Source organism: Lissotriton vulgaris, unplaced genomic scaffold, assembly GCF_964263255.1.
Source record: "Lissotriton vulgaris unplaced genomic scaffold, aLisVul1.2 SCAFFOLD_3352, whole genome shotgun sequence".
Classification (NCBI taxonomy): Eukaryota; Metazoa; Chordata; class Amphibia; order Caudata; family Salamandridae; genus Lissotriton; species Lissotriton vulgaris.
Window position 1 is genome coordinate 103,115 of NW_028249925.1, and position 144,179 is coordinate 247,293.

The following is a 144,179-nucleotide window of genomic DNA, read 5'->3' on the forward strand; positions in this document are numbered from 1 at the left end:
TCAGGCGGATGGTGTCCTCAGTGGAGATTGGGTTCCATTCATTAAGGATGTTCAAGGGGGGTGAAGGTACGGCAGAAGGTTGGGTGGGTTGGTCTCCGGGTTGATTGTCGAAGCTATTGTGGATGTCTGCGATTTTGTCGTGGAAGAACGAAGCTAGGGAGTCGCAAAGGGTTTGAGAGGGAGTGATGTCGTTGGAGTTGGCAGTGGGGTTGGTAAACTCTTTGACGATGTTGAATAATTCCTTGCTGTTGTGGGCGTTGTTGTCTAGTCGGTCTTTGAATGCGGCTTTCTTGGCAGACCGGATCAGTTGGTGGTGTATGCGGATGGCGTTTTTGAAGGCGTCCCTGGTGCTGGTGTTTGGGTCTTTTTTCCAGGCCTTCTCAAGGGAGCGGCAACGTTTCTTGGATTTCTTAAGATCATCGTTGAACCAGGGGGCGTTTTTGTTACCTAGTTTGATTTGACGTTTTTTCAGGGGTGCTAGGATGTCGGCGCTGTTGGTTAGCCATTGAGTGAGGTTAATGGCTGCTTGGTTGGAGTTCGAAGAGTGGGCAGGGGGGTTTTGAAGAAGCGATGAGGAGATTTGGTCGATGGTGATTTTGTTCCAGTTTCTTCGCAGAGTAGGTTGAGGGTGGTTGTGGGTTGTGGTCTTATTGTAGATGAAGTGAACGCAGCTGTGGTCCGTCCAGTGGAGAGTTGTGGTGTGACTGAATGAGATATATTTGCTGGAAGTGAAGATAGGGTCGAGTGTGTGACCTGCGTGGTGAGTGGGGGTATTAACAAGTTGTTTGAGTCCGAGGTTGGCGAGATTGTCCAGAAGGGCGGTGGAGTTGCTGTCGTTGCTTTTTTCCAGGTGAAAATTGAGGTCTCCCAATAGAATGTAGTCCTCTGAGGGTAGGGCGTGTGGGGTGATAAAGTCAGTGATGTCTTCACAGAATTGTGCACGGGGTCCAGGTGGCCTGTAGAGGAGGGTGCCTCTGAGAGTGGTCTTGGGGTCGGTGTGGATCTGGAAGTGGAGGTGTTCGGCGCTAGCGAGGTTGGCGTCTGAGCTGGTTGAGATGCGAATGGAATTCTTGTGGAGGATAGCGATGCCTCCTCCTGTTTGTTTGATGCGGTCTTTTCGGATGATCTTGTATCCGTCCGGGATGGCTGTGGTGATGTCTGGGGCTGAGGAGGCGATCATCCATGTTTCAGTTAGGAAGGCGACGTCCGGAGAAGTGGTGTCTAGTAGATTGCAGAGGTCGATGGCGTGTCTGTGGAGCGAGCGGGTGTTAAGCAGAATGCATTTTAGGTGGTTGGTGTCAGGTCTCTGTTTGGTGTTATTGGATGGGGGGTTGGTTGTGGTGCTGTCATACTTGCAGGAGTTGCATGTGAAGGGTCCATGGGTGTGTCCAGGGGCGGCTTGGGCGCAGTTTGAGAGTCATCCGGGGTTAAGGGATGTGAGGGTGGATGCGTCGTATGTAATGCGGGTGGGGTGGGTGGTACGGGGGCCAGGGGGTCTGGCGCTGGGCGCGGGCTTGGCGCGGACGGGCGTAGACGGGCTTACCTTTGGCGCACCTTCGGCGTGACCGCAGCGCGTGGACCTCCACACTACTCTGTCAATTTGAAGAGGGAAACTGGATGGACAGAATGTAATGACATCAACCTAAGATTCAAACCAAGACTTCCTTCCAAATTACCAAACTCTTATTTTTTTTCTCTTCATTTTCTTCAACAAAAGTTCTAAGGAGGAATAGTGGGTAAAAAAGTGGTGTGCGGTGTTTCGTCTATGTGGTTCATCAGTCTTTCAGACATTATTCGGCCAACTGGGGGTAATGCCTTTATAATCATCTACAAAATGGAACAGTGGTTTTATCTTCCAGAAAGGAATTAATACCACATCTAAAAACTACACTGTGTAATTAAAGCCAAAAACGGAATTAACATAATCCAATCACAGCAGGTTTACGGTGAAATTAAAAACTGCCTTCTTAACTGAAAAATTATCTATTTTGTTTCAGTAACCATACTTCTACATACCATTTGTGGAATTAAAACTATAGTATTTCTATATGGATCACCATGAATTAAATGTCATTTGGCTTACCAGGGGTGATGTTTTTACAAGGCTCTCTGAAATGGAACAGTACTTTGTATTTCATTGTCATATTTTACCAGATACAATAATTTTAGAAATATTTGTAACCTAGATTTGTTTATATTAGTGAACTAACTGTAGAAAAAGCAGTTATTAAATAATTGTAGTGAGTGTAATGCAAAGTTTCACATAATTATAATGTTGTACTGTGCATGTATGTTTTTTTTTTTACAATCCATTGATTGTTTTTTCCTCGCTGTTCGAAGATGATGGTTCATACAGACCACTGTTTATGGTGAAAAAGTATGAAAGCTAAAAACAGCAAAAAAAGAGGACATTATATTTTTGGTACATTGTAATAGAATGTAACAGTATAAGTAATATATGTTAGCATGATTCTGTAATAATGAAGATCAAATACTAACATACCTTTATGTTCTTTTCCTTTTTCCATACCAGCTGCTGTTGAACGTCATTAGATCTCTCAAAACACTTTTACTACTACAGACATATTGCACATACCCATGGAAAGTTTTTTTTATATATTAAGTGCTCTTGCGTTAACTTCCAATTAGTTTGTTTTGTTTATTTTTAAAGTATAACTTTTAGAGTAATAAACCATATTTATATTTAGTCACACAACAACTCACTCAATCATTCCTGGCACATATTCATGCATGTATTTACTCAACCAGTCACTTACCCATTCATCTTCTCGTACAAGCAGTCACTCACCCATACAGGTATTCACATACTTATTATTTCACTCATACAGAACACAACACCACTTTTCATTCATTTAAACAGTCTCTAACACACATTGTCACTCATCCATATAACCAGTCACTCATCCACTCACTTTCTCATATACATACTCACATACCCTCTCACTCACCCACAGAGTGTCGAACACTATCAGACATTCAGCCTTACATCCACTGACAATAGCGTTCACTCCCCCATACGGCTACTTACACAGCCACTCACTCTCCCATACAACTAGTCACACACCCACTTATTTACTCATACAACCTCTCATAGACCCATTCACTCACCCATTCATCTGCTAACAGTGGCATTCACTTACCCATACAGCTACTCATAGTACCAGTGAGTGACCCATACAGCCACTTACAGTAAAGGTGAGTCACAGTTACGGTCAATCACACAGGTACTCAGTAACCCATACAGCCAGTCACACTAGCACTCCCTCACCCATATACATCCACTTATACACACACTAACTCACTTATACAGCCACTCACACACCCATTCATTCACTCATACAAGCACTGGTACTAGCAGTCACTCACCCATACAGCTACTTACACTCCCACTTATTCACCTATTCAGCCACTCACACACTAACTCACTCACCCAGACACCAATCACACACCCAGTCACTCACCCGTGGTGTAACTCATGCACCCTTTTAGTCAATCAGACAACCACTCACACCCATTCTGTCATCCATACAGTTAGTTATAGACCCAGTCACTCATCCATATAGCCACTCGCACACAAACTCACTTACCCATACAACACTCATTCACCAACTAACTCACTGATGCAGCCACTGATACACCCGTTCATTTATCTACAGTCTCACACAGTCACTCACCCTCCAACCCATACAGCTACTCATACATCCACTTATTCACCCATACAGCCTCTCCAACACCCACTCACTCAATGATGTCATCAGTGATATAATTTTGGATGTCACGAGTAATATAACTGACCATGCCATGAGTGATGTAATATGTGAGGTCATAAGCAGTGCATTGCGGGGCGTAAGTTATAGTTAGTTCAGGTAACTATAGCTGCTGAATTTCACTGGTTTTGTTAGAGTAAAATGTAAGCCTAACTAATATGTCCCTGGAACAGGACCAGGATGACCAGGACCAGGAGATCCAGACATGGCTTTGGCCTCATGTATTAGGAGGCAGTATTAATTACAGAGGCAGCACCCCATTATAACCAGTTATTAGTTAGGCTTCCTAGGTCACGCTCCTTCACAGCTTTCTCACTTTTTTAAGTCCATTTAAAGTACTGGTGCTGTTATGTTTTGAAAGGTTAATTAAAAGAAAAGCATTTCAGGAAATGTTGGCTGATAGTTGCTCTACGGTTGGATTCTATGGGTCAGAGTTACATACAAGTGTGAGCAGGGGAGAGTTGAAAGGTGTGAAATCTACAAAGATGTAGCGCTGTTCTGCTCTCTTCCTGTGCCAGCGCGCTTCTGGCTGCCATGCGCCAGTGTAGACTCATTTGCATTATAGTGCAAAAGTGAGATGTCGGAAGCATAGGTTTTGTGCTGGATTGGTGCCTTCCAGCACAAAAACAATAGGCCAGACTTGCTAGGGGCTGGCATTGCCTTTCTGTCACGCAAGGCAACACTAGCCCTTAACTCGCATTTACTAAGCTACGCACAGTCACCTTGCGTGGTTCTGTGAGGTTTGGAAAATCCAAGGTAACACAAGGCAGTGCATTTTGCTGCCTTGTGTTACCTTGCAGCAGGGAGGCGTTCCATGGGAAGAGGGTGGGTGTTCCCACGATTCAACCCATGGAATGTGTCAACATGGTATGTCTCCCAGACCCAGGCATAATGAGAAGAAATATATATATATATATATATATGTATATCTTGTTACTTCCTTTCAATATGTGTGATGCATTCCACATCATACGTAGAAAAAGAAAAATACCTGTAAGAATTGTTTTTGTGCAGAAAGATGCCCTTGGTGCAGGGGGTGCCTGCGCTGGAATGGGGCAGCACACAGTGCGCCTGTGCAAGGAGGCAGCAGCAATGCGCCACATCGTTGAAAATATGGTGCATTTCTGATGTCTACCTTCCATGCAATGCAGCGCAGCGGGTTCATTTATTTATTTATCAAGTTTTATATAGCGCAAACTAGACCCGAGACATTGGGTATCAATGCGCTTTACATAGCACCAGTTTTGTTACATGAGGACACATTCTTTTTTGTTAGGCACAGGGAGATTAAGTGATTTGCCCAGAATCACAGGATGTTGATTGTCGTTGCTGAGACTTGAACCTGGTTCCCCAGCTTCGAGGTCAACCGCTCTAGCCGTTAGGCTACATCCTCTCTTTGCCTTGCTGCACTGCGTTGTGTGAAATGTTAGTAAATCTGCCTTTATGTTCTATTTATTTCCCACTTAGTAAAATCCAGCACACATGCAAAGTGGGAACACCGAGATGAAAGGGAAACATTTCTTCTGGTTATGTGTGCATGCCTCCAGGAGGCGCAAGGTTCTGATGCAAATCTGTCTGCAGTTCTTTCTAGCTAGGGATTTGTGCCAACACCCATGAGCGGGTGCCCCGGACTGCCCAGGCGTTAGACTATAAATCCCGCCATACTTTGAACCAGGTTTGTGTTACAACACTAATGGAAACCTGACGCTAAGTGTTAGTAATGTGGGCCCACCTTCCTTCAAGGAGGCTGACAGTCTACTGTGGCTGCTGTCTGGAGGCAAAGCAGTCATGGCTGTGTCTACGCCTTTGGCTCAAGCGGCTTACAGATACAGTGTGTCCTCTGAATTCAGCTGACGAGCGCTACAAGAACAATGTCTAGATTAAAAAATGTTGATGATTGATCTGCCCCAAGGTATGCAGGTACAATGGTGGGAAGCAGCGCGTGGCTGATAATTAACTGCACGTGGAAGCATGGCGAACAATGTGTGCACTGACTCGAAACAAACAACACGGCCCACCACACTGGTAGGATCTTTTAATCTCGACACTGCTGAGTTTTCGTCCAGTGAAACACTTTTCAAAGCTTTTTGTAAAGTGCTGTACTTGACCATAATTACACCTTTCCAGTTTGGGCTTGTGTTAGGGGCCTGGTGATCCAATGACACTGGGTGGGCCACCTACTTTACTTGGTCCAGGACACCCCCCAGGCGTAGGCTCTCCCCCATCTGTGAGCAGCTCTCTGTACCCACCTACGTTAGATCCACTGTCGTCACATTCCCCTGTGGTTGTGCACTCATGTGTTGTGATCTCTGCTTTTGCAAGGACTTCCTGGTTAAGTGTGTGCTGGCTCGAGGCGATTGAACGTCATCCAAAAGAACATTGCAATCATACATTCCATCATGGTGGTCAACCCTACTCCAAGCGCGAGTTCGGACCAATCCATCATGGCCGCTCTGTGGCCTGCTTCTTCTTGTCAGGCTTGTCCTGTTTGAAGCTTATACAATGCAGTCCTTCAGTTCTGTTCTGCCTCACTGTGCTGCTCCTGGTCTTCGCTCCAATGATTATCATCAGTTTTCCTCCTTCTTGCTTTGTTTTTTTCTGTCATGAACATCATGCTTCAAGGCTCCTTTTTAGGTCTTGGACCGTAGGCTGCGCTTGCGCAGTCTCGCTCCGAGATTTAATGTTTTTTAGTATGGGGGCTTGAACCCGCCCATCTTCTCCATTGGCTGGCTTCCGAAACGGAGGTCAGCCATTGGAGGAGAGGGGCATCAATCCGTTCAAGCCCCGTCTTTTTCCAATTCGGGGGTGTCTTTTTTCGCTTCTTTCTTGTTTTCTTTCTCTCCTCTTCCCATTGGCTGGAATTTTACCTTCCAGCCAATGGGAAGAGTAGAGAGAGAAAACCACGCCCGAATCAGAAAATGACCGTGCTTTCTCCGAGGCATTTCTGCTTCGCCTCGGAGAAAGATGGTGGTGTCATGGCGTTGTCTGGCCGCGTAACAGACAGAGCATCTCTCCCCTAAGCAGGTAAGTTTTTGGGCATCTGTTCCCTCGTTGTGCGTATGTTCCCTCGTGCTTTCCGCCCCCCCCATGTTGTGCGTCTGTTCCCTCGTGCTTTCCGCCCCCTCCCTCGTTGTGCGTCTGTTCCCTATGCTTTCCTCCCCCCCCCTTGTTGTGCATCTGTTCCCTCGTGCCGCCCCCTCGTTGTGCTTGCTTTCCAATCCCGACTGCTGCTGAAGGCCGAGGTGCGATTGGAAGCGGCATGGAGGAAAATCGAGAGGCCTGTGGACAGAGCACTACCCGTGGAGGGTGAAAGCTGCTGAGGCGAGGTAAGCACAGCCCGCTTTCCCCCTGGAGGCCTACTTGCTGCCCCCTCATTGCTTGTGCTTGCTCTCCTGCCCCTGCCCCCTCGTTGCTTGTTTTGCCTCTGTGTCCTGCTTGTGATCCAGTTTTTGTGCCTCTGTGCCCTGGTTGTGATCCGGTTTTTGTGCCTGTGTGCCCACCTGCCCCCTCGTTGCTTGTGCTTGCTTTCCTGCTCCTGCCCCTCGTTGCTTGTCGTGCCTCTGTGCCCTGCCCTGCTTGTGATCCGTTTTTTGTGCCTCTGTGCCCCCCTGCCCCCTCGTTGCTTGTGCTTGCTGCCCCCTCGTTGCTTGTGCTTGCTCTCCTGCCCCCTCGTTGCTTGTTGTGCCTCTGTGCCCTGCTTGTGATCCGGTTTTTGTGCCTCTGTGCCCCACTGCCCCCTCGTTGCTTGTGCTTGCTCTCCTGCCCCTGCCCCCTCATTGCTTGTTGTGCCTCTGTGCCCTGCTTGTGATCCGGTTTTCGTGCCTCTGTGTCCTGCCCTGCTTGTGATCCGGTTTTGGTGCCTCTGTGCCGCCCTGCCCCCTTGCTGCTTGTGCTTGCTGCCCCCTCGTTGCTTGTGCTTGCTCTCCTGCCCCCTTGTTGCTTGTTGTGCCTCTGTGCCCTGCTTGTGATCCGGTTTTTGTGCCTCTGTGCCCTGCTTGTGATCCGGTTTTTGTGCCTCTGTGCCCTGCTTGTGCCTCTGTTTCCTGCTTGTGATCCGGTTTTTGTGCCTCTGTGCCCTGCTTGTGATCCGGTGTTTGTGCCTCTGTGCCCTGCTTGTGCCTCTGTTTCCTGCTTGTGCCTCTGTGCCCTGCTTGTGATCCGGTTTTTTGTGCCTCTGTTCCCTAGGGCGTTACTGGGCAGAGAGCTCTGTCTGTGTGTGTTTGGCTCTGTCTGTGTGTGTGTGTGGCTCTGTCTGTGTGTGTGTGGCTCTGTCTGTGAGTGTGTGTGTGTGTGTGTGTGGCTTTGTATGTGTGTGTGTGTGTGTGTGTGTGTGTGGCTTTGTCTGTGTGTTGTGTGGCTCTGTCTGTGGCTCTGTGTGTGTGTGGCCAGGGCCGTTTCTAGGTGTTTTGCTGCCCTAATCGAGAATTGAAAAATTCCACCCCCTCCCTTTTACTACCATCACTCCGCATCTCTCTCTTCTGAAGTTCATGGACTCCTCTCTCGTGTGTTGAGCCCTCTCTTTAGAGCTCCCTACTCTGCACCTCTCACCCCTCCACTGGTTCATTAACTCTCCCTGAGTCTATCACCTATTGTTCCAGTGTTCCTCATTCCCTTGTGTTTCTCCTCTGCCTCTCCCCACTACTCTCTCTGCAGTTCTCAATTGTCCCTCTGCCTCCAACACTCGGTGTTGTTCTAACCCCCCGCTGCCCCCCCCGCCCTGCCCTGGCCCTATTCAAAAGGTCCTGTCATTCCTGTTTCACCAGCTCGCATCTGTTCAAAGGCCCTGCACTCCTGATACTTCCTGTCATACCACCTTCTCCCTCAATGATTCCCGCATCACCTCTTTCATCTCTGCTCTTGGTGTCTTTTATCTACACTGACCTTATAGTACTCAATATTACCCCTTTTTTAACCCATGCCTCCCAGTCACCTTTCATCACTTCCTGATATCAGTGGTCCTCACCTTTCGCCTTAATTCAACACTTACCCCTCCCCCCGCTTCTCTGATATACTCCTTTCTGCAGAGCTCACTGCTTCTCTCAGCTGTGCCCCCGGTGGCATGGGGAACCCCCCCTCCAGCAGCTTAAGCACAGGCAGCACTGACCCCATGGAATGGTGAACTGGTCCCCACTTAAAAGTGAATACGTTGTTTCTGGGCCTCTTCTGGCTGCAAGTCAAAATACCAGCTTTAGGGAATATTAAGAAAGAGGGCGGATGTGTGAAAGGGTGGAGGCACACATTCAATGACAGATGGATGGATGGAAACAGTATGGCTGAATGGGGCAAGAGGTTAGTGTATGGAAAGGTGAAGGGGGTGGATGGATGAGTAGAAGGGAGGGGGAATGGATGGACCCTCCGAAGGAAGATGAAAAGCTGAAAGAAACTCTTTTAAGCAGGGTTGGTTTTGCACGCTTTGCGAGCTCGGTGTGATTAGAGGTAAGTTACAAGTGAGGGGTCTTTTAATTGTATGTCCCTTCCTTCAGCACCTCTGCCCTCCATTCACCACGTCTTGCTCACCCTTTCTTTCTTGCCTGCCATCCCCCACTAGCTTCTCTTCTCACTGCTTCTGTGCGTACCTTCCCTCCCTTCGGTAGTTCCTGTTCACACCCTGCTTCTTTCATGTTGCATTGCCCTTCCTTGTTTCCCTAATACACCAGATGTGTCCCTGGTTCTCTTCTTGCGTGGTCTGCTCTCTTCCACTTACCCCTTTTTATCAGTTCCTGATTTCTCGTCTTTCTCCTCAGCTCAGCTCTCTCACCCCCTTTCTCGTGCCACTGCCTCCAGCCCTGCGACCTCTCCACCATGAACCTGCAAACCATTCTCCACTTACTGCTGCCCTAGTCCGCTCATTTAGACCCCACACACCCCCCTCCTGCCTACTAGTGCCTTAGCTAGGGTGCCAAGGGCCCTACTGTGAGCAAGGAAAACAGCCTCTGCGGAGTAAAAAAGGAGCTATATTTTGACCCTTCCGTGTCTCGGTGCCACACTGCACAATTACCAGCTAGGCCTCTGCTGCTAATTTCAGCACCCCTTCCCGCTCCCTCTGTCACTGAGACGCTATGCTTTCTCTGCCTTCTTAGCCTCCAAGGGGAAAGAAGCTCCGTGTCTGGAAGGGCTGGGGCGGTAGGCCTGTCGCCTCGTGGACTGCCGGGGCAGAGAATGGCAGGGCTGGTCGGGCGAGTCACAGGAACGTCAGGCCATGGCGGAGCCGTGTTCCTGGGGGCGCAGCAGAATTCAGGGCCGTTTCCACCATTAGGCAAGACTAGGCAGCCACCTAGGGCGGCAAAAGGGGGGAATTTTTTTTTAATTTGAAAGCAGTGAGTGCAAGTGCACCTGCTTGTACATGCTGCGCAGCGCACCCTAGCATAGTGGTGTGTGGAACGGCTGGCGGTACCAGTGTATACACACCTTCTCACTCCCCTCTCTGCTAGTCGCAACTTCCTCCCAATGTTCACGCAGAATCTGCTGCTCACTCTTCTCTCACTGATCCCCACACTGCTCCCCAAACTTTCAAACACTCGCAGCCCTCGCCCCCCCCCCCTCCACCTCCACCAGGAGCGCCTGCATCGCTATTGGTTGGGTCATGGCAGCCCATCCTGCTCTGAAAGTAGCCTCTTGGCCTGAACCCCACCAGGGAATGCCGGTGGAAGAATGGCCAGTCCAGCTCTGACAGCAATGCATTAAAATGCAAGTGATGCAAAAGCAACAAGGGCAAAATAAGTCATATGATGGAAGAACAATATTGTCTCAGATGACGGTGAAGCCTCAACAGTGAGGGCAGAGTGATCATAGGGTGGTCTCGGGCATCTGACAGGCAGTAAAAAGAGAGGTTCTGTGATGGATCAAGCAGGATGTTGGCAGACGCCCCCAGCCCAGGCTCTAGTGGGAGCAGACCAGGAGAGTCTGTAGGCGTTTTCTGAACTTCAGGAAGTCTTCTGAAACAAGTGAGTCTTTAGTCTTCTAAACTTCAATAAGTCTTCTTACGATGCAATTGAGTTTTTAGTAATCTTCTATTCTTCAGGAAGTCTTCTTCTGAGACTGGCGAGTCTTTAAACATGTTCTACACTTCATGAAGTCTGCTTTCGATACAGGCGAGTCTTTAGATATCTTCTGCACTTCTGGAAGTCTGCTTCTGATACTGATGAGTCTTTAGACATTTTATATACTTCAGGAAGTCTTCGTCCGATACAGGTGAGTCTATAGACATCTTTCATACTTCAGGAAGTCTTCTGATACAGGTGAGTCTTTAGACGTCTTTTACACTTCAGGAAGACTTCGTCCGATACAGGTGAGTCTATAGACATCTTTCATACTTCAGGAAGTCTTCTGATACAGGTGATTCTTTAGACGTCTTTTACACTTCAGGAAGTCTTCGTCTGATTCAGATGAGTCTGTAGACATCTTCCATACTTCAGGAAGTCTTCTGATACAGGTGCGTCTTTAGGCGTCTTCTACACTTCAGGAAGTCTTCGTCCGATACAGGTGAGTCTGTAGACATCTTTCATACTTCAGGAAGTCTTCTGATACAGGTGAGTCTTTAGACGTCTTCTACACTTCAGGAAGTCTTCGTCCGATACAGGTGAGTCTGTAGACATCTTCCATACTTCAGGAAGTCTTCTGATACAGGTGAGCCTTCAGAAGTCTTCTACACTTCAGGAAATCTTCTTCCATTACAGGCAAGTCTTTTTGACGTCTTCTACACTTCAGGAAGTCTACTTCTGATACTGATGAGTCTATCGACATCTTCCATACTCCAGGAAGTCTTCTGATACAGGTGAGTCTTTAGACATCTTCTGCATTCCAGGAAGTCTGATACAGGTGAGTCTTTAGACATCTTCTGCATTCCAGGAAGTCTTCTGATACAGGTGAGCCTTTAGACGTCTTCTACACTTCAGAAGTCTTCTGATACAGGCAGCAGAGGCTAGTGACATTGAAAGGTGGTGGGGTGAGCAAAGTGGCACTGTGAGGAACCAGCAGTGCCTTTAGGTTCAATACCAAAACTCTCAACTGTGGCTCATTACAAACAATGTTTATAACAGACAGCGACTGAGTGCTCTGGAGTTGAGGCTGAAGGAAGTCAGTGGGTCAAAAAGGTGCAGACTGGAGCACAATTAAATAAAACATATGCGATAAACAGTAACTAAATCACTGACATTCATTACATTAAAGTTTTAAAGATGAAATGCATAACTTTAAAACGTTAATGGAATGCATGCCAGCGATTTAGGTACTGCTTATATTGCTTAAACATTTAACTAGAAAATTAACTGTACAATGAACGAAGGATGGCTGAGTGATAATTGCGCTGAGTTTTGATAAAATCTGAGGTTACAATACGAAAAGCTCCAAGGATAAGGTGATGGCCATCCACCATCAACCAAGAGGTAATGAAAAAAATCAATACCACATGTAATTCAAAAACAAGATATATCCTGAGCTAATAACAATAATCAATAAACTTCTTCAAATAAATCACAGAGAGGATGGTCTTCGTCTCTTCATTTATTGTGATGTGGTTCTTCTTAAAAGAATCTAGCCGCCAACACGTGTTTCGTCCCAGGTGGTATAGACCACAGACTTCCTCAGGGCTATTGCTAGACTAACAAGTTATAGTTGATAGGATAGTGTTATCAGCGTGTTATAGGACGTATTGTCAGGATTGAATGGTCTGGAGACTCTTGATTCAATAAACCACGATTCAGACAAAGTTATCAGAGTCACAGTAGAGCCCCAAGTGACCTCGGACGTGGTGTGATCCGACACGAGAAACAGGAACCGGCTACACGCCGGTTCCTGTTTCTCGTGTCGGATCACACCAGGTGACTCTGATAACTTTGCCTGAATCGTGGTTTATTGAATCAAGAGTCTCCAGACCATTCACTCCTGACAATACATCCTATAACACGCTGATAACACTATCCTAGGGCAGAGGTGCATTGCCAGCCCACTGCTGGGTACAGGTAAGTCTTTAAACATGTTCTACACTTCATGAAGTCTGCTTTCGATACAGGCGAGTCTTTAGATATCTTCTGCACTTCTGGAAGTCTGCTTCTGATACTGATGAGTCTTTAGACATTTTATATACTTCAGGAAGTCTTCGTCCGATACAGGTGAGTCTATAGACATCTTTCATACTTCAGGAAGTCTTCTGATACAGGTGAGTCTTTAGACGTCTTTTACACTTCAGGAAGACTTCGTCCGATACAGGTGAGTCTATAGACATCTTTCATACTTCAGGAAGTCTTCTGATACAGGTGATTCTTTAGACGTCTTTTACACTTCAGGAAGTCTTCGTCTGATTCAGATGAGTCTGTAGACATCTTCCATACTTCAGGAAGTCTTCTGATACAGGTGCGTCTTTAGGCGTCTTCTACACTTCAGGAAGTCTTCGTCCGATACAGGTGAGTCTGTAGACATCTTTCATACTTCAGGAAGTCTTCTGATACAGGTGAGTCTTTAGACGTCTTCTACACTTCAGGAAGTCTTCGTCCGATACAGGTGAGTCTGTAGACATCTTCCATACTTCAGGAAGTCTTCTGATACAGGTGAGCCTTCAGAAGTCTTCTACACTTCAGGAAATCTTCTTCCATTACAGGCAAGTCTTTTTGACGTCTTCTACACTTCAGGAAGTCTACTTCTGATACTGATGAGTCTATCGACATCTTCCATACTCCAGGAAGTCTTCTGATACAGGTGAGTCTTTAGACATCTTCTGCATTCCAGGAAGTCTGATACAGGTGAGTCTTTAGACATCTTCTGCATTCCAGGAAGTCTTCTGATACAGGTGAGCCTTTAGACGTCTTCTACACTTCAGAAGTCTTCTGATACAGGCAGCAGAGGCTAGTGACATTGAAAGGTGGTGGGGTGAGCAAAGTGGCACTGTGAGGAACCAGCAGTGCCTTTAGGTTCAATACCAAAACTCTCAACTGTGGCTCATTACAAACAATGTTTATAACAGACAGCGACTGAGTGCTCTGGAGTTGAGGCTGAAGGAAGTCAGTGGGTCAAAAAGGTGCAGACTGGAGCACAATTAAATAAAACATATGCGATAAACAGTAACTAAATCACTGACATTCATTACATTAAAGTTTTAAAGATGAAATGCATAACTTTAAAACGTTAATGGAATGCATGCCAGCGATTTAGGTACTGCTTATATTGCTTAAACATTTAACTAGAAAATTAACTGTACAATGAACGAAGGATGGCTGAGTGATAATTGCGCTGAGTTTTGATAAAATCTGAGGTTACAATACGAAAAGCTCCAAGGATAAGGTGATGGCCATCCACCATCAACCAAGAGGTAATGAAAAAAATCAATACCACATGTAATTCAAAAACAAGATATATCCTGAGCTAATAACAATAATCAATAAACTTCTTCAAATAAATCACAGAGAGGATGGTCTTCGTCTCTTCATTTATTGTGATGTGGTTCTTCTTAAAAGAATCTAGCCGCCAACACGTGTTTCGTCCCAGGTGGTATAGACCACAGACTTCCTCAGGGCTATTGCTAGACTAACAAGTTATAGTTGATAGGATAGTGTTATCAGCGTGTTATAGGACGTATTGTCAGGATTGAATGGTCTGGAGACTCTTGATTCAATAAACCACGATTCAGACAAAGTTATCAGAGTCACAGTAGAGCCCCAAGTGACCTCGGACGTGGTGTGATCCGACACGAGAAACAGGAACCGGCTACACGCCGGTTCCTGTTTCTCGTGTCGGATCACACCAGGTGACTCTGATAACTTTGCCTGAATCGTGGTTTATTGAATCAAGAGTCTCCAGACCATTCACTCCTGACAATACATCCTATAACACGCTGATAACACTATCCTAGGGCAGAGGTGCATTGCCAGCCCACTGCTGGGTACAGGTAAGTCTTTAAACATCTTCTATACTTCAGGAAGTCTTCTTCCAATGCTGGTGAGTCTTAAGACATTTTCTACATTTCAGGAAGTTATCTTCCACTGTAGGTGAGTCTTTAGACATCTGCTACACTTTAGGAAGTCTTCTTCCGAGTCAGGTGAGTCGTTAGACATTTTCTAATCTTCATGAAGCCTTCTTCTGATTCGGATAAGTCTATAGACATCTACTACATTTAAGGAAGTCTTCTTCCACATATAGGTGAGTTTTCAGACATCTTCCACACTTCAGGAAGTCTTCTTCCGATTTAGGTAAGTCTTTAGACATCTTCTGCACTTTAGGATTGGGCCAACCTAAGTCGCGCATTCAGATAGGCAGGGCCTGTGTTCCATAGTGCTCCAAAGACTAAGATTATTGATATCATCCAGTGTAGTCAATTGACGGCGTTTGAACATTATGGCGGGAGTACTCTCCGGTACATGATTTGGGAGTAATGACACTACCCTACTAGCTGGACCTGACTTATCAGCGCTTTAAAGATTTAAATGAATTTCCTTTGAGAAACGCTGTGGACTTGCATATCGAGTCCCTTTTAAGAACCACTGTACAAACTTCAATTAGACGCCCGGTTGGATCATAAAAAGAAACAACGGAAGTCAACTTGATACTAGAACATTGATATATGGGACTCTTACTTAGATCTATGCACTATTTGATGATGAGATCTTTATAATATTTATGCCCTGAGAAAGTCAGTGGGTGTCTTTTGGCTCAGGACGAAACACGTGTTGGCTGTTTGGCTACACTGGATGATACCAAGCCAAGAGGATCATCCCTCAGAACTTGTGTTTGATTGACCTACATAAAGAAAAGAAAATACCTTTTTGTGTAAAGGCATTATCTGGAGGACTTATTTGGACTGAAATCTTGAGAATAACTCTCTCTTACTGTTGTATTTTGTTGCTCAGGGACCAATTATTGTTTATACTTTGCCACTTTAGGTAGATGGGAGATCGGGCTATAGTTTTTAAAAACCGACGGGTCGGCACCAGGTTTTTTTAAAGTAGGTATGAGCATGGCCTGTTTCCAGGCAGAGGGAAAGGTTCCAGACTGAAGGGAGGTGTTTCAGATGGTGGTCAGTGAAGAGATAATAAGGGGACAACTAGGCTGAAAAGTGAAGCTGGGCAGAGGTCCATGGGAGAGCCACAATTACAGGATAGCCATTTGAGGAAGCAGCTTCGTGGGAGATCGGGGCAAAGGAGGTAAAAGAGTGGGCAATGAAGGGATCCGAGCTAGGTACCAGGAGGTGCAAAGGGGGGGGGGTTAAAGGTAGCGTAGATATCAACAATTTTCTCGTGAAAAAAGTTAGAGAGGCCGTCGCAAAGTTCCTGAGTGGGGGGGTCTTACTGGATAAGGTGTCTGGCTTAACAAAACCTTTTATAATTTTAAAAAGGGATTTGGATGAGTTGCTGGCCGAGTTGATCTTTTTAGCATAATAGTCCTTCATTTCAGCACGCTTTAGTATGTGAAAGTTCTTGATAGCGGGTCTATAGGTGGCGTTTGCCTCCAAACTGTAAGTGAGTCTCCAGCTGCTCTCCAATTTTTTACACTGGCTTTTTGTGGCACATAGTGCCGGGTGAGCCAGGGGGCGGAAGGTTTAAGTCTGGAAGAGACAAGTGGTTGGATAGGGGCAATCTTGTCGAGTGCAGAGGAGAGTCAGTGGTTGAAGCTGGTAACATCATGATCCAAGTCCCCACTAGTCGGAGGCAGGGAGTTGCCAAGGGCAGAGGCCAGGGTGAACAGTTGACCTTGCACCATTTTCTGCAATGCTCCCGGGAAGGGGTGGGCTGGCTCGGTGGTGGAATAAAATTAAAACTAAAGGGGATCAGGGAATGGTCTGACCAGGGGAGCGACAAGGGGGTAGTAATGAAAAGGTTGGAGTAGTTAGTGAACAGTGTGGCCTGCCCGGTGAGTGGGAGACTTCACCTTTTGCGTGAGATTAAGGCCATACATAGTTTCTAGAAGATGGCTAGCCTTAGGACAGCCCCTTTCATCGACATGAAGGTTAAAATTGCCGAGAACACTGAAGTGCGTGTGTTTTAGAGATAGGTCGGCTACAATGTCATAGAAATTTATTAGCTGTTGAGGTGGGGAGTTAGGGGGAAGATAGATGAAAATTCCAGCTAACACCAGATTGGAAGTGGAGGAGATGCAGAAGTAGGAAGGGAAATGGAGCGGTGCACTGCCAGAGTAAAGTAACGTTCAATCATGAAGCAAAATCAGTTCCTTCGTTGGTATCATCCTTTATTTGAATTTATTCCAATGCACAAAAACAAAACATCAGCCAACGCATTTCGATCAGGGAATGAACTTCGTCAGGGCTGGAAAGGAGAACATAAATGACATACATAAGTGCTGTGTGTATTATACAGTGAATATCCATGTACAGTACTAAATTACAAACAATCTTTACACACACAAAAAAAATATTTTAATTATATCATTGCAAGAAAGACAAATGGTGCTATTCACAAGTGTGGGATTAACGCCACACATGTGAAATGTTCCATTTAAAAAACACGTACAAAGTAGAAGAAAGTCTGATTTTATTCTGATTTTGCTTCATGATTGAACGTTACTTTACTCTGGTGGTGCACCGCTCCATTTCCTTTCCAGTGTTGTTTCCCGAGCAGGCGGGTTGCATCCCTCAACGGCGGATGCAGGAGTTGTCTGTGCACACTATTCATTCAATTGATACTTGACAACACTTTGGGTGAATACATTGAGGCTTGTGCGGCATCTGGAGTCCGCCGTTGGATTTTCTTTCTATCGAGATGCAGCAGTACATGGCTTCCAGAGGATAAATATTGGGGATTTTCTAGAGGATATTTCCCAGCCTTTTCTGAGTATCACAGCAATCCCGCCGCCTAGTTTGTTATTGGTTCTGTTAATACCTGGGAAGCGGTCATCTGGTGGGAGAGCTAGTTTAAGATCAGGGTTGGAAGAGTCCCTGACCCATCTTTCGGTTAGAAACATAATGTCCCAGGCATGGATTGTAAGAGAGAGCCATATGTCATCAGAGTGGCGAGGGAGCGATCTACAGTTCAGGAGACAGGCTTTAACGGGAGGGGGTGAAGCTGTGGATTTAGTTGGGGAAATGGGAAACGTGAGGGTGGGACTGAGAGGAGGGGGGAGGTGGGAGTCCAAATTAAGTACTGTAGAGCAGTTGTCACACTGAAAAAAAGGCGAAGGACCAGCGAGGTTGTAGAGGGAGGGGGCAAAGCAGTTGCACCATTTGTCTCTAATACTCAACAATTGTGAGGTTGATGAACTAATTAAAACGTCGCCGGGGCTGCCAGCAGCACGCCTGGCGCTGGTCGTGGAACAGGCGCGTCCGAGCGCAGACGGGCTTGCCATTGGCGCGCCGGCAGCGCGCCCGCTGGACGCGTTCGCTGCGCATCTGTCCGGTCATGGCGAGATATAGTGAGGTAGTCTGAAATGCTGACCTCTCAATTGGTGAAGACAGAAGTGGAGTACCTAACTTCCGGTGGGTGGCACCTCCCTCCAGACAATCAGAAGAATCCGTGCTGGACCGGGGAGGGACGCCAGGCCCAACCGGCAGGTAAGCCAGTACAGAATGGGATCTGATACATTTTTAAAAACACACACACAGTTAAAAGCAAATGCGGCGAAGAAATAAATGCAGTGTGTTTAAAATAGCAGAGGAGGCCTTTCCCAGGCGCTCAGCATGTGAGGAAAGTCGTGAGGTATAGAAGAGTGAATTAGTAATCTTCTACACTTCAAGAAGTCTTCTTCCTATACATGTGAGTCTTTGCACATCATCTACACGTCAAGAAGTCTTCTTCCGATACAGGTGAGTCTTTAGAGATCTTCTGCACTTCAAGAAGTCTTCTTCCGATACAGGTGAGTCTTTAGAGATCTTCTGCACTTCAAGAAGTCTTCTTCCGATACAGGTGAGTCTTTGAACATCATCTACACGTCAATAAGTCTTCTTCCAATAAAGGTACGTCTTACAACATCTATTAATCTTCAAGAAGTCTTCTTGCGAAGTCTTCTTATAAGTTAGTGGCTGAGCAAGGGAGTTCCACAGGGAGATGCGCTGAACGTGGAGAGATCTGCCCCACACGGTTTTTAGCTTTGGGGAGGAGAAGACCGCAGGTTTGCCTCGAAGGTTCTTAAGTGACTGAGAGGATTGCAGGGCTAACAAGGTTTCAGACAACTCACCTGACATACAGCCATAAACAAAGTGGGAACCCATTTTGAGATGCAGCCAGTGTAGATATCGTAGGGTAGGGGCATTCTGTGAGTGTTGCTCATGAGGCTGCAGATGAGCGTAGATGCGTGGTTTTGAAATCTTTGCGGCGTGCCCGCCCCGGTCTTAGAGAGGCCAATAAAGATTATGTTGCAGTAGTTGAGGCAAAATAGCACCACTGGACAGACTGACACAATTAGCAAAAGGGAAGGATGTCCTGAAGCAGTCAGAAGGGCTGAAATACACTTTTAATGTCTGAGAGAACTGATGGCGAAGTAGTCGCTTTTGCCACTCCTCCTGGAGAACGCTTTATAGCAGCCATGATGCGCATCTGAGAGACTGGGGCATATGTTCAAGGAAGTGGCGGAGTGAGGAGTTAGCAGTCTTGGCTTAACGCCTCACTCGGCCATTTGAGAAACACAAACCTGCACGGTGATTACAATGATATGGTGCAGCATTGCGTTCCCCCTGCGCTGGCGCTACACTTAGCAGTGTAGCGCCAACGCAGACACCCGTGCACTGTAGTGCAAGGGTGTCTGCGTGCAGGGAAAAGACTGTTTATGTACTGGAAGATCCCCCTTCATGTTCATAAGCAATCTTTGAACGCCATTTTGTCACTTCTGTATGTGCTGCTTAATGCAGCGCACATGGAAGTCACACAGTGGCATTTTCTTTTTTTTAAGATTGTTTATGTACAGGAAGGAGGACTTTCCTGCACATAAACAATCCAAGGCATTTTTCTTTTTCCTTGTGTGCTGTACAAGGCAGCACGCATAGAAAAAAGCAAAAATGAAGAGAAATAATGCATTTCTCCTCGTTTCACCAACATAAGACCGGGTTTTCCCTGGTCTTAATTCTGGCGCTGCCTCCCATTTACACTGTCCTTGTAAATAGGGGGCAGCGTCAAAATCAATGGGTGTTGTGGTGGAATGTCCACTGCAACACCCACTGTCCACCCTTTTCACGCTAAGCATAGCGCGAAAGGGGGCCTTATGTACAAGGCAGCGTTAAGCCATATTTAGTGGCTGAACGCTGCCTTGTAAATAATGCAATGCCCCTATTGCCACCATACGTCGTAAAAAGTGACGTTGGGGTAGCAAGCTGTCTGGACAGCTTGAGGTGGTCTTGGCTGGGATGATACCAAGAGGGGAGCCTGATTTAAGAGTGTTGAGTGAGGACTCTACTGCCTCGGGCGTGAGCAGGGGGAAGGATTCAAGCTTCTGCCTGTTAGAGCGGGTGAATGGTCCGCGACCGGATCTTGTTGGCAATTTCCATCTAGGGTGATTTTATTGTAGATTAGATAAATTTTCTTTGTGAAGTGCGTTACTATTTTGTCGCATAAATCTTGAGAGGGAGCATCCTCATTGTTGCATGCCTTTGGATGAGAGAAAGTTTTGAGAATTTGATAAAGAGTTTTGGGGGCATTCCCATCATGCTCTAGTTGCAGTGCAATAGGCTTTGCAGGCATTTTTTAAAATATTTTTATGATATTTAGTCAGAGCAGTTTTATAGCTTGCTTTATCTAGTGCATTGTGGGAAAGGCGCCAGCGCTACTCCAATTGCTTGAGAGACTCATTTCTATCTAGAGATTGGGAGAGAACCGTGCCATCTGAGTGAGCCTGGCAGAGCTAGTGCATTGCTTTAAAGGGGTCAAGAGGTCAATGGCAGTTTTAATAGTAGCATCATAGCGGGCTAGGCCGACCTCTATGTTCTCTGTGTAGAGGTTCCAAGAAGTAGGAATTACATCCTGAAAGTGGCCAGGAGTGATTTTGTGCCACTGTCTGCACCGGCTCAGAGGGGTTCGAGGAATGCGCATCCTGTATCCCGGGGCCCTTATATTGGAACTCTATAGGTGAATGGTCAGTCCATGGGAGAGGACAGGTGGCTCCGTATATTGGAAGAGTTGGTCAAAATAAGATCTAACGTGTGTCCTGCAGAGTGAGTGGGGCCATTGTTGATCTGACTTCAATCTAAAATGCTTAAATCTCTTAGGAGGGACAAGGCGACCCGACTCGAGGTGAGTTCACTGTGAACGTTAAAGTCACCCAGAAAAGCACCATTTTTAGTAGAAATGACATGTGAGGAGATGAGTTCCAGTGGTTGAAGTGAGAAGTTTCGGAGGGGGGCGGGGCCGGTCAACCAGAGCTCCTTTCCAGCTGTGCTGCAGGTGCAGACCGATTCTAAAAACGAGTGCTTCAACACTGCTGCTACATAATTGCTCCAGTATTGTTACTTTAATGGAGTCCTTATGAATAACAGCTATACCCCACCCTGATTAGCCTGTCAAGCCGAAGGATACGAGATCCCTCTGGCAGTGTTGTTGCAAAGCCAGGAGTGGAGTTGGCTTTTAACCTTGTTTCAGTTGGGAAACCAATAACAGGGAGCTTGGAAGATGAAAGGTCCCAGATTTCAAGGGCGTGTTTAGGCAGGGGTCTCACGTTGATAAGTAGGCAGCTCCAATGTTGGTTTCCAAAAGTTTCTGAGGAGAGGGTTCTATCCTTGCCTGGGGGCGATGCTGTCTGTTACCACCATCAGATGTTGCATTAGCGGAGAGGTGCTGGGTCAATTGCAAGCTCTGAAATCTGCAGGACCTCCATGCGAAGGGCGCCTCCAATGTTGCAGGGGTGCAAGGGGCAGCCGTTATCAGATGGAGACAAGTATTTAGGCTACTATGCCTAATCTCAAGGAGTTTCTGGTTAGAGTAGGCGCATATAACCTTCGGGCAGGTACCTAACTGACGTACAACATGCAGGAGTCCTGGCTACTGGCGACGGCCAGCATGGTGAGTTGTGAGTGGGCCTGGCCTGCCCTCCGCATGGGGCTCTCTCGTGAGTAGGCGTGGCCTGTCCTTAGCATGGGGCTCTCTCGTGCGTGGGCCTGGCCTGCCCTCCGCATGGGGCTCTCTCGTGAGTAGGCGTGGCCTGTCCTTAGCATGGGGCTCGCTCATGAGTGGGTTTGGCCTCTCCTTAGCATGCGGCTCCCTCGTGACTGGGCTTGGCCTGCCCTTAGCATGGGGCTCTCTCGTGACTGGGCTTGGCCTGCCCTTAGCATGGGGGTCTCCTGTGAGTGGGCTTGGCCTGTCCTTAGCATGCGGCTCCCTCGTGAGTGGGCCAGGCCTGTCCATAGCATGGGGCTCTCTCGTGACTGGGCTTGGCCTGCCCTTAGCAGGGGGGTCTCTTGTGAGTGGGCTTGGCATGTCCTTAGCATGGGGCTCTCTCGTGAGTGGGCCTGGCCTGTCCATAGCTTGGGCCTCTCTCGTGAGTGGGCGTGGCCTGTCCTTAGCATGCGGCTCGCTCATGAGTGGGTTTGGCCTGTCCTTAGCATGCGGCTCCCTCGTGAGTGGGCCAGGCCTGTCCATAGCATGGGGCTCTCTCGTGACTGGGCTTGGCCTGCCCCTAGCATGGGGGTCTCTTGTGAGTGGGCTTGGCCTGTCCTTAGCATGGGGCTCTCTCGTGAGTGGGCTTGGCCTGTCCATAGCTTGGGGCTCTCTTGTGCGTGGGCCAGGCTTGTCCTTAGCATGCGGCTCCCTCGTGAGTGGGCCAGGCCTGTCCTTAGCATGCGGCTCCCTCGTGAGTGGGCCAGGCCTGTCCTTAGCATGGGGATCTCTCGTGAGTGGGCCAGGCCTGTCCTTTGCATGGGGATCTCTCGTGAGTGGGCTTGGCCTGTCCTTTGCATGGGGATCTCTCGTGAGTGGGCCAGGCCTGTCCTTTGCATGGGGCTCTCTTGTGAGTGGACTTGGCATGTCCTTAGCATGGGGCTCTCTTGTGAGTGGGCCAGGCCTGTCCTTAGCATGGGGCTCTCTCGTGAGTGGGCTTGGCCTGTCCTTAGCATGGGGCTCTCTTGTGCGTGGGCCTGGCCTGTCCTTAGCATGCGGCTCCCTCGTGAGTGGGCCAGGCCTGTCCTTTGCATGCGGCTCCCTCGTGAGTGGGCCAGGCCTGTCCTTTGCATGGGGATCTCTCGTGAGTGGGCCTGGCCTGTCCTTAGCATGGGGCTCTCTTGTGCGTGGGCCTGGCCTGTCCTTAGCATGCGGCTCCCTCGTGAGTGGACCAGGCCTGTCCTTAGCATGCGGCTCCCTCGTGAGTGGGCCAGGCCTGTCCTTTGCATGGGGCTCTCTCGTGAGTGGGTTTGGCCTGTCCTTAGCATGGGGCTCTCTTGTGCGTGGGCCTGGCCTGTCCTTAGCATGCGGCTCCCTCGTGAGTGGGCCAGGCCTGTCCTTAGCATGCGGCTCCCTCGTGAGTGGGCCAGGCCTGTCCTTTGCATGGGGCTCTCTCGTGAGTGGGTTTGGTCTGTCCTTAGCATGGGGCTCTCTTGTGCGTGGGCCTGGCCTGTCCTTAGCATGCGGCTCCCTCGTGAGTGGGCCAGGCCTGTCCTTAGCATGCGGCTCCCTCGTGAGTGGGCCAGGCCTGTCCTTTGCATGGGGATCTCTCGTGAGTGGGCCTGGCCTGTCCTTAGCATGGGGCTCTCCTGTGCGTGGGCCTGGCCTGTCCTTAGCATGCGGCTCCCACATGAGTGGGCCAGGCCTGTCCTTAGCATGCGGCTCCCTCGTGAGTGGGCCAGGCCTGTCCTTTGCATGGGGCTCTCTCGTGAGTGGGTTTGGCCTGTCCTTAGCATGGGGCTCTCTTGTGCGTGGGCCTGGCCTGTCCTTAGCATGCGGCTCCCTCGTGAGTGGGCCAGGCCTGTCCTTAGCATGCGGCTCCCTCGTGAGTGGGCCAGGCCTGTCCTTTGCATGGGGATCTCTCATGAGTGGGCCTGGCCTGTCCTTAGCATGCGGCTCCCTCGTGAGTGGACTTTGCATGTCCTTAGCATGGGGCTCCCTCGTGAGTGGACTTGGCTTGTCCTTAGCATGGGGCTCTCTTGTGAGTGGGCCAGGCCTGTCCTTAGCATGGGGCTCTCTCGTGAGTGGGCTTGGCCTGTCCTTAGCATGGGGCTCCCTCGTGAGTGGGCCAGGCCTGTCCTTAGCATGGGGCTCTCTCGTGAGTGGGCTTGGCCTGTCCTTAGCATGGGGCTCCCTCGTGAGTGGGCCAGACCTGTCCTTAGCATGGGGCTCTCTCGTGAGTGGGTTTGGCTTGTCCTTAGCATGGGGCTCCCTCGTGAGTGGGCCAGGCCTGTCCTTAGCATGGGGCTCTCTCGTGAGTGGGCTTGGCCTGTCCTTAGCATGGGGCTCTCTTGTGCGTGGGCTTGGCCTGTCCTTAGCATGGGGCTCTCTCGTGCGTGGGCCTGGCCTGTCCTTAGCATGGGGCTCTCTCGTGAGTGGGTTTGGCCTGTCCTTTGCATGGGGCTCCCTCGTGAGTGGGCCAGGCCTGTCCTTAGCATGCGGCTCCCTCGTGAGTGGGCCAGGCCTGTCCTTAGCATGGGGCTCTCTCGTGCGTGGGCCTGGCCTGTCCTTAGCATGGGGCTCTCTCGTGAGTGGGTTTGGCCTGTCCTTAGCATGGGGCTCCCTCGTGAGTGGGCCAGGCCTGTCCTTAGCATGGGGCTCTCTCGTGAGTGGGCTTGGCCTGTCCTTAGCATGGGGCTCTCTCGTGCGTGGGCTTGGCCTGTCCTTAGCATGGGGCTCTCTCGTGCGTGGGCCTGGCCTGTCCTTAGCATGGGGCTCTCTCGTGAGTGGGTTTGGCCTGTCCTTTGCATGGGGCTCCCTCGTGAGTGGGCCAGGCCTGTCCTTAGCATGCGGCTCCCTCGTGAGTGGGCCAGGCCTGTCCTTAGCATGGGGCTCTCTCGTGAGTGAGTTTGGCTTGTCCTTAGCATGGGGCTCTCTTGTGCGTGGGCCAGGCCTGTCCTTAGCATGCGGCTCCCTCGTGAGTGGGCCAGGCCTGTCCTTAGCATGGGGCTCTCTCGTGAGTGGGTTTGGCTTGTCCTTAGCATGGGGCTCCCTCGTGAGTGGGCCAGGCCTGTCCTTAGCATGGGGCTCTCTCGTGAGTGGGCTTGGCTTGTCCTTAGCATGGGGCTCTCTCGTGAGTGGGCTTGGCTTGTCCTTAGCATGGGGCTCTCTCGTGAGTGGGCTTGGCCTGTCCTTAGCATGGGGCTCTCTCGTGAGTGGGCTTGGCCTGTCCTTAGCATGGGGCTCTCTCGTGAGTGGGCTTGGCTTGTCCTTAGCATGGGGCTCTCTCGTGAGTGGGCTTGGCCTGTCCTTAGCATGGGGCTCTCTCGTGAGTGGGCTTGGCTTGTCCTTAGCATGGGGCTCTCTCGTGAGTGGGCTTGGCCTGTCCTTAGCATGGGTCTCCCTCGTGAGTGGGCCAGGCTTGTCCTTTGCATGGGGCTCTCTTGTGAGTGGGCTTGGCTTGACCTTAGCATGGGGCTCTCTCGTGAGTGGGCCAGGCCTGTCCTTAGCATGGGGCTCTCTTGTGAGTGGGCTTGGCTTGTCCTTAGCATGGGGCTCTCTCGTGAGTGGGCCAGGCCTGTCCTTAGCATGGGGCTTTCTTGTGAGTGGGCCAGGCCTGTCCTTAGCATGGGGCTTTCTTGTGAGTGGGCCAGGCCTGTCCTTAGCATGGGGCTCTCTCGTGAGTGGGCTTGGCTTGTCCTTAGCATGGGGCTCTCTCGTGAGTGGGCTTGGCCTGTCCTTAGCATGGGGCTCTCTCGTGAGTGGGCTTGGCCTGTCCTTAGCATGGGGCTCTCTCGTGAGTGGGCCAGGCCTGTCCTTAGCATGGGGCTCTCTTGTGAGTGGGCTTGGCTTGTCCTTAGCATGGGGCTCTCTCGTGAGTGGGCCAGGCCTGTCCTTAGCATGGGGCTTTCTTGTGAGTGGGCCAGGCCTGTCCTTAGCATGGGGCTTTCTTGTGAGTGGGCCAGGCCTGTCCTTAGCTTGGGCCTCTCTCGTGATTGGGCGTGGCCTGTCCTTAGCATGGGGCTCGCTCATGAGTGGGTTTGGCCTGTCCTTAGCATGCGGCTCCCTCGTGAGTGGGCCAGGCCTGTCCATAGCATGGGGCTCTCTCGTGACTGGGCTTGGCCTGCCCTTAGCATGGGGGTCTCTTGTGAGTGGGCTTGGCCTGTCCTTAGCATGGGGCTCTCTCGTGAGTGGGCTTGGCCTGTCCATAGCTTGGGGCTCTCTTGTGCGTGGGCCAGGCTTGTCCTTAGCATGCGGCTCCCTCGTGAGTGGGCCAGGCCTGTCCTTAGCATGCGGCTCCCTCGTGAGTGGGCCAGGCCTGTCCTTTGCATGGGGCTCTCTCGTGAGTGGGCTTGGCTTGTCCTTAGCATGGGGCTCTCTCGTGAGTGGGCTTGGCTTGTCCTTAGCATGGGGCTCTCTCGTGAGTGGGCCAGGCCTGTCCTTAGCATGGGGCTCTCTTGTGAGTGGGCTTGGCATGTCCTTAGCATGGGGCTCTCTCGTGAGTGGGCCAGGCCTGTCCTTAGCATGGGGCTTACTTGTGAGTGGGCCAGGCCTGTCCTTAGCATGGGGCTTTCTTGTGAGTGGGCCAGGCCTGTCCTTAGCTTGGGCCTCTCTCGTGAGTGGGCGTGGCCTGTCCTTAGCATGGGGCTCGCTCATGAGTGGGTTTGACCTGTCCTTAGCATGCGGCTCTCTCGTGACTGGGCTTGGCCTGCCCTTAGCATGGGGGTCTCTTGTGAGTGGGCTTGGCCTGTCCTTAGCATGGGGCTCTCTCGTGAGTGGGCTTGGCCTGTCCATAGCTTGGGGCTCTCTTGTGCGTGGGCCAGGCTTGTCCTTAGCATGCGGCTCCCTCGTGAGTGGGCCAGGCCTGTCCATAGCTTGGGGCTCTCTCGTGAGAGGGTTTGGCCTGTCCTTAGCATGGGGCTCTCTTGTGCGTGGTCCTGGCCTGTCCTTAGCATGCGGCTCCCTCGTGAGTGGGCCAGGCCTGTCCTTAGCATGCGGCTCCCACGTGAGTGGGCCAGGCCTGTCCTTAGCATGGGGATCTCTCGTGAGTGGGCCAGGCCTGTCCTTTGCATGGGGATCTCTCGTGAGTGGGCTTGGCCTGTCCTTCGCATGGAGATCTCTCGTGAGTGGGCCAGGCCTGTCCTTTGCATGGGGCTCTCTCGTGAGTGGACTTGGCATGTCGTTAGCATGGGGCTCTCTTGTGAGTGGGCAAGGCCTGTCCTTAGCATGGGGCTCTCTCGTGAGTGGGCTTGGCCTGTCCTTAGCATGGGGCTCTCTTGTGCGTGGGCCTGGCCTGTCCTTAGCATGCGGCTCCCTCGTGAGTGGGCCAGGCCTGCCCTTAGCATGCGGCTCCCTCGTGAGTGGGCCAGGCCTGTCCTGTGCATGGGGATCTCTCGTGAGTGGGCCTGGCCTGTCCTTAGCATGGGGCTTTCTTGTGCATGGGCCTGGCCTGTCCTTAGCATGCGGCTCCCTCGTGAGTGGGCCAGGCCTGTCCTTAGCATGCGGCTCCCTCGTGAGTGGGCCAGGCCTGTCCTTTGCATGGGGCTCTCTCGTGAGTGGGTTTGGCCTGTCCTTAGCATGGGGCTCTCTTGTGCGTGGGCCTGGCCTGTCCTTAGCATGCGGCTCCCTCGTGAGTGGGCCAGGCCTGTCCTTAGCATGCGGCTCCCTCGTGAGTGGGCCAGGCCTGTCCTTTGCATGGGGATCTCTCGTGAGTGGGCCTGGCCTGTCCTTAGCATGGGGCTCTCTTGTGCGTGGGCCTTGCCTGTCCTTAGCATGCGGCTCCTTCGTGAGTGGGCCAGGCCTGTCCTTAGCATGCGGCTCCCTCGTGAGTGGGCCAGGCCTGTCCTTTGCATGGGGCTCTCCCCTTTGAGTGGGTTTGGCCTGTCCTTAGCATGGGGCTCTCTTGTGCGTGGGCCTGGCCTGTCCTTAGCATGCGGCTCCCTCGTGAGTGGGCCAGGCCTGTCCTTAGCATGCGGCTCCCTCGTGAGTGGGCCAGGCCTGTCCTTTGCATGGGGATCTCTCGTGAGTGGGTTTGGCCTGTCCTTAGCATGGGGCTCTCTCGTGAGTGGACTTGGCATGTCCTTAGCATGGGGCTCCCTCGTGAGTGGACTTGGCTTGTCCTTAGCATGGGGCTCTCTTGTGAGTGGGCCTGGCCTGTCCTTAGCATGCGGCTCCCTCGTGAGTGGGCCAGGCCTGTCCTTAGCATGCGGCTCCCTCGTGAGTGGGCCAGGCCTGTCCTTTGCATGGGGATCTCTCGTGAGTCGGCCTGGCCTGTCCTTAGCATGCGGCTCCCTCGTGAGTGGACTTGGCATGTCCTTAGCATGGGGCTCCCTCGTGAGTGGACTTGGCTTGTCCTTAGCATGGGGCTCTCTTGTGAGTGGGCCTGGCCTGTCCTTAGCATGCGGCTCCCTCGTGAGTGGGCCAGGCCTGTCCTTAGCATGCGGCTCCCTCGTGAGTGGGCCAGGCCTGTCCTTTGCATGGGGATCTCTCGTGAGTCGGCCTGGCCTGTCCTTAGCATGCGGCTCCCTCGTGAGTGGACTTGGCATGTCCTTAGCATGGGGCTCCCTCGTGAGTGGACTTGGCTTGTCCTTAGCATGGGGCTCCCTCGTGAGTGGGCCAGGCCTGTCCTTAGCATGGGGCTCTCTCGTGAGTGGGTTTGGCTTGTCCTTAACATGGGGCTCCCTCGTGAGTGGGCCAGGCCTGTCCCTAGCATGGGGCTCTCTCGTGAGTGGGCTTGGCCTGTCCTTAGCATGGGGCTCTCTCGTGCGTGGGCTTGGCCTGTCCTTAGCATGGGGCTCTCTCGTGCGTGGGCCTGGCCTGTCCTTAGCATGGGGCTCTCTCGTGAGTGGGTTTGGCCTGTCCTTTGCATGGGGCTCCCTCGTGAGTGGGCCAGGCCTGTCCTTAGCATGCGGCTCCCTCGTGAGTGGGCCAGGCCTGTCCTTAGCATGGGTCTCTCGTGAGTGGGTTTGGCTTGTCCTTAGCATGGGGCTCTCTTGTGCGTGGGCCAGGCCTGTCCTTAGCATGCGGCTCCCTCGTGAGTGGGCCAGGCCTGTCCTTAGCATGGGGCTCTCTCGTGAGTGGGTTTGGCTTGTCCTTAGCATGGGGCTCCCTCGTGAGTGGGCCAGGCCTGTCCTTAGCATGGGGCTCTCTCGTGAGTGGGCTTGGCTTGTCCTTAGCATGGGGCTCTCTCGTGAGTGGGCTTGGCCTGCCCTTAGCATGGGGCTCTCTCGTGAGTGGGCTTGGCTTGTCCTTAGCATGGGGCTCTCTCGTGAGTGGGCCAGGCCTGTCCTTAGCATGGGGCTCTCTTGTGAGTGGGCTTGGCTTGTCCTTAGCATGGGGCTCTCTCGTGAGTGGGCCAGGCCTGTCCTTAGCATGGGGCTTTCTTGTGAGTGGGCCAGGCCTGTCCTTAGCATGGGGCTTTCTTGTGAGTGGGCCAGGCCTGTCCTTAGCATGGGGCTCTCTTGTGAGTGGGCTTGGCTTGTCCTTAGCATGGGGCTCTCTCGTGAGTGGGCTTGGCCTGTCCATAGCATGGGGCTCTCTCGTGAGTGGGCTTGGCCTGTCCTTAGCATGGGGCTCTCTCGTGAGTGGGCTTGGCTTGTCCTTAGCATGGGGCTCTCTCGTGAGTGGGCTTGGCCTGTCCTTAGCATGGGGCTCTCTCGTGAGTGGGCTTGGCTTGTCCTTAGCATGGGGCTCTCTCGTGAGTGGGCTTGGCCTGTCCTTAGCATGGGTCTCTCTCGTGAGTGGGCTAGGCCTGTCCTTAGCATGCGGCTCCCTCGTGAGTGGGCCAGGCCTGTCCTTTGCATGGGGCTCTCTCGTGAGTGGGTTTGGCCTGTCCTTAGCATGGGGCTCTCTTGTGCGTGGGCCTGGCCTGTCCTTAGCATGCGGCTCCCTCGTGAGTGGGCCAGGCCTGTCCTTAGCATGCGGCTCCCTCGTGAGTGGGCCAGGCCTGTCCTTTGCATGGGGATCTCTCGTGAGTGGGCCTGGCCTGTCCTTAGCATGGGGCTCTCTCGTGAGTGGGCTTGGCCTGTCCTTAGCATGGGGCTTTCTTGTGCGTGGGCTTGGCCTGTCCTTAGCATGGGGCTCTCTCATGAGTGGGCCAGGCCTGTCCTTAGCATGGGGCTCCCTCGTGAGTGGGTTTGGCCTGTCCTTAGCATGGGGCTTTCTTGTGCGTGGGCTTGGCCTGTCCTTAGCATGGGGCTCTCTCGTGAGTGGGCCAGGCCTGTCCTTAGCATGGGGCTCCCTCGTGAGTGGGTTTGGCCTGTCCTTAGCATGGACTTTCTTGTGCGTGGGCCAGGCCTGTCCTTAGCATGGGGCTCTCTCGTGCGTGGGCTTGGCCTGTCCTTAGCATGGGGCTCTCTCATGAGTGGGTTTGGCCTGTCCTTAGCATGGGGCTTTCTTGTGCGTGGGCTTGGCCTGTCCTTAGCATGGGGCTCCCTCGTGAGTGGGTTTGGCCTGTCCTTAGCATGGGGCTTTCTTGTGCGTGGGCCAGGCCTGTCCTTAGCATGGGGCTCCCTCGTGAGTGGGCCAGGCCTAACCTTTGCATGGGGATCTCTCGTGAGTGGGCTTGGCTTGTCCTTAGCATGGGGCTCCCTCGTGAGTGGGCCAGGCCTGTCCTTAGCATGGGGCTCCCTCGTGAGTGGGCCTCGCCTGTCCTTAGCATGCCGCTCCCTCGTGAGTGGGCCAGGCCTGTCCTTAGCATGCGGCTCCCTCGTGAGTGGGCCAGGCCTGTCCTTTGCATGGGGCTCTCTCGTGAGTGGGCTTGGCCTGTCCTTAGCATGGGGCTCTCTTGTGAGTGGGCCAGGCCTGTCCTTAGCATGGGGCTCTCTCGTTAGTGGGCCTCGCCTGTCCATAGCATGAAGCTCTCTCGTGATTGGGCTTGGCCTGTCCTTTGCATGGGGATCTCTCGTGAGTGGGCTTGGCCTGTCCTTAGCATGGGGATCTCTCGTGAGTGGGCCTGGCCTGTCCTTAGCATGGGGCTCTCTCGTGAGTGGACTTGGCATGTCCTTAGCATGGGGCTCTCTTGTGAGTGGGCCAGGCCTGTCCTTAGCATGGGGCTCTCTCGTGAGTGGGCCTCGCCTGTCCATAGCATGAAGCTCTCTCGTGAGTGGACTTAGCCTGTCCTTAGCATGCGGCTCCCTCGTGAGTGGGCCAGGCCTGTCCTTAGCATGGGGCTCTCTCGTGACTGGGCTTGGCCTGCCCTCCGCATGGGGCTCTCTCGTGAGTGGGCTTGGCCTGTCCTTAGCATGGGGATCTCTCGTGAGTGGGCCTGGCCTGTCCTTAGCATGGGGCTCTCTCGTGAGTGGACTTGGCATGTCCTTAGCATGGGGCTCTCTTGTGAGTGGGCCAGGCCTGTCCTTAGCATGGGGCTCTCTCGTGAGTGGGCCTCGCCTGTCCATAGCATGAAGCTCTCTCGTGAGTGGACTTGGCCTGTCCTTAGCATGCGGCTCCCTCGTGAATGGGCCAGGCCTGTCCTTAGCATGGGGCTCTCTCGTGAGTGGGCTTGGCTTGTCCTTAGCTTGGGGCTCTCTCGTGAGTGGGCCAGGCCTGTCCTTAGCATGCGGCTCCCTCGTGAGTGGGCCAGGCCTGTCCTTAGCATGGGGCTCTCTCGTGACTGGGCTTGGCCTGTCCTTAGCATGGGGCTCCATCGTGAGTGGGTTTGGCTTGTCCTTAGCATGGGGCTCTCTTGTGCGTGGGCCAGGCCTGTCCTTAGCATGGGGCTCCCTCGTGAGTGGGTTTGGCTTGTCCTTAGCATGGGGCTCTCTTGTGCGTGGGCCAGGCCTGTCCTTAGCATGCGGCTCCCTCGTGAGTGGGCCAGGCCTGTCCTTAGCATGGGGCTCTCTTGTGCGTGGGCCTGGCCTGTCCTTAGCATGCGGCTCCCTCGTGAGTGGGCCAGGCCTGTCCTTAGCATGCGGCTCCCTCGTGAGTGGGCCAGGCCTGTCCTTTGCATGGGGATCTCTCGTGAGTGGGCCTGGCCTGTCCTTAGCATGGGGCTCTCTTGTGCGTGGGCCTGGCCTGTCCTTAGCATGCGGCTCCTTCGTGAGTGGGCCAGGCCTGTCCTTAGCATGCGGCTCCCTCGTGAGTGGGCCAGGCCTGTCCTTTGCATGGGGCTCTCCCCTTTGAGTGGGTTTGGCCTGTCCTTAGCATGGGGCTCTCTTGTGCGTGGGCCTGGCCTGTCCTTAGCATGCGGCTCCCTCGTGAGTGGGCCAGGCCTGTCCTTAGCATGCGGCTCCCTCGTGAGTGGGCCAGGCCTGTCCTTTGCATGGGGATCTCTCGTGAGTGGGCCTGGCCTGTCCTTAGCATGCGGCTCCCTCGTGAGTGGACTTGGCATGTCCTTAGCATGGGGCTCCCTCGTGAGTGGATTTGGCTTGTCCTTAGCATGGGGCTCTCTTGTGAGTGGGCCAGGCCTGTCCTTAGCATGGGGCTCTCTCGTGAGTGGGCTTGGCCTGTCCTTAGCATGGGGCTCCCTCGTGAGTGGGCCAGGCCTGTCCTTAGCATGGGGCTCTCTCGTGAGTGGGTTTGGCTTGTCCTTAACATGGGGCTCCCTCGTGAGTGGGCCAGGCCTGTCCCTAGCATGGGGCTCTCTCGTGAGTGGGCTTGGCCTGTCCTTAGCATGGGGCTCTCTCGTGCGTGGGCTTGGCCTGTCCTTAGCATGGGGCTCTCTCGTGCGTGGGCCTGGCCTGTCCTTAGCATGGGGCTCTCTCGTGAGTGGGTTTGGCCTGTCCTTTGCATGGGGCTCCCTCGTGAGTGGGCCAGGCCTGTCCTTAGCATGCGGCTCCCTCGTGAGTGGGCCAGGCCTGTCCTTAGCATGGGTCTCTCGTGAGTGGGTTTGGCTTGTCCTTAGCATGGGGCTCTCTTGTGCGTGGGCCAGGCCTGTCCTTAGCATGCGGCTCCCTCGTGAGTGGGCCAGGCCTGTCCTTAGCATGGGGCTCTCTCGTGAGTGGGTTTGGCTTGTCCTTAGCATGGGGCTCCCTCGTGAGTGGGCCAGGCCTGTCCTTAGCATGGGGCTCTCTCGTGAGTGGGCTTGGCTTGTCCTTAGCATGGGGCTCTCTCGTGAGTGGGCTTGGCCTGCCCTTAGCATGGGGCTCTCTCGTGAGTGGGCTTGGCTTGTCCTTAGCATGGGGCTCTCTCGTGAGTGGGCCAGGCCTGTCCTTAGCATGGGGCTCTCTTGTGAGTGGGCTTGGCTTGTCCTTAGCATGGGGCTCTCTCGTGAGTGGGCCAGGCCTGTCCTTAGCATGGGGCTTTCTTGTGAGTGGGCCAGGCCTGTCCTTAGCATGGGGCTTTCTTGTGAGTGGGCCAGGCCTGTCCTTAGCATGGGGCTCTCTTGTGAGTGGGCTTGGCTTGTCCTTAGCATGGGGCTCTCTCGTGAGTGGGCTTGGCCTGTCCATAGCATGGGGCTCTCTCGTGAGTGGGCTTGGCCTGTCCTTAGCATGGGGCTCTCTCGTGAGTGGGCTTGGCTTGTCCTTAGCATGGGGCTCTCTCGTGAGTGGGCTTGGCCTGTCCTTAGCATGGGGCTCTCTCGTGAGTGGGCTTGGCTTGTCCTTAGCATGGGGCTCTCTCGTGAGTGGGCTTGGCCTGTCCTTAGCATGGGTCTCTCTCGTGAGTGGGCTAGGCCTGTCCTTAGCATGCGGCTCCCTCGTGAGTGGGCCAGGCCTGTCCTTTGCATGGGGCTCTCTCGTGAGTGGGTTTGGCCTGTCCTTAGCATGGGGCTCTCTTGTGCGTGGGCCTGGCCTGTCCTTAGCATGCGGCTCCCTCGTGAGTGGGCCAGGCCTGTCCTTAGCATGCGGCTCCCTCGTGAGTGGGCCAGGCCTGTCCTTTGCATGGGGATCTCTCGTGAGTGGGCCTGGCCTGTCCTTAGCATGGGGCTCTCTCGTGAGTGGGCTTGGCCTGTCCTTAGCATGGGGCTTTCTTGTGCGTGGGCTTGGCCTGTCCTTAGCATGGGGCTCTCTCGTGAGTGGGCCAGGCCTGTCCTTAGCATGGGGCTCCCTCGTGAGTGGGTTTGGCCTGTCCTTAGCATGGGGCTTTCTTGTGCGTGGGCTTGGCCTGTCCTTAGCATGGGGCTCTCTCGTGAGTGGGCCAGGCCTGTCCTTAGCATGGGGCTCCCTCGTGAGTGGGTTTGGCCTGTCCTTAGCATGGGGCTTTCTTGTGCGTGGGCCAGGCCTGTCCTTAGCATGGGGCTCTCTCGTGCGTGGGCTTGGCCTGTCCTTAGCATGGGGCTCTCTCATGAGTGGGTTTGGCCTGTCCTTAGCATGGGGCTTTCTTGTGCGTGGGCTTGGCCTGTCCTTAGCATGGGGCTCCCTCGTGAGTGGGTTTGGCCTGTCCTTAGCATGGGGCTTTCTTGTGCGTGGGCCAGGCCTGTCCTTAGCATGGGGCTCCCTCGTGAGTGGGCCAGGCCTAACCTTTGCATGGGGATCTCTCGTGAGTGGGCTTGGCTTGTCCTTAGCATGGGGCTCCCTCGTGAGTGGGCCAGGCCTGTCCTTAGCATGGGGCTCCCTCGTGAGTGGGCCTCGCCTGTCCTTAGCATGCCGCTCCCTCGTGAGTGGGCCAGGCCTGTCCTTAGCATGCGGCTCCCTCGTGAGTGGGCCAGGCCTGTCCTTTGCATGGGGCTCTCTCGTGAGTGGGCTTGGCCTGTCCTTAGCATGGGGCTCTCTTGTGAGTGGGCCAGGCCTGTCCTTAGCATGGGGCTCTCTCGTTAGTGGGCCTCGCCTGTCCATAGCATGAAGCTCTCTCGTGATTGGGCTTGGCCTGTCCTTTGCATGGGGATCTCTCGTGAGTGGGCTTGGCCTGTCCTTAGCATGGGGATCTCTCGTGAGTGGGCCTGGCCTGTCCTTAGCATGGGGCTCTCTCGTGAGTGGACTTGGCATGTCCTTAGCATGGGGCTCTCTTGTGAGTGGGCCAGGCCTGTCCTTAGCATGGGGCTCTCTCGTGAGTGGGCCTCGCCTGTCCATAGCATGAAGCTCTCTCGTGAGTGGACTTAGCCTGTCCTTAGCATGCGGCTCCCTCGTGAGTGGGCCAGGCCTGTCCTTAGCATGGGGCTCTCTCGTGACTGGGCTTGGCCTGCCCTCCGCATGGGGCTCTCTCGTGAGTGGGCTTGGCCTGTCCTTAGCATGGGGATCTCTCGTGAGTGGGCCTGGCCTGTCCTTAGCATGGGGCTCTCTCGTGAGTGGACTTGGCATGTCCTTAGCATGGGGCTCTCTTGTGAGTGGGCCAGGCCTGTCCTTAGCATGGGGCTCTCTCGTGAGTGGGCCTCGCCTGTCCATAGCATGAAGCTCTCTCGTGAGTGGACTTGGCCTGTCCTTAGCATGCGGCTCCCTCGTGAATGGGCCAGGCCTGTCCTTAGCATGGGGCTCTCTCGTGACTGGGCTTGGCCTGCCCTCCGCATGGGGCTCTCTCGTGAGTGGGCTTGGCCTGTCCTTAGCATGGGGATCTCTCGTGAGTGGGCCTGGCCTGTCCTTAGCATGGGGCTCTCTCGTGAGTGGACTTGGCATGTCCTTAGCATGGGGCTCTCTTGTGAGTGGGCCAGGCCTGTCCTTAGCATGGGGCTCTCTCGTGAGTGGGCCTCGCCTGTCCATAGCATGAAGCTCTCTCGTGAGTGGACTTGGCCTGTCCTTAGCATGCGGCTCCCTCGTGAATGGGCCAGGCCTGTCCTTAGCATGGGGCTCTCTCGTGACTGGGCTTGGCCTGTCCTTAGCATGGGGCTCTCTCGTGAGTGGGCTTGGCTTGTCCTTAGCATGGGGCTCTCTCGTGAGTGGGCCAGGCCTGTCCTTAGCATGCGGCTCCCTCGTGAGTGGGCCAGGCCTGTCCTTAGCATGGGGCTCTCTCGTGACTGGGCTTGGCCTGTCCTTAGCATGGGGCTCCATCGTGAGTGGGTTTGGCTTGTCCTTAGCATTGGGCTCTCTCGTGCGTGATCTTCGTCTGCCCTCCGCATGGGGCTCTCTCGTGAGTGGGCCTGGCCTGTCCTTAGCATGGGGCTCTCTCGTGAGTGGGCTTGGATTGTCCTTAGCATGGGGCTCTCTCGTGAGTGGGCTTGGCCTGCCCTCCGCATGGGGCTCTCTCGTTAGTGGGCCTCGCCTGTCCATAGCATGAAGCTCTCTCGTGAGTGGGCCTGGCCTGTCCTTAGCATGGGGCTCGGTCGTGAGTGGGCCTGCCCTGTCCAAGACTGACCGTCAACAGCCATGCTTGGTTTGTGCTCGACACTGGTACGCATTTATCGGGGGCAGGACTTATTTTCATGATCAGATTTTGCGCCAGGGCATTAGAGAGAAGGGGGGAAAGGGGCAAATATAGGGAAAGAGTGACAAATGGAGAAAGCAGAGATACAAAAAATATAATCGTCAAGAATGAGATAAAGACAGGTTGGGCTGTGGAAGAATGAGGTGAAACCAAGACAAGAACGCCTTGCTTTTTGGCACCCGTAGCATTAGCCAGCACCAGATCCGAATACAAACTCTGGGCTGGCACCAGTGACGGGCAGGGGCGGGCAGCTAGCAGGCAGTAGTGTCTCGAGTGTGCCCGTCGCGTGACTCTGCCAGACTCCTGCAGGCAGCTTCCAAGCGCTATGAAGTGCTGAGGTTTGTAGAGCGTGAACTGAGGATACAGAAAAGGTGAAGTGAGAATTAACTTTTTACTCGTAGTGTAAGGTACAACACCTCTTCAGGTAAAGATAGAACATGAAAAACTCCTCCGCTACACGAACAAAGCACAAAGCCCTGGCAGAGCCAAGAGGGCTGGTCTTGGCAAGCGTGCACTGTTTATATTTAGTTTGTTTAGCAAACATATGGGATATGCAAAAGAAATTGGCAACCATAATAAAATAAGTGTTGTCCAGCAGCCCAGGCTCAGCAGCCCTGCACTGGAGTGCACTCCTTTGGAGGCAGCTGTGCACATACGATAAATGCCAAGGCAGCCAATGGGATGAAGTGGGCTGACCCACTGCCCCATGCTGCAAGCTGTGGTGGGCTGAAGCAAAAAGTGAACGACACCTGAAAAGACCAATGGATGAAGAGGGCTGACAAACAGCCCCTGAATGTATGCATGCATTTTTGATAATCAGTTTTTCGGAAAACATGAGTCTGGTAACACAGATAAAGCTGTTTCTAGGCCAGAAATAAAAAGAGATCAGTTTCCATCATGGGGAGCGGGATGCATATTCAAGCTGATGGTGAGTGAAATCCCCCTAGACGTGAGGAGAACACACAGGAGCAGGAATGTTCCACGTGTCAGACATGAAGCCACATTTCAGCCATCTTGAGGGGCTGGGGCTTTGTCAGTGACTTGAACTACTGGAGAGGCGCTCGCTCACCACGCCGCACAGGGAAACCACTGTGTGGAAAGAGACCTCCACAGAACCAGTCTGCAGGGCTTTGGCTGGGCACGCTGACCCCTCCCCAGTAACTAACATTTCCCTCCCACAATGGGCATTGCTCTTTGCACAGTAATCTGTGTGCATTATACTTGGCATAGTATGGGCATCCGTTTTGCACAGTAACCTTGTTGACTCAATTCCTGGCACATTACCTTGTGGGCAATACACTAGGCAACGCAATTTGTTGGTGTTACACATGACACAATATAGATGGTATGTATGGCAGAATTTCTGGACTGCAACCCTGTTGGCATATTGCCTGGCAGAGTCATACGTGAGGATTTCAAAAAGGAAAGTTTCCTCAAGAAACAATTAGCTGACTCGATCCAATTAAGCAACTTCCGTTCCATCTCCCTGCTCCCCTACCGAGACAAAGCGATGAGAAGGCCGTCAACAAGCAACTCTCAACCTACCTTGAGGTTCACCACCAGATGGACAGCACCCAATCTGGATTCAGAAAGAAGCACAGCAGTAAAACAGCACTCATCACGGCGAACGACAACATCCGGACCATCCTGAATTGAGGAGAAAGAGCCATCCTCATCCTGTTTGACCATGATGGAGCAAGGATTTGCCCATAAAGCGCCTTGCTCGTATGCAAAACCCTTGTCTAAACTGCATAATAATATTAACCTCATTATTCGTCATTTATAAAGTATTTTCCCAACACGCGGGTGTCCCCAGGATGCTTGCTTGTTTGTCTTTTCCGTACTAAAACGAAGCTTGCACTGAAAATAGCTGCTTTGCCGAAATTCAGTCTGCGCATGCGTCGGTCATACCCATGTGATGTGACGCACTCGCATTCTGGAGGGATTCTGTGCTCATGCGCATTGATGCTAAATATGGCTGCTTGTCTCTCACCACGCTCTCTGCTTACTGCAGCAGCTTTAGCCTATCTATCTTTTCGCACTAATCCTTAATGCTACAGTCATTATAAAGAAAGGGTTGGTTATCTTTTATCTTGGTATACAGTGCGATCATTTTTATGTATGATTTTAATTTGTTTTCGCTTACTTTTCATGTACCGCGTCTTTGTGGGCTGGGGCAAACATGAGCAACGCCATGATGAGGCTCCTCTGAACCCTGTCAGCTGACCAGGGAGAGTCATAACTGCGCAGAAGCTAAAACTAGCCAGCTGGCTCCTGGAGCCCGATGCGCCTGGGAATCCATCCCGAAGAAGCAGATTGCACCTTGAATTTTCATACACTGTTGCCATGTGATGGACTCTTGCATTGTCTTCTGTATTCCTATGCCTGGGAACGTGAACCAGGGGGGCGGGTGTGAAAAATTGAATAATTATGATGGGAACGTTGAATTCTAGGAGGTGGTAATGACCGCACCACCTCTCCTGACCAATCACAATATGGGAAACTGTCACTTGCAACATTAGTGGGTGGTCTAAGGGTCCCCAAAATAGTATAATTGCCCTAGTTTAGCTTAGGAAAATTGTCCGACTTGTCCGAGTAGCAGACCTGTCACTGACCCTACGATCTCAATAGGTGCTCATTCTGAAAGTGCTGCGGAGCACTTTGTCCATACTTTCCACAATTCCCTAAGGGGTGGAAAATCCTAAGTGCTGGCGAAGCACTTTGCTGGGGAATTCGAAAATCCAATCGGGGTTTCTGGCGGATTACTTGCAGGAAGGGGTAACGCAGGCGTTGCTGTCCGAAGCTGTGGGTGTTGGTCGTACCCTGGGAGGCCCAGTCCTTGACCTGAACCTGAGGGGTATCCTGTCCTTACTGTCCGTGAGCTGTACCTGCTCGCATTCTGGCATTCCTTTTCTGAGGGTCCCTGTCCCCGTCTTCCCAACTGACCCGTGGCCAGGGTTGGTCTTCAATCTGAACTAGGTAATTAATGATTGTGGGTTTACGTATCTCTCTCTCTCTCTCTCTCTCTTTTTCTCGTCTGATCAGTTAAAGCATTTACCTGTGTCATTGCTTTATTGCCATTGCAATTATATGTGCCTGAATTTTAGTTGGTTCCTTCTCTCCCCCTCTCCTTTAGCAATTTCATTGATTTTATAGAGCCTTAGCATGTTCCCGTTTTTCCCCTTTTCCTTTAGTGGATTGCAGTGAAAGTAGCTAGAATAGCTTAATCACTTAGGTTAAGTACATGTTCTAGGTCTCATCCCATTCCTATGTGCTAGTATAAAGTTTGCAGTGACTAGGTTTGTTCTAAAACTTCTTCCTGTAGTTTCCCATATATCCTAATGGTCTTATTTTTGATGCAAAGTTACATTTTGGTGTTGATTTTAATGTTTGATATACTATTCTGTGTATCACTTATTATCTTGGCTTCTTCCTTTTGAATTCTTATATAAAGTTTAAACTTAATCAGGTGTCTGTGGTCATTTCATCGAATTGTGGAAAGTATTTTACTGATTATAAGTGTATTGGATATTAGGCCTGTCTACTATTTTCCCTGATAGCTCCAGGTCCGTCGAAGAATTGTGCCTGTGGTAAGTCGGGTGCATGGTAAGCAGAGGTAAATCCAAACTTGATTACTCTTAGCAGCGCGCAGGAGGAGAAATCCTCACCCAGTTCACCCAAACAAATTAGTGTGATGATAAAAAGTATTTCCACGCCAAGGGCCCAGTGCGTGTAAAAGAATTGGTAACTCGGGTGACCGGGGGAAAACTGCGCGCTCTAGCAGTAATTTCTGGCAGCCAGAGGATGGTTTGGACTAGTTAGATTAGGTAGACAGGATAGTCATAAACAAACCTTGAATGTAAAAACGTGCTGCTGATTTCTACTGTATTTTTCCAAAAATTATGAAATGTGTTTTTTTTATATATATATGTTCATGATTTTGCATTGCTGCTATAAATATTGCATGTTGAATTAACCCAGAATTGTTTGTAAATGTTCAGTGTAGTCCGAATCCCCGGGGAAGTATTTTAGCTAACGGTGAGTAGAATCCGGTTAGCTGTTGAAGTCACTAAGTTTGAGGTATTAGTGCAGGGTTAAGGATAACTGGAAGCACTAATTAGGACCTTTGTTTCTGGAGTGAATGATAGCTACGAGTCCTTTATAAAACTTTCATTGCGATATCACCTAGTAAGGGTCGCATACGAAAGGAGTAGTAGGGTCTCCGAGGCTTGTCTGGTAAGTAAAATAGTTCGCTGGTGAAATCCTGGCTCAGTACATATCCCCGACTAAGGTGGATGAGTCAGAAGAATAACGGGTTCTATGTTACTAGTGTGGAGGGACAGGCAAAGAAGTCTATCCAGAGTGAATGAAAAGTAGACAGAAGTGGTTTACTAGTAGCGAAAGAAAAGTCTTTTCTCTCTTTAGAACACTCAGACATAGTGGCAAACGTTGTGTGTTGTTGACTAAAACTTGCACTCGCACTTTAGAGAGAGTAAAAAGTTTCCGTTACCTTGTGAAGGAGGGAGTCAGTCGGAGAGCTGCTCTGACGTCACTCCGTGCCGCGCTGGTATTGGTCAAGACAGCGGGTGGATAGTGGAGCTGAATTTGTAAAGGAGGGGTGAGTGCCGAAGCGTGAGACTCTGTCTTGCGAAAAGGCCGCGCACCCATTGGTTAACCGTGTTTGTATTCTCTGAACTGATTGGGGGGTGCGAAATAAAATTCGCGCTAGCATTGGAAGCACAAAGGTAAACAAAATTAATCAAGCCGAGCTAGAAGCGAGTCTGGAGAGTTGTATGTGGTATCCAGACTTCATACCGAATCCAAAGTACCTAGGATTTCATAAGGATCAGATTATACGAGGTAGACCGCACATGATGTATGGAATAAAGAGAAAATTGTCATTCTCCGATAAAGTAAAGAATGTTTTCAAAACTGACAAGCCCATTAGAACGAGGGAAGGCGTACTCATTCCCCCGCCAAATACCCCTGCCTCTTTCATGTTGTTTGATAAAGGGTATCACACTTGTGTCTGGCTAGAAAATTGGGCAAAGTATACTGTAGATGACGGAGTCCTAGCATTCCCTGTTGAAGGTACATTTAATGGTCGGATCCTGTTTAACTTAAGGACCCGCATGAACGAATTACACCCTAGACCTAGGTTGACCCAGTACGAAGCTTTGGAGGAATGGGAGATTGAGGCTGCAGAGCGAGATAAACCCCGAATGGATAAAGGAGTGAGTAAGTGGTATCCCAGACTTCCAACGCCAACCAAAGAGCAGAAAATGAAACAGTGGAGGCAGTCTATGTTAACTGAAGGGCTATTCCCCATGATGGGGGTATTAGAGGAGAAAAGAGGAAAAAGTAAAGAAAAGACCCATCACCTAGCACCTATGGGGGACATAGAAGATGAACACCTGGAAGACTTGTTAATGAAGGATCCACCTCCCTATGTAGCAGAATCAGATTCGGTGCATTCACAAAATTCTGTTACCAATTACCCCCGAAGTAGGAGGGAAAGTGATTCAGACGGGACAGCTACAGGTAGTAAATATAGTGGAAGGGATGGGTTTTGCAGACCTAAGTCCACAGTCCCGAATTATCAGCCATTCGGGGAAAGTCCCCCTCGATTGGTTGCCCCGACTGCCCCGAGTATTTATCCATCCTTAGTACCCCAGGTATTGCATGGCAATTCTGCTGAAAGGGGGTTGCAGGAAAAAGAGAGAGAAGCCCTGACTAAACAGCGAGAGGAATTAGTCAGAACCATTGCACAGATGCATCCCCATCCTGATTCCTTGACCATTCCGGTAACTATTGGTCCTGCTATCCCAATGTATAAAAATGACTTGACTAGTCCCCTTCCTCCTGTTATCACCCCAATACTGCCTACTCCTAGCTTCCAGACCCCGAGGAAGGAAGTATTCATAGAGGAGGATCAGGAAAGTGAGTGTGAATCTGGAAGTTTGATGGATCTGCCCATAAGGGAGTCAAGGGCCAGTGTAGTAGGGACAAGAAGTCAGCCCAGACAAAAGGAAGTGGTGATTGAAAGTGCAACCGGAATTAGGAACGCCTCTTTAGTTTCCCCTGAAGAATTAGACAGATGGACAAAGGAGGTAGAGAAGGAGACCACTCCCCAACCTAAAGCATTGGAAATATATAAATTAAGAATAGAAATAGAAGAAATGATGGCTGGGAATGTGGGAGTTGAGCGCCTGAGCTCGTATAATGAAGAAGAGTTACTATTCATCAGTAAAAATCTTACCCGGAGTGCTAGAGTGCTCCATGAAAAAATAATGGATGCCGCCACAGAAATGGGAGTTGATGTTAGTCGCTCCAAAATTCTTCAAAAACCTTACAGAGTAGATTTCTCAGACAAGGATTTAGAAAGCCTGAATGTGATGGGAAAACAGATCCAAGTAAGAGAATTGTTGAAAATCTTACAGAAATGGGGCGAAGTGGGGAAATGGAGAACCAGGTGGGCAAAGAAAAAGGAAGGCAGCAGGGCTGGGTCCGTAACTTCAGAATTCATATTGAAGGAAGTAACCCCAACAGAAAAATTGTGCCCCATGAGAGAGGTCCCGGGAGGAAAATATGTCCATGTCCCTTGGTCCAGACAAGACATCGTGTCGTTTACAAACGACTTCCCGAAATTACGTGAGAAACCAGTTGACTGGTACAGACAGGTAGAACGTTTCATAAAAGTTCAGAAATGTCTGCTGAAAGACCTGGATGGGTTTTTCGACATTGTGGTCCCTGTAGATTTGTGGACCGAATGTAAGATAGAAATTGATTGGCCTAATGATGAATATCCCAGAGATGAGAAAACGGGAGCCCCGTCACCAGATGTAATGAGGAAATATGACCAGGTCATACAGTACCTTAAGAAAAAGGTGCCAGCAAAGGAAACAGATTGGACCAGAATAGATAGAACCACCCAAGAACGGGATGAGACGGTGCATTCATTTTACGAAAGGTTACTGCAGGTATTCAAAACTTACAGTGGTATTGATAACGTAGACATGAAAGACATGACCCATTTCAGTTACAGATTTGTGCTAGGATTGAGGCCTGAAATATCACAATGGATTCGAGATAACAAAATCAGTTGGCAGGGAAAACCCATAGATGATGTCCTGAAATATGCAAAATACTGCGAAGATGAAATCGAAAATAAAAAGAAAGCCCTCAAGGAGAAAGTGATGTGGGCACAGGTGAAATTAGCTGAACAGCAAGAAAAACAGTTAAGTAAAATGACTTCTGATAATAATGTTCCGAATACCAATTCTGGGGGGGGAGGAAAGCCCAGACCTAAAATGAGTCGTGAAGAGGCCATGAAAAGTTTCCGTGCCATGGGTGCGGCCAGATGGGGCATTGGAGAGACGAGTGTCCACACCTACAGGCCGGTAATGCCCCTGTAAATGGTTTAAATCCACAGGTGCCGAAAGAGGGGACAAGAAAAACCCAGCAACAGGTAAAATTACCTCCAGTACCTCGCGCTCCTAGACAGAATTTTAAGAGTCAGGATCAGCAGAATGAGAGGGCGGAAGTATGGGAGGTTGAGAGTGAAAGAAATGCAGTCATTCCACAGTACTTGCTAAATGACACCTTCCTTTGTGAAGATCACGATTGACGGGGCCTGAGAGGGGAGGATGAGGAGTGCGTACTTGGCGCCTCCTTACCGGTAGACCAGACTGGACCATACATTGAAGGAAAGGTTGAAGGCAAAGACGTCACCTTTCTGTTGGACACTGGTGCTACCCGATCTACTGTAAGAACAGTGGATGTTCCTAACCTACCCCTCTCGGGAGAAGCAATCCAAGTAGTGGGCGTCTCAAATCAGATAATAAGTACCCCTGTAACTGAACCAATGGAGATTTCCATAGGAAATTTCAAGGAGATGCACAGATTTGTGGTCTGTGATTCCAGTCCTGTAAACCTACTGGGACGTGATTTGTTGTGCAAGATGCGTTGTACCATTTTCTGCACACCAAATGGCGTCGAAATTCAGACCCCCGATGAAGATGGCCTGTACAAACTGATGTTAGTCAGACAAGATGCTGATATCAAGCCTCTGACAATTGAGGATTTACCTGAGGAACTCCAGCTAAGAGTAGTACCAGAAGTGTGGGATTTCACGGGAAAAGATGTAGGCCTGATGGCAAATGTGGACCCAGTTAAAATAGCAATAAAAACAAATGCTGTATACCCCAAAACCAGACAGTACAAAATGAGTGCAGAAGTGAAGGCAGGAGTAGCGACTGAAATCACGAGGCTGCTAGAAGCAGAAATAATAGAAGAAGTGTTGAGCAGCCCCTGTAATTCGCCTATCATTGGGATCAAAAAGCCTAGTGGGAAGTACCGAGTGGTGCAAGATTTGCGCAAGGTAAACCAAATTGTTGTGCCTTGCTGTCCTATTGTACCCAACCCTGCAGTGATACTCTACCAGATTCCCTGGAACGCAGAATGGTTCACTGTCATCGATCTGTGCCACGCATTCTTTTCCATCCCATTGCATCCAGAAAGCAAATTCCTTTTCAGTTTTGAATTTGACAGTCATATCTATGTCTGGAATCGTGTCCCCCAGGGGTACACTGAAAGTCCATCGATTTTTAACCAGATACTGAAAAAGTGCCTTGAATCCCTAGTGCTGCCAAGAGAGTCTGTTTTGGTGCAGTACATAGATGACCTGTTAGTGGCATCTAAAACCCAGACTGACTGTGTCACTGACACAATTGCCTTGCTGAATCACCTAGGAAAAGGGGGACATAAAGTGTCGCCTGACAAATTACAATTCTGTAAAAACTCAGTAAAATATCTGGGGCACCAGATAGAAAAAGGAATCAGGAAGGTCACTACCGAAAGGATCAAAATAATTAAAGCAATGGAACTGCCCAGAACGCAGAAAGAGGTGAGAATGTTCTTGGGAGTTGTGGGTTACTGCAGGCAATGGATTGTAGGATTTGCGGCTCTAGCCCGACCCCTGATAAATATGACAAAGAAAGGAGTGGAAGACCCCGTCCACTGGGACAGTGAAAGCATGAATGCTTGGGTAACTCTGAGAAACTGTCTATGTACCGCACCTGCATTGGGTATGCCTGAGTACACTAAACCCTTTGAACTGTTCTGTGACACCAGAGAAAATTGTGCTCTTTCAGTCCTGACCCAGGAGCACGGATCAGTCAGACGACCCGTAGCCTACTTTTCGGCCACCCTAGATCCAGTGGCCGCTGGATTGCCTGGATGCTTGAAAGCCGTTGCTGCTACTTGCGTCAGTCTGGAACAGAGTGAGAGCATTGTCATGGGACATCCCGTCACTGTCTATGTTCCTCATTCTGTTGTCATCCTACTGACTAGAACTAAGACCCAGTACCTCACACCTAGTCGGCTGACTAAGTATGAGAGAATTTTGATTGGTGCTGAAAATGTAACTATCTCCCGGTGCAATGTCCTAAATCCTGCGACACTGTTACCTGTCCCTCTGGATGCAGAATCTGATGAGGACGGGGAACATAATTGCATCGATCTGACTGAATACAGCACCAAGCCCCGTCCTGACATTCGTGAAATAGCACTACGTGACGGGGATAAAACAATGTTTGTGGATGGCTCGTGTTTGAGACATGAAAGTGGGAGTCTGAGTGCTGCCTATGCTGTGGTTACACTGACAGGAGTCGTCGAGGCATCTTACATGCGCGAGGTGAAATCTGCACAAGTGGCAGAGCTCATCGCGTTAACTCGAGCATGTAAGAGGGGAAAAAACAAAAGAATTACTGTTTACACAGACAGTCAGTACTGTTTCGGGGTTGTTCATGACTTCGGCCAATTGTGGTTACAAAGAGAATTCATGACTTCCTCTGGCACACCTATCCGAAATGGGAAAATAGTGCATGACTTACTGGAAGCTATCCAATTACCCAAAGAATTGGCTGTGGTCAAGTGTGCGGCTCACAGATCTGGAAATGATGATGTGACTGCCGGTAATAGGTACGCTGACCAAATTGCACAGTTTTGTGCCCGACACCAGATGTCCCTGCAAATTGCCCTGTGGGATGGAACCAGCTGCCAACTTATGTTGTTTGATAATGTGTCAACGTGGGAAGAATTAAAGGAGATACAACAAGCCACAGACAGGCAAGAAAAAGGCAGGTGGGCCGCAAAGGAATGCGAATTGCGAGAAGATGGTGTGGTGGTAAATCCGGCTGGGGTGCCTGTACTGCCTGATAGCTTGATCGACCCCATGGTCAGAATGATACATGAGCCAACACATATGGGAAGAGACGCGATGTGTCGGGTGTTTGAACAAGTGTTCTGTAATTCAAAGTTCAGGGACCAGGCGGAAAGGCTTTGCCAGAGGTGCCTAGTGTGTCAGCAATTCAATGCAGGAAAGAAGACTGTAGTGAAACAGAGTACTATTGGAAAGGCAGTAGGTCCCTTCGTTAGAATGCAGGCAGACTTCATAACCATGCCCAGATGCAAAGGATATAGATATGTTTTAGTCATAGTTTGTCTATTCTCTAGGTGGGTGGAAGCATATCCAGCTAAGAAAAATGACGCTCTCACCACAGCCAAACTATTGCTCAGGGAGTTGATACCTAGGTATGGGATCCCAGAGACAATCGAAACGGACCAAGGTGGGCATTTTGCCAACGATGTCCTATTGGAACTCTGTAAAGCATTCAAAATGAAGCAAAGATTGCACTGTGCCTACCACCCTGAGGCTTCTGGGGTAGTGGAACAAATAAATGGCACTCTGAAGTCCAGACTGGGAAAAATGTGTGATTCCACAAAAATGAACTGGATAGAAGCTTTACCCCTGGTGCTGATGAGTTTGAGAAGTATCCCGAATCGAAAGACTGGCCTAAGTCCCCATGAAGTGTTGATGGGAAGAGTGATGCGCCAGGCATGGGTACCCGGAAACAAACTGCTAAGCATTTCTGATGATATGGTGCTAGAATACTGCAAGCAGCTGGGTGACCAAGTGCGTTCTCTCTCTCAGCAGATTGGAGAGACAGAAGACGAGTGGCCAAAGACTCCAGCACACAATCTGCAGCCAGGAGACTGGGTGGTGTTAAAGAAACACACCCGGAGCAGTTGCCTGAAGCCAAGGTGGGGAAAGCGACGACAAGTGATCCTCGTCACTACCACTGCTGTGAAGTGCGCTGGTGTACCGAAGTGGATCCACGCCAGCCACACAAAGCGGGTATCTGGAGAAAACGCGACTGGAGCTGAAGGCAGCACAGCTGAAGAGACTTCCGAGGAAGAAAGTCCGGAGCTAGCTGACATCGAACTGCCGAGCACAAGTCGAGACGTTGAATGGTATCCCGCCGACGAACCAGTTCATGATCCAATACGAACCAGGAAATATTCCTACTTAGACAGTGAGTGGGATAGTCCAGGTGAGTCAGAAATAGAAGAAGAAGGTCAGGTCAACGAAAGCCACAACGAACCTGATCAGGACATAGGTCAAGTAGGGGCAGATCAAGACCTTAAGACTCCTCCTGAAACTCAGGAGCCGAGAAAGGGACAGTTAGAAATTAGAGCTGACGTTCATGCAGAAGAAAACGAAGAGATCGAAGAGCATGAACAGGAACAGATAGAACTAGATCAAAGTGCTCAGACAACGGAAACAACAGTAACCAGAAATAAAAAGAAAGTGCGATTTGAATCTGAGCAGGGACAGATTAGCGACCAGGCAGAAGAAATAGACGAAAGACCTGGAACTAGTCAGACAGGCAGGAAAACAGAGGTGCCACAACAAAAAGTGAAAAGAGTGCACGAAGAAGGCGAAGTCTCCTCAACCACTGGGAGGCACGGAGGAAGAAGTGCACCCCGATACGTCAAGAGACTAAGGCTCAGACTAAAGACAGTCGAAGAAAACGATAAAGACCGAAAAAGGGCTCAAAGTGAAAGGAATGCAGCCCAAGGCAAATCGCTGAGAAAGAGCGACAGAATAAAGAAACAGAACCGACTGTATCGGAGCCCTGAGTGGACGTACTTTGTGTTGGAGGAGATTGACGAGCCACACCACAGTGGCAACAGTGACAACGAGTCCATTGCTGATCGGAGTTCGGACGAAGACCCTCCGTGAGAGAACCCCTGAAGTGAGCCTTTGGTACAAAGGAACGAAGAGGGGTAGCAAAAGCCACCTGTAAGCTAAAAATGTCTGATCCGAGTGTCTCTGGGAGATCCCGGTGTGGGTGTCTCAAAACCTGTTGTAAGATATGCTTGTGTAGTGTAGCTATGCTAATAGTAATGTGGATAGGACTAACAGTTTTTCTACCCTTTATGATAAGTAGAGATCCAAACTTGTCCCCTACTGAACCCGAAGCAGTAGATGTGGGGGTTGTACAGACTGCAGAAACACCACGAAGACTAGAAAGACGCGACAAAAGAGTAGGACTGACACACACACGACCTAATTTAGAAGCACCAGATGAGGATGGACTACATTTTCACAAAATGAAGAACAGGACGCATTTAAATGTTTTTGCTAACTTGTTAGTGCATTATGTAGAAGCCATGGAAATAGAGGACTGTTATGTCTGCATGAAGCTACCAACCTCAGTGGCTGAAGGCGTGACATACCACCATCTACCTTTGACCTATGGAATCTCCTGTAGTATATTAGCTAGCTTGTTCTATAGAAGCACCTTGCAGTACTATTATTCAAACGATGACGTAGTATTTTCTGAACTTCCTGTTAGAGGACATTTGAACCGTGTACATACTACAAGTGACGTGACCCGCTATATGGGAGAATATTTCCTGACTATAGGTAACATAGACTTAGATCAAGCAAGAGAAGACAATCTGACCTGTTCACTGCAAGAGCAGGAAAAGATGTTTATAAAGATGGCAGACAGAAGGAGAGAAAAGTTTCAGAAGAAGGCAAATGACGAGAAGGATAGAATCCCTAGGTGGGCGGAGCACATGGATAACACCTCAGAAGGCGAAGCCAGTCCTGCCTTGTTGCTGGATTTTGAAAGAAAGGGGAAACTTTGTATCCATAGGGAAAAGACAGAGTACTATAACAATGTATTCATCGGTTCCAGCGAGTGTGAACATAATTATAAAGTAATTGGAGGTTGGGGTTTCAAAAATGGGTCAGAACCTGTGTTCCCCGGAATATATTATATATGTGGGAACAAGGCTTATTTCAAATTGCCGGATCACTGGTATGGAAGCTGCTACTTTGGCATTGTTTCCCCGAAAATATACCATGTGAATAATGCAGCTGGAAGCGATGATGAAACTAATGGCTTAGTGCGTAGTAGACGCGAAAGTGTAGGCGAAATTGTAGGTGATATTTTTAGTGCACTGATACCTGGAATGGGGGTAGTTCTGAACACCCATAGAATCTGCAAATTGTCTACAGTAGTGGACCGGTTATCAACGGACACTGCTGCTGGTTTCCTGCTGGTCAATACTGAAATGGTTGCGATCAGATCAATGGTTTTACAAAACCGTCTTGCCCTTGACACCCTATTAGCAAAAGAGGGCGGAGTCTGTAGAATGCTGAAAGCGCAACATTGTTGCACCTACATTCCTGATAAAAGTATCGAATTAAAACAATATGTGAAGAACATAACTAATTTGGAAAGGGAACTCAAACCATTGGAGGTTGACAGTGCCTGGACGAGACTGACTGGAGGTCTCTCCTCTATAGGTAGTTGGTTTACTAACTTAGGTAGGAATATTTTGTGGAAAATACTGATGCCAATAGTTATAATAGGTGTGATTGTATTAATCATTTTTATCTGCTGCAAATGTCAAAAGTGCAAAAAGAAATATACAGTCAATCCGAGGGGGGTGAAAAGAAATATTGATGATTTAGAATTAGAAGAGTTGAAGAGCGCAATTTACAAAAAGGCGAAAAATGACCACTCTCATAGAGAAGCTGCAAGAAAACTCAACGACAAATTTGTTGAAATTCGGATGAGTGATGTGGATGAATGAGAAAAGTTGGCATCTGTTTCCTTCATGTAGTGATGATAGTAAATATCATCAAAGAGGGGATTGATGGAGCAAGGATTTGCCCATAAAGCGCCTTGCTCGTATGCAAAACCCTTGTCTAAACTGCATAATAATATTAACCTCATTATTCGTCATTTATAAAGTATTTTCCCAACACGCGGGTGTCCCCAGGATGCTTGCTTGTTTGTCTTTTCCGTACTAAAACGAAGCTTGCACTGAAAATAGCTGCTTTGCCGAAATTCAGTCTGCGCATGCGTCGGTCATACCCATGTGATGTGACGCACTCGCATTCTGGAGGGATTCTGTGCTCATGCGCATTGATGCTAAATATGGCTGCTTGTCTCTCACCACGCTCTCTGCTTACTGCAGCAGCTTTAGCCTATCTATCTTTTCGCACTAATCCTTAATGCTACAGTCATTATAAAGAAAGGGTTGGTTATCTTTTATCTTGGTATACAGTGCGATCATTTTTATGTATGATTTTAATTTGTTTTCGCTTACTTTTCATGTACCGCGTCTTTGTGGGCTGGGGCAAACATGAGCAACGCCATGATGAGGCTCCTCTGAACCCTGTCAGCTGACCAGGGAGAGTCATAACTGCGCAGAAGCTAAAACTAGCCAGCTGGCTCCTGGAGCCCGATGCGCCTGGGAATCCATCCCGAAGAAGCAGATTGCACCTTGAATTTTCATACACTGTTGCCATGTGATGGACTCTTGCATTGTCTTCTGTATTCCTATGCCTGGGAACGTGAACCAGGGGGGCGGGTGTGAAAAATTGAATAATTATGATGGGAACGTTGAATTCTAGGAGGTGGTAATGACCGCACCACCTCTCCTGACCAATCACAATATGGGAAACTGTCACTTGCAACATTAGTGGGTGGTCTAAGGGTCCCCAAAATAGTATAATTGCCCTAGTTTAGCTTAGGAAAATTGTCCGACTTGTCCGAGTAGCAGACCTGTCACTGACCCTACGATCTCAATAGGTGCTCATTCTGAAAGTGCTGCGGAGCACTTTGTCCATACTTTCCACAATTCCCTAAGGGGTGGAAAATCCTAAGTGCTGGCGAAGCACTTTGCTGGGGAATTCGAAAATCCAATCGGGGTTTCTGGCGGATTACTTGCAGGAAGGGGTAACGCAGGCGTTGCTGTCCGAAGCTGTGGGTGTTGGTCGTACCCTGGGAGGCCCAGTCCTTGACCTGAACCTGAGGGGTATCCTGTCCTTACTGTCCGTGAGCTGTACCTGCTCGCATTCTGGCATTCCTTTTCTGAGGGTCCCTGTCCCCGTCTTCCCAACTGACCCGTGGCCAGGGTTGGTCTTCAATCTGAACTAGGTAATTAATGATTGTGGGTTTACGTATCTCTCTCTCTCTCTCTCTCTCTTTTTCTCGTCTGATCAGTTAAAGCATTTACCTGTGTCATTGCTTTATTGCCATTGCAATTATATGTGCCTGAATTTTAGTTGGTTCCTTCTCTCCCCCTCTCCTTTAGCAATTTCATTGATTTTATAGAGCCTTAGCATGTTCCCGTTTTTCCCCTTTTCCTTTAGTGGATTGCAGTGAAAGTAGCTAGAATAGCTTAATCACTTAGGTTAAGTACATGTTCTAGGTCTCATCCCAATCCTATGTGCTAGTATAAAGTTTGCAGTGACTAGGTTTGTTCTAAAACTTCTTCCTGTAGTTTCCCATATATCCTAATGGTCTTATTTTTGATGCAAAGTTACATTTTGGTGTTGATTTTAATGTTTGATATACTATTCTGTGTATCACTTATTATCTTGGCTTCTTCCTTTTGAATTCTTATATAAAGTTTAAACTTAATCAGGTGTCTGTGGTCATTTCATCGAATTGTGGAAAGTATTTTACTGATTATAAGTGTATTGGATATTAGGCCTGTCTACTATTTTCCCTGATAGCTCCAGGTCCGTCGAAGAATTGTGCCTGTGGTAAGTCGGGTGCATGGTAAGCAGAGGTAAATCCAAACTTGATTACTCTTAGCAGCGCGCAGGAGGAGAAATCCTCACCCAGTTCACCCAAACAAATTAGTGTGATGATAAAAAGTATTTCCACGCCAAGGGCCCAGTGCGTGTAAAAGAATTGGTAACTCGGGTGACCGGGGGAAAACTGCGCGCTCTAGCAACCACTCCGTGGCTTTCAACACTGTCTCTCACAACACCCTTATCAGAAGACTACACAAGACTGGCATGCAAGGATCCGCTCTCAAATAGATCTGTTCCTTCCTCACGGGAAGAACCCAAAGGGTCAGGCGGCCACCCTTCACATCAGAGCCTGAGAACAGGATCTGCGGAGTCCCACAAAGATAATCTCTCAAGCCCACTCTGTTCAAGGTCTCTATAACACAGCGAGTCAACATTATCCAAGACATCACCATAATCTCCTACGATGCCCAGCTCATCTTCTCCCTACCGGACAAGATAACCACCACCAGAATCAACTTCACCAACTGCATTAGCATGGTAGCAGAGTGGATGAGAGCCAAGTGCCTAATGCTCAATTCCAATAAGACGGAAGTACTGAACTTTGGAAATAAGATCTCCCCATGGGACTCCACCTGTTGGCCGTCAGAGCTAGGACCAACACCTACACCCACTGACCACACCAGAATCTAGGAAGCTCAGCATGACAGCACAGGTCAACGCAAGCACCTCCTGCTTCCACATCCTACTCGTGCTACGAAAGATCTTCCAGTGTCCGCCACAGAACACCAGGCAGACCCTCTTACAAGCAGGCTCGACTACGGCAACGCACTCTACACTGAAATCGCCAAGCAACTCATACAGACTTCAGACCAACCAGAACACGGCTGCAAGACTCATATTTGATCTCCCACACCACGCCACACCCACATCGCACCGCACCTCCAGGAGCTTCACTGGTTCCCCATTCACAGGCGCAACCAATACAAAGTTCTCATACACACACAAACACAAAACCCTACACAACACTGGACCAGCATACCTTTTTTTTTAATATAACTTTTTATTTATCAGTGCTCACTCAGCAGTACATTGAAGTTATATCATACAGTATATTTTAAATCAGTAAATCAGAATGTACAATGGTCACATAAACTATCGCCTTTCAATATCAACCTAGCACATTTATACACTGTTGTTCTTCCTATTTCTAAGTGTCCCTGTCTACAAACCTCTGTATTCCTGCCAATTGCAGCACACATCCTGAACTAATGTTTGAAAACATTCTCATTGGTGATAATGAAGAAAATGGAGGCTTATGTATTTTCTTCTCTTGCTATGACATTTTACTGCTTTGATCTTTGTATTTTTTTCAATATTTTAATAAAAAATTTCAACACAAAAAAATAAAATATTTGCCTAGGATCACACAATTTGGTCAAGCATGAGGCCAGGATTGATAGGATTTTAGTTTTGACACTGCTATTTAGGCACTAGATTGTTATCTCGTTCTCCCCCATACTGCATTAAAGGTCAACTCTCTAGCTTTAATTTTGGAACATAGGTGAGATCATAGCTGGGAAGCAGAAGCCACATACTGTTTTCCCCGGCTAGTTCTAAAGGATACCAATTTGTCTTTTCCCTGACAATTACAGAGAAATAACTCCTAGAATGGAAAGTTTTGTTGCAGATTGGGTTAATTTAAAAATCAGTGTAAAAGCTATTTTTTCACTGAAGCGCTCCGGTACCATTTTACCATTACCTGCATTGATGCCTCTTGAAGCAGCCTTGAAACGTACCGTATCCACAAATACCACTCTTCACTGTTATCAGTTTTCGTAACAGCATCAGGAAAAGGAGTCACAATGTGTTTTTTTTTTGTTTTTTTAATCTGATGATGGGTGTGAAAGCGTCTGACGCCATCCACACAACGCTGGGCTGTAAGGCCAGGCGCCCATGAAGCCTCTGATATTCTGGGCTGCTTCCCTTCCCCATTTTTCCATGGAGTTTAACAAGTCTCCCTGGGTGATTTAGGGATGGTGAAGTCAGCGCTCTGACATATGCAGACAGAACTGTTGGTGAAAACAAGCTTAAGCAAACAGGGTAACACAGTTAAGAAAAGGGAGTAAAGTTGCACTTTTTGCTTAAGTAACAGCCAAATTATTTTTTTTGTTTGCTTTCTGCTGCTCTGTTCATTAATGGGAGGAGGGCAGCCCTTTTGCCCAATATCAACGAGACGCCCCTACCGTAGACTCATCGCTCATCATCACGTTTGACTCCTCCGTATAAACAAAACCTTTAAAGGGAAAAACTATTACCTCTGGGTCTTGGAAAGATTAGGCCATTCTTGTCTCTTTTCTCTTAAAAAAACCTGTTGTGACTAGACTTTGGCCACGCCGTCCTTGTGGACGTCGCACAAGCATGCCACTTGCCACTGAAACCTTTCCTATATGCTAAACTAGAAGTATGTCTTTATCTTTGAAATTCAATCACATTACTCTAATTCCAATTGAGTCACACTGGCCTCTTAATAAAGCAAGAATAACATTTAAATGTGACGCCTAGCCTATACAACCATCAACACCGGTTCTCCATTATACTTCTCCGGTCGTGTAGTTCCTATAAAACCCATAAAGGATCTGCACGTTCGGGCAGCATACACAGTAGGATTAGTGTCAGACTGATTCTGAACACCCCCACCGGGTATGTTTTCCGAACGTGCAGATACTGTATAGGTTTTATAGGAGCCACACGACATGGTGCCCACGTTGGGCGCCATGTCGTGTAGTTCCTATAAAACGTATACAGGGTCTGCGCATTCGGACAGCATACACACTGTAGGATTAGTGTCAGACTGATTCTGAACACCCCCACCGGGTATGTTTTCCGAACGCGCAAATCCTGTATAGATTTAATAGGAGCCACAGGACATGGTGCCCACGTTGGGCGCCATGTCGTGTAGTTCCTATAAAACGTCAATATGATCTGCGCGTTCGGACTGCATACACTGTAGGATTGGTGTCAGACTGATTCTGAACACCCCCACCGAGTATGTTGGCCTTTTGTACCAGCTAGCTCACAGTGCCACTAAAATCTCCTCTTACCAAGGAGAGAATAGTTCTTAGCAACCATCGAACATGACAACACTGATCCCTCAGGACCGTGGAAACAATATACTACGTTTCGCTCAGTCATTCGTGCTAACTCAGTCTGTCTTAGAGAGATACACAGAATAAACAGACAGGGCGTTTTCAATAAGTATTTATTGAACAGTTGTTATTCAGGTGTAAAATAGATGAGCTGCAACAACCGTTAGACAGTAGCAGATATATAGGATTAGAAGCACTATGAAAGTATACGGATGGTAAAGCTCTACCATCTTGCAGCAATCACGAATACACACAAGTACATAAAATATATGATAATAAGTAGATGCGTACTCCTACGATGTCTCCCTAACTAGATGTACCTAAGTATACCTAGCATGTGTGTAGGTGTGAAGCCAAGAATCCCTCTAGGATAGAGTCAACCCTATTACCTGAATTGAGAGACTGTGGGAACCAGTCTTGGTCTCGTGGTGGACACACCGTGAGGGATGTTCTACCACTGCGAGCTGGAGAGTGTTCATGCAGGAAACTCAGCGTCTCGCGTCAGTGTGTCGGCCGGGAAGTCCTGGTCTCCTCTCTCTATCTTAGCAAGATGTGATTTATACACCCATAGGTCTCCCCAGAGGTTTTACCTCACTGTATTACTGTGTCTGCCTAAGGATGACGTTGGGCATGAATTTTATACATAGATATTATAGAGGAGATGGTAGTCCTGCTGTGCTTCCAAGAATCCTCATGCATAATGTATGAGATTTTCGAACTAGGGAAAAAACAGCTTTCTGAATGCAGTGTTGTATCTAGGTAAAAGGTCAGTCCCTGTGAACCGTTAGAAGTGTAATGTAGGGAAGAATATAGGTGAAAGGTTATGGAGTTACCTGGGCCTATATCAGTGTACCTATATGGAATATAACACTACCACCAGGGCACAAGTCTCAAAAAAAGAAGTGTGCACTAACCAAGTTAGGCACTATGTAACTTACATCACAGAGTGCGACATCGCATGTGACATCACAACCCTTGACCTGACAGGAAGTGATATCACAAAAAATGACATCAGATTCTAAGACCTCACATATGTTAAGCTGGTTTATGATGATTTCATTTGAGCGCATTAGAATATTTAACAAATTAGATTTTGCATCGGAGTTGTGTCAAAAATGTGATGCAACCTGAACGCAAGATCCAGGCCTCAACTTAGACATTTATTTATTAAAACTTTGCCAAAAAGAAATTGGGAACAAGAAGAAACGTGGCTGTTTATCTGTTTTACTTAAATGGTTGCAAATTCATCATTTTAAAATATCTTGTAGGCTTAAGGCACCAGCTGCATTGATCTTTATGTACCCAGGAAATCTCAGGAAATATTAATAATGGTGAGATAACTCTGGAGTTTAATGCACTTACTGAAGAGACAGGTGATTTGTCCAGCCCCAGTTTTTAATCAAAGTAGCATGGAGGGTTAATATGTCTCCTGCAAGGCACATAATGTGACACACAGATGACAGATTTTTGTTTTATGTAGATGGGAAAGTGGGTTATTGCTTTTAACTCAGAAATCCTTAATTTATTTGCAGTTCGTAACCTGTAATCCTTCTAAAATAGCATAGTGAACTATGAAGGAAAGGACATGTCTACATCTTCTAACCTTCACTATCTTAAGTAACACATTCTGCCAATTGATTTACACACACATGATTTATTGTCAATGTATAATGTGTATGTGTGATGTAAAGCGCTCTGACACCCTGGAATGGGTTGAGTAGCACTATAAAAGAAATAAGACTAAATAGTGGTATTTAAATTGCTCTTTGCATATATATACAAGGACAGACCGACACATCTGACACAACGTAACGTAGGATGTGTGCTTAATTGATTTAAGTTGCATGTGCTATGCCTGATACTAATTGTTCTTGTGTTCCAGGGCGAGGTTCAACTGCTCAAAATAAACATTTCAACAAAACATGGGTCTTTGAGTGGCTGAATTGCACAGTGTGAAACAGTCAAATAAAGTAGGATCTGGCTTGAGGGGCAGGATAGAGACCGTAATCAACAAACTACCTCTCTTCCTTTGTCCTGGAGGTGCAGACTGCAGGCAGCCGTGAGGGTGAGGGAAGAAACAATTCCAAGAGGTTTATAGCACAACAAAAGGGAAGATCACAGGTCAAGTGCAGGGCCATTATAGGTAGTACTTTGACATTCCCTGCGACTGACAGAAGAGAGGGGGAAATTATTTTGTCTCCTCATCCCCCTTGTCCACTCCACTACAAAATCTGGTGTTCGGGGGGGGGGGGGGGGGGGGGGGGGATATAAATCCCCCATACTTCCTACCTCAACATCATCTCCTACGCCGACGACACTCAACTGATCCTATCACTCACCAGAGACCCTAACACGGCCAAAACCAACCTACACGAAGGAATGAAAGAAGTAGCCGAATGGATGAAGCACAGCCGTCTGAAACTGAACTCAGACAAAACAGAAGTCCTCATCTTAGGTACCTCCCCCTCCGCCTGGGACGACTCTTGGTGGCCAGAGGCCCTTGGAAAAGCACCCATCCCGACGGACCACGCACGGAACCTGGGCGTCATCCTGGATTCCTCACTCTCAATGAACAGACAAGTCAACGCCGTTTCTTCATCCTGCTTCAACATTCTTCGCATGCTCAAAAAAACATTTCGCTGGATCCCTACCGAAACTAGAAAAACAGTCACCCACGCTCTGGTCACGAGCCGACTGGACTACGGAAACACCCTCTACGCCGGCATCACCGCAAAACTCCAGAAAAAACTACAACGCATCCAGAACGCCTCAGCCAGGCTCATATTAGACATTCCGCGTAAAGAACACATCTCTGATCACCTGAAAAACCTACACTGGCTCCCCGTCAATAAGAGGATCACTTTCCGGCTCCTAACCCACGCACACAAAGCACTCTACGAAATCGGACCCGAATGCCTTAACACACGACTATCCTTCTACACCCCCTCCCGCCAGCTACGATCCTCCAACCAAGCCCTTGCCACTGTTCCTCGCATCAACAAAACCACCATGGGAGGTAGATCCTTCTCCTACCTAGCAGCTAAAACTTGGACCTCACTTCCCACTCACCTTCGCCTTACTCAGAACCACCTAGCATTCAGAAAGCAACTCAAAACGTGGATATTCGACAAGTAACTCCCCACCCTTCTTCAAGCGCCTTGAGACCCTCTGGGTATGTAGCGCGCTATACAAATCTTTTGACTTGACTTGACTTGACTATACCCATGAATCCGGATTGATTGACTTTGGAAGCTTATGCATAGACAAAACTGTGGCAGAGCTTATCAGTCCTTGAAGAGAGAGATAAACTTTGGTAACTTTTCTTCCTCTGACTTTGACCCTTTTGCGTCTTTGTTCAAGCCTGTGGCAGGAGGAAGGGACAACCTTTACTCTTGCAAATGCTGCAGGGACAACCTCTGGCACTACTGAACTCTGCTGCCATCACTATGAACAGGGTTTCTTTACAGTGCAAAGCCTTTGAGAGAGATGGTGCGGTGTGTGGTCTTCTCCATGCATAAACCAATTGTTCGATAATCGATAGTTCATCAGCCAAAATATATACCCGAAAGCTTCTGAAGGAGTGAGTCGAAAAATCTGACCTGGAAGAAGCAGGTTTGGGTGGAACCCAATCAAATGGCCACAAAGTTTTTAACATTAAGGTATGGGAACATCTGGTTGGTTGTGGTTGGCTCCAGCCTAAGACCCTGTATAGAATGTGTAGCCCCCTCAGATGCCTCAGATGGAGCCCTCTTCTGGTGCTGATTGAGGAGCAGGGTCTGATCCCTGGACCTCCATCTTTTCTTCAGCCGCTATCAGTGAAATGGTAACATCACTGTTTGAGATTGCCGGTCAAGAATGACTTGTGTTTACAGTGTTTTTGTACTCAGTAGCCACTGCAGGTCTTGGGACATGAACATTTATCAGACACAATGAAGGAGGTGAAGAAAGATACCCAGGAGAGGGTAAATCATTTTGTAAAAAGGGAGGGGATCAAGTTTGAAAGAACCCTTCAGAAAATAAAAGCGAAGTTAAGGAGGTACCACTCATTACTGGGAAAGTTGAAACTGCATCATTTATCCAGAATGGCCAAAGTGTGCACCTGGAATGGGTGAAATTCAGCCTCCGTCGCTCGTTATGTGGTAGACGTCAAGGGTCCTGGAGCTGAAACCACTGGTGAACTGCAAGGCCTTGTACTCCCTTGTCCCTGTTCTTAGGCATGAGCTTTCTGTGCAGAGAGAGGGGAGCATCTAAAGGAGACTTTGGAACAGAAACCCATTGCAGGGATGTAAAAGTTCCTTCCACTTTCAATGTCTGATGTAATTTACCAGCGAGAGTCTGGAATATTTTTAAAATACCCGGCGCATGTCTACCGCACCCAGTAACACTTGCGTGTAGTACTGGGACCTTGGGCAGAATTAGACTCACCCATCAGTGGAAAGGATTTGTCAAAGGGCCTATCAATGTCCCTGGGTGATCTGGCTCACGGAGCCGTATCCACCTCAGAGTGGTCATAGCCCGTTCTCCGGGAATCTAGGGGCGGAGGCTTCAAATGGTCATTCTTGCGACTGGGTGTTTTCACATCAGAATGTAGTCGCGTCTAAGTGTGTCCAGAGGCTTTACCTCCCCAAAAGGCACTGAAGGGCCAGTTTAGGAAGTCATAGGGAGAAGTGGTGGCAGGATTCCTGTACAAATAGGACCAGTAATCTGTAGAAAAAAGATCCCTAACCAAGACAAGCAAGATTTGTGGGGATCAGCCACCAACAAGAAGCTGCTGCTCCACATATTTAGCTTAAAGGGGTTCTTCAAAAGCAGATACAGAAGGAGAGGGACATTTAGAGTTCCTGGCATTTGAGTCCACACAGAAATGTGAAATCAGAGCAAAAATGCCATTTCCTCAAAGGGCAAACAAAAGAAGGAAGACAACACAAGTAAGCATGGGCGCAAAATCCGTTCCGCTTGCGGATTTTCAGCAAATTTGCAATCCGCGAATTTGCCGAAAATCCACGAATACGCGAGCGGAACGGATCCGGGGGGCAAAAGATCAAGATTCAAGCTTGTAACTATTTTAGAATGGCGCCGGCAAGCTGCCAGCGCCATTCTAAAATAGTTACTAAGTTAGCTTCAACAGGAAGCACCAATAGATAAAATGCAGGTGGGGCACAGGGCAGAAGGTCACTGAGTGGGGCAGAGGGCAGAAGGGCACAGCAAAGAGTGGGGCAGAGGGCAGAATGGCACAAAAACGAGTGGGGCAAGGGGAACAAGGTCACAACGACGAGTGTGGCAGAGGGCAGAATGGCACAAAAACGAGTGGGGCAAGGGGCACATGGGCACAACAACAAGTGGGGCAGAGGGCAGAATGGCACAAAAATGAGTGGGGCAGAGGGCAGAAGGGCACAAAAACGAGTGGGGCAGAGGGCAGAAGGGCAAAAAAAACGAGAGGGTGGCAGTGATGAACCAGACGGCGCATCGCGGTCTCGCACAAAAAAATCCCAGCAAACACGCAAAGCGCCCCGCGAACACGCCAAACGCCCCGCGAACACGCAAAAATGGAAAAATCTGCAAATTCGCACAAATTCGCAAATCCACAAATTCGCGGATCGCGAATTCGCAAAATTCGCCCATGCTTAAACACAAGGAATAGCAGAGCATCAGCAATGTCTTGTTGACAGATGGAAAAAGAAAAATGGAATAGAGAGTGGGTGACGCCTGGGTACAAGGCAGGCTGAGTACTTTTACAAAGCTTTTTTTGTTGCAAATATCTTTATTGATATATTTTAGTGATACAAAACAAAACACAGACCATTGGCCCAGCATATCAACAAGCAAATGTGGCCTCCCATACATAGACTCACAGAGAGTAGCCCTAGTGTGAGACAGATCATGGAGAAGTCAAGATACCCTCCCACATTATGCAGTGTGGTCTATGTCAACTATCAGTATCAAACAAAAACAAGCATTGGAAATGCAATAGGTCTCGCATTTGCTTGAGTAAGAGCTTTTGGTGTTGTAAATGACTGTCTTTTACGAGTGTGTTATGGAGTGTATGAATGTGGTGTGTAGTGGAATTATGTTGGTTAGATTGAAATTGTTAATTCTGGAATTGTGTGGGGTGTAGTGGAATTATGTGGCATGGTGTGCAAGGGAATTATGTCGATAGCAATTATGTGGCATTGAGTGTACTGGACATATGTGGAGTGGGATTGTGTGTTATGGAGTGTAATTATGTGGCGTGGTATTTTGTGATGTGCAGTGGAGTTTAATTATATGGTGTGCTGTTGAATTTTGTGACATGATGTGAAATTCTGTGGTGTGGATTGGATGTATGTGGTGTGTTGTGTGGTTGTGTTGGTGAGCTGAATTATGTGGTTTAGTGTTGAATTGTCTGGTGTGGGGTTGAAGTATGTTGCTTGGGACTGTGTATAGGTTTGCCTATATGTTTTTGTTTTGTTGTATATTTATGTGGTTGCTGTGTGTTATGTTTATACCTATTTGTTGTATAGGGGGTTGAGTGTCGTTTTCTAAATTTGTGTAGAGTGTAGTGTTTTGGAGTGGTGTGTAGTATAGTGGTGTCGATTGAGGTGAATGGTATACCCAATACGCCACAAAACTACACTAATTAAATACGGTCTGATAACAATTAACTACCTTCCAGAGAAAGCCTGGATCCCGTAACGAGCCGTGGCGAAATAGAAAACAGAGCCTGGCATTTGATCTCAGTCTTTGAGAATCAACCCATATAGGTTTGGACTCGAGCCAGAGACAAGGGTCTGGCTCGGTTCTTTGGGCTCATGTACGAGCCGAGCCCTGAAAATATTTGCTATGTAAATCATACAAACTTTACATAAAATATGATAAAGTCTCTGCAAAATTCAAAAGAGTGTATTTCTTGAACATGGAAACTTGACACTAATAGCCACATTACAGTACTGCATGGAGAAGTACTTATTTAAAGTGCTATTTTTGTACCACTGGTAGTCTGAACTAATATCTGGAAGTGTTATTATATGAGACGATGAAGGTAAAAAAAGTGTTTTAGTGAAATTAATAATTTGCCTGCAGAGCAGAGTGACGTAGTGTGAAGTGACAGAGTTGAGTGGTGCAGAGTATGGTGGAGTGGAGTGGTGCAGGGTAGAGGGCAGTCGCATAAGAGTGCAGTAGAGTGGCATAGAGTAGAGTGGTACAGTGGTGTAGAGAGCAGTAGAGTAGTGTAGAGTGCAGTAGAGTGACAGAGTGCAGTAGAGTGACAGAGTGCAGTAGAGTGACAGAGTGCAATAGAGTGATGTAGAGCGCAGTGACAGAGTGCAGTTGTGGAGAGTGCAGTTATGCAGACTAGAGTTTCGTAGTATGCATTGGAGTAGAGTGGGGCTGAGAGCAGTAACGTACAGTGGTGAAGAGTGGCATAGAGTGTAGTGACGTAGAGTGCAATGGTGTAGAGTGACACAACGTGCAGTCGCACAGAGAATATAGTGGTGAAAAGTGCAGTGGTACAAAGAAGTTGGCTTAGGTACAGTGGCGTAGGGTGCACTGGTTTTGAGTAAAGTGGTGGAGAGTGAATTGGCGTAAAGTGCAGTGGTTTAGAGTATAGTGGCGTAGCGTAGCATCCAGTGGCATAGAGTGCAGTGGTGTAGAGTAAATTGTTTCAGAGTAAAGTGGAGTGGTGCAGGGTGGAGTACAGTGGCTTAGAATGCAGTGGTGTGGAGCTCATTGGAGATTGATAAAGATTTCTTCAGACCCAAGATCCTTCTGGCTGCTGCAATTTAAAGCATCTGCATTTTACAGAAAATATATTTTTGCAATACTACCAGCAGGGGATGTGCAGAAGTCCATCCTGGGGAGGACAAGGGCTTGAATCAGGACGTTCCTGTTAACACAGGAAGGAGAGAGAGGATTTTTCAAATTATGCTCAAAAGACAGTACCCCATTGAGCAAACGTTATTAATATGTTCCGCAAAAGACAGATCAAAGTCCAGAATCCCTCCTAGATTTCGTGCCTGGTGTAGAGGGGAGCGGTACAAAAGGGGGTGGTGATGGTGTCCCTTGCTCACTTTGCCACTGGATTCAAGCAAGCCGGGCTGAAGACGGCTGAACTGCCAGAAATCGGTCCTAGGAAGCTTGTTTCCGGTCCAGGGAAGGCCTGGCTTGGCTGTTCGGGCTGGACTGTTCCCATGAGGCACAGGATCTGACTGATTTGCATATGGCCATGTCTGAACTGGGGTGGCAGAGTGGGCTAAAGAACGGTGATGGATTAAACCTAAGTCTGTTGACTAGGTGTGAGTGTTTGATTGGTTCAGATGCTCCGTCCATCACCACCCCCTTTTGTACTGCCTTGTTCGCCATAAGTTGGCAGGGTATGCTCAGACGCGAGTCCCTTGCTCACTTTGCAACTGGATTCAAGAAAGCCTGGCTGAAGATGGCTGTAATGCCAGAAACCGGTCCTAGGAAGCTTGTTTCCGGTCCAGGGAAGGCCTGGCTTGGCTGTTCGGGCTGGACTGTTCCCATGAGGCACAGGATCTGACTGATTTGCAAATGGCCATGTCTGAACTGGGGTGGCAGAGTGGGCTAAAGAACGGTGATGGATTAAACCCAAGTCTGTTGACTAGGTGTGAGTGTTTGATTGGTTCAGATGCTCCGTCCATCACCACCCCCTTTTGTACTGCTTTGTTCGCCATAAGTTGGCAGGGTATGCTCAGACGCGAGTCCCTTGCTCACTTTGCAACTGGATTCAAGAAAGCCTGGCTGAAGACGGCTGTAATGCCAGAAACCGGTCCTAGGAAGCTTGTTTCCGGTCCAGGGAAGGCATGGCTTGGCAGTTCGGGCTGGACTGTTCCCATGAGGCACAGGATCAGACTGATTTGCATATGGCCATGTCTGAACTGGGGTGGCAGAGTGGGCTAAAGAACGGTGATGGATTAAACCCAGATCTGTTGACTGGGTCTGAGTGTTTGATTGGTTCAGATGCTCCGTCCATCACCACCCCCTTTTGTACTGATGTAGAGGGGAGGGCACTTTCCCTACCCTCTCCAGCCACCAGTCCCGGCACAAGGTGCTGACTGCACCAATAACCTCCATTTCAGTTTTACTGCTTTTAAAAAGAGTCATCCACCTTGATACGCGTCCCAGGCAGTCCTTGAGCTTCTGCGCATCTGGTCTTAGATTGTTGTCCAGTGTAACAACCAGCAGAGTGTCGTTGGCATCCCTATGGAAAGACATTCCAAAGGACCTAGCAGCTGTGCCAGAGGGGCCATACCTAGACTAAAGAGAGTAGGGCTCCAAACCTAGCCCTTTGAGACCCAGTAAGAACAGGATTAGGAGCAGATCAAAAGTTGGCCAGGCCAAAGGCAAGCCCGTCTGCGCCCGGGCGGGGCCAGGGGCCATACACTATGCCCCCCTCCTGACTTATACATCTAAGGACCTTATTGCTGTTAGGGGCAATTGGCCCCTTTCTGATCCTGCACTTCTACAAATTAAAAACCTCGGCATTGCTAATCACAGCCCTGTGACCCCCCCTCATCTTTCTCGGACCTGATGAATCATTCACTTTCCCCCTCCACGGTGGACGCATTTTCTCAGCCTCACCCTGTACAGCCCACCCCGCTGAGCATTTCCGCCTACCTTCTGAACACCCGATTGGCGGTAAAGCACCAGGTCGAGCTCTTCTCTTTTTTAGGCTCTGTCAAGCCGGATATATTGCTCCTTACCGAAACCTGGTATGCCTCTGACATTCTAGCAGCAATTCCTGACCCTTACTACATCCTGCGCTCCGACCGCCCAGAGGGGAAGGCCGGCGGCGGTGTGGCTACCATTATACATTCTAAGTTCCAGTTCCAGACCCTGTATTTCCCCCCCATCGTAGCTGTTAACTACCTAGTCATCCGCTCCACCTCCACTACTGTCCCCCTAACATGTGTTCTTTTTTACCGCCCCCGCAGTCCATGCCTCTTTTTTGTCAGGCAGTCCAAGATTTGTTGGCCACTTTGGTGATCAACAATTCTTGTGTTCTGATATTGGGTGATTTCAACTTCTGGCCCTCTGACCCCCATGAAGATTCTCTCTCGAAAGAATTCACGGAACTGCTTGGCAATCTTAATTTTTCTCAGCAGGTACATTTTCCGACTCGCATCCGAGGACACACCTTGGACCAGATTTAGTCTGCTAACCTACACATTCCTACCCCCGTTATTAGCCCATGCGCCTGGTCGGACCACTTCTTCATTTCATTCCTTCTTGACTTAGGACTGAGTAACAAACCTTTGCTTCCCTCCAACACGTGGGCCCACAACTGGGGACGAGTGGACATTCCTTCGCTCTGCACTTCCCTCTCGGCTCCCCCCCGGACCCGACTAATCGGTCCCCCAACCTTAAAGCTGTAGCAATCAATGACTGGCTGTCTTTAGCTTTCGACCAGTTGGCTCCCCTCAAACGCCCCCGGACGCTCCGCCTCCATGGTTCTAATAGATGGTTCACCACCGACCTCAAAGCTAAAAAACTTGCTCTCAGACAGGCTGAGCGGCAAAGGAGGCTGAAGTATTGTTCAATCCAAAAACTATCCTATCTCTCCCTGTTGCACGACTATAAAAAAAGCTATTTTGCAAGTCAAAACTGACTATTTTACCACCAAGGTCCTCCTCGCCGCCAATAAACCTAAAGACATTTTTTCTATTGTTCACGACCTATCTACCTCAGATAGAGTCACCCTCAAACCGGCTCCCTCCCAAATCCTCTGCCACTCCCTAAACGATTACTTTATTGATAAATTGTGGCAATTAAATCTAATATTCCTCCTCCCCTTCCTAGCTTTTCCTATCCAGAGCCCCTGTCTAATTTTCACTTCTTGGAGCAATTCCCCCTGATTGCTTGTGAAACTTTTTCCTCCCTACTCAACAAGGTCAAAACTGGTTCTCCTTCCGACAGTTGCCCTGCTCATATACTCAGAGAGGTCTTTTTAGCTTGCCCTGAACCCCCGCTGACCCACCTCAATGACTCTCCCACACAGGGGACGGTCCCTAACTTCTTCAAGTCGGCAACAATTGTTCCCATCTTGAAAAAGGTTGGAGCAGATCCCTCTTCTCTTTCTAATTTCCGCCCCATCTCCTTACTCCCTTTTTTGGGAAAGATCTTGGAGACCCACGTCACCACCTGCCTTAGTTCCTTTATTGAGTAAACCCTTTACTTAGATCCTCACCAGGCGGGCTTCCGTCCAGCTCATTCTACAGAGTCTGTTGTTCTCTCTGTACTGCATCTTGCTCGATCGTGTCAGGGGCGTGGGCATTCGGGGAACTGCCTTGGCATGGGTCACCTCATTCCTAGAAAACCGCCACCAGGCGGTCAAGTTGGCTGGTTTCTCTGCTCCCTCCCGTTCGGTCTCCTGTGGTGTCCCCCAGGGATCGTCTCTTTCTCCTTTACTCTTTAAACTTTCCTCTCATTTCTGCTCTTCAGACATTGGACGTCGCAGTGTTTAATTACGCCGATGACCTCCAACTCATTTTCAACCTCTCCTCCTCTCCTGCTTCTGCTCTTAACTTTCAATCTATAATGATCTTTCTCAGGGACTGGATGAATTCCAATCATCTTAAATTGAACCCCGATAAGACCAAGCTAGTACTCACGGGAGGCATCTCCAGCCCCTGGTCCCCTACATTCTGGCCCCCCTCTCTGGGCCCCCCCCTCCCTCTATCTCTGTTAAAACTCTTGGGATAAGAGTCAGCGCTGACCTTTCTATGCACCTATGCACTCTCAAATAAGTGCTGTGGTATCATCCTGTTTCCTCAAGCTCCGCATCATACGCAAGATCTCTCACTTTTTCTCCATTGATAGCAGTCATTATGGCATCCCTATTCACCGGATCCCATAAAATGTTTGACGTCAAGCACCAGCAGGTAGTTCCAGGGGGTGGGCGAGAGCCATTAGTCCATGTAATTTCTATATGGGCATGGTTGAAGATAGACCTATCTGAGATCTCTTTCTAGCATACCCGCCTGAGAAGCGAGTGATTGGTGAAGATACAGTTGATTCTAGAGTAAGATTGATGGACATAAGAGTAGTGTGAGTAGTCCCTAAGACCTGGGTTCAAGTGGCGCCAGATGTCTTCCAGGCCCAACTCAGCGATTGCCTTTTTAAGTAGGGCTGACATTGCTCCCATTCCGTGGAATGAGTTATGGCTCCTGTCATGATTTGGGTCCCATATCAGTTTCGAACCTCCACCTTTTACGATGTCCCCCTTCGCATCCTTCAATTGTTCCCTGAAAAGGGAGACTAGAAAGGTGTCCTGGGCTGTATTGGGTGGTTAGGCATTTAGTAAGGTCTGCGGTATACCCACCCTCTGCATGTGAATCGAAGCATCCCTCCCTATCTTTGGACACCAAGTACTAGTTCTGTACTATATGGTTTTAGCATAAGATGGTTACTCCTGCTGTTTTCCGCGGGGTGGAGGCACAGAATAGTTGGGGGAATCCCAGAGGTGCACGCGGATGTGATTACATTTTTTTTTACATATATCCTTCAGAAGCTGATGTCCGGATCATGTTGGGATCAGTACTCTCAAATTGGTTTGCATTTATTGGGGGACCTGAGCCTTGAACGTTAAGGGAAAATAGTTTAAGAGAGCATCAGTCACCCATTGTAAGAACTGGGACCTCCAGTTCCCCGGGGGGTAGCTTGGCTCGAGCAGGTAGGCAACCAGGGGCTTACGTGTAAAGTAGCTACACAACACACTCATCCACTGAGACAATAAGTGCGAGCAATAATGGAGACCACACCAGTACTTTAAAATCAATAGCTTTTATATAGGATTAGGATCAGGGCAATCAATACATCAGCATTTCCTGGAGTATTTCACTAAAGCATTTTCATCATGGGAGCAAAGGTAGCAATTCAGTTAATATCATAGCCTGTCGCGATAACCTTTTCATCAAGTAAAGTGGATACTTTCATTAATCACGAACCAGCATTTCAGGTAGTAAGAATGAGCATTTCATCCTATAAAAATAAACAGTTCATTAAAGGTAAATCATTTCATTGAGGCTGACAACTCCCTTGTGCAGGGCTAAACCACTTCGGGGTAAATCAACAGGTCATCAGGCATAAACATTTAATCAGGTGTAACTAGGTCATCAGGCATAAACAGTTAATCAGGCCCGAACAACCTTGTTATCAATCAGGGCCTTGCAGTAGCCGGTAATGTACCCCTCCCCCCCCTTCAACCGGGGGTTAACCAGTATGGCCCGCAGTCACTAGAGGCTAATTGGGGCCAACGGGGCCCAGTCACAGTTTCCCCCAGTGGGGGGGTGAAGTCGGGGCCTTCTCCGGCCTTCCGCCCTCCTCCCCGGGGGTTTACCTTGGTTCTTCGTCCTCCGCAGGGGCCCTTGCGGTGATCGGGTTGCAGGGGAGGGCTCCAGCCCTCCGTTGGGCTCTACTCTGCCCCTCGCTGGTAGGGGGAACCGGTCCTGGGCCTCTCTTAGGCTACTCCAGCCTCGGGACCAGTCAGGGGCAGAGCGGCAGACAAGGAGCAGCATGACAGGCCCGGACCTCTCTCTCGGCCTGGCCTGGGCCCATGATCCAATCACCGGAGGCTGAGGGGAGGCGCGCCCGCGGCCACCAATTGCAGCGCGGCTACCGGGGGTGTCACAGCCTATCCCCCAATCACTGACAAGGGAGGCGGGGGTGTGGCCGATGACATGGCGTCCCCGTCAAGTGGTGCGGGTGAGGTAGGCTTCGGCCTAGCAAAGCTGACGGCGGCCTGACTGGAATTTGCGGCTCCCCTGTCACGTGGGCCGGGTTGAGGAGACTTCTCGGGCCTAGCACGGCCCACCGCAGTACGGCGGCGGCCCTCTCCTGGCGCCGGGGGCCGCCGCGATGATGCCAGCACAACAGGGGGAACTCTGCAGGATATTGCCCGGGCCACGTCGGCAGCGGCAGGGCCCCGGGGGCACTTCAGAGGCCCGGAGCGGCGGCAACAGGTCCAGACAGCGCCGGGGGCAGCCGGGAGCGCTCCAAGGCACAGCGCGTCCCCAGGGGCATTTGAAGAGGACCGGGCTGCGGCGGTGAGTTCCCAGGCAGCGCGGGGTCGTTACAGTGCTTGGGGGGACAGTTCCACAATGCGGGCAATAACGCTGGTGGCACCGCGCTCAGGCAGCGACAGCAGTGGGGTGAAGCACGAGGTGAGGCGCACACAGCAGCTCTGGCCGGCTACAGCGCTTCTCAGGGGTACAGCAGGAGAGCGCTGGGTAGGTAGGGCAGACAGCTTGGCAGCCTCCGCAATCAGGCAGTTCAGTAAGGGGGAGTTAGGCAGGACAGCGCCGGTTAGCAGACCAGTTAGTTTTAGCGGGGGAGATGAGGCAGGACAGCACAGGGGCCTCAGGTGATGGCAGAGGGGCGCAGCAGCAGCACAGCCTGGTACCTGGTTGATCCCCAGTAGTCCTGTGACAGTTTAGGCTTCTTCCTGGCGCTTGATGGTTCTGCACCCTAAGTAGGTAACAGTTTCTTGGTTCCTTGAGAAGGGGGGGTTTTGAGTTGGAGGCTTTTCCTCAGGAGGTCACTTCAGATGGTCCCTGGGTTTCCCTCCCGCCGGGCCAGATCAGTGGGCTAGTTCAGGGTACCTCACTCTACTTGGAAGGCAGCACCTAAGCCCTGTCACTCCCTGTGGCATAGGTCCCAGACTAGGCCGGACCGCCTAAATCTCCTGTGTGGGTCCCCCAGGTTAGTGATGCCCCTACTGCTCTGACAGGAAAGTTTCCCTCCCTTTCCTTATATAGCCGCAGTTGGCAGTGGCAGTTGGTGTCACCTCCCCTGTTCTAGAAGGTTCCAGGAGCTTCCCTCATTCTAGCTATGGGCAGGCTGGTATCACAACATTGTTTAAGGGTTCCAGCCAGCTCCTGGCTACTAGAGTGCGTCTCCAAAGACCGCGCTGCGGTAGCAGGGGTCAGTGGCAGCCATGTATGGGGAAGGGAGCACCTGCACCTATCATTGATTTTAACATTACACAGGGCATCTCAACTACACAGGGCCTATCCAACTTTATTACGAGGGGGGGGACATACAGAATTAGGGGATCGAAAAGCGAAACATTTCAGAAAAAAGGGCCAAGTCCAACACTCATCAACCGAACCAGAAATGACTAGATGCAGTAAAAAGCAGACGCTCATCACTCCACCTCCCAGCCCCCACATATCTGCCACATCCTCCTAGAAAACAGACCCATCAATAAAAAACAAAAAGGGTGTCAACATTAGGCCAACAGGGCTCAACTTGACATCCTCACCCACACACTTGGAGGCTGTATCTAGACCTTCTTTTCGGAGGTGCGATACTCACAAAAATGAGGATGTCGTGTGGGGGGAGGCAGTCACCAAAAAGCTATTAAGTGTCAGGAGCGTAAGGATTAAGGGCAAAAACTTCCAGGCATTCACAGCCATCCCTCAGACTCCATCACACTTCCCAGCTTGAATCATTGATCCAATCAGAAAGGATACAATGTGTTCATTAGAATCAGGAGTCCTTCAGTGTAATCTCATGATGTCATCTCCCTCTGCCCCTCATAGCATTCCTCTAATGTGGATTTTGTTGCAGCAGCTCCTATTTTCAAGGTCTTTCTGCGTGAGTTGTAGATTACTTGTCCCTTCAGTGTTTGGACCCTGCGTCACAGCATTTCCTAATGCTCAAACCTCGCATCTAAGGAGCCATCTACTTCGTACACTCTGTTGCCCAGTTCAGTAACTTTGTGAACGCATTGGAGGCAGGATTTAAATTCTGATATGAAGGGAGCCCATCTCAGTGTGCATTTACCTAAGGAAGCTGCCAATATTCTCTTGCATATTGGGGTAGGCAGTGGTGGAGTCTTGGTGGGCATTTAGTCTTGCTTAAAGGTTGTCTCTGGCATTTCGACCCCAGATGTCAGCAATTGAGCCCTTCTTGTGTTGTTTGCCCATGACCATTTTTTTGTCTTGAGATAGCATCAAGATGATGGGGTTGCCAAAACAGGGGAGGTGGGTCTTGTGGAGGGGCTGTCAGCAAGTGTGTCTCCCAAGTCGCAGTTTTAAGCATGGCTGTAGCTGTGTTGTCGGATTCTTTGGTAGCCTATCATGTGCTTGGGGAAAAAGAAACCTTCTTGTGCTGCAGGGGGCCGACAGGCCAGAGTGTGCAGCAACTGGAGAGAAGCGGGCTATGGTTTCCACCTGCTGATAGCTCTGGAGGGTCCGCCAGCACCACTGGTGCTGGCGGATGTCTGTGTGCTACCAAGCCCCTCCTCACCTCTCAAATCGGGCCGAGTCCAGTGTCTTCAAATTGTTGTGGTGATTGGGCCGGTTTTTCTATGTGGGCCTGCTGGGGGTGGGGAGGAGGATATGGGGTGGGACTAAAGAGAAAAAGTGGAGGTGGCAAAGCAAGCTGGACTGTCTGTGGAAGAGCGCTGAACTCCCTAAGCCAGATGGAGTGATGCTGGAATGATGCTGAAATGATGGCTAAGGTCGCGGTTAGGCTAGCAGACAGGCGGAGGACACCTGCGGAGTCCAGGCCCAGGCAGCACCCCCCAGAGGTGCTTGCTCAGCTGTGTACCCCGCGCCAGCGCAGCTATTCCGGTCAAAAGGGACCTCCTGTGCAAGTTGAGGCCCCGTGATGTTCCATAAGGCTCCTCTGGCTCAGTAGGGCCCCTTGTCCTTCCCCTACAGGGGATTCCCCATCAGATAGGCCAGTGCCAGAGGACCAGTTCCCGAGAAGGTGGCTAGACCGTCTGGGCGTTCACCGCCGTGTATCAGAACGCAAGTCCTGTCACTCTTTCCCCCACCCCTCCAATCCATGAAGGAGAAACTCTGTCCTCCAGGCAGGGCTCTGTGCTCAAGGACATCCCTGGGAGCCAGGGGGTTCCGAATTGGTGTGCTTGTGGAGATGCCGGTGTGGTTGGAGCTGTAGACTCCGGTGTCCTACTCCATACCCAGCATTTTACAAAACATTCAAATGGTACTGGATGGAGCAGTGGGTGACAATTCTGTACAAAGCAGCCAAGTGCACCAAGAAGGAAGCTCACGCTGGGTGCTTTCACAAAACCTTTAAAGATGGAACTGAGATGGAGCAGAGGGTGAATCTTGGGGACAAAGCAGTCGAGCATGCAGGAAAGGAAGTTCATGCTAGGACTATTATTCACAAAACCTTTAAAGATGGAACTGGGATGGACTAGAGGGTGAGGCTTGGGAACAAGGGAGACTGAGCGTGCCAGAGGGTGAGAGTTGGGGACAAGGCAGGCTGAATGTGCAAGGAAGGAAGCTCACGCTGAATACTTTCAGAAAACCTTTAAAGATGCAACTGGGAGGGATCTGAAGGTGAGGCTTGAAGACAAGGCAAGGCAGGCCGAGCGTTCAAAGAAGGAAGCTCATGCTGTGTACTTTCACAAAAACTTTAAAGATGGAACTGGGATGGAGAAGAGGATGATGCTTGAAGACAAGGCAGGCCGAGCGTGCTAGGAAGGAAATGCTCATGCTGTGTACTTTCACAAAATCTTTAAAGATGGAACTGAGATGGATCTGAGGGTGAGGCTTGATGACAACGCAGGCCGAGCGTGCTAGGAAGGAAGCTCACGCTAGGTACTTTCATAAAACCTTTAAAGATGGAACTGGGATGGAACAGAGGGTGAGGCTTGGGGACAAGGAAGTCAGAGCGTGCAAGGAAGAAAGTTCACACTGGGTGCTTTAAGAAAACCTTTATTGTATCTTATGAAGAATCTTTTTTCTAATACGGTCTCTTGCGCAGGCCTTTTGTGACAAGTTGGGAAAGGGAGAGCCAGCAGATCATGAAGTGCAGATGTCTCATCAAGAAGACTCCTGATGAGCACAAAACATAATAAATAAAGTTTAGGGATCCTCGTGAAATCCAAGTTTGCCATCATCCCCCCCCCCCCTTTGAGCATTCACAGTGATGCGTTTCTCCAATTCTCCTGCTTCAAGAAGCATGAGGACATACAAGCAAGCCCTAGAGAAAAGCAGGAAGCAACAGTGTGACTGTTGGGAGTAGGGGTGACTAAAAAGCCTACTGTCAACATAAGTCCTACTATAATGTACTGTAAACTGCTCAAAAATAATTCTACAAGTTCAATGATGTTAAAAGCAACCGGAAATGATGCCTCAATAATGATCTGAAAATTGGTTTTATTTTATCTATTAAGTCTGGGTCATCTGCATTGCCTTAGTACCCTGCTGTCCTTCCCGTAGCCTGAAAAATCCTCCTACTTATTCAACTTGCTTTTTAATGTGCTGGCTAGAAAATATGTAAAATGCCCTATTTTATTTTAAAAGCACTATGTTTAACTTTAGTTTTAATAGGGTGTATTGTATATGGTTTGCCAGAGCTTTTAAAAATATAAGCAAAAATTGTTTCTCAAACCGCAGACTGGGCTCTCACACAATGGAAATCCAAGTCTCTGGTCCAAAGGTTTCCGTGGGAGCCAAGGGTGAAGCATTCCTCGTTTTGTTCTAAGGAGAAGCCTCTAAGTTGATTGGATCACACAAAAAAAACAGGCCACATACACACATACAGTAAAGGTCTGGGTTTCTCATCCTTTCTAATCTCTTCCACTTGCAACAGCTTCGGAACTCAAGGACAGAGAACTGAGATTGGATAACAAGATACAAATAAAAATATTTTAATGAAAAAACGAAATCAGACAAACAATAGAGTGGCACATGATAATAATGGAGCAGAGTGCTAAGAGAAACAATTAAATATTCACACAGATTGTCACGCAGAATATATTATTTGTGATTGTAACAGACACTTGGACCAAGTTGGGAACCAACAGATGGCACGTTTGGGTGGGAGTTCAGTGCGATGGAGCTCCTGTGACCTGCAGAAATGAATCAGCATCCCACTAAGGCAACCTTTGTCCGAGATAACACACAGCTCAGGGTCAGTGACCTGCAGCACAGCCCTGTAGACCACAGCACGGAACACACCGTCATCTGCCCTACGAAGGGTGCACACTGGAGCTGCATCGTTCTAGGGCAGAAGGGGACCCACAAAAGTAGTGACAACTGGCCTGAGTAGCAGCTGGGCATAGTGAGTGGAAAGAGCTTCTTCCATTGGCCAGTTGTGGTTATTTTCATTCACTCAAACAGTTCCTTTTTTTCTTCTCAGACGCATCTACAGGACCACTAGAGTTAGCTATGTCACTTAAGGCACTTGAACTGGATAAGAGTTCTCCTAACTCCTTACGCAGCAGAGATTAGTGTGAAGTGATACCTGGTGACCTGTTCTGCTTTCGGCACAGCTGCCCTGGAGATGGACATTACTGGCCATGGACTACAGATTGAGCAGCTCAGGTCTTGGATCTTGGCTAACTGCTCCTAAGAGCCTTTTGCCTCTGATCAGCTCCCACACGACAGGTGTGGCGACCAAGAGGGAGCCATTCAGAACAAGCTCACAAAAGCTGGTATCCTTCCAGTGGAGCAGCTCACACAGTCCTTCGGTTTGTTTTGGGTCGGCAGGGTCACACGACAGTGTCCCCTTGAGACTGACCGCTACGCATCCCATTCCTGCAGTTTTCTATACATGTCAAAGGCAGTTCGTTGTGGTTTGACGCGGGCTTGATGCTTCAGAGGGGGCAGCCCCTCTGTGGCAAGGTACGGCACTTCCCAGAATACGTCAGACGCCTTATAGAACATCATCAGGTCAGGGGCCTCCGTGACGCTCTCCTGAAATAGAAAAATAATAAGGATGAAATCACATGAGCTCTACACTGGAACCGGATGTGTTCTTCTAAAACGACAGAAGAGGAAGAAGCTAGAGGCATGCTTGAATCACACATAGACTCTGTCGCAGATCACACTGCATCAGAATTATAATGAGTAACAGCTGTAGACGATGTTAACTATGAAGTAACCCAAAAAACAAAAAATGGATAATAAAGAAAATGTCTTCCCATTGCTCATCCTGACCGGTCAATAAACTCTAAATCATGGCCAGGCTTTTCCGCAAGGTCCAGGCCACAGAGACGGGTGCTCACCTATACAAGCTCTGATCCCATATAGGATCTTCTGCAGAGTTAAGCCACACAGAATTGTCAAAAACACAGAGGGCTAAACCTAAACCCAGACTGGATTCTTAAAACAGACAGACTGACCAACATAAGCATCAACCCTTGAGTGACTGCCAAAGCAAGCAGTAGTGTCAACAAAAGGTATGAATCCAGTTCCATGGGGCTGCTTTGCAGCATGACTAATATTACTCAAGAGTGTCTCAGCGGCAGCCTTACTTTTAGTCAAGGGAGCCCTTGGATAGGGATCAGCACCTTCTGGGAACTCAATTTCACTCAAAATGGCCAATGCAAACTACCTTGCTTTCTAGCACCTTTTTCTTGGACACCTGATCCACAAGCTACTGAATGTAAACTTGTCAGAGTTTGAGGTTATGCTGACTTACCAGTGGAAGCAGTGAGTTTAGGAATAAAAAACAGAAATTGAGGGATTTACGTGAGCAAAAAGACTGGACTCAGCAGGGTCAAGAAAGTCCTGACCAATCGTCTGTGGCAACGAAAAGAATACCCTTTTCAGGAGATTAGTTAAGGCTTCTGTTGGACAGAAGCAGATGGGAGCGACAAAAATGTATTTACAAGAAAGAAGTCCAGCACAGATGGCGATTGCAGATCTGTTTGTTAATGTCAATCCATAGGTGAGTGCGGAGATAAGTCGGACCTAAGGGTGCTCCCCAAAAAATATCAGCGGCTACGCTCCAAGGAACTTGGCAAAGATACTAGAAGCAGACGTAAGTCTAAATGGAACAACCATAAACTTATAGCCCACAAATTGGGAAATTCTGTCAACAGGATGGGAAAGCTGGCTTCATGCAGTTCTATGGAGTGCATAAAGTCACTTAGAGGCAAGATTATCTGCAAGTGAGCATGAAGGAGACTTTTGACTATGCTTTTGTTTGGTGTCATCTAGGTCTTATTTTGATAGTTAAAGTTAGGAGGAAGGGAAGACCCATTGGCTGGTGCGGGCAGAGATTTTTAAACTGGCCTTCTTTTGCTTCTGTTATTAATACTGGGTTCGAAAGTGGCATGGAAGTGATCTTACGGTTTGGAAACAGAGGGACTATCTCCGTCCCCCTACATGCTCCCTCACTGATGCAGTGTTTCTGACACCTTTTAAGTTGAGAAGAACCTAAGGGATCAATGCGCCGTAATAGGATTTAGATTTAGCAATAAATCTGCTTCTCTTCCATTGGGAGAGGTGGGCTAAGAGGAAGCTTTCCTTGGGCAGAACGTAGAATCAGCACATACAAAGGGGTACAGCTTACATAATGGTGAAAATAATCAACAGAATGTTCGAACCGATGAACTGAAGTAGAAATTTATAAAGCAGAAAGTATTTGCCTCCAATGGTGGAAAAGGGATTTTCGAGTTAGGAAGCAAAGATGAAGCCAAATCCATCAAGAAGCCATGTTCCTTGAGTTCTTTCTCGTTCATGGGGGCTCAAGGCTTGGTGCCTACAATTCAATATTGCAACCCTCGCCTTGTTCGCTTTTCTTGGTTTCACTTCTCAAATGTCTTGCTACTCCCTCTCCTGATCTTTCACTTCTCTCTGTCCCTCACCTGTCCAAACTCTCAGTCTCTCTGCTCTTCCACTGCTCCTTTCCTTTCTCGGTTGTGTTTTAATCTATGTCCATCTCACCTTCACTTGTGGGACTTGTTCAATCTTTCTTCTTCTGCCTCCACGTCTATTCCCGGAGGGAACCACCCCTTTAGGGTGTTTGCCGCTTGCTGTGAGCACCATCACCGTGCCCCCCCCCCCCCCCCGCCTTCACTTGTGGGTCTTGTTCAATCTCTCTTCTTCTGCCCTCCATGTCTATTCCCAGAGCAAATATGTAACCATCACTCTGTGTGAACCCGAAGGAGACTTAATTCACAAAATGCACTATACAAGAGTCATGTCTTTTATGAAAAAGAAACCTAACATCTTAAAAACAAATCCCAAAAAACCCTACAAATACTCTTAGGAAATATAGGCGGAAGTAAAATGTGAAATGCAAAGAGTGACTGCGTTGCTGACTTAGATTATCTAAAGTGTTGCACAGTCAGGGATTGGAAACAGATCAGTTTTGCCTGCATAGTTAAGGACACACATTCAAAGTAAGTTTTTAATTCTCCACCCCATCCCACCTCGACCCATGGACTGAAGTAGAAATCACAGCCCAAAGTGGAGGTGCTCCTCTCTGTACCCAGCGTCTGCTGCCATCTCTCTTAGGCAGTCATTCGATTCTGAAAGATCAATTCCCACATTAAGGACAGATCCCAAGGCACTTTGGGAGAGACAACCTCATATAAAACACATGGACCTTCTAACATCTTTGAAAAGGTCTTTCAACGAAGGGACCTACAGCTTAGTAACACCACAATGGTGTGACTGTGTAATAAAGGCGGACTTCAGGTGACATTTCAACCCAGCCCTGTGCATTGTCAACTTAAGACTAAATAATGCAGGGACCAAAGGGGTAACAGACATAACATCTCAGCGAACATCAAGTCCAATGAGATGGACATTCCCTTGAGGGGAGATGCCAGCCGGAATTAGCATTGTGCTTATTTTCACATTCGCAGGAACATCTACCAACAAGGGTCTCGATGACTACGTTTGGTAAATGGGTGATGGAGCAAATAATGTCGCGAGCGATTAGGACAGCGGCTCTAAACCTTTTGTCTTCTGCAAACCCGACTACTTCACTACTGGAAGGTGGGAACCCTGGCCTAAGTCACTTCCATGCTGTGAACCAAAAAATACAGAAACAAGCATACATCAAACAACTACTCAAATTATTAAATATTTTCTTTAATTCTCAACAGAAAAAAAACCGAAAAATCAAACTTTTAATGGAAAGTTGGAGCCTTTAGTTTTATTTCTAAAAGACAAAACAAAATGCTAGATTTGAGCCTATCACACTTTATTTTTTAACTCCTAGTGCATCCTCTACTGGTGCATACTTATGCTTCAGCGAATGCCAGCATTCATCATATTATGGTTGGCTGTGCTACTTCCAGAAATCAGGCTAACAATACAAACTTAACTTTAAGCAACCAAATTTTAACTCCTTCACATTTACAGAGCAAAATTGTCAGCTTTACCTTTTGCTTTTTTATGTGTATATAATTTAATAATCTGCTAGGCTGTGAGGGCAACTCAGGAGGTCACAGGCCTCCTAAGTAGCCCTCATAGACCCCAAAGGTCTGCGGATCACAGGTTAGAGATCACTTGTCTAGGCCATCATTAACGGTGCAGCTTTGTAGGACATGGCGGTCATACACGTCCCAAACAGGTAGAGGGATGCAGAGTCTTGTCGAAGAGCCAGCGGATGAGGAAGGCATCAATAAATATTTTTAACTTTCCCAATCTATGGGAGAGGTTTGGTAGCGAGGGTCTCTGTGATAAGGAGGAACTACACCAGATTTGTAGCTCATACCAGACCCCAGACATCCATCTGATAACAGAGGCAGGCTCAGACTTCCTTTTAAGACCTTTGCTTTTCACGTATACTTTCCAATCTGAACCTTAGGACCCACGGGACTCCTCAGAAGAAAAGCGTCAAGCGCGTGTGTACGGAGTACAAGTCAAGTCAAAGATTTATTTATATAGCGCGCTACATACCCGGAGGGTCTCAAGGCGCTTGAAGAAGGGTGGGGAATTACTTGTCGAATATCAAAGTTTTAAGTTGCTTTCTGAATGCTAGGTGGTTCTGAGTGAGACGAAGGTGAGTGGGGAGTGAGTTCCAGGTTTTAGCTGCGAGGTAGGAGAAGGATCTACCTCCCATGGTGGTTTTATTGATGCGAGGTACGGTAGCAAGCGCTTGGTTGGAGGATCGTAGTTGGCGGGAGGGGGTGTAGAAGGAAAGTCGTGTGTTGAGGCATTCGGGTCCAAGTTCGTAAAGTGCTTTGTGTGCGTGGGTTAGGAGGCGGAAAGTAATACTCTTATTGACGGGGAGCCAGTGGAGGTTTTTCAGGTGATTAGAGATGTGGTCTTTACGTGGGATGTCTAGTATGAGTCTGGCTGATGCGTTCTGGATGCGTTGGAGTTTTTTCTGGAGTTTTGCAGTGATACCGGCGTATAGGGTGTTTCCGTAGTCCAGGCGGCTGGTGACCAGTGCATGGGTGACCGTTTTTCTGGTTTCGGTGGGGATCCAGCGAAATGTTTTTTTGAGCATGCGAAGAATGTTGAAGCAAGATGATGAAACGGCGTTGACTTGTCTGTTCATAGAGAGTGAGGAGTCCAGGATGACGCCCAGGTTCCGTGCGTGGTCCGTCGGGATGGGTGCTTTTCCAAGGGCCTCTGGCCACCAAGAGTCATCCCAGGCGGAGGGGGAGGTACCTAAGATAAGGACTTCTGTTTTGTCTGAGTTAAGTTTCAAACGGCTGTGCTTCATCCACTCGGCTACATCTTTCATTCCTTCATGTAGGTTGGTTTTGGCGGTGTTAGGGTCTTTGGTGAGTGATAGGATCAGTTGAGTGTCATCAGCGTAGGAGATGATGTTGAGGTTGTGTTGGCGTGCGATGGCTGCGAGGGGGCTCATGTATACGTTGAAGAGGGTGGGACTGAGTGAGGACCCTTGTGGTACGCCGCAGATGAACTTATTCTACCTGCCTTTGGGGGAGGTAGAGAAAAATGTTTAGCAGAAATGGCAATCCTGCCGAGTGTGATGAGTACAAACAACGAAAACACTTCATATGAAGACCACAAGTGTAGAAGCTTTTAAGACTACAAGATATGAATTTAACCATGACCGTTTTATTAAAAAAAAATAATAATAATAATGTCTGAGTGCCAAGACTTAGAGACACAGGAAAAAATAGTTCTGGAGGAAAAACAGAAATCAGAATTTCCCTTTACTATCCACCCAGGAACAAACATGCCCCTTAGGTAGGGGCTAAAACGTAGGGGGGTAAGGTGAAAGGTAACACCATGAAACCTTTAATGATGAATTTCGATAGCTAAACTCTTGCTTCGGTCAGTCAGATTCCCGTCTCGAGAAGATGTTATGTGATATGAATTTGTAGTGTGCTTCTAATCAACTGTGTGGGTATCTAGGTGCGGAGTAGGGCAGGCCTGAGGAGGGAGGAGGAGATCATGCATGTTTTGTCTGGAAGAGCCATGTCTTGAGGTACCTTCGGAAGTCCGTGAGGGAGGGTGAGGTGTTTTGGGAGGTAGTTCCAGGTCTTGGCTGCGTGGTATGCGAAGGAGTGTCCTCCTCTTCAGTTCTTGATGCGAAGGAGGTTTGCTCTTGCCTGGGACACAGCTCTAAGGTGTCTGGTGTGTTGGTAAAGTTGTGGTAAGTTGAACTGGTGTTGTGGAGAGGTTTGTAGGCGTTGGTAAGTAGCTTGAACTTACATCTTTCCTGGACTGGGAGCCAGTGGAGATTGTTGAGGTGTGGAGAGCTGTGGTTATTTCACAGGATGTTCAGGATGTGTCTGGCAGCAGCATCCTTAGTGATTTGGAGTCAGTGTAGGACATGGGCTGGAATTCCGATATAGTGGGTGCTTTCGTAATCAAGTCTACTTGTGATAAGAGCCTGAGTGACCTTTCGTCTGGTGTTCAGTGGGATGCACTTTAATATCTTGCATAGCATTTGCAGGATGTGAAAGCATGATGCGGAGACGGAGTTGATGTGTCTGCTCATGGAGAGGTTGGTGTCCAGATTGACCCTGAGATTCTTGGCATGGTCTTCAGGGGTTGGGGGGGGTTGAAGTTTGGAGGGCCACCAAGAAGTGCCCCAGGGGGAGTGGTTGTTGCCAAAGATAAGGACTTTGGTTATGTGTTGTGCTGTAGGTAGTTGTTTTTTATCGAGGCAGCGACATTGTTGATGCAGTTGGCATAGTTTGCTTTGGCGGTGCTGGTTGAGTTGGTAATGGAGAGGATAAGCTGTGTGCCATCGGCGTAGGTACTATATTAATGCGGCGTACTATGTCCGCGAGGGGAGTCATGTAGATGTTGGAGAGTTTTCGGCTGAGTGACGACCCTTGAGGGACTCGGCAGATGAGTTTCTTGGGTTCTGTGGTATAGGGGGGGGGAAGCCTAACTTGTTGAATTGTGTCCATGAGGAAGGAGGATATCCACTTGAGGGCTGGTCCGCAGATACCCAAGTGCTGAAGCTTTCGGATGAGTGACTTGGGAAAGACCATATTGCAAGCAGATGAGAGGTCAAGAAGGAAGAGTGCAACCCTTTCTCCTCGGTGGAGGATGTTTTTGCGGGCCGTATCTGTGCAAAAGCCTGATTGAGAGCTCTATAGAAGGTGGAGGTGTTGATGATAGCATGGAGGGTGGGGGAAAATTATGGTTTTTCCAAGGTTGTATATGAAGTGGGGGCATGGGTCTGAGGGGGCTCCTGAGTGGATGGTATCCATCAGGGTGGTAGTTTCTTCATTTGAGAGGGGCTTCCAGTTGCTTAGCTGCTGTTTGACTATGAAGGAGGTGTCCAGTTAGTCGGGAGAGTTCATATTGGTATGCTGTGGGTCAAATGTGTTGTAGATCTTGCAAGTCTTCTGTTCGGAGAAGTTTGAGAGGTCGTTGCAGAGTGCTTGGGATGGGATGATGTAATTGTTGGCAGCTACAGGATTGGAGTACTCCTTGACGAAGATAAAGAGTTCTTTGCCATTGTTGGAGCTGGCTTAGAGTCTGAAAGTGTGGGCCTTTTTTTTGTGTCTCGTAGTTGGTGGTGGTAGAGGTTGAGTGCGGATGTGGATCTTACGGTGGTGTTTATGTTGATTCTCCATTGCCTCTCAAGTTACTTGCAGTGGAGCATGGATTCTCTGTGGTCGTTAGTGCACTAGCTGGGTCATTTGTTGTTTTTGTGTGTCTTGCTTCTGGTGAGAAAGGTGCGGTTGGCACAGTCGGAGAGCCATTTATTGAAGAGCTTTGTGTCGAGGTTCAAGTAAGATTGGGTAGGCATTCCTGTAGGATCTTGGTCCAGTTTTTTAAGATATTTTGCCCCAGTGTCTTAATGGCCCATTGGGGTTTTCTGGTGGGGTGGCTTGTTGAGCGGGTATCTTAAAATGTATGATGAAGTGGTAGAACCATGTGAGTGGGCTATGTGGGTGGTGGTGATCCTGTTTTTTTTTTTAAATAACACATTTTTTGTAGATTTTGCCACAAGCATACAGCAATTGGAACAATTCCCATCTCCCCCCCCACCTTACAAAGATGAGTCCGTGTCACTGAAAGCTAGGTATTGGCCTCCAATGCGATCCGTCCGGCGGGGTGCCACCCGCATAGGCATTCCTATCCAAACTGCTGTGTCCTTGGCACTTAAAGAAGTATGTATTAAAGTTTAACATCCCCCCCCCCCCTTCCCAGTCCCCGCCATCGGTGCATTGTTGTTGGGACAGTCGTTGTGGGTCAGGAGCCTGGTAGTCGTCAGTTGGGGAATCATGCAATGTCCTCAAAAAACACAGGTGTGGAGGGTCGAGGGGAATGTTTAACGACCTGTCTACTCACTCCCCATACTATGAATACATAACACACAAAAGAGTAGACCAGGTCTAGAGGTAGTGTGTGTCTGAACCTCTATGACTCAACAGCCTTTTTTCGCCTACACTTGCATCCAATTGCTTCACAGACGTCTGTTCAGACACACACTACCTCTAGACCTGGTCTACTCTTTTGTGTGTTATGGAATCATGCAATGTACCGGTCGTGTTACGGGGATGTAGTCCGGTCATTGTATCAGTCTTCTGAGTCGCTTCGTGTATCGTAGTCGCGTAAAGCTTGTACCAGTGCCTCCCACGCATGGGCAGTCTCTAAAGCTCTATCGTTCTGCTGCCGCCGTGCCAGTTGGAGTCTCAAGGTGCTCTCTCCCCAGCCCATTTAAGGAACTCATTGCGTCACTTAGCATCTGCTGGACCCGTTCGTGCCTTCCAGTGTCGCGTGATTTCTCGTTTCGCTAGGATAAGTCCCATATCTATGAATTTGCTGGTGATTTTGTTCTTAGAGGTATGCGGGAACCAATGGAGGACCCCAACCGCCATGTCAAACTGCAATGCACGCTCTGTCACTTCGTTAAGAGTATCCCCCACCGATTTCCAATAAGGGGTCAAGCTAGGTCAAGTCCACAACATGTGGCCAAGCTCCACTCCACGTGCCTTACATCTGGGGCAAGCCGCGGAATCTATAGCAAAGTATTTTTGTATCTTTCCCGGGGTCAGGTACGCCCGGTGTAGGATGTAAATGTAATGTAATGTGTTTTGTAAAGCGCACTGCTGCCCTGAGGCGTCGTGGCGCTGTAGACCGCTGGGGAACCCGTCCTGGCTATCCCTGTGAGATGGTCCCTACTGGGTATCTCCAAGGTGAAACCAGGCATTCCCGGCGAATGTGGGGGGCCGTTGTAGAGATGAGGCAAGCTAATGCCCAGAGTTGCCGAGTGTGGTCCCTGGGTAGAGTAGGCACCAAGGCGAGAATTATCGAGTCCGCTGACCCTGGTTCACGACCCTGCCACGTCGGGAATTGAACCCTGGTCCCGGGCCGTTCTCTTCTTCCGGGTCTGCCGCCTCTAACCAGTGAGCCACACCAAGTGGACTAGTTGAAAACTCGCATTGCGCATACTCTTCCAGGCCCGGCGCATCAGCTGCGTCCATGTTGTCTCAGCAATTTCTTTCCCTATGTCTGCTTCCCATTTACTTCTTAGCGCCTCCAACTGAGGTAGCCCCTCATTGATCATCCTGGTGTACAGGCATGTCACTGCTTTAACCGTTCCCGCTGCCATCATGGTATATTGGCATGCCATTGTCGTCTTTGGCTCCTCAAGTCCCCCCTTCCAGTGTGCCTGTATTGCCCGCGTAATTGCCGCATGCAGCAGAAAGTCGCCTCTAGGTATGTCGAAACGATCTAAGAGCGCCGGAAACATTAATAACGTCCCGTCCTCATAAAGATCACCCAGGACCTGGATCCCCGCCTCCTCCCAGTTCTGCAGGTGGTGGTGATCCTGTTATTGGAGGAAAAAATAGCGTCAAGGTTATGGCCTGCTGTGTGGGTTGGTTCTTGGATGAGCTGGGTGAGTCCGAGGTTGCTGAGGATGGCTGTTGAGTTAGGGTCTGTGGTATCTTCCAGTTGGAAACAGAGGTTCCAGAGGAGAATGCAGTTGGTTGATCTATGGAGAGGGGAGCGATTTAGTCTGCGATGTGGTTGCAGAAATCCGCTTGGGGGCCAGAGGGATGGTATGCAAGGGTTCCCTTAAGGGTGGTGTTGTAGTTAGTTTGTATTTTGAAGTGGAGGTGTTCCAGGAGGTTCATGTCCGAGTCTGTGGCGGAGGTGCAATCCTGTTTTTGTAGATGATTGCAAGTCCTCCACTTGGTTTGTGGGTTCGTTCCTGATGTATGTTTTTGTAGGTAGGCGGGATGGCTGTGGCGAAGTCTGGGTTGGAGGCTGGGTTTAGCCATGTTTCGGTCAGGAAGAGAAGGCTGGGTGTGTTGCTGTTGAGGAGGTCCCAGATTTTGGTGGAGTGTTTTACGAGGGATCGGACGTTGAGGAGCATGGCGGACCGTTGGCGGGGGTGGTGGCATGCATTGGTTGATTGGAGGTGGTGGTTTCGGCGTCTGAGGTGTCACAAGTGAAGTCGCAATGCGTGCAGGAGAAACGTCCTACTGTGGTGCTTGGGGAATAAGCGGTAGCAGCATGTTTGCTGGTTTGTGTTGTTGAGGTCACGGAGGAGTAGTGGTGGCTTTTTTTTGTGGCTCTGGTGGTGGTTATGATGTTGTGCCTGATGGTTGTGGGGCCAGGAGCGCGGTCCAGGCGTGGATGGGTGCAGACGGGCTTGCCTTTGGCGCACCTGCTGCGCGGTCATGCTACAGCCTGCCATAAGTACATCCTGGGGTGGGGGTCTTCTGTTGGCGGGAAGAATGGTAAGCGGGAAAAATCTAGGTGGGAAAAACCTGGTAGTGGTGGTGTAACTTGGTCAAAAGATGGCAACAGGATCAGGCTGGAACATGGAGGAACTGTATGCCACTGGCTAGGTGCCCAGATGCCTACTGATGTGGTCGCGCTGCAATGAAAGAATCTTTGAAATATTAGAGCACTGCTTGAGGCAGCACAAGTGCTAAGAATGTGATGTTGATGCAAGTACCAGAGGGTGAAAGGTTGAACGGGGGGGGGGAGGGGGGCAGTATAAGAACGCACATTGATTAGTCAAAAGTCACAAACAATGGCACGAATAGCATACATTATTAAGTGTGTTGAATGCTGCTGTGCAAAAGTTACCAATCATTCTTAGCCTAACAAGGTGGAACAATTCAAAAGCAATGTGAATCTCTACAACAGAATGGACTGGGCACCCTGCTGAGAGTTGCTGTACACTTTCTCCTTGGGGCATGTATTGTATGCCTGCAGGAGTGTGTTATCGTACCTTCTGAAAATCACTTTACCATCTCAAGCTGAACACTCTCCTCTGTAAGCCGAGGCCTGCATGGATCAGATAAAGAATGTGGGAGGAGAGGGGAATTGCCACTTCTGAGTGGGCAATGCCACCTGCCTCTGTATACTGGCTTGTATGGATAAGAAAACATTCATATTTTTCTACATAGACGCTGCATGGATCAAGCATAGCATGTGAGAATGGAGTGGGTTCCCTGCGTCTGGGTTCGGCTGTGACACCTGGCTCTGTATATTGTGACTTATGTATATGAACAGCTTCATCTTGTCCTATATATAGAGGCTTGCATGGATCAGACACAGCATGTAAGGACAGACGCGCCACTGTGTCTGGGTGGGCAGTGCCACCAGGCTCTGTATATCGTGACTTGTATGGATAAGAACACCTTCATCCTCCCCTATATACACAGAGTCCTGCATGGATCAGGAGCCCATGACATGAGCAGAATTGCACATTCCTGGGATCCTTGTATCATACGTTCTCGTGTGTCACTAGGGGCTGTACACCCTTGATCTAGCAATGGAGGCTCACCTAAACCAAAACAGAGCATCTTCTGAAGCGCACTATTATTGCTACAAGGGAGAAGGTTTGCCTGAAGGGGGTGCATATCCTGCTCTGTACAAAGCATGCATGGGTTGGACCACAGAATTTGACTTATGTTAGAGTTGAAGGAATTTGCTTTCTTACATTCTGAGGACTTGCTCTGCCCATGGGTCATGTACATTCTGCTCTGTGTAGATGAATGCATGTGTAAGACATGGAGTGTGCCTTTGGCATCACAAGAGATGTTGGTTAAGTACCTTCTTGGATGCCACAACGTCAGAAGGGTGCTGGAGTATGCTTTGAGGTGTTGTGTCGGAGGACAGCAATATTACATCTTCTGAGGAGTCAGTAAAGAACAAGTTACTTACCTTCGACAACGCATTATCTGGTAGAGACTCTATCTAGCTGCAGATTCCTTACCTTTGAATTTCCCAGGCGTCAGGCTGGATCCAGAAACGTTTGCTGAGCAATACCCCTTGCGCTCCGCGTGAAGTCTAGGCAGCATCAGTTATGGCATTGCAGGGCCTATATAGGTGCCACACAGGCTAGAAGCGCAGAGCCACAAAGTAACTGATGTAGTCGTTTGCAAACCTAAAGCCCTGAAAAGGTGAGCAACCCTAGCCCTACAATATTAGTCTGCAAAGTGGGGAGGCATGGGTGGGGCTGTAAGGAATCTGCAGCTAGCTAGAGTCTCTACCAGCTAATGTGTTACCAAAGGTAAGTAACTTGTTCATCTGATAGACTTCTAACTGCAGATTCCTTACCATGTTGTTATTTCGTATCGCTCGGATATGCTCCTGTATTCTTTCTTTCAAGGGCCTTTGTTTTGCCATGAATAAAACCACCAAATTTCAGTACAACAGTTCAAAAATGTATAACATAAACCATTTCATAAACTGTAATACTACACACACTGTTTACTGCCTAAAGTGCATATGCAATCAAATATAAATAGGCAGTACTATAAGGCCCTTGAAAGAAAGAATACAGGAGCACATCCGAGCGATACGAAATAACAACATGCAATAACCTTTCGCAGTACATTTTAACAAAGAACATGCACATAATGAACTGCATAGAATAGGATTTCATGGGATAGATGTAGCAGTGGCAGGTAGAAAAGGAAATAGAATCCGGAAATTGCGCCAAATGGATCATCTCTCTTCGGGTTTTGGAACAAGGTGTCAACATAGAAAAGGAGATGTTTGAATTCCTATAATGGTATAGAAAGAACACATAGGGATACTATGTTGACAGTAAAAAGGTAACATCTTTATTTCAGCATGGCTCAAAGGAGTTTGGTAATGAAACTTAATGGTGAAAAGTATGAAGAATGTAATGATAATGATGTATAAGGACCATAAGTGTCAACAGCGTAAGAAGGGAAACAAGTTGAGCATGAATGGGGGGATCCTATAAATAGAATATAACTAAATGTGTTTGTTTCAGGTTGGCTCACACTATCGTTTGAAAGGGGATGGATTTCTTAACCCCTTGCATGCTGATGACGGCCCCCAGCCATCATGCATTACGGTGCTCGTGTGCTGATGACGGCTGGGGGCCGTCATAAACCCGCCCACAGGCGATTCTGCCGCACAGGCGCAGAATCGCGGCCGCATGGAAGGGGTTAACCCCTTCCATGCTGATGAAGAACCCCAGCCATCATGCACTACGGTGCTCGTGTGCTGATGACGGCTGGGGTTCGTCACGGCCCGCCCCTGTTCGTGCTGTTTACAGCACACCAGGGGAATCGCGGCCGCATGGAAAGGGTTAAAATAGTAATCGTTTTCGTTAATATTTGGATGCATGTAAACAAAAAACATTTCATATTTATAATTGCATACATAGTAACACTTCAAGTTGTGTATATATACATATGTATTGGTTTGAAGTATTGTAGCATGTTAATGAAAACTTTAAACATGCCTGTTAAATTGCTTGTCTAAACAAACTGCAACAAGTGATTGCCAACCGAAATAATGAAAATGTGATGATGATGCCGGATACGTTTGTTGAACACAAGATGGACAAGAGGAAGGCCACCATGTGTCAGTGGCATAATAACTGTGGATATTTCTGTTTATAAATGGGCGAGGGGCGAAGTGCCTTCTTTTTAAAATATAAAACGCTCACTTTACAATCTTAAAAACGAGTCTCTCGAGCAAGCCAAAGATGGCTGCCATGTAATAGACTGTTTACACATTACGCTTAGTGAGGAGTCCGTCGTTGCTTGCTGGTTCAGGAAGGAAGTTCCGATATATTAGTGCGAGGTGAGGACGAAACTCTGTTGGTGAAATGTATGTCGGAGGAGCTCACGGCGTCTATGGCGAGTGTTTCATCTGCCGGAGAAAGATTTTAACTATTGTATACTTTATCGTAAAGGAATGGCTTAGGATAGTCGAAACCACCACAAGGTTGGGATTGAGAGTGACAACGGTTTTGAAAGACTCGGAAGGCTTGAATACTCAGGCGGTTTACCACGCTTATTTTTAATTTTCTTTCGTAGTCCCACACAAATTATTCGGTCACGAGAGAAATAGATATAGGAAGTCCTATGCGTTATGGTGGTAGTAAGGACGCTAGACCTAGCAGGCCATATTGTGCGTATAGAGTTTATATTGTTTTTTTAAAAATAATGAGGGATCATTCTAGTTGAGAATGGGGCGTATATATGGGCTTAGAAACGAAGGAGAGGAATAATAAATAAGAATTGTATGCGGTAGTACCAACCGACTACTTACTTAAGTTATCCAACATTCATAAAGGGGCAACTTCAAAAGCATATATATTACTACATGGAATTTATATATGAGCATAGACACTGTTGAGGACAAATTTAAATCATGAATTAATGGCAGGAAAGAAGTGAGAGTGGAATTATTTTTTGGGGGGACCTCAAGTGAGTGAGGATAAATAATGTGGGGCCCCTGGCTGATATGATAATTCCCCCTTTGTTTTATATTAAATAGATGGAACTTATCATGGCTCCGGATAGATAAATATATGAGGACTACTGATACTATTACTGGTGTTTGGATAGATTGGAACATACGATTGGGTGAAGCTCACTTTAAGGTAAGAACTTAAGGTGTGGGCTGACTAAAGTGAATGAATAAAAAGTTACGCTTGCACAGAATAAAAGGTTAAACATTCTGGTTTTAAAACACAATATTAATAATTTATTTTACAGAGTGGTTTATTGTGACAAGCGCTGAAATATACAGTGCTGAGCATATTGGAAATCTGGTGAGACAACTTTATAGATTTATTTATTTATTTCAATTTATATAGCGCATCATCACCCGGGGGTCTCTAAGCGCTTGTACCAGGCAAACAGACAACTCCATAGAACAGGCAGCTCCCCTACAACTCTCCCCAAGCTTCTCGGAACAGCATTGTTTTTAGCATCCGTCGAAATGGCAGCAGCTTTGGTTCCTTACGTAGATCTGGTGGAAGTTTATTCCATGCTGCCGGGAGCAGAGTGGAGAAAGCTCGACCGCCCTGGGTCGACAGACGATAACATGGGTTAGTCAGGAGCGTGGCCTCTGAAGACCTCAATGCCCTGCCTGGAATGTAGCTTGATAGTCTACTTTTAATATAGTTCGGTGCGTTGCCATAAATAGCCTTATGGGAGATACACAGGCCTTTGAACAATGCCCTCTGTCTAACAGGAAGCCAATGCAGCTGGCGCAGAAGAGGGGATGCATGCGCCTTCCTGGGCTTCCTATAGATTAGTCTTGCTGCATCGTTCATCACGGTTTGAAGCCTCGACAGTTGTTGCTGGGGCAGACCCAAGTACAACGCATTACCGTGGTCCAGTCGCCCCAGAATCACGGCTGTCACTGCGCTCCTTAGAGTAGAAAAGGACAGTAGATTGGAGATTTTGCAAAGTTGCCTAAGGAGGCCTATGCATGTACCCATCACTGTGGACACCTGCTTTTTCATGGTCAAATTGCCATCAATGAGGATGCCCAGGCTTTTTACCACGGTTGCTGGAGCCTGCCCAACTCCCTGGGCTAAAATCCATCGTGCCAAGGGCTGCCTGCAGTGGTAATTGGCAGCACCTCTGTTTTGTCAGGATTGATCTTCAGGGAGTTGGCAGTCATCCAGTTTACTGTGTATCTCAGAATGTTATGCAAGCATGCTTGAGCTCCAGTGTCGAATGCCGCAGAGAGATCAAGCAGCACCAGGGCCCCGGGGATCTTTTTATCAGCTCTATATCTCAGTTCGTCCAAAATGGAAACCATCACCAGCTCCGTGCTGTGATGTACCCTAAAACCAGCTTGATTACGTTCCACCAGATCATTGGTCTCCAGGTGCTTGGAGAGGTGTGTCAATACATGCTGTTCTAGTACCTTCGCCAAGAACGGCAACTGGGAGATGGGCCTGAAGTTCTTTAAAATCTTAGCATCCGCTCCGGGCTTCTTAAGCAATGGAATCAACCGCGCCTCTTTGAGCATGTACGGAACCCGTCCCATTTCCAGTGACTTATTTAAGAGGTTTAGCACATCCTCCTCCATCCCTGGCATGGCTTGCTTAAACACGCTAGGGGGACAGGGGCCTACCTTGGAGCCCGACTTCACCTTCCCCACTAAGTTAACTAGCATCTCCTTCTTAACTAAGGGTATACTATTCATGGGGTCCTGAATTTTAGGCCTGCATGGGATAATTTGCAATGGGCAGTCTAACACGGGGGAGCGTGAGATTTCAAGTAAGAGCTCCTCAATTTTGTTGGTGAAAAATTCAAGGAATTTATGACAATCCTCAAGAGAAAACTCGGGCCTCTGTTCCCTGTTCTTCCTTAGTTCAGAGAGCACTTTAAAAATGTCTTTCTGGGGGTTTTGGGCTGTTGCAATCCTTGTCTCAAAGAAGTCTGCCTTGCGTACAAGGATAGCTCTCTTGTATATAGCAAGCTCCTGCACATACAATGAATGTGCTGCCGCATTGTAGTCCCTTCGCCAGGCTCTCTCCGCCTTCCGAAGAGCTTGTTTCTTAGCCCTCAGTGAGCCGTTAAACCAAGGCGCTCCTGCTCCTTTGCCCATCATTTTCACCTTTCTAGCCGGTGCCACAATTTCAATGGCAGCTTTCAGTTTATCAACTACCTTATGACAGACTGCTTCAATGTCAACATCTTGAACAGGTTGGGATACTGCATTTCGTAGATTAGTAACCAATTCCACCTCATTTATTGAGTTCCATTTCCTTACCATTTTCCAGGTAGCCATGGGTTTCCCTCCACCTTTAGACACCACTCTCTGGCCCCTAATAAGGTAGTGATTGGACCATGCACAGGGGCTCCCAACTACCACCCTTGGGCCTGGCTCTGTTGACCATACCAAGTCCAGGTTGTGGCCCTTTACGGGCGTTGGCCCAGCCACCTGTTGTATCATCCCCAACGCTGTTAAGGCTTCCTCTAGAACGAGAGCCTGTCCTTCTTTGGGGGTGGTCTCCCAACGGAAGTTAAAATCTCCCATCACCAACATATCCTTGTAACGGGATCTGAGGTCGTATATCAGCTCAACAAAGCCATCCATAAAATCCAGTGTGGCCCGCGGAGGCCGATAGACCAACAGGATGACCAAACACTCGGTACCTAGCTCAAATTTAACCCCTAGGATGTCTGCGCCCCCATAACACTCGGCGCAGATTCTTTCTGCCTTCCAACGACTGTTAAACAAAAGCGCCACCCCTCCACCTCTCTTGTCCTGTGCCCGGTTCTGGCAGAAAGCCAGGTAGTTGGGGGGGGAGAGAGGCCACCACATCTGGCATGGATGACTCTCCTAACCACGTCTCCATTAGCCCTAGGATGTCTAACTCACCCTCCTGTAGCAAGGTGAAAACTTCCAGGTTATATTTCTGAAGTGACCGAGTATTTAAAAGACCGAAAGGGACTTCTGTTTCTGTTTTCCTGTTTCTCCTCCCCATCCGTGTTAGCGAAAGGTTCAGCAACCCCTCCTTCCGTAACCTTTGTAAACAGTCATGTCCTAGCTGCAGGTTACCTCTATGTAGGTCCATCAATACCATCCTGCTATACCTGGTGGTGGAACCAGGGGGTCTGGCCCCGGGTCCCATCTGGTCGTGGATGGGCGTAGATGGGCTCGCCTCTGGCGAGCCTCCGGCGCGCCCAGGTCGCGCACGCTGCGCGCAAACGCTGCACGCTAGCATGAAGCAGGTTTAAGTAGGCTTCGTAGGAGCCCGCCTACCTCCTCCTATGCTGCCCAAAGATGGCGACCGCCAACCAACCCAGCCAGCCCAATCCAAAATGGCGCCTCCTAAAGGTTCGAAGGGGATTCACGGGACCCGCCAAACAGCGGTGAGTTCGTTATTATTATGGTGCAAGTGAGGGGCAATTATCGACCAACAGTTTAAACAAACAAAATTCGGCGATTTTAAAATGTTACGCTAAAACGCACAAAGTGCCACAATCACGCGCAATTCAGCAGCGCGAGCCTACGGGATCTTATTATAGATGCATGCGTAGATCACAGACATTTTCTATAGTCTTTGCACAACACGACTGTAGGTGTGGTCAGTTTTGAACTTAAGGTTTGTCTTCTTGTGTTCGTTCGGTTCACTTTTGGGTTTCTAGGTCACTTTCACGAGTTTGTGTTGGCGTTTTCACATGGTGGATGTCCTTTTTGCAGCTTCGTGCTTCATGAGTTGCGGCCTGTATAGTAGTTGCGGCAGATGAAGCATGAATGAAAGCATGACATATCTTTATTCAACAATCGATGGAGGTTATGTTGTAGACTGTTTTTCACAGGATACAATGAGGTGATGGTAACACAAACAATATGGATTGAGAGTTATATATTAGGAATGATGATATTAAAAAAATGGATTGTAATTTGTTTTTTTTTTATATATGACTTACAGCCTTGAGGAAGCCCGCAAAGGGCGAAACGCGCGTCGGCTGTGAAGCATTGGTTTTAAAAGAAATAAAATTCCAATTTTGTCTACACAACGTGACACCCTTGGATTGAGGAGGAGTGTCTGGGCAAGAATTCGAATTGAGAAATGGTGCTGAACAGGAATAGTGACTTGATATGATGTGCGCTGGTGTTTTTGCTTTCTATGGATGTGACATTCTGTAACACCGTTGGTGGGCAGACTGTCTATTGTTAATGCGTGAGGTGGATAAGCATTTTACATCAAGGCTGCACTCAATAGTTGGATTACATATATAAATACATTGTGTTGTTTTTGCATAGGAAAGAAACAAAGTTTGATGTGCAGATCGGATATAGCAAATCCGCCTTTTTGTGATGTTCACATCCCCGCACGGCTTGGGCAGTCTGTGCATGTCGATGGCTAGGACGCAGCTGGAAACCCCTTCAGTTGCCACGTAAGGGGCATAAGAAAGACTGGACACAAGGAGTGGAGGAGAGACCCAAGGATCTGGTCGTAGCTCGAGAGTACTTGAACTTGACCAGGACCGAGTGCCTTCTCCCCAAAAAGATGGGTTCCATACAAAGGCATGTCCATCAGAGTGGTTTGGACATCACCCAAGAAGCCAGTTGTCCTAAGCCAGGTGTGGCGCCACAAGGCAACTGTCGTTGAAATTGATCTGCCCAGTGAATCTGTGCTATCTAGGCCACACCGTATGGTGAATTTTGCACCATCTCTCCTACACTTGGCTGCCTGGGAGAGCACAGCCAGGGCCTCCTTTGGGACTTGTGGCAGCACTTGCGCACTGTCTCCCACAGGGAATGGGAGAAATGGCTCAATAAGCATGCAGTATTCACAAACCGCATTGCCAGGCTGGTGGAAGAAAACAGCTTCTTTCCAAATGAGTCCAGCCTCTTGGATTCCCTATGCGGAGGGGTGGAAGGGAACACGTCTTGGGATGTAGAGGCCTGCTCCACCAAGCTTTCTGAGGGATTTTGGCTGAGGAACTTTGGGTCTCCCGGTGCTGGGCGATGACGGCGTCCAATTGTCCTATTCCCAGGAGCACTTGTGCTAGGCTTGGACCACGTGCCTAGAAGCACGTCCGTAATTGCCTCATTAAAGTACAAAAGGTGTTCGGAAGTGGATGCCCCTGGTTAAAGCACCCCGGTCAGGAGAATAGTCCTAACCTGCACCGAGGGCAGTTATAGTCCAAGGACCTCAGCTGCCCTCTAGACCACCATGGCATAGGATGCCCCCTCCTCCGTCCAGTACATTGGCCTCCCCATGTTCCCCATACCAGGCCAAATTGTCCACAGAGACATCCTGGTGTTTCAGAGGGTCCACAGACCCCTTCCATTCCTCTCCTGAGCCTAGCACATCTTCAAAGTGCTCAGGTGACAACATAGAGCATCTGTATTCAATTGGCCCCGGAATCAGCGTAGAGTGATGTTGTTCCAGCTCCATGTCGAGGATGAGTATGGGGCTGGGGCTGGTGCCGCCGTACGCACTGACTTTGGGTCCAACGCTGCAGGAGTTCACGTAGGCACAACTGGCCTCGACCCAGTTCCAGGAGCGGATTCTTGAGGCCCCACCGGCGCAGAGGCCAGAGCCAACAGCGTTGAACCCGATGGGGCACCTTCCAACTCCACGGGTCCCAAGGGTTCACTAGCGGGCTCGATGCGCTCAAATACACGGCGCATGGCCTCGTAAAATTATTTTAATTGAGCGGGAGTCTCTCTGGCTCCTGGAAGGGGGGTGCACGAAGTCAACTCCGGCACCGGCTCCGCAGAACTGTGCCTAGAGCATCGGTGTTCCTTACCTTTCTCGTCGTCGGACGACAGTCGAGGTGAAGATAAAGTCTGCTTGGACAGCCTCTCCTTATGCCTCTTCCAAGAGTGTCCCGATGACCTGGAGTAGGAAGAAGAGGACTTAGGGCTCCGGGAGCGGTCCCGCAACCTACTCTTCTTTGATCAGGACCTCCGCGGAGTCTCGCTGGATGGTGTTGATTGCCGGGCAGTGAGGAGCTTCATCGCCTGCTCCCTCAAGGCCTTCGGAGCCATGGCCCGGCAGTCCGAGCAAGACTTAGAGTCGTGGTTGAGCTCCAGACACTAGAGAGAGACAGGTGGGGATTATTGACCGACATCATTTGGTGGCACGCAACGCACAGCTTGAAACCTATCTTTCTCGAAGACATCCCTCACACACGAAGTAGAAAAATTTCCAAATTCGACACAAGTAGAGAAAAAATCTGCCAAAAAGTGACAGAGGGGTAGCTCTACCCGGAGCGGCACTTAACTGACGCAAAAAAATAAAATAACTGACGTCTGCGCACTTGGGGGGCGCCTATATAGGCACCGGAATGTCATACCTGACGCGGTCACACGGAGACGAATGGAGCCACCGAACGCTGCACGCAAGGTGTATTGCTCAGCAAAAGTTTCCGGATGCAGTATAAAGCCTGGGAAATTAAAAAAGGAAAGGGATCTGCAGCTAGAAGTCTCTATCAGATCTCTTGATACGTAGCTGGGGACCTAATTGGACCAAAATATGACGTCAATTTGGGAGCCAGGTAAGAAAACATTACTTGAAATTTGTGAAGGTTATTCAAGTCTGCACAGGCTCTTCACCTTGCTCCAAAGATGGTGGTCTACGTAGATCGGAGCCAGGGCATGCCCTCAGCAATACTTTATAAGAGCATTCATAGGAGTCTTTTCACCGACTAGACGACCTGCTGTGTATAATAAAAACCGTTGTGGATCAAACAGAGCACATGCTTTATTTAGGAGTACATCATTCCACCTTGCTGGGAGTACCTGCTACTGTGGAGGCTGAACACTATGCTGTGTATAAGAACCCTTTGTTGATCAAACAGAGTGCATGCTTCAGGAGTGCATCATTCTTCCTTCCTGGGAGTACCTGCACCTGTGGAGGTCGTACACCATGCTGCCTATAGGAAGCCTACAAGGATAACATGGAATGAATGTTTCAGGAGCGCACAATTCCACCTTCCTGGGAGTAAATTTACCTGTGCATTCTGTACACCATGCTGCGTATAGGAATCCTGTAGGGATCAAACAGAGTACCGTATATGCTTCAGAACTGCACACTCCCACCTTCCGGGGAGTAACTTCACCTGTGCATTCTGTACACAATGCTGCCCACAGGAACCCTGTATTGATCAGACACAGAGCATGTCTTAGGCAGCCAAAAGACATCATACCTTTTTGGCATCGCTCCTGGGTTTGGCTATTTGGATCTTCTGCACTGCAGAGCTCAGCACCTTTTCCACTGACACATCCAAGCTCACCAGCCCCTGGTAGAGCTGCTGGTCCTTGGGAATGTTCATTCCTGTGTGAAAAAGAATAGCACACCGAGGTGATTATTGGGCACTAGGTGCTTAACTCAACGTGCCTGCGGAAATCACGCAACATTTATCACATGTGTGGAGCAATGTTATCAGTCAGCGGTACAGTGACTTATTTACTATGATGGGAAGAAAACCAGGTAGGAGGCCCATTGCCCTGTCAGTGCCACTTCTAAACTTGAACTAACCCTGGCTCTGTCCACTGGGGCGCCATAATACAAGTTCTTTGAGCCACTGAGTGAGTGGCTTTGGAGTCGCTTGCTATTATTAACAGAGCACAGGGAGATGGCCTAAGAAATTCCTATTCAGTGGGTGCAAGGATGAGGTTCAGGGAAGACCGAGAGTATTGGAATAAGCATAACAGGGATTGTGTTTAATCTTACATGTGCTCATCAGACAGACCCCCTTATCACTGCCTCTCACCCAGAACCCTCTTGGGCATCTCCCTGCACCTGGAAAAGAAGTGTCATCTCTGCTTTGGTGCCCCAGCAGATATGCTGAAAGGCCCTTGTATCATCTCTTTGCTTTCACAGCAAACAAACTTCAACCTCGCATATGTGCTGTTAACACAGCAAATTCAGAGTTTTTAACACATTACTGCCAATAATGGTACACAATCTAAAACTATTACACTTTATTAAGTGAGAATAGCGAAGAAACACTGACTTTGGGACAATGATGGCCACTGTTGGAGTTTGTTGTTTCTTAGCTCTTGTTGAAGGGATAACAGGAGGCCGGGCTGGTGTGTGAGGTGGGAAGCAGCACACACAAAGTGTTTTTAACGAACTGATGAATTTTGATGACGTGTTTGTACGTAAGATGGAATAACAAGAGCGAGGGAGAGTACAGATATATACAATTAGATGGTTATTGCAATTTTTATGTGATGTAATGTAATGGTTTTGTATAATTATTTAAAATCAAGTGTTAGTGAATTTACTCAGTTCAAACTATTTAACTGAAATGGAATTTAAATAAATGTGGACCGAAACTCATGGTAAAGGTGCACTTCTACATCAATCTGGTAGAAAGGACACTCAACTATAAAGAATCTCTTTATACCGGGGTTAAGCGAGGAAAAGGAGACTTGTTGAGCACTAGTGATACCCTTTTCCATGAACAGTGGGGTTCCCCTTGATTCTTTATATTGAACTTGCAGATGCTCGTAGATAGGGAGACATTGTGGGAAACACAAATACAGTAATAAAAAACCATGGGGTGCCACAGATCAGAAATAGGGTGTGTCATTGCAGACCGTGGTCTTTACCTCAGTAATGAATCGGCAGAGGTGCAGCAGGATATGGTTAATAAATACTGGCCCAGCTGAAAGTATGTTCCAGTACCAGGATGCACTAGGCCAGGATTTTGATGCACCGGGACAGCTGTGTGCAACTCCCAGTGCAGCAGAAGAATTAGAACTGCAGGACAGGAGGGGGTGCATTCGCAGAGCAATGTGCAGATCCTGATTATGGATGGGAGGACAGTGTGTCTGACAAGGAATCAGAGCCTCCCTTTATTTACATGTTGAGGTCTATAGTGGCTTCCACTCACCCTCTCCCACCTTCAGATCCAGGCTCTGACGGGTGACAAAGGACTTCTTCAGTTGCTCTTCCACCGCCCGCTTCACGTCGAAGTCCTTCTGCACAGCTTCCAACACCTCCTGACCAAGGGCCAGGGTTGTGTTGTACTCCGGGGTGCTAAGGGCACAAGACTCCTCTTGGTCAATCACCAGTGTCAGCTCTGCAGGCACTGCAGTGTTCTGGGGCATGCCCATGGATTTCAACACTTTGCCTTTGCTCGGTCGGATGCCCTCTTTCCGTATTGCTTTGGACTCACTGGAAGCAAAGACTGCTCCTGGGTTGATGACTTTCTGGAGGTCCCACAAGCCTGTCTTCTTGCTCAGCGGCATCACAGGTATTGGTGCAGGTCTGCATGCATCCTCCTTGTCTGAAGTCTCTGGGGGTAGGTCATGGTTATTGCGCACAGAAGACTGTTCTTGCGTCTCGCTCAAGTGAAACCGCACCTACATCAGAGAAGATCACATGAGCATGTGCAATTCCATACAATAGTCCATTCACTTTGAAACACCTAAACAGAAGTACTCACAAAAAATATACTCATCACAACGTCATAAAACCTGTGTAAAGATTTTGTAAATTCTAAAATAAATAATATACTCACGGCCAACCTCAAAAGGTCAAAAGTCTCACAATCAGTTCTCCTATGTAGTAGGCAGTCCAGATCTGTGTGTACGTAGTCAAAGTTCTCGGATGACATTATGTACATGGCAGCGTGGGGAATACCGCCTTGCTTGATTTGCAGTGTGATCCTTGTCCCTCTAGAGTATCTGCCCAGGTCCTCTTTGGTGCTAAGTTTTCAACGCTGCACCCAGCACAGTCTGGCATGCGGCTCCAGCACCTCGTGACTACAGAGGCTACAGAAATGGCAACAAGACTGCAGTTCATCCTCCTTCACAGCTCAGTGAGCAGGTGAAACATCTGAGGAACATTCACAGCAAACAAAGGTGACCTCTGAGCTGGATCACAGGTACAACATTCTAAGATGTTTCTGTGGATATTGGTTAGTCTCTGCCCCGGTGTGTTCAGATGTTACATTCTAGGTTCTAGGTCCTAAGGAAATTCAGTAGTCTGGTGTGAAAAATGTGCAGCAAAATACAAAAGGTGACTGAAAGGATCAGGAGTGTGCGATTGTTGCGACAGAGCATGAAAAACATTGCAGCACAAGCCTTGGTGAATTATAAGGTATAAATTAAATTTAACTGCTGCACAAAGTGATTACGTTATGATGTGCACTGTACGAAATGATTACTTGTATTGCTAGTTCTGCATCGTAAGAATCTTCATTGAAGAAGAAATGTTACTAAATTCCAGCTGCGCACGTTGATTCAGGGACACTTCATTCATATTTGTCCATATAACAGTATGAAGAGGAAGCCGATATACGTACATCCATCTGAAGTGAGGCAAAATTCAGAGGCTTATCCAAAGAAAGAGTTATCAGAAATATAGACTTAAAATGCTTCATATAATCCATTTGAAAAACAGATATTACAGCATTTGAAATGTAAAAAACATGTAAAAACTGTCTATCATTGCGAAAAAATGCAGCCTGATAAGCTTACATTGTAAAGCTGTGAAGAAAAAGACGGATGTACCTTTAAGCATCCAGGAGTTTCCACTACCTAAGATGCACCTCACTGGCTGTTGCCTCTCTCAGTCAGTCATTTTTTACCGTTAGGACATTCCACAAGTTAGACTTCAAATGTACATTACTTAGATTTTGAAAGCCCAAAGCAACCCAGACGGTAAGACTGGTGGGTCGTTTTTGCCTTCAATAAAGATTCCTATGACATAGGCCAGGACTACAAGTAACTAACTATTTCTTCTACACTGTAGGATCTTCATCGATAATCATTAATGTCAGATTAGAGTGAAGACTTCTATCAGCTCTTGGGCATATGAAATACATTTTACATGAAAACATTCTTTCATGGTGGCTTGACCGACTTTAGAACCAGCCGGTGCATCTGAATCGAAGCAGTATTGCTTTGTGCAAGTGTTTACTGATTTCCAAGAGGCAGCCTTGCAGATATCTGCAGACAATTCTAAGCCAAATTGTTGTTGATGGTTTTCCTCTAGTTGAGTGGGTGTTCGGTCTACCTCACAGAGGTGTTTGCGCTACTTGTAAAAAATGCAAGCCACAATCCACATGGAAATGAATTTAGACATGGCTAACCCATGACAGATGTGTTCATATTTAGTAAACAATTGGTTCCACTTCCTAAATGCCTAGGTATAACAGAGTCCTCTTCTAACATCCAAAGAATGTATAGATTGTTTTGCTGAAGTGAATGCATTGGGAAAATATACCTGTAATGTTACTGAGTGATTTATATGAAATTCAGAATCCATTTTTGGAAGGAAAAATGGATGGGTCCTCATGACTACTCTGTTTGCAGAATCTATTCTGCATCATTCCATAACAATCTTTGTTGAAGGGTATTCACCACCTTCAGAATCTCCATACAAGCAAGTGGAAGACTTGGGTGTCCGCACTGTCTGGATTCAGGAGCCATCCTACCAAATTTAACGATGTTATATTGGGATGTTTAGTTTAGCCCTGACTTCAGGTGAATACATTCTGTTTTTCCAGTACTGGATCTTTCATAGGTTCACATGCTTGAATCATTGCCTGTCGAAGTGAGAGTCCCATCGTATTATATCAAAGCAATCTTACTAGTAGCATAGGCTACATTGGCACCAGGCCATGAATTGAATAGTCTCTCTATGACCTTTTTTAAAAGGGACCAAACGTAGTCCACAACCAATTTGGTGACTCTCTAGAACCGTCCCCACAGAGGCTAATTTCCTCAGATGTTCTACTGCAGGTAGAGTTAAGGGAGTCTCCCTGAGCTCTGCTCTGTTTATTTTTCAAACCTTCTGATTTCATGAAACTTTTTCTCAGTTCGGACACATATTTCTTTCTAATATTCCATTGGACATTCTGACCATGTTCTATGAAGGGATTATTCAGGCCCTGTAACCCCTGTGGCAAAAATAGATTTTATATTGATCCCCATAAAAAGTGCATTAATTGTCTCGATCCTGATCACACGGTCAAAGACTGTAAAATATGTCACACTTTCTCCCAGTCAGCACAGAAAGGGAATACTTCTGTTGTGGCTAGAGGATTAAATCTAAAGAAAACCCTGTTTCTGAGTGGGGAGAGCTTCTTTTACATCTGGTAAATTACTAAAAAGGGATAGATCATCTGGTAAAGAATCTTCTGAACACCCTAAGGAGGCCCTCAAGAAATCTCACTATGAGTCACCTAGTCAATCTAAGAAATATCAGGAGAAATCACATCATAAACCTTCCTCAAAGGTTCCTTCACAACCTACTACGCCATCTGAAAAACAAATGACTGTCAAAATGTATTCTAAATCCCTTCCAACGAAGACGGGAGCTACTTCTGTTGAAAAAATAAAGATTTTTCAATCTTTTATTCCGCCGACGACGTTCATGTCTACATTTACTATGGCGGCATTGCCATTAATAATGACATCTCCGACAGCGTTGACGACAATAGTTACATGTAGATTGTTGTCGACTACGGAATCGAAGTTGATTCCTCTGTCTCCACCTCCGTCAACGAAAGCATTCATCTAAAAGCTCGTCGGCGACGACGAAGGAGCCTACTCTGTCGGTGAAGATCTCCATCTCGACTGACCTCAAAGAAAACACCATTGTCAGAGCTCTCGTCGACAACATCGGCGATGGCAACTTCGTTGAGGGCAACTTTGTTGATGGCATTTCAGTCAGGAAAACCTATTTTGCCTGAAAAACCACAAAAATCCTTGTCGACGTATGATTTATTGTTAATGGAGGTCCAGAATTTGACATCCTCAGCACCTATAACACCTCTTGTGCCAGTATCACACCTTTCATATGCTGACAAACCCAGTGCTGGTGTGATTCTTCCAGTTCACTCATCTCCAAGCAAAGTTTTGCTTTTTCCGCCAGCTCTGCTACAGGATGAAGAATCTGAAGATGATAGTCTCTTTAGAGCGGCTCATAGCCCTTCAGAATTAAACGTAAAATGTCAGGACTTTGATGATCAATACTTTGAAGAGGATTATCAACAATATCCTGCATATATGCCTCAAGTCCGCAGGAACGTTCTATACAATTCCTTTGGACTTAGTAACCAATCTCCAAGGCAGGTTACAGGAGTATTATAAACAGTTTCCAGAACCTGTTTCTTCTACCCCTGCCCCTCGACTTCAATCATCAATGCAGTCTTCACAACAAACGCCACCTCCTTGGGGCGTACATTACAAATTTTAGGTACTCCTCTGACATCATTACCACTGGCGCATTCGCCTGCTCATTACCCCGACGCTTCGGTGGTGATCAAGAAGAAGAGATCAGGTATCGCGCATCCACTATTAATGAGTGGGATGACTATCTCACAACTACACCATCTCTCCCAGTTGCACCTCTGGTGGATTCGCCTCCGGACAATATAGGAGGTTTCCATAAAATCATGGCAAGATCAGCAAAATGTTTTCAATTGCCTTTCACTACCTAACAGGCAGACTGTTTTCTTTACGATTTTAAAGAACCAATGAAAATCAATCAAAAATAAATAAATCGATAAGTACGTATAATGAAGAACCCGGCCACAGTGACAATGGTTATGCCCAGATTGGATAAGAAATACAAGGCACTGGATGATGCTCCTGCATGCCTTATCGGACAACCAAGACCAGATTTCGTCATCAGTCAGGCAGCCTAGAGACGTCACAGACATCCAGCCACCCCTATCACAACACCACCAGCTAGGGAAGGGTGTCGCCTTGATACAATTGGTAAGCACTTTTTCAGCATGGCAGAAAAAACTGTTAGAGCAGTAAATTCTTTAGCAATTCTAGGAAGATGACAGGCAAATATGTCGGATTTGGCACAATATATCGATCTATTTCCAGAGGATGTTAAACCTGATGCCAGGAAGATTGCCCTAGAAGGGGAATGAGCTTCTTTGGAGATAATCGACTGTGCCGTCGATATATCCTCAACAGGTTTCTGACAACTGGCAGGGAAAGGAGTCCTTCGCAGGCAGGGCTGGCTGAAAGCAACCACGTTCAGACCAGAAGTCCAGTCGAAGATCCTAGACATGCCCTATGACAGGGAAGCATTGTTCGCAAAGCACAGAGATGAAGCTCTGCAAACTATTAAGGTGGATACTGACACTGCCAAGTCCCTAGATCATTGATTTTGTAAACAACCTTTTCGAGGAGCCAGAGGAAAAAGTTCCTACTCTTACAGAGGAGGATTCCAGAATTATAGGCAACAATATCGGCCTTACCAATGTCAATACAGGCCACAATATGCGCAGCACTACAGACAGCCACCTGCAGCAGCTTACAAACAACCAACTAGAGGAAAACAGCCCATCAGGGGACGCGATGGCAGTAGAAAACAATGATCTTCCCTTTCAGTCGGCTACCTTCCCCAAATCCAATAAGCAACTAGGAGGACGTCCTTCTCATTATATTTACCAATGGTCCATGATAACATCAGACAAGTGATCCTAGACATCATAGCTTGAAGGTATACCTTCGAATTCATCAGCAACCCATAGAATGTTCCATCAAAACGGGCGTTTTCTACCCATCTGAAACAGCTACTGAAGGAAGTTACTATCATGTTGCAGAAAGGTGTTATAGAGGAGGTCCCGAAATCCCAGCAGGGCATCGGCTTCCATTCCCGTTTCTTTCTTGTGAAGAAAAAAAATCAGGAGACGGGCGCCCCATCTTGGATCTAAGATAGTTGAACAAATACCGGACAAAACTTTAATTTTGAATGGTCACCCTACAAGACATTTTACACCTTCTCAACCATGGGGACCACATGATAGCTCTAGACCTTCAAGACGCACACTTTCACCTCTCAATCCATCACGGACATCAGAGATACCTCAATTTCTAGGTAGCCGGCACACTATCAGTTCAAAGTGCTCCCCTTTGGACTATGATCAACCAGAAGAATATTCACCTAGAGCAGGGGTCTCCAAACCAGTCGTGGAGGGCCAGATCCATGCCAGATTTTTTGGATATCCCCATTGAGATACATATAGTAATTTTAAAAATCTGGCATGGATCCGGCCCTCCAGGACCGGTTTGGAGACCCCTGACCTAGAGCATGGCTCCGGTGGCAGCCCATCTAAGACTAAACAGAATTCAAGTCTTCCCGTATTTAGAAGATTGGCTAATAATAGCTCCAACATCCCAGCAAGCCAGAGCGGACACTGCACTATGTCTTTTGTTATTCAAAAAGTTGTGTCTCATACCAAAACTAAAAAAAATCAACTCTCAACCCAAGAACAACATTTATTTTTCAAGGAGCAGTCTTAGACACCCAGTCAAACAAATCTTTTGTCTCTCCAGAACAATACAACAAGATCCAGCTCCTAGCCGAAAGGCTTTACAAAAAGAGAGTCAGTTTCTGTCCGATTGTACAAGTTGTTTCAGTGAATGTCCTACTCCTGCATTCCTCTAATACCAAACTGCAGACTTCACATGCGTCCCCTACAGGAACAGCTAGACAAGCAGTGGCTACAAATTCTGTGGTCATTCGACAATATGGACAGTGTCATCCAATATCTCTCAAGGGATGCCTTTTCTCTCTCAAGCAACAGATCTCGTCAGCACCATAGATGCGTCCCTGGAGGGATGGGGCGCTTATCTTCAAGAGCTTTCAGTCAGTGGCAAATGGACAACCTCAGAAAAAAGGATGCATACAAATCTTCTAGAGCTGAAGACCATAGCTTTGGCTCTCTTCTTATTCCTCCCCAGAATGGCAGGCTCGTCAGTACTTATCCGTACAGACAATACCCCCTTCATGCACTATCTAAACAAACAAGGGGGGACAAGATGAGTTGCTCAATCACAGCAGGCTCAAACAATTTGGAATTGGGCCTTCCAACACAATGTAACAATGAGGGCAGAACATGTACCAGGAGTGTCAAATGTGCTGGTGGATACTTTGAGCAGAATGACAACCTGTTGTGGGAACTCGAGCCTCTAGTTCTACAAGACATTTCCCTTTGATGGGGCCCGCCACGACTCCATCTTTTTGCGACCAATACAAACAAGAAATGCCAATACTACAGAAGGTGGCATCCCCAGAAAAGATCGGGGGGAATGCCTTTTTGCTTGGATGGTCGTAAATGTTTGCTTATGCTTTTCCCCAATTCCTTTGATACAAAGAGTGCTCAGGAAAATGAACCATGTAGATTAATCCTCATTGCTCCAAAATGGCCTGGCAATTCTGGTACACAGAACTTTTCCTTCTCTCGGAATATCATCACATTCCTCTGCCAACTACTCAGACATTATTATCCATGAACAGTGTCCAAGTAGTTCATCCCAACCAGACTTCTCTTCATTATTTGGCCTAGATCATGATGACCATGAGCTTGAAGCATTAGGCATCCCCCGAGACTGCAGAGAAATCCGCTCTACAGCACGAGCAGATTCCACTAACAAGAAAGATCAAATAAGTGGAAATGTTTCTGTATATGGTGTCAAGAAAATAGGTTACACCCATTCCTCGCTACACCAGTGCTGATCTTACCATATCTTCTTCAATTAGCCAAGTCTGGCCTTGCACATTTATCAATAAAAGTGCACTTAGAACAATCTCTCACTTTAGGAGATCAGGGACTCATTCTCTCTCTAGTCCGCAAGAATATTTAACACCTTGGCTGCTAGAGGTATTCCCCCCCCCCCCGGTGCTGCATTCCCAGATTTACCGTGCCTCATGACGAGCTCAGCTCAACCGTGGCTCATGACGAGCTGAGCTCGTCATGAGCATCGAAAGGGTTAAACAGTTTCTCAAGGGACTCTTTAGAGTTTTATTATTTATTTATTTCACTTATAGAGCGCTCTGTCACCTCGAGAGGCATCCTGGCGCTAGCAGACTCGAGGAAGAAAGGAGGACAGCTATTAACAGGCTGGGGATTAGGGAGAGTGGGGAAAGAGCCAGGTTTTTAACAGCCTTCTAAAGGCAAGAAGTCCGTTGACCTGCCTAAGTTCAATGGGCAAAGAGTTCCAGAGCTGGGCCGCAGCCACACTCAACGATCTACCTCCTGCTCTGGATCTCCTGAACCTCGGTACGGTCACCATCCTGGCCGAAGAGGAGCGTAGGTTACGGGCTGGCACATGCCAAGAAAACTTCCTTTGTAGACATGCCGGGCCTAAACCGTGAAGGGCTTTAAAGGTCAGACATAGGGACTTAAAAAACACCCTCTGCCTCACTGGGAGCCAGTGCAACTGAGCCAAAGCCGCTGAGGAGGAGGATCTCGTAGGCCACCCTAAGGCTAGTTTAGCAGCTGCAGACAGGAGTCTCTGGAGCCTATCCATAAGGTAACTTGGGGACTCTAGCAGCAAAGCGTTGCAATAATCTAGCCTACTAAGCACGGTGCAGCGCACCACCACTATCCGAGCAGTTGGCGGTAGCAGGGGCAAGATTTTCTCAGGAGGCAAATGATGGTCATACAGCTAGCTACCACCTTTGAGACCTGCGCCTCCAGGGAGAGATCGCTGCTGAACATCACACCCAGGTTCCGGACTACCTTCACAGGCTGGACCAGAGTACAAAAGTCCCTTGGCCAGAAGTTGCTAAGTAGAGAGGATTGTATCCTGGGCCGAGGGCAGTATAACACCTCGGTCTTCCCGGTGTTAAATTGCAGCGAATTGGCTTTCAGCCATTCCGCAGTGGCTCGCATGCAGTTGTGGAATTCCTCCAGGGAGGTAGAACCATTTCCCTCCAAGGACAGAATCAGCTGCGTATCATCAGCGTAGTTGACAAGTTCGATCTTAAAATGTTTGATGACCGCTATTGAGGGCTTCAAATCTGCAGAGTGGCCACATGGTCCACCAGGCATACCTATCCCCAGCATTACTGCCTGGATGCTACAGGCAAAGTTGATACGGCAGTGGCACAGGCTGTTTTGCATTATCATTTTCGACAAGGTGAGCCTCTTTCCTTTAATACATTCATTTCCCACTATCTGCTACTATTATGTTTATTTCTCTCATTATAGTTGTTACGACTATTGACTATATTTGCATTGTTATTGTATACTATATATTCATGTTTACTGCTAACTATTCTGATTTAAGCAAGTGAATCTATGAAAGATCCAATACTGGAGAAGAAAATAAGTTACTTACCTGTAACTGTAGTTCTCCAGTATTGGAATCTTTCATAGATGCACATGCGGCCCACCCTCCTCCCCTAAAGGCTCCCCCTTTACTATTTGAGATTATATTTATACCCATGTGTGCTTGAAAATCTGAGGGAACTAGCCACTGTGGGGAAGGTTCTAGAGGGTGCTGTCGCCTGATTGGTTGCAGACTAAGTCTGGTCCCTTTTAAAAAAGGTCATAGATAGGCTAATAAATTCATGGCCTCGTGCTATTATAGCCTATGTAACTAGTATGATTGCTTTGATATAATACTGTGGGACTCCCACTTCAACGACAGGGAATGATTCAAGCACGTGAATCTATGAACGATGCCAATACTGGAGAACTACAGTTACAGGTTAGTAACTTATTTTCTTGTGGGGCAGTCTCTTGTGAGGTCAGATTGACGTCTGGATAGGATCCTGATCCTATCACCGCCTCAGCCAGGCTGCTGCTATCAGTATGATTTTCAATTGATTTTTGTACAACTTAAGAGGCACTTTTGGGATGAGTGGAATCAGTGGAAAGGTGTAAATAAAATCACTTTGACCAACCTATTCAAAGAACCTTATATATTGACCTCAGTTCTGGTTCCCTGGATGCAAAGACTTCATTTTTTGTTGTGAGCGGTCACAAAGGTATCCAAAGGAGAGGGTTCTCTGCTGTGCAAACATGTGCTGCACGGTTGCATCCTCAAAAAACAAATTAATGTTATTTTTAAAATAAGAAAAGGCCGAGGAAGTCTGCTTTCTGATTTTGTGTTCCCGGAAAGTGCACAACCTTGAATGTCAGACTTCTTGCTAACATACAGTGACAGATCACTTGCTTCTCCAGTGAAAGAGTTCTCTCAACCATGTGCCTTTTTGCTTGTCCAGGTAGTATCCTAGTTGTGTTCTCTGTCTGGATCATGATGATCGCTCATTGTAGTGATGGCAACAAAGATTTGAGGCCTAGTTGCACTGCTTGGGATTCCAGATAGATGAGGCAATACGACCTCTTTTTCTCTGTCAACTGACCAAGGACAGACCGTCCTCTAGATGAGCTCCCAAACCTATTAAGGATGCATCTGTGACAACAGTTTCTAGCATTGTTGTTTGTTGGAAGGGAACTCCCTGCAAAAAATGAATCCGTCTGCACCACCACGCTGGAGACTGGTACTGCCAGAACCAACGTTTCTTCCCAGTTGCTCCGTATCTGAGACCATTGGTATTTGATGCATCGATGAGGCACGGTCCTCGTATGCAACCTTGCATTTGGGCCAACAGAGAGGCAGGAAGCTATGGAGCCTAGAAGTGCTTAAATGTGACGAGCTGTAGATATGGCATGGTTTAGTAGGAGAAGGCATTTGCTCTTGATAGATTGAAGCCTCGCCTCCAAAGCAAACACGTTTCCTTGGATGCTATTTACTGTGGCCACTAGTTACAACAAGCATTGTACTGGTATCGTGAGCGCTAGTCTGCTCTGGAGAAAGCGAGTTTCCACAAAGTCTTCCTCCAGTTTGGAGGGATTGTGAGACTTGGAGAGCCAATCGTCTAAACAGGGGTAGACAAATATGCCTCAGACTCAGGTGCACTTTCTTTACTGCCATGCCTTTTGAGAATGTGCGAGGGGCTGATTTCAGTCTCAATGGTAGGATTGAAAGTGTAGACTGGCCACCACAAACCTCAAATACTTTCTTTGATTTTTTGTTATTGGACTATGGTAGTGTTCACAAGACACATAACACAACTTTCTTTTCTAGATTATGAAATATTTGATAAAGCCCTAGCATTCTGAATTTTTCCCAAGTTACATATTTGTTGAAAAAAAATTAAGTCCAGTATTCATCTTTATTCTCTTTTCGTTGCTATTGTACAAACTCAGAAATATCCTGAGTATAATTCCAGACCTTTTTGCCAAGATGTTACTAGTTCTATTGACTTTTTGTATTTCTATAGATTATCTTTCTCCAGAATGAGACTGTGTTGCAGGCGTTGCCTTCTGCTTCAATGATTTTTTGCTGTAAGTATACCTCTGTCCATATTGTTGTTGCAGTGGTTGATGTGGCCAGCAATGGGATGACCCCAATGCACATATATTTGGTTTCCTTTCACTTAGAAAAAACATTTTTCTTCCAGTCCAACAGCCCTAAGGGTCTCCGTTTCAGTCTCATCCAAATCATTTCTTTCTCTGTGCTTTAACCGAATAATTTGATGCCAGGGGAAGTAGGCACATAATTTTGCCCTGAGCATCTGGTTTTAGGGTGTTTAATCTCAACAAGAATGACCTGCGGAGCAAGACCTCAAGGCAAAGGCATGGAACGGCTAATTCTGCCCCATCAACAGCAGCACTTAAAACCTGTCTCTATCAGATCTGAGTGCCAGCATTGGACAACCTCCTCTGACCAGATCCTCGACACCTTCAGCCTCATCATGAAGGGTACCCCCAACTGTGTCTGAACCGGTGAGAGGAATCCGACACTAAAGGACACCCCGGCACCCGTAGCTCCGGAGTCCTCAGGTGCCCGACCGACAGTGTCCTTGTGTCCAGCAACTCTTCATCTTCACCCACCAGTTGTTGGTTCCCTTCATCCAGTCTCCTGACTCTAGTCTAAAGTCCTTTTCCGTGACAGACATCATCCATAGGACTGCACTGGGCTCCCAACACCTCCTAAGCACCCTGCACCCAGCCGCCACTGATGGTGCGGACTTGGTACTGACCTGGGACCCCTTTTGCTCTGACCTTAACCCTAGGAGCTTGGCTCCCAAGACCGAGTGGCCTGCCCGTGAGCAGTCCCCAACCAAAATGCCCCTGAGCTCCACTGGATAACGTTGGCAACTTGCACTTTGCACCTGGCTGCCCTAATGCTGCTGGTTGTGCCCCTTGAGGGCCAACCTGAACCTAGCCCACCCCCCCCCAAACTCCAATTCCAAAACCCGTTTTACTCACCTGTAACTTAACACTTCTGCCGACTGGTGGCCTTCTGAACTTCGCCCTGCCCCTTCATCTGAAAAGGCAGTGAAAAATCTCAGAGTGAAGTTAGAGCAATCACTTTCGATGGAAGACCAAGTTAATGCCACCTGCGGCACCTGCTTTGCCACTATTAAGCTTCTTAAAAAGGCCCTCCCTTGGCTTCCAAACAGAGCTAGGAAAACTCTTGTCCAGGGTCTTATCACCAGCCGCCTGGACTATGGGAATGGGCTGCTGACATCAGTAAATAACACCCTGCTGTCTAAGTTGCAAGCGGTTCAGAACACAGCCTCTAGACTTATCTGCAATCTTCCTTCTCGCTCACCCTCTTGCCCTTTACTTTAGCTGCCAATTAGAAAATGCGTCCTCTTAAAACTTTGTTGTCTGACACATAAGGCACTTCACAATTCCAGTCCTGCATCCCTGTATACCAGATAATAACACTATCTGCCCTCCAGATGCCTTAGGTCCTCGGATAAGTTGCTTCTGGCTATCCCTCACATACAGACCTTGAAACAGGGGGGGGGGGGGGGCAGATCGTTCTCATACACTGCCCCCTATCACTGGAACAAACTCCCCCGTCAGTCTCCACTCCTCCTCAGACTTTACGTCCTTCAAGAAGGGGCTGAAGACTTGGTTATTTTAGAAATCTCTCCCTCACTAAACAATACAGTGCAGAGGTACTACTGCTGGAGTGATTTGTGTACTATATTAAATGTTTTTATCAAATCATACCATCGGACTGAACGGTGGGTTGAACTGTCTTGTACTGCACAAAAAAGTAACCTGTTGCTTGCACAAGACTTAACCTGCTTACAAATGTCCTGTGTTGTGTAAACGGTCTTAGGAGTATGTTCCATAACAAACTAGAACAGTAACCTAAAAGTAATCCGAAAATAATTACAAGCATTTTTGAACAGTTTACAAATCATTTTCTGTATTGAAAAAGTCATCTGAATGTTCCTACAAAACAAGTGTTCACTGTATTTTGAAAAGTCAAATTTTTTTGAAGAGTTTCACTTACCTGCTAATAAGTTGATCTTGGATCTAGCAATAAAATAAAAAACCACTACCAGAAAAGAGAGTAAGGTATCGTCTACTTTCATCTCTGCTATACATATGTGGAGCCACTGGACTCTGTGCACACTATACCTTACTTTGGTATAGTATATACAAGCATGCTTTCTACAACACTACACATGCTCTGTGTTGGTCAGCGGCTGCCTTTGTTCTGCCACAGGATAGACACTTAAGAAATTATGAGAGACAAATGTACCAAATCTTCAAAGAAACTGGTTTACTTGCCAGATTTTATGTGAAGGCGCCAAGCAAGACAGAAAAATATTTTTTGGGGGTGGGGGGGGGGGGGGGGGGGGGGGGGGGGGGCGGGTGAAGGTGTGAACACCTGCGGATGTTTTCGGATCTTCTTCCAAGAAGTGACTCAGTGAGGCAACTGCCAATGAGGTGCATCATGGGTATTGGATGCTACAAGATTGTTAAAGGTGAACAGCCTTTTTTTTTATAGATTTGCAATGTAAGCATACCAGACTACACTTTTGCCTCAATGGTGGGCCATTTTTGCACATTTTTTTACATTTCTAATACTGCAACAGTTTTAAGATGACTAGTATTTTTCAGTTTATATTTTGAGAAAAATCTTGCCTTGGATAAGCTTCTGAAGGATGCTTCATCTGATGTAGAAATAAGGACTGTGGTACCCTGTAGGTAATGTTATATGGAGAAATATGAATCTGATGTGTTACATGACCCACGCACGTAGTGGGGTTTTATTCTAACGTTGATAACGTTTATAAAGTTTAACTAGCCATCAGATTGGCAGTCAATGGTTTATTTTTACGCACATTATTAAAATTACATGTAATACTATTGGACTTGGCCCTTTCCCCCGAAATTTTCGCTTTTCACCCCCCAATTTGAGGATGTCTCCCCCATGGTAGAGGCCATGTGTGGTGTGAGATGCAATAGTAAATGTGATGCAATGGTGTGCGCACCTGTAATTCCCCCATTGTAAGAATGCACCTTGGTGAAATGTCGCTTTTAAAATGGATGCCATGGCTGTGTGTGGTGCCACCTGACTGTGGTGGGTTAGCAGTCTAGTTGATCGGTTCCCAGCCATCCCAGCTTTTGGAGGGAAAGCCTGGCACCCAAGGTGCTCTACTCCTCCCCCTGAGCCAGTTAGAACCAGTTTTCCCAGACGCTTCTAGAAGCTTCTGGCACTGTCTGGTAGGTGGGGTGAGGGTACTATAAATAAGGGGACTGTGCCACCATGTGCTCAGTGCGAGCGTGGACATGAACGTGAGGGGACCTGCTGCCAGGAGGTACCGCCACATGGGCCTGTGTGCTGGCCCCTGTGCCCAATTGTAATCCCTCTGCTGTCCACAGGGCCAGTGAGAGCCCCCCCCCTGCTGGAGTAAAGGCGGCTGAATCAGGAGGAGTGCCAAATTACAGAGGAGGATGGTTTCTAGGACCTACCACCCTGTCCTGACGAGTGCCCACTGACTGCTGACCTTGCCCAGTAGTGCCTGCTGCTCTGCTTCTTGGCCCCTGAAGAGGAAGAGCGCTATATTGGGCTGGACTGTACTCCCAGGAGGTGAGAAGCGCTACCTGAGGCTGCTGGTGGGACCTTGCGCCTCGTGAGTGCTACCTGTGGAGTGCCAGGGGAAGAGAAGCGCTACATTTCCCTAGCTGAAGTGCCTGTACTCCCTGCCTGTACCCCTTGCACAAGGAAAGCGCTTTGGGGGTACTGCTCAGGGGAAGAGAGGAGCTGGTGTGTGCCGCGCTGTGCTGGGAGGGAATGCTGCAAGAGCCTACCCAGCGTGATGCCGCAATTTACTGAAGAAGCGGGTGCCCACCCCGCGTGACCGCCGCCTCCTACCGATTTTAAACTGCAGCGGGTGCCTACCCCGCGACGGGCCACCAAGAGAAGAATCATCACCGCAGCCCCCCCGAGGCCAAGGGAGGGCCGATGCGGTTGCTGTTAAGGCGGCACCAGGCCTGAAGCGCGAAGGGAGGTGTTGCCCGGCAGCCGGGGCACCGGTCGCGCCCCCAAGAAGCCGCGCTGGGATTGGCGCCAGCGGGAGCCTACCCAAACAGTAAACCGGAAGTCCCGGGTCGCGCGAGGTGCGGCCCAGGGAAGAGGCGAGACGCGCCACCTCAGTGCTTGGAAGCCGGAGCGGGAGCCCATCCGCCCGCTCGTGCCCCCGCCATAAGCAGAAGCCGACAGAGAGGTGCTGCTGCTGGCGGGCTCCCCGTTGAAGAGGAGAGCCCCGCACACCCAGAGGAGACCGGCAAGGAGAGCGGGCAGCGCGGAGTCAGGAGCACAGTCCAGAGCAGCCGGTGAGTGGGGCTGCGGGTGGGACTGTCGGGGGCCGGCCGAGGCACACTGTCGGTGCTTGAGGCTCCCAACGTACCAGGAGGGCCTGAACTAATCCTCATGCACAGCGGCGCCGCAGTTGCGGGCTGCTGCAACAGTTTAGCAACTTCTGGGCGCATTTTTATAATTAGAGTCCTGTGAGGGGCTCCAACGTGGGCCGTGCTCCCTGGCCTGATTGCTGAACACAGCTGCTCCGCCGGACAGTGGGCAGCTGCCATGTGTGGGGGCGGCATTTCTTAAATGAGACCAGTACTTTGTTGGCCCTGAGTCCCCCAGCTGCACCGCGGGAAGGAGCGGGCAGCTGCCAAGTGGTGCACGTCTCCGGCTGAAGGGCCCCCGCCGAGGGGCTCAGGAAGGTTCAGAGGGGCCTGTGCCTCCTGTGTCTATGCCCACAGGTTTCGGAAGAAGGTTATGGATACCCCATGACATGCCCAGGGGTACTGGGGTACTGACATAAAGTGTACTGCCAATTGGGATACCTCATCTAAGGTTGTCTAAAACTAACTGAACATATGCCTGACGTTGACCCCCCGTGTACTACATGAGGTGATTTATGCTTGCGATAATGCCAGATGCCAAGCACCATGTGTCTGATGCCCCTAAGGGTGCCTAATGGGATGTTGCCCGCCAGTATTCCCAGGATGTTTTAGGGTTATGCCCACTGTTAAGGTTACCTATGCTTTTGCAAGGCCTCTTAGGATGCTCTAGGTTAGCCCTGATGCTCTTGGGCCTCAATATCATTCATGTTTATGTCCACATGATTTAGACCCAGACAGATATGTATAATGTGCTAACGTTTTCATACCTGCTGTTATACACCTAATGTTTATGATCAGAGGTTTACGTTTGAGGAAGATGCTTTTATGCCTATTGCAGTGTGCAGATGTCCAATGCTCGCCTGCTCATGCCTACCCTGTTTCATGATAACGGTTCTTTCCTATTGCCTACAGGGTTGAGTGATGTTTATACCTCATGCTTGCGCTTTTATGCCTAGGGACCTGCAAACCGGTTTTCCTTCCTTTCAGGTCTGATGCCGATGTGTCCTAATGCTAATGGGGCGAAACCTTTCCTCCCCTGTACTACTGTATACTGTGATGCCATGTGCCTTAATCATGCATTTTCAGCTCCAGCCAATGATGGGGATGACCGGCCTTTGGCTACAGTCCCAACGTCCATCTTTACCATCTTAAGAACAGGTTTGCTCTATTTCTTGTAATTTGGGTTTGTAAAGCGCTAAATGATCAGCACAGGTATGGACGGTTTATTGCATGTAAATACATCAAAGATTCTAACGCTGAAAGACTGTAGACAGACCTGCGTAACTTCTTTGATAACACTAAACTTTTTATTGTTTCATATGTTTGGAATAGATGTAAGAAAGTGAATTATTAATTGGGCTGGATGGTACTGCACCACACGTAGTAAAGTCACTAACCTGGTAGGTCCAGACAAAGGTTTGAGTAACAAACTGAATCTCAACCCCAGGTAACTATGGCTCAGAGCAAATAGGCTTAAATGAGAGAAAATCTGTAAAGCATTTACAATTACCAAAACAGTTAAAAAATCAACACAAACACCCAACTCCAATGTATAAAAGCGTAGAAAAATGTAGTAAACAAAATGATACCATAACAAACCAGATCAATTAAGGGGAACTGGAGATATGGATTTTTTTAAAGATTTAGGAGGAAAAGTGCCAAGACAATCAGTCATCACTGTTCGCAAATTACCTGAACCTAGGCACGATTACATGCCCTGCCTGCCCTGGGACGTAGAGTTATCCTCTTCTGAGTCTGTTCATAACCTAGAGTTTATGTCTGATAATAAACTGTCCATGGAAACATGTGTGAATAAACTAGCAGGCACCTGTTTTTCATTACTTCGTAGGATTCTCCCTCTGATGCTGCCAACTGATAAAACACTCATTGTTGGCAGTGCTATTTTGAGCAGAATGGATTATTGTTTTATTAATGCCCTTTTGTTAGGTGCACCTGCGTATGTTTTAAATATATTGCACAGAGTCCGAGTCTCTTCTGATTGGGAGATCATCTGCCCATGGCCTTTAAAGATCTGCACTGGCAGCTGCTGCGTCGGCACAGTTTTTGAATCACTTTGTATTGTTTTTGAAACCCTCAAGGGTAGTAGACCCGTGCCACTACAAAACAGACTAAAAAGATACTCCCTGGGAGGTGCCTTCGCTCTGCCGCTACAAAACAGACTAAAAAGATACTCCCCTGGGAGGTGCCTTCGCTCTGCCGCTACAAAACAGACTAAAAAGATACTCCCTGGGAGGTGCCTTCGCTCTGCCACTACAAAACAGACTAAAAAGATACTCCCCTGGGAGGTGCCTTCGCTCTGCCACTACAAAACAGACTAAAAAGATACTCCCTGGGAGGTGCCTTCGCTCTGCCACTACAAAACAGACTAAAAAGATACTCCCTGGGAGGTGCCTTCGCACTGCCACTACAAAACAGACTAAAAAGATACTCCCCTGGGAGGTGCCTTCGCTCTGCCGCTACAAAACAGACTAAAAAGATACTCCCTGGGAGGTGCCTTCGCTCTGCCACTACAAAACAGACTAAAAAGATACTCCCTGGGAGGTGCCTTCGCTCTGCCACTACAAAACAGACTAAAAAGATACTCCCCTGGGAGGTGCCTTCGCTCTGCCACTACAAAACAGACTAAAAAGATACTCCCTGGGAGGTGCCTTCGCTCTGCCACTACAAAACAGACTAAAAAGATACTCCCTGGGAGGTGCCTTCGCTCTGCCACTACAAAACAGACTAAAAAGATACTCCCTGGGAGGTGCCTTCGCTCTGCCACTACAAAACAGACTAAAAAGATACTCCCTGGGAGGTGCCTTCGCTCTGCCACTACAAAACAGACTAAAAAGATACTCCCTGGGAGGTGCCTTCACTCTGCCGCTACAAAACAGACTAAAAAGATACTCCCTGGGAGGTGCCTTCGCTCTGCCACTACAAAACAGACTAAAAAGATACTCCCCTGGGAGGTGCCTTCGCTCTGCCACTACAAAACAGACTAAAAAGATACTCCCTGGGAGGTGCCTTCGCTCTGCCACTACAAAACAGACTAAAAAGATACTACCCTGCCTTCGCTCTGCCACTACAAAACAGACTAAAAAGATACTACCCTGCCTTCGCTCTGCCACTACAAAACAGACTAAAAAGATACTACCCTGCCTTCGCTCTGCCACTACAAAACAGACTAAAAAGATACTCCCTGGGAGGTGCCTTCGCTCTGCCACTACAAAACAGACTAAAAAGATACTCCCTGGGAGGTGCCTTCGCTCTGCCACTACAAAACAGACTAAAAAGATACTCCCTGGGAGGTGCCTTCGCTCTGCCACTACAAAACAGACTAAAAAGATACTCCCTGGGAGGTGCCTTCACTCTGCCGCTACAAAACAGACTAAAAAGATACTCCCTGGGAGGTGCCTTCGCTCTGCCACTACAAAACAGACTAAAAAGATACTCCCCTGGGAGGTGCCTTCGCTCTGCCACTACAAAACAGACTAAAAAGATACTCCCTGGGAGGTGCCTTCGCTCTGCCACTACAAAACAGACTAAAAAGATACTACCCTGCCTTCGCTCTGCCACTACAAAACAGACTAAAAAGATACTACCCTGCCTTCGCTCTGCCACTACAAAACAGACTAAAAAGATACTCCCTGGGAGGTGCCTTCGCTCTGCCACTACAAAACAGACTAAAAAGATACTACCCTGCCTTCGCTCTGCCACTACAAAACAGACTAAAAAGATACTACCCTGCCTTCGCTCTGCCACTACAAAACAGACTAAAAAGATACTCCCCTGGGAGGTGCCTTCGCTCTGCCACTACAAAACAGACTAAAAAGATACTCCCCTGGGAGGTGCCTTCGCTCTGCCACTACAAAACAGACTAAAAAGATACTACCCTGCCTTCGCTCTGCCACTACAAAACAGACTAAAAAGATACTACCCTGCCTTCGCTCTGCCACTACAAAACAGACTAAAAAGATACTCCCCTGGGAGGTGCCTTCGCTCTGCCACTACAAAACAGACTAAAAAGATACTCCCCTGGGAGGTGCCTTCGCTCTGCCACTACAAAACAGACTAAAAAGATACTCCCCTGGGAGGTGCCTTCGCTCTGCCACTACAAAACAGACTAAAAAGATACTACCCTGCCTTCGCTCTGCCACTACAAAACAGACTAAAAAGATACTCCCCTGGGAGGTGCCTTCGCTCTGCCACTACAAAACAGACTAAAAAGATACTCCCCTGGGAGGTGCCTTCGCTCTGCCACTACAAAACAGACTAAAAAGATACTCCCTGGGAGGAGCCTTCGCTCTGCCACTGCCAACCTTGTGTGCGTTCCAAAATTCAGGAAGACCAGATATGGCACACGTGCTTTTACGGTGAGAGCAGCGCAAATCTGTAATCAGCTACCTGCCCTCATCAGATACCTGACGGATATTCTGCAAATTAGAAAAGCCCTGAAAACGTGGCTCTTCCCGAAGTAATGTCGGCTTATACTGTAGCACTATTTTTGATAAGTCTCGATAGTATCTCAGTTGCAGTATTCCCGTTACCCCCTACCTTCTCTTAGTGCTTTTGCCAGTCAAGACTTCTATGTTTGGACTTAGCATCTTTTATGGAGCTCCCAATCCTCCATCACAGTAAGGCTGCAGGCTGTTTCAGACGATAAGTTCCTCGAGTCCGAATACCTTCTCAACATGGGCCTGCTGAAATGTATTTGCTGCTGCGGTGAAGCTCCAAGCAGGAGAAACCTGTTTCTACAGCCCAGCGAAGTCGCGCATTGGCCAGCTCGACTGATTTTCAGAGACTGTAGGAGAAGTCCATTTAGACAGCGCCAACAGTCTCAGGACTTCAGGGGCAGCACCTAGGAGTCAGAGCTCACTCCAGCAGAGGTAACCAGAGGGTCAAGTCCATGTCCAGTTACATTTACTGTTGGCACTAGCTAGTGGGGAGTGGTGATTACTGGCTTCTCCCTAACCACTGGGATAAAGGTTCTGCAAGGCAGCTCTACCTACCTTTTCAGTAGAGCCTGTTTGCCCTGCCGCAAGCAATCCGACAGTGCACCTTACTCCTAAAATACAAGATGGGGAAACCCTTTCTCCCTTTTGGAGAGCCTGGGTGGCCAGGGAAATGAGCAGCTCCCATTTTTTGTGGTCACTCAAAAAAACTGGTTCTAGGGATATCTACCCTCCATAGGTTTTTGAGCCAGTCTGACTAGGAGAAAAAAGGTTTACCTTCTCTTGAGATCACCCAACACATTACTTGTGGCAGGGCAGGCCCTTTAGAGTTAATTAAGTACCTCGATTCACTTGAACTGGTCTGCCTGCAAGGGGAAGAAAAACACCTCTCCAGGCCCAGGCCATTGTTTCTGCTCTGGAAGCGGTTTTCACACCACATTAAGGTCAAACACTGGCTGTGAAGCTGCTATTGGGGTAATGTAAAGTTTCAGGCAGGGAAAAGGCAACTTTTAAAGAGTTTGTTTTCCTAAATATTTACTAAAATTGTAACTTTACTATCAACTTGGATATTATTAACTATTAAAATGTAGGCTAAAATATTTTTCTAACTGGTCCCAAACCTGAGACAGCAGAATTTAAATTTGAATTTGTACTCTAGCTTTCCTCATAGGACAGCCAGTGATTTCCACAGTGAAAATAGCTTTTGGGGCCTTGTCACTGTAGGGAACCAATTACATTAGATTTCTACATGTTCCACCTCTAAATACCTTGCATGCTACCCCGTGGCATACAAGGGCTACATTGGGGTTACTTAATATTTAAAAATGGTTATTTTGGTTTAAACTACAGCAATCAGGCTACACTGGTAGGCCTGAAACCATGTTTTCCCTATTACAATAGTGAATGACACAATAAGTGCTTCAGTCTACAGGTGACATTTAACTTTTCATGTCATGGGTGTATTTCGGCACCATGTACAATGACCTTATAGGAAAATTAAATATGCCAATTAGGAGTTATTAAATGTTACCACATTTTAGGTGGGTCAGAGCACTTGCACTGGGGACTGATTAGCACTGTCTCAGTACAAAGAGCCGTATATGTAGTTATAGTTGGAAAGCAAATCCAAATCCCAGTTACCCAGTCCAAACTTGATGGTCTGGCTCTGTGGGAAGAGTGCCTCTACAAAACAGAACTCTTGCCAAAACCCAGCCAGTTTTGATTGGCAGTATATGGACACTTGGTAACCCAAGACAATATACTTAGGGTGCTAACCCATATCTAGCACCAGTAATCACCCTGCACTACCTTCAACTGAGAGACAAGTTTAGGGAACTGTCACCCCCAAATGTGACAATTGCCCCAGACCTCTGATTACCAATGTCTTCATGACACTAACTGGAATTAACATTTTTGTGAACGTAACTTTTGGCATTTTAAACATTACACTGGATGGCAGAGACAGGAGGTGGGGGTGTGTAGCACCAGTTAACCTTGGTTATCTGCTTTTTAGAATACTGGGGTTTTGGATTATTTTTGTTAGCTACTGAACAATCTGTCCTCTAACCCACTGAGTCGCTCAGCCTGGTACTAAAACCAGATGAGACATTGTTACGTTAAATAAAATGGAGTTGTTTACCACCCACAGGGGCTCATGGTGCTACAGGTCATTATGAAATTTGTCAAGCAAAAAATCTGGGAGCCAAGCACATTGTTTAAAGAAATAAGTTGAGGTTTTTTTCTGAACTAGAAGTAGAAAGAAGATTTCCAAATTAAGTATTCCACACGGAAGGGGCTAGACAAGTTAAAGTTTGATCCCCGATACTGGCCTTATAAATGCATGGCAGAGATGAAAAGCATTATTTAGAGAAACATGAGATGCAAAGGATCATATTCAACCAGTTTTTTTGCCAAGAAGGTAGGGATAGAGCCATAAATGACCTGGTGAACTAGACATACGATCTGGCACAGATGGGAAGCTAGTGCAGTAGTTTCAGTATTTGAGCAACTCTGATGAAGTGAGAGGCAAAAGTTTCAAGACAGAATGCCTATTCCTGTACAACTTGCAGTCAAGGAAGAAAATATTTAATACCTAGAACCAGCATAACGAAATCGAGACAGGAGCCAATGAGAGTCGAGACTGTGGAGTGCAAGTCCGATCTGTCTCATAACGAAGGTTCCTCAAACTGTCCCTATTGAAAAAGTGCAATTAAAATCAACTGATGCGCCCAGTGCTTGGTCAATTCAGTCCAGGTACATCTTTAATATTGATGGGGCATCATACATTATTACTTGTCAGACAAGATCTAAACAACTTTTTATGAAAACTTAAAGGTTTTTAAAGATCCAAAGCAGAATAAAGATCAATTACAGCCTTTGAGGCAAATCTTGCAGTTATTATGTAAGTTTTCAGGAAAAACTGCTTGTGTGAATTGAAGTCTGAAAAACGCTGCATCATGAGGAACTCTTCAACTGCCTTGACAAGAATATCAAAAGGGTTTGGAACTGCACAACACTTAATCATCTGTCTGTAACGCAGGGCTTACCTGTCGGCGACTTGCTTTCCTTCGGTCTAGCTTTGCCTCCTCTGGCCTCTTCAGGATTCCACAGCCAAACTTTTCCGGTGTCATAGAGATGTCCAACTCCGATATGGCCTCGGCACGAATGGCGCTACCAGCCAATGGCTGGGGTGTAGCCTCAGCGGGCAGGCTATCTTCATCTGTGTAATTCAATGGTGCATACCTCTTAGGCGCTGGGAACTCCATTGGGCTGACCTTCATTTCTGTTCCTGATGGAGTATGCCTTCTGTCCAGGGGTCACCACCAACAGGGCCACCTAAAAAGACAGACATGCAGTGAGAACCAGGACCATCCGCAGCAACACTTTGTACTTTTTCATTTCAAAGGCTGTGAAGATCCTTGTTCTGTTGTGCAGCAATTGAATAAACAAATGACTAATGAGAATGTTCCCTCTGATGAGTGGGGTAGAACTGGAGATAGGTCGGCCACATACTACCAATCAGACAAACCTAATACTCCAATGTCTCTACCCCAGCCTTCTTCTGCTTTCAGATACACTTACAGGACTGGAAAAGTAAGTTTAATCCACTGCATCTTTGAGTAAATGCCAAATATGTTACAAAAATTAATTTCCGTTATAATAGTTCTTCACAAATAATATAGTATCGTTTTTTAGATGAAAAACAATGAAACAGCGAGCCTATATAGCAATCGCACCTCCCTCCTTATTCCCCCAGAGCAAGTACAAATGCACACTATAAAAAGCAACGTTGCGCGCACATCACTGCACCCACAGTTTCCAAGAAGCGATCAGAGGATCTGAAAAGTTCAACATTCAAGTGTGAAGTGACCTGCACAACTAAAATTCAACAGTTAGTCCATTCTTTCCATATTATGTCCAAAGTGATCTTTATTTCTCATAGGAATAACACAGAACAGCCAACGCGTTTCGTCCACTACACGTGGACTTCGACAAGGCATCATTATTGTATTTTGTTATATTGAGACCTGAAGCATGCCGAAAACCATCAAATAGGACCGTATAGAATTCCTGGCATGGATATTAGTCTATTCTTCACTAGATCCCCATGTATTCAGGGGCAAGCAAGACTCCTCAAGATCCCCAAGAATGTAGTAGGGAGGCACCTCCCAGGTCATAAGCGTTGGCGGTGTGAAAGGACAGGTCTGGAAATTTAATTTTAATCCACTGCATCTTTGAGTAAATGTCAAATATGTTAAAAAAATTACTTCCTTTTATAATAGTTCTTCAAAAATTCTATAGTATCGTTTTTGTATGTTAGTAACTTACTTCTTGAGGAAGCTGAAAGAAAAGTCACATTAGCTAGTTTTAATCTCCCTGGATGTCGAAAAGCCTTAAATCAGTAACCTAGGACAGTGGTTCTTAACCTCTTGACTTATGGGAACCACACTGAATCACTACTGGAAGCTGCAGACGCCAGCCTAAGCAATTTGTACCACATGAACCTGAAAATAAATCACAAAGCTACAGAAACAAGTATAGCTTGAAAAAATAAACAAATTATAAAATAGTGTATTTCATTCACAAACAAAAAAATACACAAAGACGTGCCACCAATTGTGATGTTAATGTTCAAGTTGGAGCTTTTCAAAATGCGGTTTTATTTCTAAAATATAAAGTAATAATGCTAAACCCTAGCATTTCACTCTGTCTTTTTTAACCTTCACACATGCTCTCTTTCTGTCCACACATAGCAGAGCTTCAACAGAGACCTCCGATTGCCCAACTAGATCCTGCATACGGTACTTGTACTGCTACTAAAAATCATCCTAGAGATACCCAACTTATTTTCAGCATCCAATTTCAAAATCCTTCACATTTGCGGAACGTTTTAGGATTTTTTATGTTATACTTTGCTTTTTTCTGTAATGATATTTGATGACTTCTAGTATTTAATTTTGCAAGCAGTTGCAGACCCTCCCCACACCGACTAGTAGTGGATGCAGACCCCCAGGGTTCCATGGACCACAGGTTAAGAATCACGGACCATTGATTCTTATGGAAAGTAACTGAAAAGGTACTAAAAATAAAGTACACACAAACTACAGCTAGAGTCATCATGAATGTCTCAGGCAAAGCGTTGATCGGTACTGGAGTTAGGCTTGGGTGTCCAGACACCACTTCAGTTGGCACTCACCCAAAACTAGATCTGAGCCATACATACACAGAATGGGCTTCAGGGAAGATGAACATAAGGTGACTACATTGCCTTCGCCACCACATCCCGAAAGCCAGTCTCTGTATAGAATGAGACCTGCTCACTGTAAACATGGGGGAAATATTAGAATGACAGCCTGACCACATCAAATATGTTCTTGAGGAAGGGAGAGTAAAGACATTTCATGAATAGAAGCACAATCATAATGTGCATTACTGAAATGGTCCATTACACCCTATTAAGAAAATGTATACTGCAAACTTTGAATGCAGCCAAAGTCACAGGACCACTAAGGCGGTTTGAAAATTGCATCCCTGCGACCGAACAGATGCAGGTTTGATCTGCTGTGTATAAGGATAATGGAGCACGCACAGATGCGTGACGTGGCCGATAATGAAGAGGACGGCGGCAGCAAAGCTAATCACCAGATAATTAATAAAAGCTGTGGATGCATATAGTGAGAAGCAACAAAATCACTGCCATTTACAGCAATTTCAGCCAGTAACCGGACCCGACAGACCTCACCAAACACCTCCCCCCATCAGGTCTACTCCAGAGGACTACAACCCATATGCGCTATGCCCACATCCATTTTGAATGCCTCTACCTCTTTCCAGTTACAGCAAACAAATGATGGACGGAATGCTGACAATGCAAACATTCTCCCCAGTCAAAAGATCTGGGTTAAATCCATTGTTCTTTTTCCCACTACGCCACCCCAGTTTGGACCCAGCCATATGCAAATCAGTCTTGACCCTGTGCCCCATGGGAACACTCCAGACCGAACTGCCAGGCCAGGTCGCAACCTTCCCAGACGCTTGTAACTATGCAACTGTCCTTTCATTGCTGAAGAAACTCTGAGGACCCTTCAACATCCGCCAACTACAAACCAATCTCCCTGCTACCAATTCCTGGCCAAGGTCTTTGAGAAAATCATCAACAGACACCTCAACAACCACCAAATCCTGAATACTAATCAGTCTTGTTTCAGACCCAACTACAGCACAGAAACTGCCTTCACCGCTGCCACAGTGCCATCCGCATTACTCTAAATAGAGGAGACAAGGCTGCCATCATCCTCCTGGACCTCTTGGGAGCATTTGACACAGTTGCACACCCATCCTCATCTAACGCCTAAACAACATTAGAACCCAAGGACATGCATGACGACGGATCTGTTACTTCCTGACTGCAAGGACCTAGTCAGTAACCCTTGCACCGTACACCTCAGACCCCGTGACCTAATCGCCTGAGTTCCACAAGGTTCCTCCCTTAGCGGAACCCTATTCAAAACAGGCATGATCCCCCTAGCTAGCATCATCCGCGGTCACAATATTTACGTCCTCTCCTACGCCAACAACGGGCAACTCATTCTCTCCCTCGTGGGAAGGACATCCAGTACCCAGATCAAGTTCAATGTCTGCATGACTGAAATCTCCCACTGAATAAAGACTAACTGTCTAAAGCTGAACTAACCAACAAGACTGACATTGTGATCTACGGAAAGAGCACATCACCATGGGGCTCCACCTGGTGGCCAACAGAGCTAGGACCAACACCCACCACCCACACCAACAAGAGGGACGGTAAATTCGACATTACCGCCCAAGTCAATGTCGAAACCGCCTCATGCTTCAATACCCTGAAGATACTGAAGATGGCTCCCCATCACCACTTGGAAAACTGTTATGCACACCCTGGCCACAAAGGCTGGACTATGGGAACACCCTCTATGCCGGGATCAACAATAACAAAAAACTCACCAGAAGACTGCAGACCATTATGAACTTGCCAGACAGAATCACTCACAGCCTCCCACTCTGCACTCACATCACACCAATCTTAAAGGTGCCCCACTGGCTCCCAATTCACAAATGAGCACAATTCAAACTTGTCACTCACACTTTCAAGACACTACATAACCCTGGCCCAGCACACCTTGACAACTGCATCTGCTTTCACAAACCTTCCAGACACCTCTGCTTGCCCGGACTCATACTTGCACAAATCTCATGTATACAAAAACCAGATACGGCAGTCAAGTCTTATCCTACATCACTCCTGAAGCATGGATTGACCTGCTGCTATGCATCGGAGCCTCCTCCTCACTCCCCGAATACTGCAAGAAACTAAAGACCTGTCTTTTTGAGTAGTCCCACTAGGCCATTGACGTGCCTAGACTCACACCTGCTCAGCACCACGATACCCTCTCGGGTGATAGTATGCTCTACAAATCTGCATAACATAACATGCAAGCGTGGTGGAAACATGAGTGTTTAGGAAAGAATACTTTAGCTCTACAAAGATGTGAGCTATGTGGCATTGGAGCAGTCGGAGCCTTTGGGTGCAGAGCTGTACTCTGAGCACTGGGATAGAAATCTCACTGATCATATCCTTTCTGGCTCTTCACCATGGCAACAAGGCAGGTAAGAGCTGCAGAGTGGCACAATCCCCATGTGCACCCCGGCACCAACAATGCATCAACAGCTGAAGAACCTTAGGTTTGATCTAGGGAATACAAGGCTCATTTGCAGGTATTTGATCATAAACAATGTGTTGCGAGCACTGCTGGTTTCTATAGTATGAGTAAATTATGTTCTAATATGCATGATCAGAATGCTGATACTGAAATTATTCTCATAACCCTACACAGTGAAAATTATTAAATGCACAGCCCCTGTTTTGAGATGTATATAAAATGTATGGCTCTTCTGAATCTGGGAAGCATGAGCTGGAATGCGGTTTTATCTATTTTTAAGAGATGAAAATATTTGTCCTCCACACATTTTATATCTCACAACATAATTACCGTATTTAAAGAGTGCAATTTGCAGATCGCACATTCATTCCTGAGGAGGTTTCTTGGTGCTACTGGTAGACAACATATATTTATTGTTTACCAACTCAGTGGCATCTATGTTATCATCCTTAGAAGGATGAACGGCTGAGTGGCTCACTGGAATTCAACGCTGTGACCATAGGGTTAAATACAAATCTGTGGATTAGATGCATTACTCCACAAAGCAACTTTCTCTATCAGGGTTGGTGGCTAAACTTTGACCCTCCTATTCTGTATATGTAATTTTTTTGTATAAAAATCCCCACCCTCAAAAAAGCATTCTACAAATAAATCCTGCCTCTGCAGTACTTACGCACAGCAAGCTCTTCAGAATCATTTCTGTGAATGCTAAGGAAGCTGTGACATATCAAACAGCTATACTCCAAGTACGTTGAACGTCGAACATCAGAAGTGCAATATTTATTCTCGAACCCTGCATCCCTCTTTAGGGTCTTTCAATCACTTTACTGTTTTGTATCGTGCAAACCACTTCTGCTGAAGGTAACAGCATCTTAAAAAGCAGCGGCATCATCTACAAAGCCATCACCACCAACAGCCCTGCCACTCAGCTCTTACCTGTGGCTTTTGGCACACCTATGACTTACTAGACTATAAACAAAGAAGAGGAAAACGAAAAGGCCCCAGGCCTCTTCTCTTTATACACACGCATTCTTGAATACCACCCCTGTACACTGGATGAATCATTAGCAAGGAGGAGTTCCACCCAGAGGGACAATATGCCAGTGAGGTATCTTTCCTAGCGCTGTACAGTACCTGGCCCGTTTTAAGCTCAACATGGCAGTGGGTCTCGGATATGAAAAACTCCGCCCTTAGTAGGTCTGGAATGTTCCAGAGAAATAGAGCTGATGGAGCAGACCTCTAAAAAACATAAAAACTAAACCAGACCTGCACGTCGAGTAACTTGAATAATTTACTCGACCCAACTATAATGTACTTGACCACCCCCCTTTCTTCATTCTCACATCCGAGTGTGATGGAGCGAAGTGGCAAAGCAAAATTTTGTGTACCCTTCGTGAAATCAATGTCCTATAACATTAACATTTACTAATAGTGTGTTGTGGTGAAATAACCAACGATAGTATAAGATGCACACATATGCACACGTGGGAATACTAATTTTGCCTGCATAAAGCAATATAATTAACTAATTTGTATTGTTATTGTGATGTGAATTAATGCACAGCTTAAATATAAACAAACGCAGCATGAATGTGCTTGTTGTACACGATTTGGTGCTAGAAAGTCGTCGGATATGTAAGTATAAAACGCATTTATGTGGCTTATTTGCTAGGTAATAACTAATGGGGAAACATTAGTAAGGTGAGAGATAAACAGGAGGGCTTTAGTTCTATATTTAATATGAATTTGTGTTTGTTTCTACGATAGTTCCAAAAGAGGCCTTTGAGGCCTTGTGAAAACATGGCTGCTCTGGTAAACTGCGAGCGAGTGCTGAACTGCGCATGTGCGCCCAAAGCCTGCAAGTGAGAGTGAGCTGCCTGTGCTCGGATGGGAAGTTCAAGGCCGCTGTACCCTGGAAGTCAGGATGGTTGCCAAAACATGGATACTCGAGTGTTCCGAACGTGAGAAAATATGGCATAGTTGCTAGTCGAGGATGTGCCTAGGCCAAAGACTTTCCTAAACAATGCGCTTTTTAATAATTTGCTGATTCACCATGAAAACGATGCTGTAATGATGAGGTGATCCTCATCCACCCCTAATTTGTCCAATCAGAACCTGAGTTGGTGATGTTAGATACTTTTTAGATCGATTAAGTTAGAGAATTAGTGTATAAAAATCCCAGATTTTACTTCAAGTTGTTGCTCCTTTCGATTTCCTCTGGACATGCTGCCAGATTGCTGATCTATTCCTGGATGTAAGCCTCTTTGAATTATTTCTTGTTTTCTTTGCAGGACTAAAGGATAAGATGAGGGCGTTAGTTAGGGATGCTAGGAGAGAATTAATTTTGGACTATCTGTTCTTTGCTAAACTTCTCGCTGAAATTTGAAATAAATGTTTATTTTTTCCGAGCTTTAAATAAATGCTCAATTATTTTTTTTTGAAATAACATTTGCTTAAAATTACTTTGAATAAAGAATTAATAAATGCCTAAATGTCACACATGCTAAATGTTTGCTTTTAATAAAAATGAGAGAAATGTGGAATTAAAGCTGGTCTTCTATTTTACTACGCCTATTTTTCTTACTAGCAGATCCATTGTCACTATGGTGGCGTGTCTGAATAAAATGTCATTTGTTAACGAATCATGGTAAAATTCATTTAAACTGCAGGTGTAAATAATAAGTAAATAATAAAATAGGTTTAGATACTCCGCCAATGTAACACCATTACTCCATTGTATTTCACCAATCCCTGAAGTAGAGTTAAGAGATAATAGAGACGAGTGCAGTGTTATGGGCACCTTTGGTGAATGAATGTGTGACTGGGTATTTCAGGGAAAACAGTGATGCTGATTTAGAAATTATTTCTGGAGTACCGCTGCAACAAGTGCACCTTCAAATATGCAGGTTCAGCCTTTCTGCTGCACAAAACAAAACGCTTTTGTTTGATTAAATAGACACACTTGCTACATGTGATATAAGCACCTAGCCCACATATAGGGTACACATAATCCCCGAAATGTCTGTCAGTTTACAAAGAGCATTGCCATAATGGCAGGAGTGTTTCTCAGTTAATGTTTAACCCCTCCCACGCTGGTGACGGAACCGCTCTGTCACCAGCCTCGGGTGGGCTGTGCTGGTGACAGAGCGATTCCGCCACGGCCCGCTCGCCACGCCTGCGCGTTCTATTGAGCGGGCGGGCCGTGACGGAACCGCTCCGTCACAAGCACAGCCCACCCGAGGCTCGTGTCGGAGCGGTTCCGTCACCAGCGTGGGAGCGCCGCGCGGCTCCCAACGCCCCCTAGTGCTGCGGCGGAATTGCCGCAGCAGCGAAAGGGTTAAACACTTACGTTAAAAATATACATATTACTAAAGCATGATGTGGTAGTGCACTGTCCTTTAGTGGCCAAACACCTTTACTGCTAAAATTATATAGTGTATTAGAAATCTGTAAAAATTGGAGTCAAAAAAACATATTTATCATTTGCACATCATCAAGTAAAGTGTTCAGATTTGTTTTTCACCGTATTAAAATATTGTTTTCGTCATACAAAAGTACAAACAATGGCTTCCACAACTAATGAAATATATTTTGAAATATTTGTACAGTTGACTTATTAGCTATTTAAATGCGTTGTAGGAAAACCTGATACCCTACAGCCTTTCACACTTCGTACAGCAGGTCAGACGGTCCATTTTACAAAATCCTTCAACTCTGTAGTCAAAGAAGGAAAAGTAATTGTATACGGACTTCTGACCTCGGCCTCTGAACACAGAGCAAACGTGACAAGATAAAAACAAGAATTAAAGGCATCTTTGTTGCTTCTTCACTTTCTGACTGAACAGAACATCCATTCTTTGTCAACTCGCCAGACCGGGCTTGTAGGTCCTAAATAGAGCTCGACCTGATAAAATCTGACTAGCCATACTGAGTGGGCGAGTACATTTTTCAAGGTCTGAGGAGATTTTATTACATACAATTAATCAAAGCCATTTCATTTTAAATGAATTCACCAAACAGTTTTCTTTACACTAAAACATCAATCTCATAGTTTTATTTAACTCAGAACCTAAACCCTTCATCTAAATGCTGCATCCCTCCTTTTATTGGCTATCAAGTTCTCACATTTTGTCCAAAACCCAGCAGCTTTAAATTTTAATTCTGGAATTGATAGCATATTATTCTTTTAAGGTCTGTAATCATGCCGGTCAATTGTATTTATTACAGATAGTGTGTTCTGTCTCGGTTTGCGCTGTGGGACACCTTCAAATTGGTGTCTCAGGCCCAAGCAGGGACAGTACACCCTATTACAGGTAATGTACTGCCCTCAGCCGGAAGTATGTCAGGAAGAGTGGTCTTAAAGGGCTGCTCTTAGAGGGCGCATTGAAGCGCCCCACCCTATTGTGGGGAACGGTTATTGCACCTCCTTGCTGCCTTTGTACCTGTGCGCATGCATCCATAAGACAGAGCAGGAACAGGGGCAAACTTCTCCCCTCTTTTACAGGGGGCTACACTACGATGCAAATGAAGGAACGTTACTTTAGCATAGCACCGGCGTTACATATGTGCCAGCACTATCTGTATTACAGAAGGAGCTGTGCAGGCACCTGCAATACCAAAGTGCCCCAGTTTCACAGCAAACAGTGACATATACTCATTGTGCCCATGGCGCACTTTTCATAATATGGCCCGGCGTTCCATTATAGATTTTCCACTGTAAGTAGCACAAAATTCTCCAAAACTCTTCTTCTGCAAAAATATAATCCTCTCTGTAGGGCCCACACTTTCTGCTCTGCTCCCCATGCAGTTTTTTGTTATTTGTTGATGCCATACACTGCACTGATGCCGTCAACAATGTTTGTAGTTTTTAGGTCTTGCCTAGGCAGCGCATTCGCAGTCTGTTTGAGACATGGTGTATTTAGAATATGGGCCTCAAGAAATGCCCATCTTTTTCATTAGTTCCTCTTACTGTCCTTCGTAAATGTCTGCTTTTCTTTGGTTAATATGCTTAGTAGGCCCTCCTTTTCTACTTTTGTAACCTCATTTGTAACCTCCAATGAGGACTGACCGTTACATGTGCTCTTACTCTCCATGTTCTTTATTGCCCTTGTGAGAACTTTTTTTTTTAGTTTGCCAGCCTCTGCTTGTGTTTTTGCTGGCTTGTTGAAAGGTTTGCTGTGCTTGTTTATGTTAGTCTTTGCTCATTTGCCTCAGGCTCGTGTTTTAAGCTTGATGTATTTATTGCCTTTCCGAACACGCTCATCCGACAGCTGGTTCTTCTCACGTTCCCCAGTCACCCATCTCTCGCTGTACACGGTTGCTTCTCTTCAACTTGCTCTCCAGTCCCAGCCTCTCATCTCCCCACCCCTCCTCCATTCTCACCCACTTACCTTGCAGAGGTCTCCTTAGTGCCCCTTGCTTGCAACAGTAGCTGTTCCAATAAAGTTTATCTCTGCTGCTTCAAAAATGTATTCCTTATTTCCTCCGGTGTGTCATGATTGGAGCCAGGCACTGAACATGCCAGCCGCCTGCATTCCTGAGATAAGAGAAGCGATTGGGACACCAGGCACACGTAATTACTTCTATAAAAAATCATTACTTGTCGTCAGGAGAGGTCTCAGAGATGGAACACCAATAAAGGGCATGGCAGCCAAACACCGGAAGTCTGTTCTCCCATTTGACGTACTTGCACACTCCTAGCTATACAGCCACTTTACGCTTGATTGACTCTCGACGTCTCTACCCTGCCTCGGACCATGGTGCAGGCTACGAATCATTTTGAGCCCTATAGTGTCTGCATTCCGTGTCAGTCGTCTCTTGTCTATGCCAACATCTCAGGCTAAATGGAGTTAGTCTTACAGACCTTTCTAGGTCGAGCCTGGGCAGCGCATGCGCTCCTCTGTAAGGCATGCTGCAGAGAGTAAGGACTTGATGCTCCGCCCACTCTGCCCATATTTTTTATTGGCTTGGATCATTGTCGACTGTAAACTGTGGCTGTTCATTCGTCAAAAGGCTTAGTAATGGCTCCTTAGTATCGCCTGGTCTTTTTTTGTAACCTCCCATGGCAACACCCTGTTTTATGCGTGTTTTTATTCGGTAGGTTTTGATCACAGCCTCCGAGCACTATTTTCTCAAATAGCTTTGTCCTGCCTCCTGTTGCAGGCAAAGCAACCTCTCTCATAACATTTTTTTTGTGTTATTTTTAGAGCACACATTTGCAATGCAATAGGTCTCGCATTTGCAAGAGTTTAAGCTATTCGCATTCTAAATGACAATGCCTTTTATTTATCGGTTTTAAAAACAACATAAATAAAAGGCATTGTCATTTGCGCTTTAACGCCTCATCAGAGGTAGTAAGCGCTAAATAAATGCAATTACAATACAAAACAATTACAAATTACAATGCCAATAGCAAAAAACTCTCGTAAATGCAAGACCTATTGCATTGCAAATACTTGTTTTTACGAGTCATTGACTTAGATGAAGTCGATTTTAGAGAATTAATGAGAAGAAGAGTCTTTGGAGTGTGGTCGCCATGACTGGACCTGTGCAAATCTGCGTTTGGCCAGCGGTTTGCGTGGTGGTGTAAAGTCACGCCCCCTGGTCGATGGTGCACTTCTGCCCTACAGTTAGCTCAGTTATTGCTGTGCTCTGCTGTTGTGTGTGGGTGCTGCAGTGCTGCTCCATGAGCATGCTGCCCGCCCTCTGACTGCCTGCTCCAACCTCCACAGTACCAATGAGTTGCTGCTGCTACGGGGAACAACTCCACACCATGTGGTTTACTTCCCCGGGATGTACAGGTAAGTTCTTGCAACATGCGTAGGTAACACTATACATGCTTCTGTACTCAGTCATTCTCTCCCTTTATGAAAGAAAACACCACCTTTTAAAAACCATGGATGCCAGGTGGTTTTATTTCACGCCGTCACTGCCTCCCTCGGGAAGCCACCCCAGATTAAGGTGATGACTAACATGCTCTAGTCCATAGCTTGCAGAATCAGCAACGGGAAAAAAACAGTTGCTTCGCTTACATACTTTCATTACCATTTTGCAACGTTTCCACGCTCAAGCTTCTGAATGTCTGATTTCTCACATACTTCTTTTTCAAGGTTCTGGACACTGTATTCACACAGGGGCAAATGTTGGGAAGGGCATGTCATAAAATTCCTAAAGGGAACTGAGCCAGACATGGCTTTAACAGACAAAGTGCGAGCAGAGCCATAAAAAGCCACCTCATATGGGTCGCACAACAAAAGGTTTGAGAAAAGACATGTCCCGTGAGGTCCGGTATTTATTTTTAGGTTGAGCCTGGGCAGTGCATGCGCTGCTCTGCGAGGCATGTTGTATTGAGTATGGACTTAAAGCCCTGTCCACTCCCGCCCCCCCCCCTATTTGTCATTGGCTTGTGTCATTGTCCTTCGTAAATGCTGGCTTCTGATTCCTTAATAGGATTGTTAGTCTCTTCTTCGTCCCTCCATAGTACCGCCTTGTCTTCATTTGTAACCTCCCATGAGGTCTGGCCCGTTTACTTCAGTTGATACACGGTACATCTTATTTAGTCTGTAAGCACTATTTTCTTTAATGAGTTTCTCCTACTGCAGGCAGGACATGCTTTCCTGCAACATTCAGTGCGCCATGCGCGCTTTCACTTTCCAAGCAGCTCAGGACAATGACGGCCACTTCTTTGAAGTGAAATAGGTCTCACATTTACGAGAGTTTGAGCTATTGACAATCCCTTTTTTCAATGTGTTAATTATCAAAACAGATAAATAAAAGGCATTGTCATTTACAATAGCGTAAACTCTCACAAATGCGAAACCCATCTGTTGAATATATAGTTGAATGGATGGAAAGACATTCAAACTCTTGGATATCAAACACAAACTTGGAAAACCTGGCACGAGGACATTGCTATTGTGGTTTAAGAGATCATTAGATTAGTGGTGTTCTATATTATAAGAAATATTATTATGTGAACGCTGTGTAGTCTGTTCAACTCCATATGAACGCATTGGTTTAGGACAGCGCCTCTGAAACAGGCCAGGGGCTCCCACGTTTTGCCATTATGGAAACGGGGGCGCATAAGGCAACGTAATGTTAGGTCCCCACTACTAGGTCAAGTGAGGACATCTGGGTTGTACCATTCTCAATATTTATCCATTCTATTTGTGTTCTTCATTCACATGACCTTTCTTGTGTTTGCTGTAACTGCGTTAATGGAGGTCCCTGTTGGACGTCAAAGCCAACCCAGGGACACTTTCACTGGCGAAGGTGAACGCTTCTTAATATAGGATTAGGATTGCACGCGTTCAATGCTTGCACATAAATATAACATTTTAGAAAAACTGTCCTTTTGCAAACCAGGCCTCAGGTTGTAGATTATTTTAATAGAGCTGGATATGCGGTCGGGATGCCTGCCAACTCCGCTTTTCATCCTTCTGTGACCGAAAAAATAAGTACCACTGAGTGGGGAGCAGTGGGTGCCAGAGGCAGCTTGGTTCGGCCTCCGAGTGCAAATATTGCAGGTTGTCGGTGCTTTGCTACAGACTGTGCCCAGTCTGTGCTCTGGGCATGTGGGTGGCATGGCATGGGAGCTCCAGTGCCAAGTTCAGGTTTTGGGCGTGCTGAGGTTGGCCCCTGAGGAGCAGGCATATCTGGCTGTGCTCTCCCTTCGCTCGTGCTGTCAGGGGCGCTGAAAGTAGGCGAGCAGGCGTGCTGCAGCACATCCAAAATTAATGAATGTGCAATAAAGAGGCATTTGCATTTTGTATTTCAGTCCTGTTTGCTACAAGTTCAAGTTCAGAGGTCTTGTGTCAGGAAATGTCTTCCGACAAATTGATTCTTTTTTTAACATGGAGATTAGTGTTAAGTTACTTCTTTCCCTGGTTGGAAAGTCAAGGAAGTTTGAAGTGTGAACCAAATGTCAGTCTTGCTGGGGTACAGGAAGTGTTGAATGTGTTCTAATGCATAATAAACATGTAATAACTTGTTAATGAATTTTACAAATATTTCAAAATAAATCAGCAGCAAAGAAGGTATAAATAAGGCTTATTATGTTTTGTAATTCCGTGATGGAAATATTTAAATAGGATGAAGCCACTTTATTAGTGTGAAGCACAAATGCCAAATCTCACAACAATCTAATTCCTACCGTTTTGTACTATTTTGTAGTAAAACTAGTTGCCTGACACAAATTTAGCGGCCCTTTCAAGGGAAAAGGTCCTTTCTTTAACCCCTCCGGCACGGATGACGAGTTCAGCTCGTCATCAGCCACGGGTTGCGTGTGCTGATGACGAGCTGAGCTCGTCATGTAATGCGGTAAAATGAAAAAAGCCGCACAGCACAAAAATCGCCGCAGCAGCGATGTGATTAAATGGCATTATGATCCCGCACCAGTTATAGGTGGAACAATGTGCTGCAACATTTACCACAGATTTTGCGTTGAATGGGCAGGTCTTCTTTTGTATAGAAGTTCTTTATGTAATGCATTGATTTTTCACAACCCCTATTACCACATAATTCAACTCAACAATATAGTTTCACAACACACCACATACACCCAATCCACACAATTTCACCTCATGCCACAAAATTCAACTGCAAAAACAACAAGTGATGGACCGAATGTGGATCAATGTCACACATTCCCCCAGTCAAAAGGTCTGGGCCCAAATCCATCGTTTTTTTGCACTCCACACCACCCTGGGTTAGACAATGGCGATATGCAAATCAGCTCTGACCCTGTTGCCCCATGGGAACAGTCCAGTCCGAACTACAAAAGCCATGTCCTTCCCAGAACGGAATCAAGCATCCGAGGACCGGACCGGTTTCGAGGTAACACCTCTCATCAGCCCGGCTAGCTTGACTCCAGTGGTGTGGAGTGCCTGGGACCCACGTCTGGGCATCCCCAGCGCACTTAGGGCGGCAATTGCAAAAACAACAAGTGATGGACCGAATGTGGATCAATGTCACACATTCCCCCAGTCAAAAGATCTGGGCCCAAATCCATCGTTTTTTTGCACTCCACACCACCCTGGGTTAGACAATGGCGATATGCAAATCAGCTCTGACCCTGTTGCCCCATGGGAACAGTCCAGTCCGAACTACAAAAGCCATGTCCTTCCCAGAACGGAATCAAGCATCCGAGGACCGGACCGGTTTCGAGCTAACACCTCTCATCAGCCCGGCTAGCTTGACTCCAAGGGGTGTGGAGTGCCTGGGACCCACGTCTGGGCATCCCCAGCGCACTTAGGGCGGCAATTGCAAAAACAACAAGTGATGGACCGAATGTGGATCAATGTCACACATTCCCCCAGTCAAAAGATCTGGGCCCAAATCCATCGTTTTTTTGCACTCCACACCACCCTGGGTTAGACAATGGCGATATGCAAATCAGCTCTACTACCCTTTTCTTAAATTGTTTAATAATGTTGTTTTGCAGACTGTGGGACTGATTTAGTATATGCCATAAGCACCAGTGGTTCTGCAAATGCACGTTTGTTCTAAATTTATTTTTCATTCTAAAATCTTACTCTGATCAACACTGTACAGTGTTGTTCTTGTGATCTTTAAAGTTGCTAGATTTAGGTTTCTTTTTCTCCATGGGGCCTGCTTGTTTTAATATGCCCTTAGATTACCCTGAAGTTAGTAGTAGTTGATCATGGCTGTCTGCAATCACAGCGCAGACAGGCTTACTTGTTTCTTTTACTTTCATTTTTTTGAAATCTAATCTCAGTGTAAGGTCTGATAATATTCTGAACAAGAGAGAATACACCCAGGATCCCACATATTTTTTCCACCTCTAGTAACACTAGTTTCCACCCGGACTGTAACAGATTTTAAATAAAATGTGTAGCTTATAATAATTATATAGGTGCTCTTCTGACCCATAGCCTGGGAAAGTCGTTCCCAACTCCAGCCTAAAAGTTATGGCAGCGGAATATCAGTCATACTGACAATATGTGATCTTAAAATTAAAACCCAAAAGCCTTTTGGTGCATTAAAAGGCAGGATACTAATCTGGCCACGATCTAAACAATTAGCCACGTAGGATAGATCAGGAGAGACGGCTGCCTATTACCTTGGTCAGTGCTTGTTGTTGTTTGTCAACTCCCAGAAAGCAGTGCTTAGCTACTGATCAGTTTCCACCAGTGTATTGAAGTATTTGGTCTTGGAACTAATTTCTTTTTTCCCTACTCATGTTGAACATGCGTGTTTTGTTTGCAGCCCCTCTTTTGCTTGGGTCTGAAATTGAAAAGACTTTTGTGCGTTTCGGATACTTTCTGGTGGAGGCAACATGTTTTAGTTTGGTGAATTTCTGCATAATGAAAGTCCGTCGTCCTTTGTAATTAGGTTTAATAATTTTTAAACTTGGTAACACAAACCACACAAATACACTCTATGCCATGCCACATAATTCTGATCAGCATAGTCTCACTCAACACCACACATTTCCATGCCACACAATTTAACTCTACACATTTCCATTCCACACCACATAATGAAATGAAAAGGCAAGTTATAAAGCGCGAGCATTCACCCGAAGGTGTCAAGGCACTAGCTCATCAACTGAAATTAACTGGACGATTCATGGCCCGTCAGAGGTTAAATAGCCAGGTCTTCAAGGCCTTCCTGAAGGCCGGCAAGTGTGTTTACGGTTTTAACCTTAGAGGAAGGGAGTTCCAAAGTCTGGTCATACCGACCAGAAAGCTTCTTCCACCCCAGGAGGATTTTTTAAACCTGGGGATTATCAGATTGTGGGAATGGGAAGAACGAAGATTGTGAACAGGTACATAAGGCTGTAGATTATGTTTAAAAAAGCACAGCCCAATTTCATGCACGGCCTTAAACGCAATACAGAGAGCCTTAAACTCAACCCTCCTCCTCACCGGCAACCAGTGTAGTTCCTTAAGTACTGGTAAAACAGATTTATGTCTTGGGATATTCAACAGAAGACGTGAAGCGGCGTTTTGTACAATCTGTAATTTGGACAGGCACTTCTTCCGAAGGTTGATAAATAAACCGTTACAGTAAATAGCTCTTGATAGCACCAGAGCCGCGACCACTAATTTCCGCAGTTCAGCCGGAATGAATGGAAGAATCCTTCTCAGCACTTTTAGTGTGAAAAAGGAAAGGGCTGTGACCTGATTGACATGATTTTCTAACGAAAGCATAGAGTCAAATATGATTCCCAAGTTAAATTTCAAGCAATTGGCAGCCATCCAATCCCCAACCTGTCGAAGATAGGTGTGAAACTGTACAGCAGTGTCATCAGGGGAGCCTGTCACAGAGACTACAATCTGAGTATCATCGGCATAGGAAATAGCCGAGAAAGCCAGTGACCTAATTAGTCCTGCCAGTGGTGCAACGTATATGTTAAAAATTTCTTGGGCTTAACGACGACCCCTGAGGCACTCCGCATGGCAATGCAAAATTTGGTGACAAACTCACCAACAGCAAAAATTGTTCCAGATCAGATAAAAAAAAGTGCAAGTAAAGCGAACGCTTTCTTTTTGATACCGATCCCCTTCAAGACTTCCAGTAATTTTAGATGGTTCACCGTATTGAATGCAGCAGAGGTCAAGCAGCACAAGTGCTGCATTGCCTCCTGCATCGCCTCCTGTATCAACGGTCTTCCTGATCAATTTGGACGATGTGATCAGTGCCAATTCGGTGTCATGATGCTTTCTGAATCCAAACTGGGTCGCATCCAAGAAAGCGTGCTTCTCCGTATATTCTGATAGAGCCCCATTCATGGCTTTCTTCACCATCTTAGCAGGCAGAGGAAGTCTGGAAATTGGACGATAATTTTTGGGCTCTGCCCCCTCCAAATTTGGCTTCTTCAACAAGGGGAGAACCGATACCAGTTTCCAGCTGGTGGGGAAAATGCGTGACGAAAACATTTAATTAAAAATAGGAGACATCTGTTGGGCAAATAGTTCTGGTAAAAGATGGAAGATTTTAGGGGGGGCAAGGGTCCATTGGGGAACCAGATTTAGTGGTCTGCAAAAGGTTGATAACCTCATCAGTAGTCAGTGACGGAAAAGACAAGAATTTGGGGGGTCACTGAAGTCCAAGGGGACCAAGGGAATTTCGCTGAATACGCTATATGCAGCTAACTTCCCATGTGGTGATGAGTTTCCTTAAGCAGGGAGTTTGGAAAAACCACTGTAGACTACTGCCTTAACTTTATTTTGGAAAAATGTGGCCAAGGTGTTACAGAAAATCTGATTTTGAGGTGATTCTGTTACCTCGGAGCATTTGGCCAACTTTTTTACCGTAGAAAAAAGTTCCTTTGAGCAATGTTTAGCAGTTAAACACATCCCACAATCTGAGAGGGCTCGTCCATATCCAAAACAGCACGAGAGTTAGATTCCCCCGCGCAGCATTCTTGATCTTTGACCTAGAGAAGGCGTTCGACACCTTGCTGTGGCCCCATTTGTTCGGGGTCCTCCGGACACTGAATATCGGCCGGGTTTTGATGGCATATACGTAACTTCTATATGGGGGACTAACCTCTAGAGTGCGGATTGGCAAACTTATCTCCGCTCCATTCCCGTTAGAGAGAGGGACCAGGCAGGGGTGCCCACTCTCCCCCCTCCTTTTCGCACTAGCAGTTGAGCCATTGGCTGCCCAGCTACGTCTGGAGAGGCCTGGGGGATTCCGATTGCAGGGACGACACACTGCAGGTCCTTATACGCAGACGATCTGCTGATTTACGTCTGTGATGTGACGGGAGATCTCACATCGATATGGGACACCCTGCAAGCCTTCAGAGCCATTTCAGGTCTCAGGGTCAATTGGGAGAAATCGACCGTTTACCCTCTTGGCCCCCACCTGGCACCACACGAGGTGATGCTGGGTACTCCGGTCTTATGCTGGAACGGAGATGCCCCCAGATACTTAGGAGTACGACTCTACCATTCCCCGACAGATTTATACGAGGGCAATCACCGCAAGGTGTTGACGGGTTTGCGGTCGGCGGTCAACTTCTGGAAGACTTTGCCCCTGGCACCCATCGGCCGGGTGACCATAGCAAAAACAAGCATTTGCAATGCAATAGGGCGCGCATTAGTAAAGTTAGAGGTATTAGTATTGTAAATGACAAATGTTTTATTTATGTTTTTGTTTTGAAAATAGCGAAATTAATAACTTTGTCATTTACAATGCCAATAGTGTTAACTTTTGCAAACGTGACACCTATAGCATTTGTAATGCAATATGTGTTGTATTTACATGACTTAGATGTATTAATATTACAAGCCTTTGCAATGCAATAGGTCTCGCATTAATTAAGTTTGAGCTATTGGCATTGCTAAATATTGCAACACCAATTGCAACAAAAGTCTATAAATTGTAAAACAAAAAAAATGGGTATTTTTTTTGTAGCAATGGTGGCATGCTGCGCTTTAGATGAATATGTTTAAAAGTAAAGTGCGCCATACTGCGATTTCTACAATAATTAATTGTGGATGTGTTAACAACTGATGTGTGCATTGATGGCTGGTGGTGTGTGTGCCTGTAGAAATTGTGCACTGATGGCTGGTGGTGTGTGTGCCTGGTGGAAGTGTGCACTGCCGGCTGGTGGTGTGTGTTCCTGGTGGAAGCGTGCACTGACGGCTGGTGGTGTGTGTGCCTGGTGAAAGCGTGTACTGACGGCTCGTGGTGTGTGTGCCTGGTGAAAGCGTGCACTGACAGCTGGTGGTGTGTGCCTGGTGGAAGCGTGCAATGACGGCTGGTGGTGTGTGTGCCTGGTGAAAGCGTGCACTGACGGCTGGTGGTGTGTGTGCCTGGTGAAAGCGTGCACTGATGGCTGGTGGTGTGTGTATGCCTGGTGAAAGCGTGCAGTGACGGCTGGTGGTGTGTGTGTGTGCCTGGTGAAAGCGTGCCCTGACGTCTGGTGGTGTGTGTCTGGTGGAAGCGTGCACTGACGTCTGGTGGTGTTTGTGCCCGGTGAAAGCGTGCACTGACGGCTGGTGGTGTTTGTGCCCGGTGAAAGCGTGCACTGACGACTGATGGTGTCTGTGCCTGTTGAAAGTGTGCACTGACTGTGTGGCTGTGTGTGTGGTTGTGTGTGTGTGTGGTTGTGTGTGTGTGGTTGTGTGTGTGTGTGGATGTGTGTGTGCGTGGTTGTGTGTTTGTGGTTGTGTGTTTGTGGTTGTGTGTCTGTGGTGGTGTTTGTGCCCGGTGAAAGCGTGCACTGACGACTGATGGTGCCTGTGCCTGTTGAAAGTGTGCTTTGACTGTGGGGCTGTGTGTGTGTTGTGTGTGTGGTTGTGTGTGTGTGTGGTTGTATGTGTGCTTGTGTTTGTGGTTGTGTGTGTTTGGTTGTGTGTGCGGTTGTGTGTGTGTGGTTGTATGTGTGTGCGGTTGTACGGGGTTGTGTGTGGGGTTGTGTGTGTGCTGGTGGTTCTGCGTGTGGTTGTGGTTGTGTGTGTGTAGTTTTGTGTGCTGTGTTTGTGTGTGTGTTGTTATGTGTGTGGGTGTGTGTGTGTGTGTTTGATGTCAGCACCAGATGGCTGAGCGCGCTGTGGAAAAGGAATTGGTTTGTTTGACAAAATGACAAGGAAAAAACAGCGGCGCCCGGTTCAATGTGAGGAATTCAATTACCTTGGCACTGAACTTTACCTGACACACACTTGCAACAACACGAGTGATCAAATCAGAAACAAACTGAATCAGAATTTATATGCCAAGCGTGTATGATCACAGAATCAAGTCAAGGACTAATGACTTGTGAAAGAGATCGCAAAAGGATAAATACTGCTCAACAATGGAGGAATGTGACAGCATGAGTCTACAGTCACCGGGTGAAGAAAACAAGGAAGCGGCGTCTGATTACACAGTTGAAATCCGTGAATATGGGTAAAAACTCGCCTTGAAAAGGCATCGGCAAGCCAGAGCTAAAGGCAATTAAAGTAATTGACAGTTACGTACTTACATCAGCGGCGCGTAGCTCTGAAAGTGAACTATTCTATTTCGGGGGTCACAGTCTAAGCCAACAGTACTTAAGGAGGAAATATAAATAACTAAAACTCAACCAGTGCCTTGGGAATAGTTCGAGTTCCGCCTGTTACACGCTAGCATAGATACAAATTGACATGAACAAATGGTCAACTCGGAGCATAATAAATGCTTAGCCCAAAACAATAGTATTTATGTTGAAAAAAGGTAAAACAAATTGTTTTCATAAGTGGTGAAAGTGAATAAAACTGAATAGAAGTGATTAAAGTAATTTGAGAATGGCATGTAAGCACTATATACACTATTTAAACAAGACCAGAGGAAAGGGACAGAACAAAGAGGTGTGAAGGGACGGGCAGGACACGAGGAAACGAAGAACAAGCTCTTGGCAGAAATGCATGAGGCAAAGCGGCCGGGATAGGATCCCTTTGATGTGGCCGTGAAAGCAATTAGGGGGAGGAGAATTGAGGCCAGCGCGCACTGCACATGCTGGGGAAGCGATGTGGCAAATGCTGCTGGCAGGGGGAAGCCTGTGAGGAAATGCAAGCTCGTGCACGAGGCGTGCACTTCCCAAAATCCTATGGGGAGAGCCCTTGGCCTAAAGAAGTGGGTTGACTGCATTAGGGCTCGTTTCCTATTCCTACGGAATAGGAAAGGACGAGCCCTAATGATAATGGTGCCCAGACTGCTCTACCACTTCGCCAATCTACCGGTGATTCCGCCCTGGTCGTTCTTCCGAGAACTGGACACCCTGCTCACAACGCTGATATGGGGTACCGGCCGACGCAGAGTGGCATTACGCACACTATATTTGCCTACCGCGGACGGAGGTCTGGGAGCCCCATCCTTCGAATCATACTTCCTAGCTGCGCAACTTCAGTGGCAATCCCACTGGACGGCGGAGTGATGCGTTGGGGAGACGATAACAGAGACCGGTAGGATAGCTCTTCCAGTCATCGGAAAGATGCTCCTACCCGGGACCAAGCCGTCCAGCACCCACCCGATTCAGGTCTCCATCGCGCACAAATGCATGATGCGTATTCATCGAATGTCCAAAGACCGGCCACTCTATTCCCCACTACGTCACGGAGGTGGAAGCGTTGTTCCACGACGGGCAATTACGCACCTATGAGCAGCTGGTTGAATGGTATGACCTCCCATGAGGACAATTCCTTATGCACAGACAACTTTTAGATAGCACGCAACCGTTATGGAGTCTGCGAGATGGAGAATCGCCTACACACCCAATGCTCCACACGATCCTCCGCATGGAGGCCGGCAGACACCTAGTTACATGGCGCTACAAGTCCATCGGGGAGTTAAACAATGCTTCCCTAGATACTTTGCGTCACTCCTGGGAAGACAACGTCGGCAAGGTGTTCCATGACACGGAATGGACACACGCTTTGGAATATACAAAGAAAGTGTCCAGAAACGCATTGTTTAAAAACATACAATTTAACATACTCCACCGGGCCTACCTTACACCAGACAAGCTCCACCGGTACTACACGGACACACAATTTAACTGCCCACGTTGTCAATTGCCGGAAGCGTACTTCCGACATGTTTTGGGACTGCCCCTCCCTGCAACGGTACTGGACCACGGTACACCAAAAACTCCTTGCGCTGGTAAGCTTACCGCACATTAACTCCTGGGAAGTCTGTGCGCTGGGGACATACAAAAGAAAGAAATCTGAGAAAGTGCTACTGGCGAAGCGAGCCATCGCTATGCACTGGAGGGCCCCTTCGGGCCCCCCGGAAGCAGCCTGGATTGGAGTGATGAGCAAGTGGGGGCAGCAGAGGAAGACATTATACGGGAAGAGGTGGTGAAGGGAACCCGCAAGCACCCCATCTCCCTGGAATGGGCACAGTTGCTCATACAATTTAACCAAGAGACAACCCCGGATGACGCACCAGAACCATCCCCATCTCACACCCCCGTTTCCCCACAACAACCCAACACTCCTAGTTGAATGCCCAGAGCTGAAGTCCCACGCCACATCGACAGATCAGACTGAACTTCGATCCCCCTCAGCAACACGACCCGCCGCGCCTGGCGGGATGCCCCCCTCTGTCCCGAGAACCATCGAAGTCTCCACCCCCTAGGCCACAGACCCTGGCACCCTCGACCCACCATGTCCATTGGCCCCAGCTGCCCGCCGCACGCTCTCCCATCGCCCATAGATCTAGGAAAAGTTTTCCCCACAGTTCCACGCTTAGTTTTCAGTCTGTAGTTTGGACACCGACGCACACTTCATTTAACCACAACTGCCAATTTGGTAAAGGTTTGCATAAACACACACGGGATGACATTCACACCAACCCCCGCCAGTACGCAGCTTTAGGGACGAATCGAAAGAAGTCATATCACGATACCTTTAGTTTCCCAGCCTGCAATCCTGGGGGACATGGGGTATAATTTTGCTGGACGGGATGGCATCTACATGTTACAAATGGCTTTTAATTGTGAATTTTATGTGACCCTTCAAAGTGTGACATTACGGACAAATGATTGATGCAGTACCCCTCTCGGGGGCTTTAACCTGTAAAACCTTAAACAGATTTAACCCCTTGCATGCTGATGACGGCCGGGAGCCGTCATGGCACAGTGCTCGTGTGCTGATGACTGCTCCCGGCCGTCATGACCGCACCCGCGATCAGAATGTGCCGCACAGGCGCAGAATCGCGGCAGCATCCAAGGG

General features: G+C 47.7%; 1 protein-coding gene across 1 annotated transcript; it reads right to left on the reverse strand.

Moving 5' to 3' along the window:
* Positions 1-72,701: 72,701 nt before the first annotated feature.
* Positions 72,702-121,152, reverse strand: PPP1R35 (protein phosphatase 1 regulatory subunit 35). The gene is made up of 4 exons (XM_086950440.1): positions 120,862-121,152; positions 97,758-98,229; positions 96,063-96,190; positions 72,702-74,703 (listed from the first exon to the last, which is right to left on the reverse strand). Exons 1-4 carry the CDS (start codon positions 121,093-121,095, stop codon positions 74,530-74,532), a joined length of 1,008 nt encoding a protein of 335 aa, XP_086806566.1. The 5' UTR covers positions 121,096-121,152; the 3' UTR covers positions 72,702-74,529.
* Positions 121,153-144,179: the final 23,027 nt, after the last annotated feature.

What these genes read in the sequence shown, in the direction of transcription:
- PPP1R35 (XM_086950440.1), bottom strand. Translation starts at nt 121,095, where the DNA reads ATGAAGGTCAGCCCAATGGAGTTCCCAGCGCCTAAGAGGTATGCACCA. An exon ending in GGATCTGAAGGTGGGAGAGG is followed by an intron (nt 96,191 to 97,757) that starts GTGAGTGGAAGC and finishes TTTTTCACACAG; the next exon opens with GAATGAACATTCCCAAGGAC. An exon ending in CCAGGAGCGATGCCAAAAAG is followed by an intron (nt 74,704 to 96,062) that starts GTATGATGTCTT and finishes TTTCTATTTCAG; the next exon opens with GAGAGCGTCACGGAGGCCCC.